This window comes from Schistocerca serialis, chromosome 1 (genome assembly GCF_023864345.2).
Source record: "Schistocerca serialis cubense isolate TAMUIC-IGC-003099 chromosome 1, iqSchSeri2.2, whole genome shotgun sequence".
Taxonomy (NCBI): Eukaryota; Metazoa; Arthropoda; class Insecta; order Orthoptera; family Acrididae; genus Schistocerca; species Schistocerca serialis.
Window position 1 is genome coordinate 1,086,416,237 of NC_064638.1, and position 144,179 is coordinate 1,086,560,415.

General features: G+C 44.6%; 1 pseudogene; it reads left to right on the forward strand.

The window, feature by feature from the left end:
- The first annotated feature begins 109,990 nt into the window (after positions 1 to 109,990).
- Positions 109,991 to 110,108, forward strand: LOC126426203 (5S ribosomal RNA; annotated as a pseudogene).
- Positions 110,109 to 144,179: the final 34,071 nt, after the last annotated feature.

Genomic DNA, 144,179 nt, shown 5'->3' on the forward strand with positions numbered 1-144,179 from the left:
AGTTTGTAGGTGGAGTTATCGTTCACCCTGTGTATTATCGCTCATATTGTTTTCTGAGTTCATCTGCTACTACACGACAACTTCGCATCGATGGGAGTACGACGTGCAAAATTTCAGGCGCCAACTAAAATTTAAAAATAAATAAAAACTAAAATATCACATTGTTTACTAAAAAGCAATCACACTTTCTTGTACTTAGCATATTGTCACGAAACGTACATCTTGTTGTTAACACGCTATACCAACTAAAATATCACATTGTTTACTCAAATGCAATCACACTTTCTTGTACTTATCATATCGTCACGATACGGACATCTTGTTGTTAACACGCCATACGCCTATTACACGTATGTTCTTGAACTGAATGTGCGAGTGAGTACTGTGAGATCTATAATCCTTGCGCATTTTGTAATTTCAGCGTAGTAAAATCCTGGTACCACTTGAGATATTCCCAATACCGCAACTAATTGTGAGAAAATGATACATCATGACACAGCGCGGCCTCTGTGGGAACATTTGGACAAGGTACAGCTGAGGGTAACCGAGCGTGAACAAAATATTCGCACTTAAGATGCGTTTGACAGGCCGTCACACCTGATCCGGTTGATACTGGTTACTGCCGCCTTACAAGTATGTAAAGTTCGACGGAAACTTTCTGAATAGTAGAATGTTAACAAGCGTTTTTACATTTTCAGTAAACGTATTGTTGATATCGGGAAAAATATCTACCACATCACCACCAGGTCAATCTTTCACTTTGAGAAATTTTTCTGCACAGGTACCTTACTCTTTTACCTTAAAACAAGCACTGTATGAAATGACGTTTTCATCTGCGTACGGTATTAAAAGCTTAACTGTAGTCTAATGTAACCGGTTCTGAAAAGATTTAATCTGTCTAATTTGGACCATTTAAGTGCCTAAATATTTAACTCATAACTGTAATGAAATAAAATTAACTCATTGAAGAGCTAGAAGGACCAGTTTCGATATAAAAATTACTGTAAAATTGACGTTCGCACTTAGTAAACAATGCGCTCCTTCTCCCAAAAAGAATGGAAATCCCACCAATTCTCTTGTAAAAATAAGCCAAAAAAATCGTAATATTGCCCAGATGCAATGCATGTTGCAATATGACGACTTCCAAAACGTAGACATAAATTTATAACATCGTACGGCTGTCACATTTAAAATTCCCTTTGTGTTTAGCAACCTAATTAATTCTGATTGGTCGGAGATAGAAATGTAATGACAACGCCAATTTCCGCACATCTTACCAAATATAACAGCTAAGTGCATCAAATTCTCTGATAATGTTACTGAACACTCACACGACGAAGCAGATAGGCCAAAAGACCCTTAAACGTGCAAATAATGGCTCCCAAAACCACAAAGAGACATTTATGGGGAAATGATGTGTCTTATAATTCAATTATTACGGTACTAGGTGTACTGAAAAAAATGGTTCAAATGGCTCTGAGCACTATGGGACATAACTTCTGAGGTCATCAGTCCCCTAGAACTTAGAACTACTAAAACCTAACTAACCTAAGGACATCACACACATCCATGCCCGAGGCAGGATTCGAACCTGCGACCGTAGCCGTCGCGCGGTTCCAGACTGTAGCGCCTAGAACCGCTCGTCCACTCGGGCTGGCTGTACCGAAAGAACAGGTGTACTGAAGAAGTAACTGTCCTGAAGTACGAGGTCGTATTTGGAATAAATAAAATAGTTTACATCTGTTACTTAGACAATCACAGTTAACACTGAAAAACAGGCCGCTTACATGATTCAAGACGGCGACCATTACGATGCAAACTAAGCTAAGAACCACATGAAATATTTCAGTCACCTAATGAAATGAAAGTAACAGGACAACAGCGAAAATTAGTGGGTTTTCGGTGTGGACAGACTGAAAGCACTGCAATTACGCTAACTTGATTCCGAGACAACGACATAATCGGAAAATAAGTACTCGAACTCCTCCAGAATAAACCGAAAAAAAGAAAACCACACAAAAAACACCCACAATTGGATTCGAATATATGATTTGATCTATGTAGCTCACACGAAGACAGCGATTCCAACCCTGCCCCAACCAAAAGCAAATAAATTATCTGTAAATACCAAATACTAGATCCCATTCAGCTGAACCATTGTTACAAACCAAAGCACTAAGCCAGTCATCCACCACAAGAATCCACCACCGCTGACGACAACACGTCCCTACAAAAACAATTCATTCCTAATACACCGCGCCTTGACAACGTCACCACTGGAAAAAAACAGCCAGATATTCGTGAGAACCAACATTATAAATATGATCGCTACTCGTTTCTCTAACAACGATTTAAAATGTGCTCTCAGGTTTCTGGCTAACCACATCCTCGTAAAATACGTGATATTTGGAACAAACAGTATAGTTTACATCCGTTACTAAGACAACCACAAATAACATCTAATAACAGGTCGCTTACATCCTTCACATCGCTATCTCAGGATGCCACACAGGACATCACTGGTCAAAGCCAACGATTGGCGTTGGACGGAGCGCTAGGTCCGAAGAAAATTGCATTTCTTAATGTCAAGTTCACCGTTTTTAAAGTCTGCAAAAAGTCACATCAGTTCACGGAATGTCAAAACGCACTTCGTCCGTTTTGTCGCACGTATCACGCCCGCGAACTCAGAGTCTGGTGGTAATATACTGACAGAAAAAAATCATAATATCTAAAGACAAAGTAGAGTAAGGAAACTTTGGGAAAAAATACATTTGTCTAACAAACACTGAAGAGAGAAAGAAACTGGTACACCTGCACGACCAGGCAGAAGTGCAGCAACACGACGTGGCATGGACTCGACTAATATCTGAAGTAGTGCTGGAGGGAAATGATACCATGAATCCTGCAGGGTATCCATAAATCCGTAAGAGTACAAAGGGGTGGAGATCTCTTCTGAACAGTGTGTTGCAAGGCATCCAAGATATGCTCAATAATGTTCATATCTGGGGAGTTTGGTGGCCACCGGAAGTGTTCCTGGAGCCATTCTGTAGCAATACTGTACGTGTGGGGTGTCGCATTGTTCTGCTGGAATTGCGCAAGTCCGTCGGAATGCGCAATGGACTTGAATGGATGCAGGTGATCATAAAGGATGCTTACGAGCATGTCACCTGTCAGAGTCGTATCTAGACGTATCACAGGTCCCACATCATTGCATACACCCCACACCATTATAGAGCCCCCATCAGCTTGAACAGTCCCCTGCTAACATGCAGGGTCTATGGATTCATGAGGTTGTGTCTATACTCATACACGTCCATCAGCTCGATACAATTTGAAACGAGACTTGTCCGACCAGGTAACATGTTTCCAGTCATTAACAATCCAATGTCGATGTTGACTGGCCCAGGCGAGGCGTAAAGCTTTGAGTCGTGTTGTTATGAAGGGAACAGGAGAGAGTGGGCCTTCGGTTCCTAAAGCCCAAATCGATGATGTTTCGTTGAATGGTTCGCACGCTAACACTTGCTGATGACCCAGCATTGAATTCTGCAGCAATTTTCGGAAGGGTTGCATTTCTGACACGTTCAACCATTCTCTTATCGTCGTTGGTCCCGTCCTTGCAGGATCTTTTTCTGGCCGCTGCGATGTCGGAGATTTGCCGGATTCCTGATATTGACAGTACACTTGGTCGTACGGGAAAATCCCCTCTTCATCGCTACCTCGGAGATGCTGTGTCCCATCCCTCGTGCGCCGACTGTAACACCACGTTCAAACTCTCTTAAACCTTGATAACCTGCCATTGTAGCAGCAGGAGCCGATCTAACAACTGCGTCAGACATTTGTCTTATGTAGGCGTTGCCGACCGCAGCGCCATATTCTACTTGATTACATATCTCTCTATTTGAAGGCTATACCAGTTTCTTTGGCGCTTCAGTGTATTTAACCAACACGCGGCCATCAGTGGCACTGAGGCAGAATACGCTTTCATTATCAAAAATACAACAGCGATCCATCATGCCCTCCAATGTGCTCTCGTTTGACACCACTGAAGTCGCAAATGGCAGCGGTTGGGGGTTAGTGGAATGCTCACTACGGAGAGTCTGGCTCAGATCTGTCCTTGAAGTAACCGATATGTAACTTTCCGTTTTGTCGCTCTGGTGCCAGCTGCTGCTCATATTGCTGCGGCAGATGCAGTACGATGCGGCAGAGCCGTAAACAGAACACGACTGTCTTCCCTCTCGGTAGTGCTACGTGGCCGTCCGAGACCCCTCTTCTTGGGACCGTGCGTTATCATGAGCATCGCTGCCAGCTATCATGCACAGTAACTACGTTCCTGACAAGTCTTTCCGCAATATCGCAGATGCAACACCAACTTCTCGTAACCCTATTACATGAAGTCGTTCAAATTCACTCATATGCGACTGGCGCGAGATTCGAATGGGCATCATCTTTCAGGTGCAGAAACGCGCCTCAAACCTTTGGTTATGTCGCACAACTCCATCTTGGTGCTGTAATTTTTTTCCGGCAGTCTATTTATTGTTTTCAAAATCACTCTTACTGCCTTGATGCATGCGGGCTTGCATTAGGTCGCAAATTAAAAGATATATAAAACACCTCAGTTTTTGCAACTCACGCCTCAGCAACCAATTCAGTCCAGCCAAGCAACAATTATGCCACACCAACCAACACTTACATTGCTAGTGTAATACATAGCATTTCACAAGGCTAGCACTATTCGGATCGTTCTCATGCTTTCTTCACATAACAGTCGTGGCAATATTAAGTCCGTACCGTATTCGCAATGTAAGTGTTCAGCAGTATTTGGCACAAATTTCATTCCGACACGACACCGACCCGCTACCCACTGCATGCATGCAAACTCTCACACACACGTCACGTCTATCGAATATCGATATTTCATTCGCTCTCTCCCTCTCGCACAATAGTTCCTTTTAGTATAGTTATTGAAAAAAAATATTGCATGAAACTGAAATAGTGCTTCATCCGAAATAAAACATGTTAATAATAAATACGTAACATATCATAGCAAAAGATATACTTTATACTAGAGAACAAAACACATGAAACAGCAAACATACCTATAACGTCCCAGTATTGCAGTTCTGTAAAAAGAGAAAAGAAAGAAATGAAACTCAGAATTCGCACTGTTTTCACAGTACGGAGCACTCGAATGCTTTCATGACGTGCGCGTTCGTCATTTAACACGAAAGGCACGCGTCGTCTTTAATGAAACTGTAATTTTCTGCAAAACTCACGACAGGTAACATTTGTTTTGTAGTAAAGCAGGGATCTGTCGTATAAAACTCTAAAAAACCGTGTCGCTATAGCAACGTCGGGGATGCTGCACAGTGAAATTCTCGTAAAACGACAAACAAACAAACGCAGCAGTATGTGTGTGAACTATCGTACAAATGTGATAAATTCAAGTACGCCACGTAATGTTTGGAACGTTGCTCTGGCCGCAGCGTGAAAAGGTGTTACTTCACTCTATACCGAAATCTGCAAGCGTTGAGAACGCGCAAGTGCTACCGCAAACTGAATCCACACTGAATTCGAGTGTACAGCTCTGATCACCAAACTAGATTAAACTTTCATTCATTCAGGCACAGTTCTGTTTGTCATAGTTTTGTGATAAGTGTTCCACTGAAATCCGAAATACACTATTGGCCATTAAAATTACTACACCAAGAAGATGACGTGCAACAGACGCGAAATATAACCGACAGAAAGAAGATGTTGAGATATGCAAATGAATAGCTTTTCAGAGCATTCACACAAGGTTGGCCCGGTGGTGACACCTACAAGGAGCTGACATGAGGGAAGTTTCCAACCGATTTCTCATACACAAACAGCACTTGACCGGCGTTGCCTGGTGAAACGTTGTTGTAATGCCTCGTGTAAGGAGGAGAACTGCGTACCATCACGTTTCCGACTTTGATAAAGATAGGATTGTAGCCCATCGCGATTGCGGTTTATCCTATCGCGACATTGCTGCTCGCGTTGGTCGAGATCCAATGACTGCTAGCAGAATATGGAATCGGTGGGTTCAGGAGGGTAATATGGAACGCTGTGCTGGATCCCAACGGCCTCGTATCACTAGCAGTCGAGATAGGCATCTTATCCGCATGGCTGTAACGGGTCGTGCAGCCACGTCTCGATCCCTGAATCAACAGATGGGGACGTCTGCAAGACAACAACCATCTGCACGAACAGTTGGACGACGTTTGCAGCAGCATGGACTATCATCTCGGAGACCACGGCTGCGGTTACCCTTGACGCTGCATCACAGACAAGAGCGCCAGCGATGGTGCACTCAACGACGAACCTGGGTGCACGAATGGCAAAAAGTCATTTTTTCGGATCCCAACGGCCTCGTATCACTAGCAGTCGAGATGACAGGCATCTTATCCGCATGGCTGTAACGGGTCGTGCAGCCACGTCTCGATGCCTGAATCAACAGATGGGGACGTCTGCAAGACAACAACCATCTGCACGAACAGTTCGACGACGTTTGCAGCAGCATGGACTATCATCTCGGAGACCATGGCTGCGGTTATCCTTGACGCTGCATCACAGACAAGAGCGCCTGCGATGGTGCACTCAACGACGAACCTGGGTGTACGAATGGCAAAACGTCATTTTTTCGGATGAATCCAGGTTCTGTTTACAGCATCATGATGGTCGCATCCGTGATTGGCGACAACGCGATGAACGCACATTGGAAGCGTGTATTCGTCATCGCCATATTGGCGTATCACCCGGCGTGATGGTATGGGGTGCCATTGGTTACACGTCTCGGTCACCTCTTGTTCGCATTGACGGCACTTTGAACAGTGGACGTTACATTTCAGATGTGTTACGACCCGTGGCTCTTCCCCTCATTCGATCCCTGCGAAACCCTACATTTCAGCAGGATAATGCACGACCGCATGTTTCAGGTCCTGTACGGGCCTTTCTGGATACAGAAAATGTTCGACTGCTGCCCTGGCCAGGACATTCTCCAGATCTCTCACCAAATGAAAACGTCTGGTCAATGGTGGCCGAGCAACTGGCTCGTCACAATACGCCAGTCACTACTCTTGATGAACTGTGGTATTGTGTTGAAGCTGCATGGGCGGCTATACCTGTACATGCCATCCGAGCTCTGTTTGACTCATTACCCAGGCGTATCAAGGCCGTTATTGCGGCCAGTGGTGGTTGTTCTGGGTACTGATTTCTCAGGATCTATGCACCCAAATAGCGTGAAAATGTAAACACATGTCAGTTCTAGTATAATATATTTGTCCAATGGATACCCGTTTATCATCTGCATTTCTTCTTGGTGTAGCAATTTTAATGGCCAGCAGTGTACTTGATCAATATCTGCATCGACATCTGTACTCCGCAAAACACTTTACGTATGTGTCGGACGGTACATCTGCTGTTATTGTGATTTCGCCCCTGTCAGTGTTCCATTTGCGAATTGTGCACGGGAAAAACGCCTTATTAGCTCTACTTTCTTTGGCCATGCCGTATGGTGAACTGTTATACATTACAAAATGAAATGAAATTAATAAGCACACTGGGCAAAGAAACTGTCGCACCCAGGAGACACCGCACCTTACCTTGTAATATCATCTCTTGCCTTGATAATGGCCTCAGTTCGACAAGGAAGAGAATCTACGAGTCTCTTCATGTGAAGCCTCTCATTTCACAGTGTGCAGTCACATTAATTTGGCCAAATGTCAAAAGCCTGAATAACTACCTTTTACAGCGCGGGTCGCTGCTAGATGTGCAGGAAGACAGTCAATGAGATTCTGGCAGATACGACACTCAGGTGTAGTCATGTCGACTCCATTGCCGTGGCCAGCTCCATTAGATTTCTCCGATGAGGAGGGAGGATACATAGCGCGAACAGCCCGATTGAAGTGGTCCCACATATTCTGTATTGGGTTTTCATCTGGGGTGTTCGGTGGCCAGGTTAATATAGTAAATTCATCCTGGTACCCTTCGAACCACGCACGTGCACAGCGAACTGCGTGAAAAGTTGCATTGTCCTGCTGGTAGATGCCATCGTGCAGAGGAAAAACAAACTGCACGTAGTGGTCACGTGGTCTCGAAGGATAGATGCATACTTGTGTTGTTCCATTGTGACTTCCAGAATAATAAAGTACCCAAGTACTGCCATGAAAGGGCCGGCCGTTGTGGCCGAGCGGTTCTAGGAGCTTCAGTCCGGAACCGCGCTGCTGCTACGGACGCAGTTTCGAATCCTGCCTCGAGCATGGATGTGTGTGATGTCCTTAGGTTAGTTCTGTTTAAGTAGTTCTAAGTATAGGGGACTGGTGACTTCAGATGTTAAGTCCCATAGTGCTTATTAGAGCCATTTGAACCATTTAATCCCATGGAAACATTCCGCAGATCAGAACGCCTAGAAGCATCTGAAAAAGAACACCGGTGGCCACTCGATGGACGTCCAGTTGCGGTGATGAACAGCAGTCAGCATAGGTGCATGCAAAAAATAAATGATCAGTCTTTGGAAGCGGTCACATCAGTTAAGTATCTGGGTGTGACTATTCGAAATAATCTCAAATGGAATGATCAGATTACTCAAGTAACGGCTAAGGCGAACTCTAGATTGCGGTTTATTGGTAGAATCCTGAAGCGATGCAGTCCTTCAACAAAGGAAATGTCTTACAATACGTTAGTTCGTCCACTCTTGGAGTATTTATTGTTCAACTGTATGGGACCCTTACCAGTTGGGTCTGATTCAAGAGACTGAGAAGGTCCAAAGAAGAGCGGCAAGATTCCTGACTGGTACATTTAGCCATCGGGAGAGCGTTACAAATCTCATAGAAAGTTTGAAGTTTGCCACACTTGCAGATAGGCGATGCGCTAAACTGAAGGGGCTGCTCATTAAATTCCGAAATCCAATCTTCACCCGGGATGTAGAGCATATATTATTACCACCAACGTTCAAATCGCGCAATGATCATCATTCAAAGATAAGGGAAATAAGAGCTCGTACTGAGGCGTTCAGACAGTCGTTTTTCCCTGAGTGGAACAGGGAGGGGGGGGGGGGGGGGGGGAATATAACTTTGGTGCGCCCTCCGCCACACACCGCTTGGTGGCTAGCGGAGTATATATGTAGATGTAGAACTGCACCCTCCACACACTGCCGGTTTAGTACCCAATTTGGCAGTCGTGCAGTCGCATCGTTTGAAAAGAGGCAAAATCGCGACTCTTCGGGCCGTAAAACACGCCCCCAGTCATCTATTGGCCGGTTTATGTGTTGTTTGACCAACAGAAGACGTGCAGTTTGATGTGCCGTTTTGAGTGTTGGACTTCTGCGAGATACACGACTCCAGCTGTTCATTTTGTGCAGTTCCCTTCGCAATGGTCACCCACAAACTGGTTGAGATGCACCTGCAGTCTCCGACAGGAGCAATTCCTGTACGGCTTGAAACTGATTTCCACTTTCAACGTGTGACATTGGTCACCAGTCGCTGTTCTTTACAATCTTTTGACAACAACTTTTCTCACACCACATTACAAAGCGGAGAGTAGAGCACCATTCACTGCACAAGTTTCGACGATCTACGTGAACAAATCAACAAACCGAACTGCGCAGTGATCATTGGTACTCCCAAAACGCGACAGCTCCTTTCGGCCATTCGGTTCAAATGGTTCAGATGGCTCTGAGCACTATGGGACTTAACTACTGAGGTCATCAGTCCCCTAGAACTTAGAACTACTTAAACCTAACTAACCTAAGGACATCACACACATCCATGCCCGAGGCAGGATTCGAACCTGCGACCGTAGCAGTCACTCGGTTCCGGACTGCGCGCCTAGAACCGCTAGACCACCGCGGCCGGCGGCCACTCGGTAACGTTTCCATGTCGACCCACGTTACTGTACTGTTTCCATACAGCCATCTACCATATACACACAGTTTCACTGCCATTACTTACGTCACCGGTGGTAAGTCACATGACGGAAGGTACCAGTTCCACACCACATACTGTGCTCCTAACCGATGAGTGTGCTCTTCAAAAGGTGGCTAATATCTCGTCTGCTGAGCTTATATACGAGTTTTAGTGTGGCAAAAAAATTGTGAGGTACTAAGCCATTAAAAATCATTTGCCCAACCTCTCAGTGATGTAAAGAATTTAATAGTCACGGTGTCGAGAGACGAATGGTCAATATTCAGGAATATGACGCCAACGACATTCAAATCAAAAAAGTGTTGTGAACGTGAGTTCTAAAATGCGTACCATAAGAACTGTGATCACTTCTTCAGCTTCGATACTCCGAAACGAATCTCATTTTCTGCGAGATCTTTGCTTTGCATGTTTTGGACCAAAATAAGAAAAAATTGCCTTGTAAACATGGGCTCTAAAGCGCATACCTCAAGAGCTGAGAGCACTTGGTCAGCAGATGTGTTTCACAGTAGCGAAGATGAACAAGTGCTCATAATTATTAAGATATGATCTTTAGAGCTCAGGCTCTCGTAACATTTTTTTCTTTTTTTGGTCCATACTACCACCTCTCAAAATATGGACAACAAAGAGCTTCCAGAAGAAGAGATGTCTTTCACAGTATCGAACATGAAGTAGCGATCATATTTCTTAAGGAATGCATTTTAGAGCCGTTTTATACTAGACTTTTTTGCTGAATATCTGAATGTCGACCGTTCCTTCGTGGACAATACAGCGAAATTAACTAGAAGTATATTCTGGTAATAATATGGTGTACATGTGTGTTACTGAGAGAATGAACGTAGTTAGTTAGAGAGTGAAGATAGTTAAGAATAAATAACTGTATAACTATGTGAAGGTAGCCGTGTGGATGGTCAGCACGTATCCATTTTTTTCCCACTGAGAAAGTGTACTATAGGTGTAAAAGTGATTAGTTCAACATGAGAGACAATAAAGAAGCAATAACAATAACCTAAAAAAAGTGATATCAGAGTGAAATGTACGAAAAAACTGACCTCGCAACTGCTGTGATTCGTTACTTAAACTAGATACTGGGTGCTGCCTTAGTCGAGCGGCGGGTATATATGACTGCTTTGCAGAGGGTCCAGGGTCAGTTCTCGGTGCTGGCAGGGATTTATCCTTGTTTGGATCACTGAACGGGGTGCTCTCAGCCGCATGAGGCCAACTGAGGAGCTACCTGAATAGAAAGCAGCGGCTCCGAGGATCGGAAAGCTGACTGTGGCTTGTAGAGTTGCGTGCTGACCACATGCTTCTCCATACTGCATCCAAATGGCGCCGTTGGCAGAGGATTACACGGCGGCAGGTCGGCAAGGCGCGGTCATTAAAGCGTGATCGCCGGTTTCCTTTGAAGCTACAGACTACTTTGCGTAGTCAGTTTGTACCAGCCTCGGAAATTATCGAATCTGACATTACCACTGATGTGCCTGTTGTCACTATAATTACTTCTGACGTCATCAGCTGGTGTACTGACTGTCTCTCCCATACGCGAGACAGTCCTTGCCATTCTAACCTACTTTCTACATCTACTAGCGCACTACCTGCAACGATAATTTACACAATATTCACTATCATACTAAGTAAATCATATTTGACTGAAAATGGGATGATTTTCTACGGAAAGTGGTGCCAAGATTCCCTTTTGGGACCGACATTGTTTAATGTGTGTTTATCTGTCCTAACACACCCACACAATGTAACAAAGATTCATTATAAACTCCGGCGGTCTCTGCTATTGCTTGAAAAATAATGTACAGAATGGCGAGTCAAAACGAATCTCAGCAAAAGTCAAGAAACCTTTTATATAAGAAAAGATATGATTTACAAACACCTCTGTTCTCATTCATTGGACTAAATCCGGCACGTACCTTGGAATTCGCTTGGACGATCGCCTTTGCAACGAACATATAACAGACTTAATGAAACGGTGTGTTAGCTGCCTTATTCCCTTGATAAACAGAAGGTCGTCTCTCAGTAGGAAAACCTCTTTTACTTTACAAATCCATTATAAAACTAGCAATGTGTGTGTCTTTACCATATGGAAACATGTTGCGTCTACACATATTAACAAGGTTCATGTTGTCCAAAATAAGAAATTACGAATAATATTAAATGTTTCATGGTTCGTTAGAATTTCAGCAATCCACAATGACTTAAAAATTAAAACGATTTCAATAAAGATTCCCTCCATATCTGAAAGGTTTCACAGCAAACTTCCTTATTCGGCCAATACACTAGCTGGTCAATTATCAATGACCAGCACAGCCGTAAACTTCCAAAGTCGGAAGTGTCATCACATCAGTAATATACAAGTCGAATAACCTACATAACCTCACCTTCATGCTCGCAGACAAGATAAACATCTGTCGTTAATTTCTCTGTGTTTCGTGGGTGCTGAGTCCCAACTGTATGTTCAGTTAATGGTATGCCGGTCCAGTTGCTAACAAGACTGTTATTAAATCCAAGACCGGTTCCAGTCTTAATATTAGGATGTTTTGAAGTGGACCTGAAAATTGTGCTGTAGAGAAGCAACGTCAAATGAATCTGTAACATTGAAACTTCCTGGCAGATTAAAACTGTGTGCCCGACCGAGACTCGAACTCGGGACCTTTTGCCTTTCGCAGACAAGTGCTCTACCATCTGAGCTACCGAAGCACAACTCACGACCGGTACTCACAGCTTTACTTCTGCCAGTATCTCGTCTCCTACCATCCAAACTTTACAGAAGCTCTCCTGTAAAGTTTGGAAGGTAGGAGACGAGATACTGGCAGAAGTAAAGCTGTGAGTACCGGTCGTGAGTCGTGCTTCGGTAGCTCAGATGGTAGAGCACTTGCCCGCGAAAGGCAAAAGGTCCCGAGTTCGAGTCTCGGTCGCGCACACAGTTTTAATCTGCCAGGAAGTTTCATATCAGCGCACACTCCGCTGCAGAGTGAAAATCTCATTCTGGAATCTCTAACATTGTTTCTCCACAGCACAATTTTCACGTCCACTTGAAAATTCCCTGATGTAAAAGCTGAAACCGGTTGTGGATTTAACAAAGTTCTTATTAGCAAGTGGAGCAGCTTTTCATTAATTAATGGTTAAACATTAATGAAAATAGTAATTTTCGTTTTTATAATACTGAGAATATTAGCCAGCACTTAAGTAAAAGACTGCTTGTAAACCTATCATTGTTCAGCGTTGCTGCCATCGGTGCAGAAAGATCCGGGTTCGATTCCCAGTACCTTTTCCGAGCCTGGGATGTGTGGAACGGGGTTCCACTCAACCTCTTGAGGCCAAATGAGGAAATGCTTCAATAAAGAAGCAGCAGCATACTCAAGATTCGTCTACTAGCAATAACGACTAGAGGGGTTGGCGGCATGCTGATGACATTTTCCGCGATCATAGATCGCTCCTCGTACTGCCCTGGAGGCAGCAGTTGGCCAGTTATATTGGGTTTATGGCCAAATCGGAAAAGAGTCGAGCTGTAACATAAAAACTTGGAATCTGTACTTACATATTGATCTATACTTTGTCACCTTGGTGCCATGTTTTTATTACCTGCATGATAAACGTTATGATACTAAGTTAGTTGTATGAAAGGCTTATGTAGTTGAATTTAAGAACGCAAAGCTCAGAACTCTAACGCCCTCAGGTGCTTTGAGAATTGGTAGTTAAAGAGGTACAAGTGTCGTGTGTTTCATCGCAGCCAGTGTTTCAGAGGACGAAGACTCACTCCTGTGTGTTGATACTTCAATACCGGACTGTTAGCGTCATTTAAAGTTGGAGCAATTGCAGGATCATTAACGCTGCCCGGTAACCACATTTCACACTGAAAAAGTTAGTATCCTCTTACGCAGATTGTTCACACTGTCTTAGAGAAAACAGTGACCGTCTTGTAATTTTTTTATATATATATTTGTCTGTCAGCTACCTCAAATAGTTTCGTTGATGGTTTCGACCTCTTAGCAAGGTAGAACCAGCTGGTCAGTTAAAAAAAAAAAAGGAATACTAGGGCGGGGAGAGTAAAATGATGCAAAGTTAAATTACAAATCCAACTGACTTGTATACATAAGTACACGTACTGGAATACATTGCTTAGTAACTCTTCAGCTCAGTGGACAAGGAGAGACGTTCGCTGCTTGTGCGCATCTGTGCTGTTGTTGTTGGGACTGAAGGCTTAAGCTTACTACGTAATATTATAAAGTTGCTAATACTTACATAGCAAATATATTACTAAAATGTTCACAGAATAAAGTTGTGAGAGAGGCAGCCTTCTCAAACTGAAAACTAGTGAAGTTTTACTTAACTATTGGTGTGGGCGGATGGTTCGTTTCTAGTTAACGCGTAGCTTTTCTACAGCAAACCCCTAATGAAATCAGAAAACATATCTAGAGCGAAACTGGGCGAGATGTATACACCTCTGAAGACGGACTGCACATCCCAGAAGCTGCAGGCCTCAGTATGGCTGCAGTTAATTTCAAATACTTGTTCTCTATTTCCAGTTCCTAGTGTTGCTTCTCTTTCACTCGCTCTTTAATTTATTTCGCTCAGCAGAAATACTACCTTCGGCCACTTTCTGTTTCTCAGTAACTGGAGCACATGAATATCTGCTTTAAAATTACTGTGCGTTCAAGCGACAATGATAACAAAATTTGCTTTCATAATACCTTGCTCCGACTACTCTTTTTGGCACATAAAAAAACAGATAAGAACAGACAAACATAGTCAATTATAAACTCTGTGTTACCAATCAAAAATAGAAACTATGAAAACCTAACCAAACTGGCACATCATTTAAGAGAGATAAAAATTATTAATTGTAATTCACATACATAAATTTGCCGAGAAGCTCTCGTGTAAAACTAGTAGATGAACTGAAGAGCACAACCAGAAACACAAGGAGTGGATGAAGAGATAATGGGAGGAAAAGAATCAGCTTAGCAAATACATTCGGAGGCGCTTTTAGTTCTGTGTAACCAGCAAAAATTAAATAATTACTCAAAATAAAATATAGCACTGGAACAAGAAAAGAACCACGTGGCACATCCACTTGACATCTCTCAGTCAGATTCGCTTTTATTTTCTGTTGGTAGACACTGGAGAACAATTTTTTCCACCCTTTTGTTATTGATGTGAAAGCAATAATTGGCGATCTGTTTGCCATGAACGCTTTTTCTCGGAATGTAAAAATGCGAGGTCTGAGAGCAAATTAATGAGACGGTCAACACTGCGAGCGATCTGGCAACAATGTGTTGTTCTACTTGTGTAGACAGATATTTTCATCCATTTCAAATGCTCAGTCTGAGATACAGTTACACAGAGCCGTCACGTGATTTTCGAGAGTACCATCAGTAAAGTTGTGTTTCTGTTGTGTGTTACGAAGATGGAACAACGGAATTTAGAGCAACGTTATGTAATCAAGTTTTGTCTTGAACTTGGTGAATCCGCGAGAGTGACCTTTGAAAAGTGAAAACAGGCCTATGGGGAACATTCGGTATCAAGAGCACACGCTTTTCGCTGGCAGAAATAGTTTTTGGAAGGCTGAGAACACGTTGAGGATGAACTTCACTCATGGAGACCTTCGGCTTCAAAAACCGACGAAAATGTCTTGTAAGATCAGACGATGGGTGACCTGAATGAGATTTTCACTCTACCTTCCAAACTTTACAGAAGCTCTCCTGCGAACGTTGCAGAACTAGCACTCCTGAAAGAAAGGATATTGCGGAGACATGGCTTAACCACAGCCTGGGGGACGTTTCCAGAATGAGATTATCACTCTGCAGTGGAGTGTGCGCTGATATGAAACTTCCTGGCAGATTAAAACTGTGTGCCCGACCGAGACTCGAACTCGGGACCTTTGTCTTTCTCGGGCAAGTGCTCTACCATCGCAGGAGAGCTTCTGTAAAGTTTGGAAGGTAGGAGATGAGGTACTGGCAGAAGTAAAGCTGTGAGTACCGGGCGTGAGTCGTGCTTCGGTAGCTCAGATGGTAGAGCACTTGCCCGCGAAAGGCAAAGGTCCCGAGTTCGAGTCTCGGTCGGGCACACAGTTTTAATCTGCCAGGAAGTTTCGATGGGTGACCTGATATATCAAATTTTGGCCAAAGAGTTGCGTATGTGAAAGATTTGTGCCAAAATGGTGCCAAAAAACCCCACAACTGAGCAGATGGACAATCGAAGAATAGTGTGCATTGAGCTTCTTGAGAGGAATGTCGTACACAACAGTAAGGAGAGGTGGGGCACAGTGTGGTATGGTAAATGTTGTTATAGGAAAGGTAGCAGACAGGACTTGAATTTTTCCAAACGTATGGAGACTCATTATAAATGATGCCACGAGAAATAGAGTCCAGCTCTTAATGACCACAAAGAAGAGTCTCTCTGTATAGATGCACGAATGATGATTTCAGTGCCTCATCTAAGCAGTGTCTGCATATCCTCCCATAGCGAAGTGGCTGTGAGTACAAGTGGACTGAACGGCTGCCGCTGGCTCTCCTATACCATGGTGGCAGAGGGCGCTCACGGTATGGAGCCACATAGTATGGAGCCGCAGAGTCCACCGGATCTCGAGCAACTCGTTTTGCCGTCAGACGGAAGCTTCAAATGCCATTGCTATGATGCCTGTGGGGTGCTACTGATACGTGGTACCACACCACTCACAACGAATGGTTCAGTAACGTGGTTATAGTTGAAGAATCCTGGACTGAAGAAATACACTACTGGCCATTAAAATTGCTACACCACGAAGATGGCGTGCTACAGACGCGAAATTTAACAGACAGGAAGAAGATGCTCTGATATGCAAATGATTAGCTTCTCAGAGCATTCACACAAGGTTGGCACCGCTGGCGACATCTGCAACGTGCTGACATGAGGAAAGTTTCCAACCGATTTCTCATACACAAACAGCAATTGACCAGCGTTGCCTGGTGAAACGTTGTACTTCGTCTAAGGAGGAGAAATGCGTACCATCACGTTTCCGACTTCGATAAGGGTCGGATTGTAGCCTATCGCGATTGCGGTTTATCGTATCGCGACATTGCTGCTCGCATTGGTCGAGTTCCAATGACTGTTAGCAGAATATGGAATCGGTGGATTCAGGAGGGTAATACGGAACGCCGTGCTGTAGCCCAACGGCCTCGTATCACTAGCAGTCGAGATGACAGGCATCTTATCCGCATGACTGTAACGGATCGCGTAGCCACGTCTCGATCCCTTAGTCAACAGATGGGGACGTTTGCAAGACAACAACCATCTGCACGAACAGTTCGACGACGTTTGCAGCAACATGGACTATCAGCTTGGAGACGATGGTTGCGGTTACCCTTGACGCTTCATCACAGACAGCAGCACCTGCGATGGTGTATTCAACGACGAACCTGGGTGCACGAATGGCAAAACGTTATTTTTTCGGATGAATCCAGGTTCTGTTTACAGCATCACGATGGTCGCATCCGTGTTTGGCGACATCGCGGTGAACGCACATTGGAAGCGTGTATTCGTCATCGCCTTACTGCCGCATCACCTGGCGTGAAGGTATGGGGTGCCATTGGTGACACGTCTCCGTCACCTCTTGTTTGCATTGACGGCACTTTGAACAGTGGACGTTACATTTCAGATGTGTTACGACCCGTGGCTCTACCCTTCATTCGATCCCTGCGAAACCCTACATTTCAGCAGGATAATGCACGACGGCATGTTGCAGGTCCTGTACGGGCCTTTCTGGATATAGAAAATGTTCGACTGCTACCCTGGACAGCACATTCTCCAGATCTCTCACCAAATGAAAACGTCTGGTCAATGGTGGCCGAGCAACTGGCTCGTCACAATACGCCAGTCACTATTCTTGATGAACTGTGGTATCGTATTGAAGCTGCATGGGCAGCTGTACCTATACGTTCCATCCATGCTGTGTATGACTCAATGCCCACGCGTATCGAGGGCGTTATTACGGCCAGAGGTGGTTGTTCTGGGTACTGATTTCTCAGGACCTTTTTTTTTTTATCATCAGTCTACTGACTGGTTTGATGCCGCCCGCCACGAATTCCTTTCCTGTGCTAACCTCTTCATCTCAGAGTAGCACTTGCAACCTGCGTCCTCAATTATTTGCTTGACATATTCCAATCTCTGTCTTCCTTTACAGTTTTTGCCCTCTACAGCTCCCTCTAGTACCATGGAAGTCGTTCCCTCATGTCTTAGCAGATGTCCTATCATCCTGTCCCTTCTCGTAATCAGTGTTTTCCACATATTCCTTTCTTCTCCGATTCTGCGTAGAACCTCCTCATTCCTTATCAGTCCACCTAATTTTCAACATTCGTCTGTAGCACCACATCTCAAATGCTTCGATTCTCTTCTGTTCCGGTTTTCCCGCAGTCCATGTTTCACTACCATACAATGCTGTACTCCAGACGTACATCCTCAGAAATTTCTTCCTCAGATTAAGGCCGGTATTTGATATTAGTAGACTTCTCTTGGCCAGAAATGCCTTTTTTGCCATAGCGAGTCTGCTTTTGATGTCCTCCTTGCTCCGTCCGTCATTGGTTATTTTACTGCCTAGGTAGCAGAATTCCTTAACTTCATTGACTTCGTGACCATCAATCCTGATGTTAAGTTTCGCGCTGTTCTCATTTCTACTACTTCTCATTACCTTCGTCTTTCTCCGATTTACTCTCAGACCATACTGTGTACTCATTAGACTTTCATTCCGTTCAGCAGATCATTTAATTCTTCTTCACTTTCACTCAGGATAGCAATGTCATCAGCGAATCGTATCATTGATATCCTTTCACCTTGTATTTTAATTCCACTCCCGAACCTTCCTTTTATTTCCATCATTGCTTCCTCGATGTACAGATTGAAGAGTAGGGGCGAAAGGCTACAGCCTTGTCTTACACCCTTCTTAATACGAGCACTTCTTTCTTGATCGTCCACTCTTATTATTCCCTCTTGGTTGTTGTACATATTGTATATGACCCGTCTCTCCCTATAGCTTACCTTTACTTTTTTCAGAATCTCGAACAGCTTGCACCATTTTATATTGTCGAACGCTTTTTCAAGGTCGACAAATCCTATGAAAGTGTCTTGATTTTTCTTTAGCCTTGCTTCCATTGTTAGCCGTAACGTCAGAATTGCCTCTCTCGTCGCTTTACTTTTCCTAAAGCCAAACTGATCGTCACCTTTCATCAATCAACTGAAGTATTTCTTCTGTTACCCATGGTTTCTTCGCAGCTACCTTCTTTGTACCTATGTTTTCCTTCCCAACTTCTGTGATAGCCCTTTTGAGAGATGTCCATTCCTCTTCAACTGTTTTGCCTACTGCGCTATTCCTTATTGCTGTATCTATAGCGTTAGAGAACTTCAAACGTATCTGGACGTTCCTTAGTACTTCCGTATCCCACTTCTTTGCGTATTGATTCTTCCTGACTAATATCTTGAACTTCAGCCTACTCTTCATCACTATTATATTGTGATCTGAGTCTATATCTGCTCCTGGGAACGCCTTACAATCCAGTATCTGATTTCGGAATCTCTGTCTGACCATGATGTAATCTAATTGAAATCTTCCCGTATCTCCCGGCAGCCTCCTCTTGTGATTCTTGAACAGGGTATTCGCTATTACTAGCTGAAACTTGTTACAGAACTCAATTAGTCTTTATCCTCTTTCATTCCTTGTCCCAAGCTCATATTCTCCTGTAACCTTTCCTTCTACTCATGACCTATGCGCCCAGATTGCGTGAAAATCTAATCACATGTCAGTTCTAGTATAATATAACTGTCCAATTAATACCAGTTTATTATCTGCATTTCTTCTTGGTGTAGCAATTTGAATGGCCAGTAGTGTATGTGACTAGCCAGTTAAAGGTTGTACCAGTAGAAGCTTTTCAGCGCTGCTACCAAGCACAAGTGTATAGCTGCCGAATGGCACTACTTTGAACGGGGCAATATTGTTGTTTGAAAAAAAAAAAATAAAAGCTTCGGTAGATAAAAAATCAAACTCATTATTTTTGTCACGCACTTCCTATGTATAAACCCCATGAGTCGCAAATTGCGTTTTCTGCGTGTAGCATTGGGAGCACTACCTCTTCAGTACTCACTACACGTGTCCCAAACCGTCTGTCGCCACGTGCTGAATCTGTCGGCGCCTCTAGACGCCGATGTCATCCGGCAGTGGGGCAGTAAATGCCGCTGCGAGGCGTGTGTGCACCGCGGCACGGACCCCAAGCCCCTGGGAGCGGCTTTCCGCCACTAACGAAGCGACTGCCACGCTAATTGCCGTGCGGTATTGGAGCCAGCGTACCGCCGCCTGTCTCCTCAGCCCACTAATTTACGTAATGTAACTGAGTCATTGCAGTAAACGTGGCTGGCGCCACTAACCTCTTCCTGGAAACGACGTTTCCTGTTTCCTTTACTCTTCCTGGAGAGCGGAGGAGAAAAAGAGAAGAGACCTGTATCGTACAATAAAATACCGTCGGTTATTATGCAGACGTATATTGTGCCACAGTAACAGTTAGAGAGTGGAATTTAAAGTAACTCCTTGATTAGAGTACTACACTGCTGGCCATTAAAATTGCTACACCAAGAAGAAATGCAGATGATAAACGAGTATTCATTGGACAAATATATTATACTAGAACTGACAGGTGATTACATTTTCACGCAATTTGTGTGCATAGATCCTCAGAAATCAGTACCGAGAACAACCACCTCTGGCCGTAATAACGGACTTGATACGCCTGGGCATTGAGTCAAACACAGCTTCAACACGATACCACAGGTCATCAAGAGTGGTGACTGGCGTATTGTGACGAGCCAGTTGCTCGGCCACCATTGACCAGACGTTTTCAATTGGTGAGATATCAGGAGAATGTGCTGGCCACGGCAGTAGTCGAACATTTTCTATATCCAGAAAGGCCCGTACAGGACCTGAAACATGCGGTCGTGCATTATCCTGCTGAAATGTAGGGTTTCGCAGGGATCGGATGAAGGATAGAGCCACGGGTCGTAACACACCTGAAATATAACGTCCACTGTTTCAAGTGCCGTCAATGCAAACAAGAGGTGACGGAAACGTGTAACCATTGGCACCCCACACCAGCACGCCGGGTGATACGCCAGTATGATGATGACGAATACACGCTTCCAAAGTGCGTTCACCGCGATGTCGCGAAACACGGAAGCGACCATCATGATGCCGTAAACAGAATCTGGATTTATCCGAAAAAATGACGTTTTGCCATTCGTGCACCCGTTTCGTCGTTGAGTACACCATCGCAGGCGCTCCTGTCTGTGATGCAGCGTCAAGGGTACCCGCAGCCATGGTCTCCGAGCTGATAGTCCATGCTACTGCATACATCGTCGAACTGTTCGTGCAGATGGTTTTTGTCTTGCAAACGTCCCCATCTGTTGACTCAGGGATCCGTTACAGCCATGCGGATAAGATGCCTGTCATCTCGACTGCTAGTGATACGAGGCCGTTGGGATCCAGCACGGCGTTCCGTGTTACCCTCCTGAACCCACGGATTCCATATTCTGCTAACAGTCATTGGAACTCAACCACAGCGAGCAGCAATGTCGCGATGCGATAAACCGCGATCGCGATAGGCTACAGTCCGACCTTTATCGATGTCGGAAACGTGATGGTACGCATTTCTCCTCCTTACACAAGGCATCACAACGACGTTTCACCAGGCAACGCCGGTCAACTGCTGTTTGTGTATGAGAAATCGGTTGGAAACTTTCCTCATGTCAGCACTTTGTAAGTGTCGCCACCGGTGCCAACCTTGTGTGAATGTTTTGAAAAGCTAATCATTTGCATATCACAGCATCTTCTTCCTGTCGGTTAAATTTCGCGTCTGTAGCTCCTCATCTTCGACGAAAATTTAACAGTCATGAGTGACTGGAATTCGACAGTAGGAAAAGGGAGAGAATAGTAGATGAATATGGATTGGGGCTAAGAAATGAAAGAGGGAGCCGTCTGGTAGAATTTTGCACAGAGCATAACTTAATCATAGCTAACACTTGGTTCAAGAATCATAAAAGAAGGTTGTATACATGGAAGAATCCTGGAGACACTAAAAGGTAACAGATTGATTATATAATGGTAAGACAGAGATTTAGGAACCAGGTTTTAAATTGTAGGACGTTTCCAGGGGCAGATGTGGACTCTGACCACAATCTAATGGTCATGAACTGTAGATTAAAACTGAAGAAATTGCAAAAAGGAATTTAAGGAGATGGGACCTGGATAAACTGACTAAAACAGAGGTTGTACAGTGTTTCAGGGACAGCATAAGGGAACAATTGACAGGAATGGGGGAAAGAAATATAGTAGAAGACGAATGGGTAGCTCTGAGGGATGAAGTAGTGAAGGCAGCAGAGGATCAAGTAGGTAAAAAGACGAGGGCTAGTAGAAATCCTTGGGTAACAAAGGAAGTATTGAATTTAATTGATGAAAGGTGAAATATAAAAATGCAGTAAATGACGCAGCCAAAAAGGAATACAAACGTCTCAAAAATGAGATCGACAGGAAGTGCAAAATGGCTAAGCAGGCATGGCTAGAGGACAAATTTAAGGATGTAGAGGCTTATCTCACTAGGGGTAAGATTGATACTGCCTACAGGAAAATTAAAGAGACCTTTGGAGAAAGGAGAGCCACTTGCATGAATATCAAGAGCTCAGATGGAAACCCAGTTCTAAGCAAAGAAGGGAAAGCAGAAAGGTGGAAGGAGTATATAGAGGGTTTATACAAGGGCGATGTACTTGAGGACAATATTATGGAAATGGAAGAGGATGTAGATGAAGATGAAGTGGTAGATACGATACTGCGTGAAGAATTTGACAGAGCACTGAAAGACCTGAGGCGAAACAAGGCCCCGGGAGTAGACAACATTCCATTAGAACTACTGACGGCCTTGTGAGAGCCAGTCGTGGCAAAACTCTACCATCTGGTGAGCAAGATGTACGAGACAGGCGAAATACCCTCAGACTTCAAGAAGAATATAATAATTCCAATCCCAAAGAAAGCAGGTGTTGAAAGATGTGAAAATTACCGAACTATCAGTTTAATAAGCCACAGCTGCAAAATACTAACGCGAATTATTTACAGACGAATGGAAAAACTGGTAGAAGCCGACCTCGGGGAAGATCAGTTTGGATTCCGTAGAAATGTTGGAACACGTGAGGCAATACTGACCTTACGACTTATCTTAGAAGAAAGATTAAGGAAAGGCAAACCTACGTTTCTAGCATTTGTAGACTTAGAGAAAGCTTTTGACAATGTTGACTGGAATACTTCTTTCAAATTCTAACGGTGGCAGGGGTAAAATACAGGGAGCGAAAGGCTATTTACAATTTGTACAGAAACCAGATGTCAGTTATAGGAGTCGAGGGATATGAATGGGAAGCAGCGTTTGGGAAGGGAGTGAGACAGGGTTGTAGCCTCTCCCCGATGTTAATCAATCTGTATATTGAGCAAGCAGTAAAGGAAACAAAGGAAAAAATTGGAGTAGGCATTAAAATCCATGGAGAAGAAATAAAAACTTTGAGGTTCACCGATGACATTGTAATTCTGTCAGAGACAGCAAAGGACTTGGAAGAGCAGTTGAACGGAATTCACAGTGTCTTGAAAGGAGGATATAAGATGAACATTAACAAAAGCAAAATGAAGATAATGGAATGTAGTCGAATTAAGTCGGGTGATGCTGAGGGAATTAGATTAGGAAATGAGACACTTTAAGTAGTAAAGGAGTTTTGCTATTTGGGGAGCAAAATAACTGATGATGGTCGAGGATATAAAATGTAGACTGGCAATGACACGGAAAGCGTTTCTGAAGAAGAGAAATTTGTTAACATCGAGTATAGATTTAAGTGTCAGGAAGTCGTTTCTGAAAGTATTTGTATGGAGTGTAGCCATGTATGGAAGTGGAACATTGACAATAAATAGTTCGGACAAGAAGAGAATAGAAGCTTTCGAAATGTGGTGCTACAGAAGAATGTTGAAGATTGGTGGGTAGATCACGTAACTAATGAGGAGGTATTGAAAGGATTGGGGAGAAGAGAAGTTTGTGGCACAACTTGACTAGAGGAAGGGATCGGTTGTTAGGACATATCCTGAGGCATCAAGGGATCACAAATTTAGCATTGGAGGGCAGCGTGGGGGGTAAAAATCGTAGAGGTAGACCAAGAGATGAATACACTAAGCAGATTCAGAAGGATGTAGGTTGCAGTAGGTACTGGGAGATGAAGGAGCTTGCACAGGATAGATTAACATGGAGAGCTGCATCAAACCAGTCTCAGGACTGAAGACCACAACAACAACAACAACAACAGCACGTCATGTTCGTGGTGTAGCAATTTTAATGGCCATTAGTGTAGTATGAAAAAACGCAATCGAGAGAACAGCATTAAATTTGTGCTATACTGAGTGATTCTGTAATGATGTTACAGGCCTTCATGGATGATGGAGAAGCGTAAATATATCGATTCGAGGTACGAGACTCTGGTCCGCAAACGATTGAGCCGAAAGTTACAAGCGAAAATAGTTCTGATACCCATGATAGCGAAACTCTTCTGCTGCAAGCTCTTTACTTTCCGTATTTTGGGAGAAAATAGTCTGGACGAAAACAAGAAAAAATTAGTGTATTACACATGGGCTCTAATATACACACCTTAAGAGCTATGAGATCTTGTTCGTCTTTGCTTCTGTGAATCGTCTCTTTTCACTGCACAAGCGCTCCTAGCTCTTAAGGTATGCACGTTAGAGTCCACGTTTAGTGGACATTTTTTTCTTGTTTTGGTCCTTATTACCACCTCACAAAATAACGAAAGCAAAGAGATTGCAGTAGAAGAACTCCACTTCCGCTTTCAGACCAGGGCCATTTACCTAAAATTTATACAGTTACCCTTTTCCATCACCCCTGGTAGACTGTAAGATAATCTCGGAATCACCCTATAAGTAATTAAAAGTGGTACATCCATACGACTGATGGTTAATGGTACTGTTTCGGAGGCACAGCCTTAGTAACAAAGTAGGCTGTGAGGTAGAAGAGAGGTGATGATAATTAAGCATTGATATGATTGAACACTATCATTAAACTATTAAGTAAAATTCCCCTATGCTGGCCGCTGTGGCCGAGCGGTTCTGGGCGCTTCAGTGTGGAACCGAGCTGCTGCTACGGTCGCAGGTTCGAATCCTGCCTCGGGCATGGATGTGTGTGATGTCCTTAGGTTAGTTAGGTTTAAGTAGTGCTAAGTCTAGGGGACTGATGACCTCAGATGTTAAGTCCCATAGTGCTTAGAGGCCATCTGAACCATTTTATGAATTCCCTTATAACAGTTATCTTGCATGGTCATTATAATATAAGAAAAACTTACTGGTTCAAAATCAATAATAATAATTATTATTATTATTCCCAAAACAACAATACAGAATATTCAGTAAGCGAAGCAGCATTACCAATAGTTCACTAACAAGGGAACCTCCCCGTCGCACCCCCCTCAGGTTTAGTTGTAGGTTGGCACAGTGGACAGGCCTTGAAAAACTGAACACAGACTAATCGAGAAAACAGGAAGAAGTTGTGTGGAACTACGAAAAAAATAAGCAAAATATACAAACTGAGTAGTCCATGCGCAAGAGAGGCAACATCAAGGAAAGTGAGAGCTGAGAAGCGTCGTGGTCCCGTGGTTAGCGTGAGCAACTGCGGAACGAGAGGTCGTTGGTTCAAGTCTTCCCTCGAGTTAAAAGTTTACTTTTTTTATTTTCGCAAAGTTATGATCTGTCCGCTCGTTCGTTGACGTCTCTGTGTCTGTGTTTTGCGACCGCACCGCAAAACCTTGCGATTAGTAGACGAAAGGACGTGCCCCTCCCATGTGAACCGAAAACATTTGATCGCAAGGTCATAGGTCAACCGATTCCACCACAGGAAAACACGTCTGATATATTCTATACGGCACTGGTGACGGCATGTGCGTCACATGACAGGAATATGTTGTTGACCCATCTAACTTGTACACTTGGCGAATGGGTAGAAAGTTTCTTCTACCTTGCCCGATTTAGGTTTTCTTGTGGATGTGATAATCACTCCCAAAAAAGTGATGAAAACATAACAGTTTGTCACATAAACTGCAACAAATGAATGCAACAGTTTCAAAGTTTTCCCTGTGCTCTTCAAAACATATGGTTTTAACGTTTTCAAATTTTTCCGTGTGTAGACCGTCAAATCCTACATGCAGATCTGAACATGTCCTGGAATTTTGGAGAGCGAAGTTGATTACGTGTTAGTGCGTGAACTTTGATAATTGTCTGAAAATAAAAAATTAAACTGTCACTCGAGAGAAGACTTGAACCAAGGACCTCTCGTTCCGCAGATGCTCACGCTAACCACGGGACCGCGGCGCTCTTGAGCTTTGACTATCCTTGATGTTGCCTATCTTCCGCATGGACTACTCAGTTTGTATATTTTGCTTATTTTTTTATAGTTCCACACAACTTCTTCCTGTTTTCTCGATTGATCTGTGTTCAGTTTTTCAAGGCCTATCCACTGTGCCAACTTATAATTAAATCTGAGGTGGGTGCGATGGGGAGGTTCCCTTGTAAGATTGGAACTCGGATCATAAAATAATGACACAAATTCAAATTACGCAAAATAAATACAACTTAATTAACAAAGTAAAGTAACCGAAAACCTTCCTGGTACACACAGATCCGGCAATATGAATAACATAAGATCTTAAGAGTAGAAGCCCTTTGCATAGCTGAAACTCTCCCCTGAAAGGTATCGTGATATCAGACTCAAAGCTTGAGACTTTAAGAACTATTTTTATCAGTACAAACACGAATGTTCAGTTGGGCATTTCCACAAACAGTAACAATTACGAAACTTCCTGGCAAATTAAAACTGTGTGCCGGGCCGAGACTCGAACTTCGGACCTTTGCCTTTCGCGGGCAAGTGCTCTTGGCTGAGCTACCCAAGCACGACTCAGGCTCCATCCTCACAGCTTTACTTCTGCCAGTGCCTTGTCTCCTACCTTCCAAACTTTACAGAAGCTCTCTTGCGAGGAGAGCTTGGGTAGCTCAGATGGTAGAGCACTTGCCCGCGAAAGGCAAAGGTCCGAAGTTCGAGTCTCGGTCGGGGACACAGTTTTGATTTGCCAGGAAGTTTCATATCAGCGCACACTCCGCTACAGAGTGAAAATCTCATTCTGGAATAACAATTACACAGGAGAATGTAGGTAAGGCAGCTGTGCAAACAGTATTATGTCTGAAATCGCCTGCAGTAGATAGCGAGATATCAGAAGCGCAGATTCGAATTACAGTGAGAACACAACTAAACCAATCCACAATGGTAAGCCGTAAAATCCATAACAAGTATCAAAGATTGCTGATTGGACATAACAGTGCTTTGAATGCTGAGCAATCGCGTGTAGTACCGCACGCCACAATTCACAGCCACGTTCGTGCACTGCAGCACAGTCTTCATGGGATCAGCCTACTCCTCCTGTGGTTGGTGCCGCTCTGTATGAAATCCATTGATAACAATAGCAAATCGGACCGCTTGTGCGTTATGGGGCGTGGTAAGGCATAGCGACATAGCCTCTGGTAAAGTGCCATCAACATTCGAACGATAACGAGCCTGCTGTTATTCCTAGATTAGCTTCGAATACTGAAGTAAAGGCCTCGAAGTGCAGATTCAGTCGCCTAATTAGAAAGGTTTCTACTGTTCTTCGCGCACACTGGCGCCTTTTCTTGGCGCAGTGTAGGAGTTGTGTGGTAAAGTGTATCTGATGTGTGTAGATGGAAAATGGAAATGAGCGTTTGGCGTCATTGGCCAGGAGGCCCCTTGTTGCAGGTCGCCACATTGGGCGACCTGCGCGCCGGATGAGGATGAAATGATGATGAAGACAACAGCCAGTCCCTGAGCGGAAAAAAACCTCCGACCCAACCGGGAATCGAGCCCGAGCCTGTGGGGCGGGAATCCGTAATGCTGACCACTTTTTTTTTGGTGACCACTCAGCTATCGGGGCGGACGATGTGTGTAGGTGAGTGTAATGCGTGTGCGTACGTGTGAGTGTGTGGTGTGTGTATGTGTATGTGTGTGTGTGTGTGTGTGTGTGTGTGTGTGTGTGTGTGTATAATAACGATGAGAGAAGGGAAGTAGTGAAACTTTATGCTGGCACCTAGCCTGGACACATCATCGTCAGCAGCGTCGCATGCCCTCGTGAGACAATGCGGAGAGGTTTGAACTACAATTCAGACATTGACGCAAAGTCTAGAGGTCAGAAACTTTACGCCATCACCTGTCCTCCCCTTTGCTGTAAACGCAACAGGAAAACTGGCAACAGCGCGGCATACCTAAGTCGGTACCCTTCTTCCTCAGATTCGATGATGTGGCGGGATCGCTGACGTACTACACTGCTTGACTGTTGCTAACAAAGGAACCTCCTCATCGCACCCCCCTCAGATTTAGTTATAAGTTGGCACAGTGGATAGGCCTTGAAAAACTGAACACAGATCAATTGAGAAAACAGGAAGAAGTTGTGTGGAACTGTGAAAAAATAAGCAAAATATACAAACTGAGTAGTTCATGGGAAGATAGACATCAAGGACATTGGGAACGCAGGAGCGCCGTGGTCTTGTGGTAACGTGAGCAGCTGCAGAACGAAAGGTCGTTGGTTCAAATCTTCCATCGAGTGAAAAGTTTAATTTTTTTATTTTCAGTTTATGTGACAAACTCTTATGTTTTCATCACTTTTTTGGGAGTGATTATCACATCCACAAGAAAACCTAAATCGGGCAAGGTAGAAGAATCTTTTTACCCATTCGCCAAGTGTACAAGTTAGGTGGGTCGACAACATATTCCTGTCATGTGACGCACATGCCGTCACCAGTGTCGTATAGAATATCAGATGTGTTTTCCTGTGGAGGAATCGGTTGACCTATGACCTTGCGATCAAATGTTTTCGATTCCCATTGGAGGGGCACGTCCTTTCGTCTACTAATCGCACGGTTTTGCGATGCGGTCGCAAAACACAGACACTAAACTTATTACAGTGAACAGAGACGTCAATGAACGAACGGACAGATAATAATTATGCAAAAATAAAGAAAGTAAAATTTTCACTCGAGGGAAGACTTGAACCAAGGACCTCTCGTTCTGCAGTTACTCACGCTACCACGGGACCACGTCGCTCCTGAACTAAAACTGTCCATGATGTTGCTGATGTGGCCCATGGACTACTCAGTTTGTATATTTTGCTTATTTTTTCACAGTTCCACACAACTTCTTCCTGTTTTCTCAATTGATCTGTGTTCAGTTTATCAAGGCCTATCCACTGTGCCAACTTACAACTAAATCTGAGGGGGGTGCAATGTGGAGGTTCCCTTGTAAGCACAAACTGTCACCTGCTACGGGACACCTGTCAATTGAGGCAGAACAACCGAAAATTGCTACGGAACACCCGGCCAAAGCCGGCCGCGGTGGCCGAGCGGTTCTAGGCGCTTCAGCCCGGAACCGCGCGACTGCTACGGTCGCATGTTCGAATCCTGCCTCGGGCATGGATATGCATGATGTCCTTAGGTTAGTTCAGTTTAAGTAGTTCTAAGTTCTAGGGGACTGATGACCTCTTAAGTCCCATAGTGCTCAGAGCCGTTTGAACCATTTGAGCCAACCGGCCAATGATAGTAAGAGAAAGTGGAGACGGCGGGACGTGTTAGCTGCAGCCAAGCCTGTGCACGAACGTTCGGTATCCATTCCACAGTTCATGAAGTACGTTGTGTGAGGAAATTTGCTGTGCAACAGATTAGTGCGACATTCTGTATGGTACGGCAACATGTCTGCAAGACATCGTTTGATTGCCTGCGGTCGTGGACGAGCAGGTGGAGGGCTCGAAGCTGGGCAAAGTGTCACTACTGTGGCTAAAGTAATGGTTGTGCCCGAAAGTTTCATCTCGCGGTTTCACAATGTGGAAATGCTAGACGAAAGCCCGCCGTTGGTTGTAGAGGAACTACCACACAGCAAGAGGATCGATACGCAGCCCTAGTGGCGGAAAGGAACACACATCTCACTCCTAGAACGATACTTAGCCCTAGTGGCGGAAAGGAACCCACATCTCACTCCTAGGCAGATCGCTGCTGAACTTGCAGCAGCAACCAGTACGTCTGTCTCTGTCAGAGCCATTTTGCGGCAATTAAACCTGGCTGGTATGTATACCCGGAAGCGTGTTAAATGAGTCCCACTTCAACCACGCCTTCGTCGAGAATGAGTACGTTGGTGTAGGAGGTGCAGAGTGATGTTCTGCGACGAATCCCGTTTCACTGTGGAAAGTGTTTCTTGCCACCAGATAGTGTGGAGAGAGAGTGGAAGATGTTGCTTACCACAGAATCTTCCTGAATATCATCGGCATGGCCTAGGCGTTATGGTGTGGGAAGATGTTATGCACAATAGCAGAACACCTCTGCATATCATTGTGCGAGGTACCGTGACAGCACAGTGCTACTGCAGAGAGATTAATCTGGATCATGTCCGTCTGCTTAGGGGTGTGGTAGGCCCCGATTTCCTCTTTATTGATGACAAAGCCTGCCCACGCAGGTCAATTGAGGTGTCGAGCACACTGGGAAGTGAAGATACAGAAATTACGGAATGTTCTGCGTGCTTCCCTGATCTAAACCCCAAAATCAAATGGCTCTAAGCACTATGGGACTTAACATCTGAGGTCATCAGTCCCCTAGAACTTAGAACTACTTAAACCTAACTAACCTAAGGACATCACACACATTCATGCCCGAGGCAGGATTCGAACCTGCGACCGCAGCAGCAGCGCGGTTACGGACTGAAGCGCCTAGAACCGCTCAGACACAGCAGCCGGCCTTCTAAACCACATAGCGCAAGATAGGACGCTCTTGGTACTCGTGTTTCTGAATGAACATCCTCTCGCCAAACCGTGCAAGGACTGAAAGCCGCCTTGAGAGGGGAGTGGCACCATAATCCCCAAGACCTTTTCGACAGTTTGGTAGTCAGCATCTGTGACAAGTGCAAAATGTACATCGGTATCCAAGGAGGGTATATTCCTTACTGCGAGTCTGATATCGACCTTTATGTAGGAGTCTGACTTGTGTTAAACATGAACATTATTTAAGTCTTATTCTGTTTTCTCATGTGGTGAAATCTATACCATTTTTCGTTATAAACATACCACTCCGCCTAAAGGCCTTTATTGTGTTTCATTTAGTTCATCATTGAACAATTTTAATAAACATTTTGGAACAGCGATCAAAAAATTCAGTCTTGATCGCACCAGCTGCAGCTGAGAAGAGTGGTCCACCTACCATCTTCGAAGGATGCCATGGATCTGATGATGGTGATGTGATATGATCGAAACCGGTCACCTATGTTCTTGCAGCATACGTGGTGCGATCAAGACTGAATTTTAAAAAGAAAAATTGTTCATCATTGCCTGTGATTATTTCCGTCCAACAATGTCCCTGTTCCTTAGCAGTTGTCAGAGCAGTGTATTATTCGTTGTTTTATATCGGATTTGACGTTTGCTCTGGTTGTGAGTTGATTCTGAAGTAGTTGCGTCATTTCACTTGTTCACTGCATTTGTGTTGGTCTCAGCCGCACTGCAGTTCACTGCATTCTTAATCAGTATACATCATGCAACAGACTTTTACTCAGCAACTGCCATTTTCTTTGGGAGTTCAGTAATCGTGTGTCTACTCGAAGCAACAACTCCTCTTCTAATTACAAACAGACCCATTTCATCAAACTTTACCCCACCCTCCTGCTACAGGCACTCGTTTTATGGACACCAGCGACCACCGTCGCCATGGCGCCACAGAGGACGGCTGCAATAACAGGAACGTGACGCTCCCTCAGTGTACCAGCCGTGCCTAGTGACGCGGATGTCGAGAGCAGGTGCGCCAGCGCGAACAGGAAGCGGTGCCTCTGCAGCCACAGACAGCCGCAGCGCCGCCGTGTGCCGCTGGCCACTTTGAAGTCGTGCCGCCGACTTGCGTAAACGCCAACGCAACGACACGCGCGCCGTCCAGCTGATTTACGCGGGGCGCCAGTTCGTGTGCCCAAACACGTATTTGGCCTCTGCTCCGATGGCTGTGTCGTCGACCACACCGTACAGCTCTCGTTGTAAACTGGCACACAGCTGTGGCGAATCAAATACTGTGGCTCACTGTAGCACGAAACAGAACGGTTTAGATCTATGATAAGGTTCCGCAGGCCATCGTAGGTCTGTTGTAGTCTCACATACAGAAACAGAAGTAGTGCAAGAACAATAACTGACCGTAATTTCCTCACTTAATCAACAATCACGGAACTCAACCAGCATTATCACTGATGAATTAATACCTAAACCGTTGGCCTCCATGGTCTCCGGGAAACGTCGTAATCTCATAAAGAGAAGGCTTTGGGTTCGTGCCCACCTTGTGCCTCTACAGAGTGTTTCCTCTACATGTGTAGTAAACAGTGACAGAATTGCTTACATTTGTGTCTATGTAATAGTTACGGGAGTGAATGAAGTTAGGAAATCCACGGGAAATGTAAATGTAACATCTTTCTATATATACAAGATGAATGACACTTCAAAAATGATATATGGACAAGTAGCCAAATACTATTAAAAAGTCCGCATCTTCCTCAGTTACTTAAAGGGGCTTAGTATGATAGGGGACACCTTTTTTTGTTGCTTGTAACTGAGAACTATACTCGACCTGTTTATTCTGATGTGATAGCGTTCAGGATTGGCATCACGTTCTCTTCACCGATGAGTGTCGCATATGTCTTCAACCAGAAAATCGTCGGAGACGTGTTTGGAGGCAACCCGGTCAGACTGAACACCTTAGACACACTGTCCAGAGAGTGCAGCAAGGTGGACATCCCCTGCTGCTTTTGGGTGGCATTACGTGGAGCCGACGTACGCCGCTGGTGGTCATGGAAGGCGCTGTAACGACTGTGCGATACGTGAATGACATCCTCCGACCGTTAGTGCAACCATATCGGCAGCATATTAGCGAGGCATTCGTCTTCATGGGCGAAAATTCGGGCCCCCATCGTGCACATTTTCTGATGACTTCCTTCAGGATAACGACGTCTCTCGACTAGGGTGGCCAGCATGTTCTCCAGACATCAACCCTGTCGAACATGCCTGGGATAGGTTGAAAAGGGCTGTTTATGGACGACGTGACCCATGAATCCCTCTGGGGGATCCATGCCGAATCGCCGTTGAGGAGGGGGACAATCTGGACCAAAAGCGCCTTCATGAACTTGTAGATAGTATGCCATGACGAATACTGGCATGCATCAATGGAAGAGGACGTGTTACTGGGTATTAGAGGTATCTATATCTACATCCATACTCCGCAAGCCACCTGACGGTGTGTGGCGGAGGGTACCCTGAGTACCTCTATCGGTTCTCCCTTCTATTCCAGTCTCGTATTGTACGTGGAAAGAAGGATTGTCGGTATGCTTCTGTGTGGGCTCTAATCTCTCTGATTTTATCCTCATGGTCTCTTCGCGAGATATACGTAGGAGGGAGCAATATACTGCTTGATCCTTCGGTGAAGGTGTGTTCTCGAAACTTTAACAAAAGCCCGTACCGAGCTACTGAGCGTCTCTCCTGCAGAGTCTTCCACTGGAGTTTATCTATCATCTCCGTAAGGCTTTCGCGATTACTAAATGATCCTGTAACGAAGCGCGCTGCTCTCCGTTGGATCTTCTCTATCTCTTCTATCAACCCTATCTGGTACGGATCCCACACTGCTGAGCAGTATTCAAGCAGTGGGCGAACAAGCGTACTGTAACCTACTTCCTTTGTTTTCGGATTGCATTTCCTTAGGATTCTTCCAATGAATCTCAGTCTCGCATCTGCTTTACCGACGATCAACTTTATATGATCATTCCATTTTAAATCATTCCTAATGCCTACTCCCAGATAATTTATGGAATTAACTGCTTCCAGTTGCTGACCTGCTATTTTGTAGCTAAATGATAAGGGATCTATCTTTCTGTGTATTCGCAGCACATTACACTTGTCTACATTGAGATTCAATTGCCATTCCCTGCACCATGCGTCAATTCGCTGCAGATCCTCCTGCATTTCAGTACAATTTTCCATTGTTACAACCTCTCGATACACCACAGCATCATCTGCAAAAAGCCTAAGTGAACTTCCGATGTCATCCATCAGGTCATTTATGTATATTGTGAATAGCAACGGTCCTATGACACTCCCCTGCGGCACACCTGAAATCACTCTTGCTTCGGAAGACTCTCGGAACCTAGGTGATACAAGTGTGTAACATTTAATTGACAAGGTAGCCATTAAGGGTCTTAATTTTGTGGTGTGCTGTTGAGAACTTGTGTGCATTTAAACATGCCGTCAAGAACCTGTCTTTCTTGTGGGCCTCGTAACTATTGAGTGTGCATTGGACTATTTTAATGTCTTGTCGCGGAAGCATAATGTGGTTCCTGTTACGTGCGCCATCTATATGGCGAGTGATCGTAACTCTGTGTCGCCACGCTGAGACTGGCCGGTGAGTTGCCCCCTCTGTGTACATCGCTGTGTACTGCATCTTGATTGTGGACACAGCAGCACTCAATGGGTATTAAATCAACAAAGACATAATGACGTGAAGTGATATCACCGAATTTAAGCTTATACACTGATGAGCCAAAACTATGTGACCACTGCCCACGACTGAATGTCCCCTGGCGGGACGGCAAGCACGTGACGCGGGAAGGCAATTCAAATGCAATAAATTTCAGTGAGACGGAAAAGCGTCTGTCCACGTATCTGCACGGATTTAGAAAGCATCGTTCGTCTAAAACTGAGCTTTCGCATCATGGATGAATGTCAACAGGCAGATTCCACATTTGTAGATGTCCGGAAAGCGTTCGATACGGTGCCTCACTGCAGGCCGTTGACGATGGTGCAAGCATACGGAATAGGTTCCCAGATATGTGAGTGCCTCGAAGACTTCTTAAGAAACAGAACACAAGAACAGTGTCCTCGACGGGCGTGTTCATCAGAGACGGGTATCATAGGAGTATCCCAGGGAAGTATGACAGCACCACTCTTATTCTCCACATACATAACTGATCTGATAGACTGGGTGAACTGGACAAAATTTCTAGTTGACTTGATGAATTGAGGCAAGCTGTAAATGTAGAACAATTCCGTAATATTCGATTAAAGCGTTAGTGGTATCCTGCTTGACACAGTAATACCGATTAAATACCTAGGCGTTACGTTGCAAACCATTATGTAATGAAATGAGCACGTCAGGTTGGTAGTAGGGACGGCAAATGGTTGCCTTCGTTTCATTGGAAGCATTTTGGGAAAGTTTAGCTCCTCTACGAGGGCTATTCGGAAAGTGAGGAACCATCAGTTGCGAAGTGGAAACCACTGTGAAAATCCAATGAGGCTTTTCACAGACGTTTTGGGCAGTGTTTCTAGTATGCCTGTCAATCGCATCAAGATGCTCTTTTCAGTTGTGAGCGCACTGTGAGTGAGTAAAGATGCCTAGAACAACAATGTCTCCCGCCAAGTAGGAGGGCCCACTGAGAGGCTTCGCCTTAATGAATGCAGCCCACCTAACACAACTGCCATGCACTTCTTTCTTAATGGCAATTCTCAGCCGCACTCTGCAGGGGCAGGCTCCTGCAGCCTTCTCAATGGGAAGTGTTCTATCACCCACAGCACAGCCCTAATTTGCTCGCCCTGAGTATCATCTCTGTTCACATGAAACGCTGGATACGAAGACAACACTTCGGCGCAGGCTACGCGCTACAGACCAGCGTAGAGGATTATCGGAAAGCACAGGTGGCTGCCTTCCAAGACGATGGTGTTGGAAATTTAGCATAACACTCCGACAAAAGTCTAAGTCGGAGCGGCGACTATGTAGAGAAGTACCTGGAAGGTGTAGCTAAATGTGCAAAGAAAACAGTTTTGATATTCACTGTGGTATCCATCACGCTACTGATCATTCCTTACTTTCCGACCAACCCTCATACGAAAGGAGACAGTGTATAGAACACTAGTGCGACCCAATTTTGAGTATTGCTTGAGTGTTTGGAATCCGCACCCGGTCGGTTTAAAGGAAGACTGGAAGCAATTCAGAGGCGAGCAGCTAGATTTGTTACCCGCAGGATCGATCAGCATCCGAGCATTACGGAGATGCTTCGTTAACTCAACGGGAATCCCTGGAGGGAAGGTGACGTTATTTTCGCGGAACACTTGTGAGGAAATTTAGAGTACCGACATTAGCATTTGACTGCAGAACTATACTACTGCCGGCGACGTACATTTACCGTAAGGACCACGAAGATGAGAGAAATTAGGGCACACAGACAGTCCTTTTACCCTCTCTACATGCGAGTGGGACAGGAAAGGAAATGGCCGACAGGTTCTAGGCGCTTCAGTCCGGAACCGCACTACTGCTACGGTCGCAGGCTCGAATCCTGCCTCTGGCATGGATTTGTGTTATGTCCTTAGGTTAGTTAGGTATAAGTAGTTCTAAGTCTAGGGCACTGATGACCTCAATGTTAAGTCCCGTAGTGCTCAGAGTCATTTGAACCATTTGAAATAGCTATAGTTCAATTCTTTTATCTTGGCGGTTCGCGCATGCCCGGCCAGACGCGGGAGATTGCTGCGTTGCCAGTTGTACGCGTCAAGACAGGTAGCGCCATAGTAAATTTCGCTGCTACAGAGACGTGCTCCCCGCATTCCGCGATGTGCGCGATTTTGACATCATTGCATTGCTCGCCTGTGTTGACACATGGAGTTTCGACTGGTTTGACACACTTTATCATTCGATTTCATAAAAACTATTTGGCCCAATAATTTGATTCTTACACATCTTCTTGACTTACCTCTACTTTTTTCAGAATCTCGAACAGCTTGCACCATTTTATATTGTCGAACGCTTTTTCCAGGTCGACAAATCTTATGAAAGTGTCTTCATTTTTCTTTAGCCTTGCTTCTATTATTAGCCGTAACGTCAGAATTGCCTCTCTCGTCCCTTTACTTTTCCTAAAGCCAAACTGATCGTCACCTAGCGCATTCTCAATTTTCTTTCCCATTCTTCTGTATATTATTCTTGTAAGCAGCTTCTATGCATGAGCTGTTAAGCTGATTGTGCGATAATTCTCGCACTTGTCAGCTCTTGCCGTCTTCGGAATTGTGTGGATGATGCTTTTCCGAAAGTCAGATGGTACATCGCCAGACTCATATATTCTACCCAACAACGTGAATAGTCGTTTTGTTGCCACTTCCCCTAGTGACGTTACGTTTCGCAAATGGGAAAAATCCGATGACATAGACGACTTTGACAAAGGTCAGAGTCTGATGTCCCGTCGTCTAGGAACGAGCACGTAGGAAACACTGAAGCTGGTCGGCAGTTCGCGTGCTGTGTTGTGTAAATCTGTCGAATGTGGTTGAAGGACAGTGAAACCACACGTAGGCGATAATGTGTTGGTCGTCCGCGCCACTTCACAGAACGCGGAAGTCCGAGGCTTGCCCGGTGCATAAAGTAGAATAGACGGCGATTGTACGGCAGATCTGACGAAAGAATACAATGCTGGTGCCCATCCATGTGTTTTGGAGGACATTGATGAACATGGGGCCGTGCATCAAAAAAATGGTTCAAATGGCTTTGAGCACTATGGGACTCAACTGCTGTGGTCATTAGTCCCCTAGAACTTAGAACTAGTTAAACCTAACTAACCTAAGGACATCACAAACATCCATGCCCGAGGCAGGATTCGAACCTGCGACCGTAGCGGTCTTGCGGTTCCAGACTGCAGCGCCTTTAACCGCACGGCCACTTCGGCCGGCGCCGTGCAGCAGATGAGTCTTACATGTCCCCATGTTGATCCAGCCACACTGTCAGTTGCATCTGCAGCGAATGTAGTATCATGGACATCGGACCGTGGTTAAATGGAAATATCTCGCCCGCTCGGATGAACTATGTTTCTCGTTATAACATGTCGACAGTCGTGTACGGGTATGCGGCTCGAAATACAACGAAGCGCCAAAGAAACTGGGTTACGTATGCGTATTCAAAATACAGATATATGTAAACAGGATGAATACGGCGCTGCGGTCGGCAACGCTTATATAAGACAGCAAGTATCTGGCGAAGTTGTTAGATCGGTTCCTGCAGCTACAATCGCAGGTTATAAAGATTTAAGTGATTTTGAACATGGTGTTATAGTCGGCGCACGAACGTTGGGACACAGCATCACAAGGTAGCAATGAAGTGAGGATTTTCCCGTACGAGCATTTCACGAGTGCGCCGTGAATATCAAGAATCCGAAAAACATCAAATGTCTGACATCGCCGCGCCGGAAAAACATCCTGCAAGAACGGGACCAACGACGACTGAAGAGAGTCATTCAGTGTGACACAAGTGCAACCCTTCCGCAAATTTCTGCAGATTTAAATGCTGGGCCATCAACACGTGTCAGCGTACGAACCGTTCAAGAAACATCATCGATATGGGCTTTCGGAGCCGAAGGCTGTGCCCTTGATGACTGCACGACACAAAGCTTCATGCCTCGCCTGGGTCCGTCAACACCGACACTGGACTGTTGATGACTGGAAACACGTTGCCTGGTCGGTCTCGTTTCAAATTGTATCGAGCGGATGGAAGTGTACGGGTATGGAGACAGCCTCATGAATCCATTGACCCTGCAGGTCAGCAGGTGACTGTTCAACTGGAGGAGGCTCTGTAATGGTGTGGGGCGTGTGCAGTTGGAGAGATCTGGGCCCCTGATACATCTAGATACGACTCTGACAGGTGACACGTATGTAAACGTCCTGTTTGATCACCTGCATTCATTCATGTCCAGTGTGCATTCCGATGGACTTAGGCAATTCCAGCACGACAATGTGACACCCCACACGACCGGAATTGCTACAGAGTGGCTCCAGCAAAACTCATGTGAGTTTAAACACTTCTGCTGCCCACCAAACTCCCCAGACATGAACGTTATTGAGCATATCTGGGATGCCTTACAACGTGCTATTCAGAAGATATCTCCACCCCCTTGATTTGTGGACAGCCCTGCAGAATTTAAGGTGTCCATTCCCTCCAGCACTACTTCAGACACTAGTCGAATCCATGCCACGTCGCACTTCTGCGTGCTCGCGGGGGCTCTATACGATATTAGGCAGGTGTACCAGTTTCTTTGGCTCTTCAGTGTGTAGTATGTCACGGGCAGTGAGGGTAGTATTTTGCTATGAAGGACGTTCGCCTGGGCTTCCGTGAAACTTGTGGTAGTAATGAAAGGCACCATGGCAGCTGTGGAGAACGTGAGTATTATAGTGTATCACGTGCATCGCCTCTGCCTGACGTCGATGACATCTTCCAGCAGGAGTCTTTCCATATCCATTAGTAGCTCAATAGCGGGATCAGATGTTTAACCTTCCTTCATCCCACTAAAGTAGCACTGTCCCCATTGCTACCGTAGTTCATCAGAGTGCTTGCTTTCAAACTAAATTTTAATCTACCAGACGAGATCCTGTCAACAGCGTCTCGGGTTGGCTGGGACAGCCGGAGTGCAACACTTCGTTGGTAAGCCGCGCGCTATCTGGACAGTGTGAAACTTGACGTCGAACGCAGCGCATGTATTCCATTCCCAAGGACAGCCTGGCGCCTACGAAGACAGCCCCAGTCAGTATGCGAAGCTTGTTCCTTGGGAACGACGCCAGACTGCTATTTATAGACGTGTTGCGTCAGGGCCCGAACGCTGGTATGTCGCACGCCATAACCTTTAAACCGGCGCCATGCCCTGTCGCAGTGTTCTTCAGCGAAATGAAGTGGGTCAGCCGTGCTAGGCGCGGCTGCGGACCAAGTGGAGCAACGCACGCTATGGCTCCCCGCCTTCTACCGGCTCTCGGGTCCATTTACATTGCTAACAGCCCTCCTACTCGCCGGTCACGCGGAGCCGATCGCCAGGGTTTGAACTTCTCACCAGTGGCCTTCCGCCTCGTCGAAAAAGACACGGGCTGCTGTGTTAGCGGAGCGCTGTCAGGGCGCCATTCAGACCGGGAAGACCATCGTGTCCAAATGGAATTACGGTCGTCTTCTACATCGACGTGTATATCCACCCCTACATCTACACTCTACAAACCATCTATGCAGTTAACACAGCTCCCCTTCCACCTGTATCTTAACAGATCGTCAGTATGTCCTTGGCTGCGTTGTTTCATTCCAGAGTTCCCGTCGGAATTGTATCATCTCTAAAGTTTTGATCTAATGTTCCTTCACACCTAAGACAGGAGGTGGACAGAAATGTGGAAACACCGAAAACACAGCACATCACCGCGCCTTATACGGTGTACGAAAACAGTTGGCATTCAAAACAGCTTCCACTCATCTCGGAATGGATAAAAACAGGTTCTGTGTGGTTTTCAAACTATTGCAAAATATTGGCAAGTTCAGGTAACGATGATGGAGGTGGACAGAGTCACCCATTCTTTTCTCCAAAAAAGACCACAAAAAGCACAATATCAATGAGATCTGGGTACTGTGGTGGCCGGACGACGTGCGACAACTCATCCTCGTGCTCACAAAAACAGTCCTGGACGGTGCGACCTTTGGGAACAGGGACCTTGTCCTCTTGGAATACAGTGCCACCGTTGGGGAACAAACATTGTATTATGGGATGGAGCTGATCAGCCAAAACAGTCACATAACCCTTGGCAGAAACGCGACATTGCAAACCATGTGGCCCATGGAATACCACGATACTACTCCCCGTATCATCACCGAACTCCAAATGGTTTAAATGGCTCTGAGGTCATCAGTCCCCTAGAAGTTAGAACTACTTAAACCTAACTAACCTAAGGACATCACACACGTCCATGCCAGAGGCAGGAATCGAACCTGCGACCGTAGCGGTTGCGCGGTTCCAGACTGTAGCGACTAGAACCGCTCGGCCACCCCGGCCGGCTAACCGAACTCCGGACATGTTTCACTCTTAGCATATAAACTCCACCAAAAGTTGGATATAATGTGTAAAAAGTCTGATCCGACCAAGGGACTTTCTTCCATTGCTCCATGGTCAAGGTTTTATGATTTCGGCAACACGTTTTCCTGTTATGGGCGTTTGCATCACTGACGAGTGAATTTGGAATTTCAGCTCGCCCTGCAATTCCCTTCTTACGAGGCACCCTTCGTGTTGTTTCGATGCTGACAGGATTCGTGAGTCCGACATTCAGTTCTACAGTGACCTCTGCACCTGTCGTCCATTTATTTTTCGTCGCAATCCACCTCATTGATCTTCTGTCACGATAATTCAACACACTCTTTCGTCCACGTTGCGGTTTAGCGGATTATGTTTTTCTCGCTTTGTACGTGGTATAACTTTTGGATGTGGTGCCTCGTGAAACACCAGACAGTTTGGCTACCTCGGTGAGGGATGTACCCACCGTATGAACAGTAGCAATATTTGCCCATGTTGTAAGTCACTTATCTCAGACATAAAGCACTACACAGAACACTATTCTCACCAGGACTGACATTTTCAATGCACTGAGAATATTGCACAGGCCCCATTCGTGGTCGAATAGAACAACATAGTCTGCAGACTTGACTAGCGTACAGATATACGTTAAAGCGTGCATTTCTCACGTTGTTTCCATATTTACGTCGAAACCCTGAAATATTATTGGGGAGTTGCCTCCTGTCTTTGGGGGATCTGTTTTAAGAGAATTTTCGTGATATCATTCTGACACAACGCTGAGTTCTAGCTTTTGTTCTACCTCTTCAGAACTCTTTCCTTGAGTTGTGCGGGCCAGATCTACGGCGTACGAACAGTGGGCCGTGTAGTTTGGTGTTGGCTGGTCGTTGGTATGTAGCTTGATTTGTAGGGGCCAGACATTATCCTGGGCGAGCCCGTTTCTGTGTTGTTTCCAATGCTCTTACTGCCCTCTAGAGCGCTGAAGAGCGAAAGACACTGGTACACCTGCCTAATGTTGTGTAAGGCCCCCGCGAGCACGCAGAAGTGACGCAACACGACGTGGCATGTACTCGACTAACGTCTGAAGTAGTGTTGGAGGGAAGTGATACCATGAAACCTCCAGGGGTGTCCACAAATCCGTAAGAGTACGACGGGGTGATCTCTTCTGAACAGTACGTTGCAAGGCATCCCAGATATGCTCAATAATGTTCATATCTGGGGAGTTTGGTGGCCAGCGGAGGTGTTTAAACTCAGAAGAGCGTTCCTGAAGCCACTCTGTAGCAATTCTGGACATGTGGGGTGTCGCATTCTCCTGCTGGAATTGCCCAAGTCCGTTGGAATGCACAATGGACATGAATGGATGCAGGTAATCGGACAGGATCCTTAACTACGTGTCACCCGTCAAGAGCCGTATCTAGACGTATCAGGGGTCCCGTATCACTCCAACTGTACACGCCCCACACCGTTACAGAACATCCACTAGTTTGAACAGTCCCTTGCTAACATGCAGGGTCCATGGATTCATGAGGTGTTCTCCATACCCTTACACGTCCATCCACTCGATACAATTCGAAACGAGACTCGTCCGGCCAGGCAGCACGTTTCCAGTTATCAACAATCCAATGTCGGTGTTGACGGGCCCAGTCGAGGCGTAAAACTTTGTGTCGTGCAGTCATCAAGGGTACAGGAGAGAGTGGGCTTCGGTTCCGAAAGCCCATATCGATGATGTTTCGTTGATTGGTTCGCACGCTGACAGTTGTTGATGGCCCAGAATTGAAATCTGCAGCAATTTGCGGAAGGGTTGCGCTTCTGTCACGTCGAGCGATTCTCTTCAGTAGTCGTTGGTCCCGTTCTTGCAGGACCTTTCTGCGGCCGCAGCGATGTCGGAGATTCGATGTTTTACCGGATTCCTGATATTCACGGTACACTCGTGAAATGGTCGTATGGGAAAAACCGCACATCATCGCAACCTCGGCGATGCTGTGTCCCATCGCTCATGCGCCGACTGTAACACGACGTTCAAACTCACTAAAATCTTGATGACCTGCCATTTTAGCAGCAGTAACCGATCTAACAACTGCGCCATACACTTGTTGTCTTATATAGGCATTGACTGTTTAGCCGGCCGAAGTGCCGTGCGGTTAAAGGCGCTGCAGTCTGGAACCGCAAGACCGCTACGGTCGCAGGTTCGAATCCTGCCTCGGGCATGGATGTTTGTGATGTCCTTAGGTTAGTTAGGTTTAACTAGTTCTAAGTTCTAGGGGACTAATGACCTCAGCAGTTGAGTCCCATAGTGCTCAGAGCCATTTGAACCATTGACTGTTTACATATCTCTGTATCTGAATACGCACACCTATAACAGTTTCTTTGTCACTTCAGAGTGTAACATTGTGTTTTACAGCAGTGATTTATTGATTTTTACAAGCTGGTAATCATTAAGTATCTCATACAGATTTGTTGTTAGAAAATTACCGTTCACTTCGTCACATGCAGAGCTTAGGTGAACCAACTCAGTTCCTATTATTTGTTTATTCACATAACCTTCCAGATTACATTCAGTAAAGGACAAGATTTTGCTAGAGCAAGGTTTTCGTGGTCTGAAAGAGGCTTGCTGCCGGATGAGCTTTGGGTCTGCGATTCGGTGCGGTCCAGTACCAGTCGTTCATACAATTTGTATAGGATACAGAAAAGCGATATAGGGCGACAAATCTTCGGGGGTTTTGGATCTTTACAGCCGGGCTTCAACAGTGCTGGTGGCTCTGCTTTTCGTCACGTCTGTAGGATCTCCCAAATTTTGAGACAGTGTTGATAAGGCCGAGAGTGCACTGTTTGGCTCCAGGTTCAAAAGGTTTGCACACAATTGTTGTCCTCCCGGTTGCTTTCCCGTTTTTCGTTGAGCTCCGTCCTAGCTTTAGTTCTTTTAAGGCAAATGTTTGATTCCTGCTGCGGGCATTTGTTGATAATAAAGCGAAAAATTAGACCTTTCTGTTAATTAGTTAAAAACAAGAGCACTTATCTGTAAATGTAATTAAAAAATTCGCATGTTTCAAAATGGTTCAAATGGCTCTGAGCACTATGGGACTCAACTGCTGAGGTCATTAGTCCCCTAGAACATAGAACTAGTTAAACCTAACTAACCTAAGGATATCACACACATCCATGCCCGAGGCAGGATTCGAACCTGCGACCGTAGCGGTCTCGCGGTTCCAGACTGCAGCGCCAGAACCGCGCGGCCACTTCGGCCGGCTCGCATGTTTCATCTTCAGTAAATATCTGTTGTGTATACGAAAGATATACGTCTGTCACATATTTGTTGTATAGAATTCACAATATTCGGGCTTTTTATCCAATAATGAGCTATTCCTTTTGCCTATTTTATTTCTATAGTTTCCGTTTTAGTAAGCGGAAATGTTACGAACGAAAGTTTCGAATTAATTCACTTTCGAACATTTTCTGCCTGTTTCATTTTTCTCGAAAACTAGCTTGCGGAAAGCTGTCCTCATTTGTGTCATACACTGTAAACAATATGAGAGTGGTAACTACGTTCTTCACGGGCTGAGGGTAAATATTGTGGTAACATGTCAACGACTGTGCAGTGAAATCGTTAAGAAGCAGCGAAACAGAGTGCCCGTAAAACTCCCGCTATCACCACCGTGTTTATACAGAAGGCAGTAGTCCGAGCAGCAGAACTAATTTCATATGTACCGAAGATAAGCTACAAGCTGTGCTAAACAAACAGTAAAATACTCGCTGTTAGGCTCTTTTCATCGTTCTTACCGTCAAGAGGTTAAATTCTAAAAATAAGTTAAAGTATCAACAGAAGAACGAGTTTGATGTAAATTTTTCCCTGACGCTAAACACAATGCCTTCGATTACTTTCTTGTAATATGCGTCCACAGCTTCTAAAAATATATGGCATCATTTGCAAAAACAACATCTTTGCCTGAGTTGCCAGTCATTCGACATTCTTCCTTATATACAGGAATTTATCGATTTTTTTGTCATTGCGTAGAAGATTTCATCATGCTGGTCTTAATTCCAGAAGACCAATGAGAAGTTTTGCACTGAAGCAACAGAACTGACGCAACCGAAGGGCCTATGCTCCTGCACGTTGGAACATTGCAAACTGGAGTAATGTCATGTTTGCTGACGAGGCGGTGGGTGGACTGCAACGGGACACTAGAATGTGTTAGGGTTGGAGCAACGCTAGGCGATACCAGGAACGCCGATACGTTCGAGAAGTCCATGCATTTGCAGGTGGAAGTGTAATGTTCTTGGCGCCAATAACGATGGGATGGCGGACCCCCCTAATTCCCATCTACGACAGTTTGGCTGGTCCCCGATATCTCCAGCAGGTCCTACAAATGATTGTAAGGCCCTACAGACGTGAAGTCGATGACAACTTCATCCTAGTCGATGACAGTGCAAGACAGCACCGTACTCTACAAATGTCTCGGTATCTTCAAAGGTGCAACAGCAAACGACTGCATTGGCCAGCGCAGTCCCCAGACATGAATGCAACTGAGCACGCATGGGAACTATTGAAGGTGCCCCTTGCACAGCGTCCGAAGCCGCCTGACCATCTTCAAGACCTCAGCTCCCATTGAAGAGCGGGACCTCATACTCCAAGTTGATCTTGATAGTCTTATCCAGAGCATGCCTCGCAGAGTCGAAGAACTCATGCATGCAGGGGGAGGACATACTCGCTACTAAGGCCTGATAATAATCATCATCTTGAGAGATTTTTCACTGTTTCTGCTTTCAAGATGTACATTTAGAAAGAGTCTGTTTTGTTTGTAATGGTTTTTGAGTAATCAAAATCGTTCTTGTTTTCAGAAGAAATTATGTTTATTTTATTAACAAGGTACTATACAGGCCTCAACGGGTGTACTAAGGGAAGACATTGGTGTAAACTCTGTGACATTCCAAACTTTTGTTGAGTGTGTAGTTTGCGCGTATCGAGCGAGGGAATATGAATATTTCACGCGTGGCTTTTCAAGGACAGATATAAAACATTGTGGGTGCATAAAACGACACTGATAGGAGCAGCTGAATCGCGCTATATAAACAGTCTTTGGAAATAAGCCTGTTAATAACTAGAAATCCTCGTTGAACATTCTGTGTCGTATAAAATTTTCTTGTTTTAAGCTTATTTGTTTAATGGTAATTTCAACTTTAGAAGTTTGTTAAATCAGTGTAATGCATTTTAAATTATGGAAAGATGTTCAAATGGTTCAGAGCACTATGGGACTTAACATCTGAGGTCTTCAGTCCCACAGAACTTAGAACTACTTAAACCTAACTAACCTAATGACATCACACACATCCATGCCCGAGGCAGGATTCGAACCTGCGACCGTAGCGGTCGTGCGGTTCCAGACTGAAGCGCCTAGAACCACACGGCCACACCGGCCGGCTGAAAAGATGTGATGGCATTCGCGTGCAAAAAGCAGTGAGCTTTAGTAGTTTCTCATGCCGTCTGCATGATCATATATTAGCGCTCTATGTAAGGTACTAAATTACATTCACTGAAAATCATGATCACTGACAGTGAAGTGGCGGATTACGGTGTAATTGTTCAGCAATGAGGTATTTCTCGGCCCCTCCTGCCGGAGGTTCGAGTCCTCAAAATGGTTCAAATGGCGCTGAGCATTATGGTACTTAACTGTTGAGGTCATCAGTACGTAGAACTTAGAACTACTTAAACCTAACTAACCTAAAGACATCACACACATCCATGCCCGAGGCAGGATTCGAGCCTGCGACCGTAGCGGTCCCGCGGTTCCAGACTGTAGCGCCTAGAAGCGCTCGGCCACTCTGGCCGGCTTCGAGTCCTACCTCGGGCATGGGTGTGTATGTTGTTCTGAGCATAAGTTAGTTTGACCGAGCGGGGTGGCGCAGTGGTTAGACACTGGACTCGCATTCGGGAGGACGACGGTTCAATCCCGCGTCCGGCCATCCTGATTTAGGTTTTCCGTGATTTCCCTAAATCACTCCAGGCAAATGCCGGAATGGTTCCTCCGAAAGGGCACGGCCGACTTCCTTCCCAATCCTTCCCCAATCCGATGAGACCGATGACCACGCTGTCTGGTCTCCTTCCCCAAACCAACCAACCAACCAACCATAAGTTAGTTTAAGTACGTGTGTAAGTCTACGGACCGATGACCTCCGCAGTTTGGTCGGTTAAGAATTCACATGCATTTGAACAGTTCGTTGTATTTCTGTCGTGTTGCTGAGTGCCAAAATGTTTAAATGTATTTCTTTGGCAACTAGTGCTCATCTAGTACGTTCCACTTCACTAAATCCGTGTCTCAGACCAGCTCAAATATCTTGGCGTAACACGTCTTTCAACACGTGTTTCTCATCGCCAACGCTCACTATTCGCGCAAACAAAGATGCCACCGGGAGCGGTTGCTGATGGGAGTGAACGTAAGGACATTTCCCGTTTACAGTCGCTCCCATCAGCCAGTGCGCCGAGTGTCACCTTGGTCTGCGCTGATAGCACTTTGTACCACTTCTTCTTCCTTTATCAATTTTCTCTTCTTCCAGTTTACACCTACGTCTGGTTACGGACCGGGAAAATAAACAAATGAGACTCCTGTGTGTACCACATACCTGCTCGTCTCCTGCAATCGACTAATTTCAGTGGTGAATGTTTGAGGAAGAAAGTGGCACGCATCTACCGTGTGGTAAACAGTCCGGCTGGCACGAGTGCCAGGCCGCTGCCCGCTACTGCAGATACAGAATTCCAAACGGACCTGGTTCAACTCTTTGTGTATGCGCCAGCTCTTCGACTGCGTGTGACCCATATATCCTACCAGAAACAAATGCTCCGCTGTAGTATCTGAGGAAATAAGTTTTCTCTCTGCATTGTAAGTACGTTGCCATGTGTCTATTTGTATTCTTCCGCGAACTGTTATTTTGTTTTCGTAGTAACAGTACCAACAGCTATGTGTTGCCATGAGCGAAGATTTATATCTAGTGATTTATTAGTCAGATAGTAAATGAGGTTTCTAAGTTAGGTCGGAATGAAAAATAGTACACGGTCAGAGCGAGAATCAGCTCCCGTCCAAAAGTAATGATTTAACTCCTCCGCGTTGCGCCACATTACAGCAAGTAAATGCTGAGATGACTCCTTAGAAAACTACGATCCCTCGCTTTTCCAATGCGCGTAATGTATTCGCAGTTGCGAATATGGACAACCATCAACTGTAGAATGGAATGTCGGCAATGAAAATTTGGCCTGGAGGGGGAGTCGAACCCGGATTCCCGCTTATCGCGAACGATCGCCTTACCATTTTTTCATTTTATTCGCTATTGTTCGTTGCGTTTGGTCTGGCTGGACGTCACATTCCATCCATTCAAGTCAATGTTAATTCCTTCACTCAACTTTTTTTATTTTATTTTTATTTTTATTTTATTTTTTTTATTAGAGAGGCTGTAGGCAGCCCTGTGACCGAACACGCTGAGCCACTGTGTTCGGCAACATTTGGCTATCCGAACATTACCTCACGCCCCCCTCCCCCTCCCCCCAACTCACATACATCGTCAACCACGGACAGCCAAATACACTCCTGGAAATTGAAATAAGAACACCGTGAATTCATTGTCCCAGGAAGGGGAAACTGTATTGACACATTCCTGGGGTCAGATACATCACATGATCACACTGACAGAACCACAGGCATATAGACACAGGCAACAGAGCATGCACAATGTCGGCACTAGTACAGTGTATATCCACCTTTCGCAGCAATGAAGGCTGCTATTCTCCCATGGAGACGATCGTAGAGATGCTGGATGTAGTCCTGTGGAACGGCTTGCCATGCCATTTCCACCTGGCGCCTCAGTTGGACCAGCGTTCGTGCTGGACGTGCAGACCGCGTGAGACGACGCTTCATCCAGTCCCAAACATGCTCAATGGGGGACAGATCCGGAGATCTTGCTGGCCAGGGTAGTTGACGTACACCTTCTAGAGCACGTTGGGTGGCACGGGATACATGCGGACGTGCATTGTCCTGTTGGAACAGCAAGTTCCCTTGCCTGTCTAGGAATGGTAGAACGATAGGTTCGATGACGGTTTGGATGTACCGTGCACTATTCAGTGTCCCCTCGACGATCACCAGTGGTGTACGGCCAGTGTAGGAGATCGCTCCCCACACCATGATGCCGGGTGTTGGCCCTGTGTGCCTCGGTCGTATGCGGACCTGATTGTGGCGCTCACCTGCACGGCGCCAAACACGCATACGACCATCATTGGCACCAAGGCAGAAGCGACTCTCATCGCTGAAGACGACACGTCTCCATTCGTCCCTCCATTCACGCCTGTCGCGACACCACTGGAGGCGGGCTGCACGATGTTGGGGCGTGAGCGGAAGACGGCCTAACGGTGTGCGGGACCGTAGCCCAGCTTCATGGAGACGGTTGCGAATGGTCCTCGCCGATACCCCAGGAGCAACAGTGTCCCTAATTTGCTGGGAAGTGGCGGTGTGGTCCCCTACGGCACTGCGTAGGATCCTACGGTCTTGGCGTGCATCCGTGCGTCGCTGCGGTCCGGTCCCAGGTCGACGGGCACGTGCACCTTCCGCCGACCACTGGCGACAACATCGATGTACTGTGGAGACCTCACGCCCCACGTGTTGAGCAATTCGGCGGTACGTCCACCCGGCCTCCCGCATGCCCACTATACGCCCTCGCTCAAAGTCCGTCAACTGCACATACGGTTCACGTCCACGCTGTCGCGGCATGCTACCAGTGCTAAAGACTGCGATGGAGCTCCGTATGCCACGGCAAACTGGCTGACACTGACGGCGGCGGTGCACAAATGCTGCGCAGCTAGCGCCATTCGACGGTCAACACCGCGGTTCCTGGTGTGTCCGCTGTGCCGTGCGTGTGATCATTGCTTGTACAGCCCTCTCGCAGTGTCCGGAGCAAGTATGGTGGGCCTGACACACCGGTGTCAATGTGTTCTTTTTTCCATTTCCAGGAGTGTAGTAAGGAGGCCACTTGTGATAAGCTACAAATCTGTATTCGAGGCCCGGTCCGGCACAAATTTTCATTGTCGTCGTTCTCTTATACAGCTGATGGTTGTCCATATTCGAAACTGCAAATAAATTTCACGTATTTCATAACGGCTGCAATCGCCGCAGTGCCTGTTCCTTCGGACATGCATGCAATAGGCCAAAGGATCATTGCATCGTAGTTCGGAACAACACAGGCATTACAGTATCGTATATACCTTTCCAGTGGTCTCACTGCTACAAAACGTTTAAAATTAATCTTTATTTCTTCAGTTTTCCGACTTGGTCTGTTCGTCTGTCTTGCCCCGTTTTTGTACTGCTGTCAGTCGTATTCACAATACTTGTACGACATGGCGTCATCGAGTGAAAGAAATAGAGCAATCTGTATTATTTGTTAAAAATTTCAATAGTCTTGATGCAAATAAAATATAATTAAATTTTCTGATTATCTGTTGACTAGCAGCCATCCTTAGATCGTTCTTACTTAAGAATAACTACCTATTGCACAATTTTGGCCACAATATCATCGTTGGTAAATTTAACTCATATCATATTTACTAATGAACTGGTACTAAGTGCATTACCATTAATAAGCGTTAATCGTCAATGGTAAAGAGTTGGTCAGAGCATGGCGGATAACGTATCAACAGAAATCTGAATCCGATGGAATGGCTCTAAGCACTATGGGACTTAACATCGGAGGTCATCAGTCCCCTAGACTTAAATGGCTCTGAGCACTATGGGACTTAACTTCTGAGGTCATCAGTCCCCTAGACTTAGAACTACTTAAACCTAACTAAGCTAAGGACATCACACACATCCATGACCGAGGAAGGATTCGAACCTGCGACCGTAGCAGCAGCGCGGTTCCGAACTGAAGTGCCTAGAACCGCTCGGCCACAGTGGCCGGCGAATGCTATGGGAGATAGGCACAAGGAAGTAAAGTTGAGCTGTCTCCGCAGCGACATTAACCACGTGAGCTTTACATAGTCACCTACGAGAAACTGAGGAAGTATAGAAGATCAGGATTTAATGCACCATTTTAGAAAGCATCTCTTGTGTGAAACTCAGCTTGCCCTTTTCTCACATGACATTGTGCGAACCATGGATGAAGGGCACCAGGCAGATTCTGTATTTCTAGATTTCTGAAAAGCATTGCCACAGTGCCGACTGTTACCGAAGACAGAAGCATACGGACTGGTTTGCACGTATGTGAGTGGCTCGAAGACTTCTTAAGTAACAGAACCCGGTATGTTGTCGTCGACGGCGAATGTTCGTCGGAGACACGGATATCGTCAAGAGTGCCCCATGGAAGTGTGACAGGACCGCTGTTCTTTTCTGTGTACACTTATTATCTGGCGGACAGGGTAAGCAGCAGTATGCGGCTGTTCGCTGATGAAGCCGTGGTGTCATGGAAAGGTGTCATCGCTGAGTAAGCAAGTGAAAGATTATGATATAGAACAAACAGTGTATTTACCTTTTTCTGACGGACAACGCAGATGCCCTTGACGCTGCATCCCAGACAGGAGCGCCTGCGATGGTGTACTCAACGACGAACCTGGGTACACGAATGGCAAAACGCCATTTTTTCGGATGAATCCAGGTTCTGTTTACAGCATCACGATGGTCGCATCCGTGTTTGGCGACATCGCGGTGAACGCACATTGGAAGCGTGTATGTATTCGTCATCGCCATACTGGCGTATCACCCAGCATGATGGTATGCGGTGCCACTGGTTACACGTCTCGGTCACCTCTTGTTCGCATTGACGGTACTTTGAACAGTGGACGTTACATTTCAGATGTGTTACGACCCGTGGTTCTACCCTTCATTCGATCCCTGCGAAACCCTACATTTCAGCAGGATAATGCACGACCGCATGTTGCAGGTACGGGCCTTTCTGGATACAGAAAACGTTCGACTGCTGCCCTGGCCAGCACATTCTCCAGATCTCTCACCAACTGAAAACGTCTGGTCACGGTGGCCGAGCAACTGGCTCGTCACAATACGCCAGTCACTACTCTTGATGAACTGTGGTGTTGTGTTGAAGCTGCATTGGCAGCTGTACCTGTACACTCCATCCAAGCTCTGTTTGTCTCAATGTCGAGGCGTATCAAGGCCGTTATTACGGCCAGAGGTGGTTGTTCTGGGTACTGATTTCTCAGGATCTATGCACCCAAATAGCGTGATAATGTAATCACATGTCAGCTGTAGTGTAATATATTTGTGCAATGAATACCCTTTTATGATCTGCATTTCTTCTTGGTGTAGCAATTTCGATGGCCAGTAGTGGATAACTTGCGATGCAAGGAAAAGCCGCTCAACACCGTGTTCTTGTATTCTTCCCCCTGTTATCTTGCTGTGGAAGAAGTGTGCTTCCCCGTCAGTAGGTGGTTGGTCTGCTGCAAGTAGGTCGGCCGGCCGAGTGCAGCCCGTGCCTCGGGCGGATCATGTGGTGGCTGTCTGCGGGCACGCAGAACGCACGTGTGGCGCGACCTCGGTGTGTTTGCGCGCCGTGCTGTTTGTTTATGCACGTCTCCACTAAGCGGCGCCGGCTGCCGCGGCGTCGGCCCTCCTTCCCGCGGTGTCACGCGCGAGTCGCGTGGTCGGTGCGTGGGCGGCTGCTCGTTTATCCTCTGCAACAAGTGCAGACGTAGGTGCAGGCTTGACGGTGAAGAGAAAGACAGGGATTTAACGTCCAGTCTATAATATGGGCATTCCATATGGAGCGCAAGTTTAGATTGGGGAGGTATTTAATTTAATCGTATGGCTAATGCCCCCTGTCGGGTAAACCGTTCGCCGGGTGCCGGTCTTTCAATTTGACGTCACTTCGGCGACCTGCAGTCGATGAGGATGATAGGATGATTATGTCAGCACAACACACAGTCCTTGGGCAGAGAAAATTCGCCTACCCAGCCGGGAATCGAACCCGGGCCCAGAGGACTGACAATCCGTCACGCTGCGCGCTGACTTTTTTTTCCCATTTCGTTTGTTGTTGATCGTTGTGTTTGGTCGTTGCGGACGTCACATGACGTCTGTTAAAGTTCGTTTGTTGATCCTTCCACTCAGTTTTTTATTACAGAGGCCAACCAGCTCTCTGACCGAACACGCTGAGCTACCGTGCCGCATGACATTCAGCTACGGGGCTGGACATTGGGGAGGTAAACTGAGGTGACAAAGTCATCGGATAGCCACATGCACATATACACATGGCGGTAATATTGGGTACTAAGGTATAAAAGGGCTGTGCGTTGTCGGAGTGGTCATTTATGAGCAGCTGGCCCATGTGAATAGGTGTCCGACGTGGTTATGGCTACACGACTGGACTTAATAGACTCTGAACGCGGAATTGCAGTTGGAGCTAGACATATGGGACACTACATTTTGGAAACCGTTAGGTAGTTCAATACTCCGATATCCACAGTGTCAAGAGCGCGCCGAGAAAGCCAAATTTTAGACATTACCTCTCACTACAGACAACGCCGACGGCCTTCACTTAGCGACCGAGAGCAGTGGCGTTTGCGTAGAATTGTTTTTAGTCATTTTCGAAACAAGACTACAAAATTTATATGAAACATTCAAGAAAATGAGGAATTAAATGCCGAACTAAGAAAATGCATCGCAGTAAAGTCACTGTAATTTTTTCAGAATGAGAGTTTCACTCTGCAGCGGAGTGTGCGCCGATTTGAAACTTCGTGGGAGATTAAAACTGTGTGACGGACCGAGACTCGAACTCAAAAGGCAAAGGTCCCGAGTACAAGTCTCGGTCCGGCACACAGTTTTAATCTGCCAGGAAGTTTCACTGTAATTTTTATTTCGAGAATGAATCACAGCGGCCAAACTCATCATAGAGATAGTACCATCAGAAGCGCCTAGACCGCGGGACGAACGTAAGCTCGAGAATTGGACTGAATCTTGCTTGCAATCTTTTATTTATTCACTAGGTGCTGTTGTTACTCATGAAATCCATCATAGAAGACTCTCGAAGATATTTTTATCCGTGTTTCACATTTATTTTTGTTATTAAAACCCGTAGTGCATTAAAAATTCAGAGACCGGTCGTTGTGACAGTGCCAACCAAAGTAACTATATCTCATGCCGATCAAGAGATCGAACAGATTTTCTGAACTGTGACGCAGACTGTTCGAACAGTTCACGTCATGTTCAGACGAACAGCGAAATCCCGCCTGCAGTGACAAAAGACGAACTTTTGTCGGGCGGTAGCCACGACAGCGCTACCTACGGCACAATTGTTTGGATGAGGTAAAAGAGGATAGGGCGGTGGGGGGGGGGGGGGGGGGAGGGGGGCGGGGGTAGCTGTCGGGTGGTCCCACCCAACCGACTTTACGACAAGAAAAGTTGGTCTGTCGGTTGACCAAAGAGCTTACACCCGTCCAATTTGTTGGTAGGTTGCTGCGTGCGTAGGGCTCTTAATGCTCGTATGAAAACACGATTGTGTCCCTGCTGTTTGCACTACCGGACGCAGCGGACGGCGTCGCCGACACCGCCCCGCCTCGTTGGCTCGCGACACACGGTCCCCGGAGCGGTTCCCCATAACAATTCCCCGCAGGCGACTGGAGGCCCGCCCGCGGTATACCAAGCGCCTGGCGCCGCGTCGGCAGCCGCCCCCGCATTGTACTCCAGTCCTGTCGCGGGCGTGCCCAGTAGCTCAATGCTCTGCGCAGACACACGCTTCCTGCCGCCGGCTGCTGAATCTGCAAGTGGTCGCGCTCCCTTGCGTAGCGCGTCTGTTTTCTTTCGGATTCGGCTGAAATCCTCTTATCTGTACTTGTCTCCGCGTTGCTGGCGAACTGCTTGTCGCTGTGGGCCCATGATGACCGTGCATTTTCTCTCCAAGTCACTAACAAATGGCAACAAATCTGGGACGCTAACACTATAGATGAAGATTGTGTAATTTTCTACCAAACGTTAGGGAACGTGTGAGAATGAAAAACCTAATGGTTTCAAAGAACGATGGGACAAGTTCGTAGTTCAGATTATCTCTGTAGTTTCAACCAGGGAAATGTACTCCTATCGTAGCACAAAAAATGCGAATATGTTATTGTTTATGTCAAAGCCTTTGACTGAAAAGTAGGGTACCAGTTGCCCTGGTCTGCCTTCCACAGCATCTTTAAAAATGTTCCCAAAAATTTTGGCATGCGAAACTATTCGCGCTTTTTTTACACTACTGGCCACTAAAATTGCTACACCACGAAGATGACGTACTACAGACGCGAAATTTAACCGACAGGAAGAAGATGCTGGCATACGTAAATGATTAGCTTTACAGAGCATTCACACAAGGTTGGCGCCGGTGGCGACACCTACAATGTGCTGAAATGAGGAAAGTTTCCAACCGATTTCTCATACACAAACAGCAGTTGACCGGCGTTGCCCGGTGAAACGTTGTTGTGATGCCTCGTGCAAGGAGGAGAAATGCGTACCATCACGTTTCCGACTTTGATAAAGGTCGGATTGTAGCCTATAGCGATTGCGGTTTATCGTATCGCGAAATTGTTGCTCGCGTTGGTCAAGATCCAATGACTGTTAGCAGAATATGGAATCGATGGGTTCAGGAGGGTAATACGGAACGCCGTGCTGGATCCCAACGGCCTCGTATCACTAGCAGTCGAGACGACAGGCATCTTATCCACATGGCTGCAACGGATCGTGCAGCCACGTCTCGATCCCTGAGTCAACAGATGGGGACGTTTGCAAGACAACAACCATCTGCACGAACAGTTCGACGACGTTTGCAGCAGCATGGACTATCAGCTCGGAGACCATTACTGCGGTTACCCTTGACGCTGCATCACAGACAGGAGCGCCCGTGATGATGTACTGAACGACGAACGTGGGTACACGAATGGCAAAACGTCATTTTTTCGGATGAATCCAGGTTCTGTTTACAGCATCATGATGGTCGCATCCGTGTTTGGCGACATAGCAGTGAACGCACATTGGAAGCGTGTATTCGTCATCGCCATACTGGCGTATCACCCGGCGTGATGGTAGGTCTATGAGGTGCTATTGGTTACACGTCTCGGTCACCTCTTGTTCGCATTGACGGTACTTTCAACAGTGGACGTTACATTTCAGATGTGGTACGACCCGTGGCTCTACCCTTCATTCGATCCCTGCGAAACCCTACATTTCTGCAGGGTAATGCATGACCGCATGTTGCGGGTCCTGTACGGGCCTTTCTGGGTACAGAAAATGTTCGACTGCTGCCCTGGCCAGCACATTCTCCAGATCTCTCAGCAATTGAAAACGTCTGGTCAATGGTGGCCGAGCAACTGGCTCGTCACAATACGCCAGTCACTACTCTTGATGAACTGTGGTATCGTGTTGAAGCTGCATGGGCAGCTGTACCTGTACAGTGTACACGCTATCCAAGCTCTGTTTGACTGAATGCCCAGGCGTAACAAGGCCGTTATTACGGCCAGAGGTGCTTGTTCTGGGTACAATGCACCCAAATTGCATGAAAATGTAATCACGTGTCAGTTCTAGTATAATATATTTGTCCAATGAATACCCGTTTATCATCTGCATTTCTTCTTGGTGTAGCAATTTTAATGGCCAACTACTGGCCATTAAAATTGCCATCTGATTTCTGCACACATTAGAAATAGCTTTCCGGTCCTGTTTTTTACTCCTGCTATTTCAGAATTTAAAAGAGAGTGTTCCAGCCAACACTGTCAATATCTTACAGGTGCTCTGGTTTTCCTCCAAAAGTAGCTCAATGCCTGGAATGTATCTCCGTTACAGACGCCAATTTGAAGGCTACGAATAGCGCCGTACCTATTGGAACTTCGTAAAACTATAGAGGCTGAAACGGGAATATTCCACCACGTCTCACAGTAACTTCCGCATATTTTAAACCATAACTGGCCGAGAAAAAAAAACCTGTTGCCTTATTTATTGAACGTCCCTCGTAGGATACTCACCAAGCCTCGGAAACTAGGTGGAGAGTGTGCTCTATTCACATAGCCGTTTCCCTTAATTTTTGTGCCAGCCAGCGATTAGCGCCGTGGGTCCCACACATAAAGCTTCGCCCCATATACGGCAGCGTCCAGTGCATCAGTTTAGCGCTGACGGAACACCGCGGCAAACTCGGGACTCGTTCCGCTCCGTTCCCACGTTTTCCGACGACAGAATGGGAGCCATCTGCGTAGCACTCTCGCGGCGGACGTTGGAATGCGGCGAGTAATGTGCCACGCGTATTGGTATCATCCTCACGTTTCTTGTTAGCTCTACCTGCTGTGCCTCGCATACGCTGCGAAAGCTTCCAACGTTCGGCCACACAATGGCATTGTGAGCGGAATCGTTCTGTCTTTTCAGCACAGTTGTTGAAACTGAAACGATGCAGACTGCATCGGCCGCTATGCTTTCGATTATTCTGCTACGTCAGTAACATTTTCTAGGCTCTGTGGCACAAGCTAACAGGTATAGATATTTTCGACCCTTCATTTCATTTCGGTGCGTGTAATTCTTTTCAAGTTGTTACGCATTGAATCCACCCCTTAACAGCTCAGATAGGTCTGACTGAATACAAATTTTTTTAAATTTTCACTGAGTCTGCACTATCGGCAGATAAAATTTATGACGAATTCTGGGGGATTATGAAGGTTCTCTCTTTCAAAAGTAACATGCGTCCCACTACAATGTGGTGTGTAGAAAGGATGGTATTGCAAGTATAACACACTGGTGTATTCTCTTGTCTAGAATGGCAGCTGTGAATCGTGGGGCAATGCGCTACTCTGGCAAGGAAACATCACCAACTAGACCTCAAATTTTAAGGAGAAAATAAAAATACTTGCAAGATATCACCCTCAGAAATCAATCCCGCATGAAATTTTGGTCTATAATCCTGGTAGCACGCAGTTATGATCTTCTGGAAGCACAGTTTTCAAACTTTAGCGCACACGGGATATCTGTCACTTACTCCGCTCCACTGCAACCGCCTGATGCCTGACTGCGAAGAATTATACTGTGGATTGAGTTACAGAGGTTTGTGAATTACTGTTTTCACATTCTTAGTATTGTGTCGAAAGTGCACGGTTTCTAACCTATATCTCGTGGCAGAGATCTCTTTCCTTTTAACATTTTTTGTATCGCTATTCACAAATGCATTGTGAATTAAATGGAACGAATCAGTGTGTCATTAAAGAAATATCGTAGCTCTGTTTGATTATTAGCATCGCTGTTGTGCGTTATTTTCTTTGGATATTAAAGTTAGCAGTGTTCAAGTGAAGTACATTTGCAGGAGACGTGCAGCTTTCCAGCGTCATCAGTGCCTTTCATTTTAAATCGAAATTCATTAACTTTATTTCCTAGTAATACTGCAGTCCCTGAGGTTTATTCATTTGATTTTGAAACTTATGTATAGCTGCAGAATATCATTACCGCCGGCCGCTGTGGCCGAGCGGCTCTAGGAGCTTCAGTCTGGAAGTTCTAAGTTCTAGGGGACTGATGACCTCAGATGTTAAGTCCCATAGTGCTCAGAGCCATTTGAACCATTTTTTATCGTTACCGGAATATTCTTGAAATAATATTGCACGTGCATGCCCCTGAGGTTGACGTATTAAGTACTCACATTACTTACTATTTTTTTCTTACAGTAAGGTGTTCTCCAACAAGATTTCAAAACACGTTCGGCAGAAGTGGCTCCCTCGCACTCTTCTTCCGTCGCCTTCACTTTGCTGTACCCTGGTTCGCGTGCGTTCATTAGACGTCTGCAGTGGGGCAGAGCGAATGACAAAGAACCCGTGTACGAATGGCAATAAATAAAAAATAAAAAAAACAGGGGCGCACGGAAGTTTAAAATCTGTACTTTCACAAGGTCATAACTACGTACTAACATAATCATGGCCCATACTTTCACACAGGATTGATTGCTGGGGCTGATATCTTGCAAGGTTTTTTTTTTTTTTTTTTTACTCCTTAACAAATGACGTCAAGTTGGTGATGTTTCCTCGTGAGTCTGGTAAGCACCACTTTCTTTTATGTCTGTGACTGAAAGGACGTATCCCATAGTAGAATATTTAGGTTTCTTACTAGCATAGTGAGATTCTCATTCTGCACCGGAATGTGCGCTGATATGGAACTTGCTGGCAGAATAAAACTGTGCGCCGAACCGAGACTCGAACTTGGGACATTTGCCTTTCGCGGGCAACAGTTTACACTGTTACTTATAATCCGTCTGGATTGCATAATTTTTATTCATATGACCGGTTTCGGTTCTACCAGAACGATCTTCAGATCTGTAACGATAATGATACTAATTTACTATTTCACGAATACAAATCTTTTTCATCCTATTTAATCAACATCAAATGTACCAGAACGTACCTGATATTTCGGTTACAGGAGTAACCCGTCCAAATCCAGCAACTTTCACATGCTGCGTTACATAAAATTGGTTGGCAGAATGCACGTCTTTTATATTAATTATAACACTATTACCGACAGGTGGCATCTGGTACATTTGTTACATTACATATGCACATACTGTATTCAGTAGATTTTTGTGATTAACTTTTATCTCCAAAAATACTTAATTAAAACCTGTAGATGTCAAGGTTAAAATCTGTACTTATCAAAATTAAAAAACACAGTAAAATTATCATTTTTGTACGATCTAAAAACATAGGGCGACTTCTATATCTATGGCGCTGGTGTAGACTAGTTTTCCTCCACGGTCTGCTTCCGTGGTTCCCGCCATTTCGGTGTTGTGCTACTATCCGCTCAGTTGTCTGATGTCCATCTCCATGGGCAAGAGGGCCGCGCAGGAGGGCCCCGTCAACGACGCCAGGCGCTGCACGCGTCTTCCAGCTTCTCCATCGCGCACCATCTCTCATCCCTCGGCCTGGACCTCCACACGCAACAGTGGTCATCTTAGTAAGTCGTCATAAATACTAAAATAGGCGTTATGGTTGAACTCGCTTTGCTCGTTGAGGATTAAATACGGATGTTTCTTTTTGTGGGTGTATGTTTCAATTTCTTCGAAAATGTTAAGAAACCGTCCCTTATGAGCTCTATGCAGGATGTCTAATTTTTGTTCAATGTTCGTGATTGAGTTCTTTGAGGCAGCCATATGCGCCCCAAACGCTGTTTTGTTTTAAGATTAGATGTGCTCCCTGAATATGGTCTCAAAGTTCCTACCAGTCTGCCCCATATATTGCTTACAGCAGTCATTATATTTGATCTTATATATACCTGAATCCTTAACTTTATTCCTACTACTACATATTTTGTGCCGGAGCTAAAAAGATGGCTTACTGCGGCTGCAATGACAGGTTATAAAGATTTAAGTGCGTTTGAACGTGGTGTTATAGTCGGCGCACGAGCGATGGGGACAGAATATCCGAGGAAGCGATGAATTGGGCATTTTCACGTACGACCATTTCAAGAGTGTACGGTGAATATAAGGAATCCTGTAAAACATCAGCTCTCCGACATCGATGCTGCCGGAAAAAATTGTGCAAGAATGGGGCCGACGAAGCCTGAAAAAGACTCGTTCAACGTGACAGAAGCGCAAACCTTCCGCAGATTGCTGCAGATTTCATTGTTGGGCTATGAGAAAGTGTCAGCGTACGAAACTTTCAACGAAACATCATCGATATGGGCTTTCGGAGCCGAAGGTGCACTCGTGTACCCTTGATGAAGGCACGACACATAGCTTCACGCCTCGCCTGGGCCCGTCAAGAGCGACATTCGACTGTTGATGAATGGAAATATTTGACTGATCGGTCAAGTCTTGTTTCAAATTCCATTGAGCGTATGGGAATGGAAACAACCTCATGAATCCATGGACCCTGTATGTCAGCAATGGACTGCTCAAGCTGGTAGAGGCTCTATAATGGTATGGGGAGTGTGCAGTTGGAGTGATATGAAACCTCTGATATGTCTAGATACGACCCTGACAGGTGACACGTACTTAAGCATCCTGTCTGATCATCTGCATCCATTCATGTCCACTGTGCATTCCGACGGACTTGGACAATTCCGGCAGGACAGTGCGACACCCCACACGTTCAGAATTGCTACAGGGTGGCTCCAGGAACACTCTTCTGAGTTTAAACACTTCCGCTGACCACCAAACTCCCCAGACATGAACGTTATTGAGGATATCCCGGATGCCTTGCAACGTGCTGTTCGGAAGAGATCTCTACCCCCTCGTACTCTTACGGATTTATGGACAGCTCTGCAGGATTCATAGTGTTACTTCCCTCAGGCATTAATCGAGTCCATGCCACGTCGTGTTGCACCACTTCTGCGTGCTCGCGGGGCCCTACACGATATTAGGCAGGTGTACCAGTTTCTTTCGTTCTTCAGTGTATATTACTCATGTACAGTATCAAGTGTAATGTTTACTCACTGGGAGAGTCTAGTTAGATGTACTGTTGCCAAGTGAAATAACTGCATAAAAAAAGGAGCGATAGACGTTCCCAAAACCGGAATGCAGACATGTCGATGAGGGCAAAACTGTACCAGGTAATTAAAAGAAATACTATTGTTATCTTCAGCACAAATGAAAATATTACACCCTGTGATGTTGAAAATTGTATCGCTTCCCCCACCCACCCAGGCAGACACTTCGCTTTGATCGTACCGTATTTCTCGTCTCGGCGAGTCAGTTGTCTTATTTCGTGGCGACAAAGCGGTTCTCTGCAGTAGGAGCAGCTTGGGTTCCAACCCAGAGCCACGCCGCCCTTCGAGACCCGAGGCGGAAGCTGGAGCGCAGGCTAATCGTATTAGCCCTCACAAAATTAGATTCTGTCTGCAGTCGCACCGCCAAAGGCGAGTACCATTTAGCACGTTCGCCTTTGGGTGGGAATTCTTTCAAGCCACTGTGTCTAACGACGTTAGGACCGGCACGTTAGACCAGCCCCAGAGTCTCGTTTGTAGCGGACCAGTGTCTCGGAATTCCGTCACCCCGACTGGATTGGAGATAATACTTTGATATCGCGTCTGTGGGTCAGTCCGAAGCTCGTCGGGTAAGGCAAACAATACTCAAAAGAAGTTTCTCAGATTTGCGAAAGTGTTCAAAAAGGAGGATGAAATAAAAAACACGAACATAATAAAATCAAAAGCGATGTCTACAATCGTAAGGAGAATACTGACAGTAGTTACCTGGAAAGTAAAATTTTGCCAGCCGATCTGACAAAAATCGTAAGAAGCTTTGATCTCAAGTAAAGTCAGTAAGCGGATCGAAATTATCTATTCAGTCATTCAGTGACCAAAACGGCAGCCAAACGGAAGATTACACAAGGGCGAAATACTGAATTCGGTCTTCATAGACAATTTCATAGCCAAAGATCGTAATACGACCTCTCCTCTGAATCAACGCCGCAATGTCAGATATTGAGATAAGCGATCGCGGAGTAGAAAAGCAGCAACAGTCGCTTCGTAGTGGAAAGATATCTGGACGAGATGAGATATCTGTAAGAGATTGCGTGAAAGAATTTTCTCCCCATCTAGCAGTAGTTTATCGTGGGTCGCTGAAGCAATCAAGCGTACCCAGCAACTGGAACAAAGCACACGTCATTTCAGTTTTGAGGTAGGGCAGCAGGACAGTTGCATATAATCATAGGCCTATATCGCTTATGTCAGTCTGTTTGCAACTTATGTTATGCTCACGTACATAGACGTAAAAACCCGTAACACGAAAAAATAATTCACGTATAGCAATAAAATTTCGGCATTTAATTAAGTAACTTATTTAAGTGACTAACATTGCAAGATGACATGTTACTGTAAGCGCGAGATACGCCATTGCAAATGTGAAATTCTGGTTGATTAATAACCGGTGTAACCGCCAGAATGTTGACTGTAACCATGGAAACGTGCTTGAACAGTGCTATACAGGTACCAGATATCAGTTTGTAGGATGGAGTTAAATGCCTATTCCACCTGGTTGGTCAATACAGGAAGGGTTAATGCTGGTTGTGGATGACGTTCGAGTTATCGTCCGATGATGTCCCATATGTGCTCAATTGGAGAAGGTGCAAGCCAAGGCAAAGTGTCGACGCTCTGTAGTGCATGTTAGGCTACAACAGCGGTATATGGGCGACCTTTATCCTGTTGGAAAACACCCCCCGGAATGCTGTTCATGAATGGCAGCACGATAGGTCGAACCACTAAACTGAAGTACAAATTTGCAGTCAGTGTGTATGGGATACCCATGAGAGTGCTCCTGCGACATACGATATCGCACGCCATACCATAGCTCCAGGTATAGGTCCAGCGTGTCTAGCATGCAGGCAGATTGTTTGCAGGCCGTCAATTGGCCTGCGTATAACCAACACACGACCATCATGGCACAGAGGCAGAACCAGCTTTCATCAGATAAACACAACAGACCTTCACCCTGCCATCCAGTGACCTCTCGCTTGAAACTACTGAAGTTCCAAACGGCGGTGGTTTGGGGTCAGTGGAATACAAGCTACAGGGCGTCGGGCTCGGAGCTGTCCTTGAAATAACCAATTTATAACAGTTCGTTGTGCCACAGTGGTGCCAACTGCTGCTCAAATTGCTGCTCCAGATGTAGTACGATGTGCCACAGGCATACGCTGAACACGATGGTCTTCCCTCTCGGCAGTGCCACGTGGCCGTCCGGAGCCCGGTCTTCTTGCGGGAGTGCTTGCTCGTCTTCCCTAGCCATTATAATGTCTTAAAATGTGAAAAACAATTTCTGTATTTTTAAATCACATATAGACTGTAAACGTAGCTGAAGTGAGACGCTTAATTAATTCTAGGCAGTTCCTTCTTCAACTAGTGTTGCGATCTATCCATATTCCCAAAACCTTAACACTTTCTATTCCTTGTATCTCTTTGATTGAATAGATTACTTTTATTTATAGCTTTTGCAGTTCTATTAGGAGCATAGTGTTAGATTTAATGAATTTTGTCAAAATCTGATGATAATCCAAAAAAAAGAAATGGTTCTGAGCACTATGGGACTTAACTACATCTACAACTACATTTATACTCCGCAAGCCACCCAACGGTGTGTGGCGGAGGGCACTTTACGTGCCACTGTCATTACCTCCCTTTTCTGTTCCAGTTGCGTATGGTTCGCGGGAAGAACGACTGTCTGAAAGCCTCCGTGCGCGCTCGAATCTCTCTAATTTTACATTCGTGATCTCCTCGGGAGGTATAAGTAGGGGGAAGCAATATATTCGATACCTCATCCAGAAACGCACTTTCTCGAAACCTGGACAGCAAGCTACACCGCGATGCACAGCGCCTCTCTTGCAGAGTCTGCCATTTGAGTTTGCTAAACATCTCCGCAACGCTATCACGGGTACCAAATAACCCTGTGACGAAACGCGCCGCTCTTCTTTGGATCTTCTCTATCTCCTCCGTCAACCCGATCTGGTACGGATCCCACACTGATGAGCAATACTCAAGTATAGGTCGAACGAGTGTTTTGTAAGCCGCCTCCTTTGTTGGTGGACTACATTTTCTAAGGACTCTCCCAATGAATCTCAACCTGGCACCCGCCTTACCAACAATTAATTTTATATGATCATTCCACTTCAAATCGTTCCGCACGCATACTCCCAGATATTTTACAGAAGTAACTGCTACCAGTGTTCGTTCCGCTATCATATAATCATACAATAAAGGATCCTTCGTTCTATGTATTCGCAATACATTACATTTGTCTATGTTAGGGGTCAGTTGCCACTCCCTGCACCAAGTGCCTATCCGCTGCAGATCTTCCTGCATTTCGCTACAGTTTTCTAATGCTGCAACTTGTCTGTATACTACAGCTTCATCCGCGAAAAGCCGCATGGAACTTCCGACACTATCTACTCGGTCATTTATATATATATTGAGAAAAGCAATGGTCCCATAACACTCCCCTGTGGCACGCCAGACGTTACTTTAACGTCTGTAGACGTCTCTCCATTGATAACAACATGCTGTGTTCTGTTTGCTAAAAATTCTTCAATCCAGCCACACAGCTGGTCTGATATTCCGTAGGCTCTTACTTTGTTTATAAGGCGACAGAGCGGAGCTGTATCGAACGCCTTCCGGAAGTCAAGAAAAATAGCATCTACCTGGGAGCATGTATCTAATATTTTCTGGGTCTCATGAACAAATAAAGCGAGTTGGGTCTCACACGATCGCTGTTTCCGGAATCCATGTTGATTCCTACAGAATAGATTCTGGGTTTCCAAAAACGACATGATACTCGAACAAAAAACATGTTCTAAAATTCTACAACAGATCGACGTCAGAGATATAGGTCTATAGTTTTGCTCATCTGCTCGACGACCCTTCTTGAAGACTGGGACTACCTGTGCTCTTTTCCAATCATTCGGAACCTTCCGTTCCTCTGGAGACTTACGGTACACGGCTGTTAGAAGGGGGGCAAGTTCTTTCGCGTACTCGGTGTAGAATCGAATTGGTATCCCGTCAGGTCCAGTGGACTTTCCTCTGTTGAGTGATTCCAGTTGATTTTCTATTCCTTGGACACTTATTTCGATGTCAGCCATTTTTTCGTTTGTGCGAGGATTTAGAGAAGGAACTGCAGTGCGGTCTTCCTCTGTGAAACAGCTTTGGAAAAAGGTGTTTAGTATTTCAGCTTTACGCGTGTCATCCTCTGTTTCAATGCCATCATTATCCCGGAGTGTCTGGATATGCTGTTTCGAGCCACTTACTGATTTAACGTAAGACCAGAACCTCCTAGGATTTTCTGTCAAGCCGGTACATAGAATTTTACTTTCGAATTCACTGAACGCTTCACGCATAGCCCTCCTTACGCTAACTTTGACTTCGTTTAGCTTCTTTTTGTCTGAGAGGTTTTGGCTGCGTTTAAACTTGGAGTGAAGCTCTCTTTGCTTTCGCGGTAGTTTCCTAACTTTATTGTTGAACCACGGTGGGTTTTTCCCGTCCCTCACAGTTTTACTCGGCACGTACCTGTCTAAAACGCATTTTATGATTGCCTTGAACTTTTTCCATAAACACTTAACATTGTCAGTGTCGGAACAGAAATTTTCGTTTTGATCTGTTAGGTAGTCTGAAACCTGCCTTCTATTACTCTTGCTAAACAGATAAACCTTCCTCCCTTTTTTTATATTTCTATTAACTTCCATATTCAGGTATGCTGCAACGGCGTTATGATCACTGATTCCCTGTTCTGCACTTACAGAGTGGAAAAGTTCGGGTCTGTTTGTTATCAGTAGGTCCAAGATGTTATCTCCACGAGTCGGTTCTCTGTTTAATTGCTCGAGGTAATTTTCGGATAGTGCACTCAGTATAATGTCACTCGATGCTCTGTCCCTACCACCCGTCCTAAACATCTGAGTGTCCCACTCTATATCTGGTAAATTGAAATCTCCATCTAAGACTATAACATGCTGAGAAAATTTATGTGAAATGTATTTCAAATTTTCTCTCAGTTGTTCTGCCACTAATGCTGCTGAGTCGGGAGGTCGGTAAAAGGAGCCAATTATTAACCTAGCTCGGTTGTTGAGTGTAACCTCCACCGATAATAATTAATGGGAACTATCCACTTCTACTTCACTACAGGATAAACTACTGCTAACAGCGAAAAACACTCCACCACCGGTTGCATGCAATCTATCATTTCTAAACACTGTCTGTGCCACTGTAAAAATTTCGGCAGAATTTATCTCTGGCTTCAGCCAGCTTTCTGTACCCATAACGATTTCAGCTTCGGTGCTTTCTATCAGCGCTTGAAGTTCCGGTACTTTACCAATACAGCTTCGACAGATTAGAATTACAATACCGATTGGTGCTTGGTCCCCGCATGTCCTGACTTTGCCCCGCACCCTTGGAGGCTGTTGCCCTTTCTGTACTTTCCCAAGGCCATCTAACCTAAAAAACCGCCCAGTCCAAGCCACACAACCCCTGCTACCCGTGTAGCCGCTTGCTGCGTGTAGTGGACTCCTGACCTATCCAGCGGAACCCGAAACCCCACCACCCTATGGCGCAAGTCGAGGAATCTGCAGCCCACGCGGTCGCAGAACCATCTCAGCCTCTGATTCAGACCCTCCACTCGGCTCTGTACCAAAGGTCCGCAGTCAGTCCTGTCGACGATGCTGCAGATGGTGAGCTCTGCTTTCATCCCGCTAGCGAGACTGGCAGTCTTCACCAAATCAGATAGCCGCCGGAAGCCAGAGAGGATTTCCTCCGATCCATAGCGACACACATCATTGGTGCCGACATGAGCGACCACCTGCAGATGGGTGCACCCTGTACCCTTCATGGCATCCGGAAGGACCCTTTCCATTCTGCAACGACTCCCCCCGGCATGCACACGGAGTGCACTTTGGTTTTCTTCCCCTCTCTTGCTGCCGTATCCCTAAGGGGCCCCATTACGCGCTTGACGGTGGAGCTCCCAACTACCAGTAAGCCCACCCTCTGCGACCGCCCGGATCTTGCAGGCTGAGGGGCAACCTCTGGAACAGGACAAGCAGCCATGTCCGGCCGAAGATCAGTATCAGCCTGAGACTGAGTCTGAAACCGGTTCGTCAGACAAACTGGAGAGACCTTTCGTTCAGCCCTCCGGAATGTCTTTCGCCCCCTGCCCCACCTCGAGACGACCTCCCACTCTACCACAGGTGAGGGATCAGCCTCAATGTGGGCAGTATCCCGGGCAGCCACAGTCGTAGTCCGATCGGGGTATGCGTGGGACGAGCTGACTTCTTAGGTCATCAGTCCCCTAGAACTTGGAACTACTTAAACCTAACTAACCTAAGGACATCCATGCCCGAGGCAGGATTTGAACCTGCGCCTAGAAGCGCTCGGCCACCTCGGCCGGCGATGGTAATTCATTTATGATGTACATGTACTGAAGCGACGAATGAAAATTTGTACCAAGACCGCAATTCAATCCCGGTTTCCTGCATAAGCATATCGACTAATCACTATGCCACTATGGCACAGTGGCTTTCCACAATGCACGGACTACCCTACGACGCCTGGCTCCTAAAACAGAAATCCCATTCACTCCTAAGCCAAGTTGGTATTCCCCCCCCCCCTCCCACCGGCCCTCCCTCCCCTACCTCGAACAGCATTGCAGAGGTTCTCCAACAGTACTGAAACCACGTCTGCATCGAACGAAACCTAGGATTCTGCCTAAAACCCATGCACAGGTTCTTTAATCAAACTTTCAGGAAACATTCCTCACACACAAATAAAGAAAACATGTTATGTGGACATGTGCCCGGAAACGCCTAATTTCCATGTTAGAGCTCATTTTAATTTCGTCAGTATGTACTGTACTTCCTCGATTCACCGCCATGATTTCATACGGGATACTCTACCTCTGCTGCTAGAACATGTGCCTTTAGAAGTACGACACAACATGTGATTCATGCACGATGGAGCTCCTGCACATTTCAGTCGAAGTGTTCGTACGCTTCTCTACAACAGATTCGGTGACCGATGGATTGGTAGAGGCGGACCAATTCCATGGCCTCCACGCTCTCCTGACCTCAACCCTCTTGACTTTCATTTATGGGGGCATTTGAAAGCTCTTGTCTACGCAACCCCGGTACCAAATATAGAGACTCTGCGTGCTCGCATTGTGGACGGCTGTGATACAATACGCCATTCTCCAGGGCTGCATCAGCGTATCAGGGACTCCATGCGACGGAGGGTGGATGCATGTATCCTCGCTAACGGAGGACATTTTGAACATTTTCTGTAACAAAGTGTGTGAAGTCACGCTGGTACGTTCTGTTGCTGTGTGTTTCCATTCATGATTAATGTGATTTGAAGAGAAGTAATAAAATGAGCTCTAACATCGAAAGTAATCGTTTCCGGACACATGTCCACATAACATATTTTCTTTCTTTGTGTGTGAAGAATGTTTCCTGAAAGTTTGGCCGTACCTTTTTGTAACACCCTGTATATGCAGATTGAAGTGACGAATATTAATTTTCACCAATGCTAGAATTCGAAAATGGATCTCCTGCTCGTTAGACAGCTGCGCTAACCCCTACACCACCCTGGGGTAGTGACTTTCCCAACTGCCCGAACTAAGCTAGCACGCCTCCCTCCTCAGTCCAAATTGCCATTCACGCGTCAGCCCAGTTGCTTTTCCCCCTGCACTCAGACCCATTTCTTTCGATACTGAGATGCTATTCCAATACAGCTAATGGGCCCCTGCAATGATATTCAAGTTCAGAGGGAATACCAAATGGGCTCAGGGTTTCTAGGATAGGCCATGGGGTGGTGCAAAGCCACTGTGTCAAGGTGGCATAGCGGTTAGTTCATGTGCCTAGTGAGCAACAGAACTGGGTTCGAATCCCAGCCTTGGTACAAATTTGCATATGTACATCATAGGTGTCTGAAACTTGTAAAATGTTTCACAATTCATGTTGGACACATTTAGAGGCTGTAGAGGGGACATAGTAACCCAAGTTGTACATTTGGACCCATGCCCGGAAGTATTCCAACGACACTACAGAGCGTCAAAGTTACAGAGGCCGGCGCTTGTAAATGTGTGTATACACAGGATGTTTCCGTGATGATGTTACTAACTTCCAAGGATGATGGAGAAGGATAAATGTAGCACTTTGAGGTAAGGTTACCTGTACCTGAAACGAACGAGTCGGAAGTTATTAGCGAAAATCGTTTTCTGATTCCTCAGATGGTTCAAATGGCTCTAAGCACTATGCGACTTAACATCTGAGGTCATCAGTTCCCTAGACTTAGAACAACTTAAACCTAACTAACCGAAGGACATCATACACATCCATGCCCGAGGCAGAATTCGAACCTGCGACCGTAGCAACAGCGCGGTTCCGGAATGAAGCGCCTAGAACCGCTCAGTCGCAACGGCCGGCTTCTGATTCCTCTGACAAATGAATATATGTACTAATACGTAAGGCTTTAAACATGCTGCGTAGTCAGTGACTCTTTACAAATTAAAGTTAAAGCAATTTAACAAAAAATAGCACTAGCACCCAAAATTCGTCTTTTGCCGACCACCTTCTGATTACAGGTCATGCGCCTAAAGCTGTTCACGATATCAACATTCAGCACACCAAGAAGAAAGGGCGTAGATTAAATATTCTCGAAGAATCAGACATTTTTAAATACCTTTCTCGAAATGATAGCCTTATCCTCAATGAGCAGCTGCAATTACGTAATAAAAACTTCTTCAACGCTATAAAGCCGATACTTGATATTTGATTTCGGGTTTTCTCCTGCAGTTACAGAAATGTTTTTTCCATCTAAGTCTGCTCAGAATTTTTAGTTTATTAAATGGTTTATATTGGCAGCATTTCGTGTTATATCGTTTTTCTACAGGCTGCGTCATTCAGCACTCTTTTAATTTTCTATAATGGTGTTTTCATCCTTTAAACTGTACTTCTAAGCCGGCCTGGGTGGCCGAGTGGTTCTAGGCGCTACAGTCTAGAACCGCGCTGCTGCTACGGTCGCAGGTTCGAATCCTGCCTCGGGCATGGATGTGTGTGATGTCCTTAGGTTAGCTAGGTTTAAGTATTTCTAAGTTCTAGGGGACTTATGACCACAGAAGTTACGTCCCATAGTGCTCAGAGCCATTTGAACCATTTTTTGTACTTCTAAGCTTTAATGTAGACAAAAAGTTACCTCATCGGCTGCTGTCAAACAAAAAAATATTGCCTTTTACGTAATATACTGAATAATGTTCATCATAATATATTTGAATGTTAAGTAGCCAGTTCGTACTTACGGCCACTAGATGGCATTCTTGGTGCAATGTTCACCTGCCCGCACTGTTTCTTTTCGTACTATTAATCAGTTTTCAGTCTTCAAACTGTACTTCTAAGCTTTTACATAAACGAAAAAGTTACCATGTCTGGTGCTGCCAAATAAAACTTCGCCTGTTAGTTCATGTACTAAATACTATTCATCTCAACATTCATCTGTCTATATTTTAAATGTTAAGTAGCGTACTTATATTTACGGCTACTAGATGGCACTCTTGGTGTAATGTTGTCACCTACCCGCACTTGCTTAACGCGGGCCCCTCAGTCTGTTGCTACCTTTGGCTTTACATGTATGGGCCGCTCATAGTGGCTCGCCTTCCATGTACTCTTTGTTAAATTTTTGTGACGAAAGCCTTATCGCTTGACATTTATCTTATACGTGACATGTAAGTACTGTTTCATTCTTGTACTATTAGTCAGTACTTATGCGAGGTGCCGGGGCTAGCAGTGTATTTAACACTAAATTCTTCTAGAATCTTCATACGAAAATTGATGCTCTAAGCCCCCCCCCCCCTTCTCTAACTCCGGCTTTTGCTGTTGCACATGGATTAAGAAGAAACGCGAACTGACTGTAATCGACCCTGCAAGTGGAGTAGAAAAGAGTTTGGCACCTGCAATAATTTAATTGAATAGAAATTAATTAGAGAAAGGAAGGTTTCATTAATGTAGTGAGAAATGAAAGGGTTGCTTTACCGATTCACAGAATGAAAGTTCTGTACAAAATAACAATTTGATTTATTATGACTAAAATCAAAATAATAAACAAAACACATGAAACATTTACAATACGTCAAATTGGATACTCAAATAAATGTTGTGAAGGTGAAGTTGTCCATAAACTAGCTTGTGACGTTTATGACCAAGTGGTATTTGGGGACAAGTCCTTGCACCTCAAATCTTAAGAGAAACACCCAGCCAACCCAACATTAATTGCTGCTACAGTAGTGAGAACTCAGACAGTGAACACCCAAGACAGAACCACGTAAGAAAAGACAGGAACAGGCGCGCTCTGGTGAGCTCTGATTATCACAGAGCAAAATTCCCTAATCTGCCGGTGCTGCGGATTTACATTACCAAGCTGTCTTCTTAACTGCAAGGACACGATCTGGCGTACCGGAGGCGATGGCTGGTTGCTTCGACGTCCCGTCGTGGTAATGATAATGTCGCGAGTATAGCGCGAAACAAATTCTCCTGGGCTGGTTGTTCCAGACTAAAGACTTCCTAGCAACACAAATACGCCTCTGAGGGAGACGAAGAAGGCTCGCTACACAAGCACTGACGGTACAGTGAGTGATTTTAACAAGAGAAGTCACACAGTAACTCCGATTCAGTCAACTTTAGCCAAAACTGATCAAGACGGACAACATAGGCCGCTTGTACGCAGAACGCTAAATTGCCAACTGTACTCAGAAAGTTACGTTGAAGTCGAAACTGCAGCAACTTCGTCAAACAGTTACAATTAAATGAAAGTATATTAGACAGTCAACGGAAGGCAGGCTGTCCAGAGCAACGAGAGCTCAGTCTTGTAACCTACTCCGACCGAAAGGCGAGAGCCGACTCTCAAGAGCACCTGTACAAGCCGAACACCGAACATTCCCGCCCCCACGACAGTGACCGTGGTTAAACGTTCCAATCAGCAACTCGAAAACCGGCGGAAAATTCCACTCTATTGCCGACGCACTACTATTCCACCAATGGAGATACTTGGCGCCAACTTCTGCGCCGATTTTGCTACGTCACAGAGCTATCCCCTGAGCCAGCCAATCACAGTTATGATTTTGCAGAAAACGCGGGAATTTGCCCGCCAAGACTGCCTGGGAACACAAGTCATTCCCACGCCTCGCTGGTAGCCCGCCAGAATGTGTTTTCAGTAAGTTTCTGCAACGTAACGGAATCTCTAGCCCAGCCACTCCGTCAGACCCCTGTGGGCGTGTCGCTCCCGCTCTTATGACAATGTCGGCGTCTGGAAAGCATCGCTCGACTCCCTCACACCCGTCGGCTTAATCCTTCCAAGTTCAGCAGAACCCGCCTGTCACCGGACCACCCGGGTGACGAGAGATGCTGCGTGGGAAGTTCGCGAGTGAAGGAATAGCGACTTTTCACCGCATGCAGTTAGAGAGGAAAATCGAATTACTCAGAGTAAGATAGAAATATGAGAGGGGGCTCATGCCACCTCTCAGTTACACTTTTACATAAAAATTTTCCCACAATTTTGTGCTTATGTTATATGCCAATTTGAATATTTAATTTCTGATAAAGGCCCTCATAGAAGTGTCGAAACCTGGTCAAAAGACTTAAATTTTGTGACCAATGGCTGTAATTGCTTTAAATTTAATTTGTACTGATACTTTTGTTACTAAGATTGTAGGGGAGACAGCTTCCAGAGATGGTAGTACGGACCAAACCAAGATTAAATGTCTTGTAAACATTGGCTCTAAAAGGCATACCTTAAGAGATTTGAGCACTTGTTCTATAAGAGGAGATATGTTTCACACTAGCGAAGATGAACACGTGCTCTTAGCTCCTCGGGAACGCCTTTAAGAGCCCATGTTTACTTAACATTCTTTTATCTTGGTCCATACTAGCACCTATGAAAGTTCGATACGCTACATCCTTGGCAACAACAGTACCGATACATGTATTCGAATGTCAGGCATATCAGAATGATTTTCAATTGTAACTTTCGATTCCTTCGTTTCCGAACCAGGGAACCTTACCTCAGATTGATATATCCGTCTCGATCATCCTTGGAAGTTTATAATATCTCGACGGAATCACCCTGTTATACGCCTATACTTTGATGCTCTGTAACGTGGTTGGAAGACATTTCTAGATATGGGTTCCCGATTAAAACGTGATATACTAAGTCCCGTCTACAACCAAAAGTGTTTAACATGAGTTATGAAACACCATGTAGTTTCATTTGATAATTCATTTGAGGTAAACCACCAGTTGATTTCGAATATTTAATTACCTGCCTTTTCAGCGAGGCTTATGCTACTTTTCATTCCTGTACGTGTATCACCAGCACCAACGACGTAAGTTTCATACTCCGAAATCGCAAGCAGAAGATCATTTGATTGTATCAGAAATAACAGAGAACCCAAAATAGAACCTTGTGGTACAAAGATGTTCGAGGGCTTCAAATTCTTAGTGCCTGTTGTTACGTGATATGAAACAGTTTGCTTCCTGTCAATCAGATAACACAAAGGCCATGAACAAGCTGTGGCTGCCGTGCCATAATATTTTCACTTTAACACGAGGGTATATTGATCGATGATATCAAGAAGATTAACCAAGTCACAAAATAAACCCAATGGTAATAGTTTCTGGTTGATTGATTCTAGTGAATCACCTACTAAGGTACACTACTGGCCATTAAAACTGCTACACCAAGAAGAAATGCAGATGATAAACGGGTATTCAGTGGACAAATATATTATACCAGAACTGACATGTCATTACATTTTCACGCAATTTGGATGCATATATCCTGAGAAATCAGTACCCAGAACAACCACTTTTGACCGTAATAACGGCCTTGATACACCTCGGTATTGAGTCAAATAGACCTTGGATGGCGTGTGCAGGTACAGCTGCCCATGCAGCTTCAACACGACACCACAGTTCATCAAGAGTAGTGACTGGCGTATTGTGACGAGCCAGTTGCTCGGCCACCATTGACCAGACGTTTTCAGTTGGTGAGAGATCTGGAGAATGTGCTGGCCAGGGCAGCAGTCGAACATTTTGTGTTTCCAGAAAGGCGCGTACAGGACCTGCAACATGCGGTCGTGCATTATCCTGCTGAAATGTAGGGTTTCGCAGGGATCGAATGAAGGGCAGAGCCACGGGTCGTAACACATCTGAAATGTAACATCCACTGTTCAAAGTGCCGTCAATGCGAACAAGAGGTGACCGAGACGTGTCAGCAATGGCACACCATACCGTCACGCCGGGTGATACGCCAGTATGGCAATGACGAATACACGCTTCCAATGTGCGTTCACCGCGATGTCGCCAAACACGGATGCGACGTTTTGCCATTCGTGCACCCAGGTTCGTCTTTGAGTACACCATCGCAGGCGCTCCCGTCTGTGATGCAGCGTCAAGGGTAACCGCAGCCATGGTCCCCGAGCTGATAGTCCATGCTGCTGCAAACGTCGTCGAACTGTTCGTGCACATGGTTGTTGTCTTGCAAATGTCCCCATCTGTTGACTCAGGGATCGAGACGTGGCTGCACGATCCGTTACAGTCATGCGGATAAGATGCCTGTCGTCTCAACTCCTAGTGATAGGGGGCCGTTGGGATCCAGCACGGCGTTGCGTATTACCCTCCTGAACCCACCGATTCCATACTCTGCTAACAGTCATTGGATCTCGACCAACGCGAGCAGCAATGTGGCCATACGGTAAACCGCAATCGCGATAGGCTACAATCCGACCTTTATCAAAGTCGGAAACGTGATGGTACGCATTTCTCCTCCTTACACGAGGCATTACAACAACGTTTCACCAGGCAACGCCGGTCAACTGCTTTTTGTGTATGAGAAATCGGTTGGAAACTTTCCTCATGTCAGCACGTTGTAGGTGTCGCTACCCGCGCCAACCTTGTGTGAATGCTCTGAAAAGCTAATCATTTGCATATCACAGCATCTTCTTCCTGTTGGTTAAATTTCGCGCCTTTAGCATGTCATCTTCGTGGTGTAGCAATTTTAATGGCCAGTAGTGTAAATGTAACCTGTACCATTAACTGTCTTTTCGGAACTGTCCGATAGCCAATACCAGTTCCTTTCTGTAAGTGAGATAAATTTTGCGGTGACAGGCTCAGGTGCAGAATGCTGACCGTGGTCGGGTAGCCCACGTGTCCCGCGAGGAGGTCGTTAAACCTGCTGGCCTTTCGGCGGGCGCGCGGCTCGGCGGCTCTTCCGCAAGCAAACCCTCGAGCGGCGGCCACCTCGGCAGCCGCCGGTCCTGCCTCTAATGAGCAACACTTCATTACCACCGCCCTCTGCCGTCAGCCCTCCACACCCCGGCAGCTCCTGCCTTTCAGCCCACATCGAGATGAGGAGGGCAGCCAAATTAATGTCTCCTGCCCTCTCCAACAGAATTTGCGAGCTAAACTTCTAGACAACGTTATAGCAGTGTTGTGATATCCGTAACCCCGATCTTTAATGCTACCATTTCCGCTTGAAATGATGAGGCGTATACCGGCAAATAATAAATAAATCTAAGTGTTTGCTCGTGCGAAGTCTTATACTCTAATGTCTTCTCTGGGGAAATATTGCGAGGGTCACTCCAAAAGAAATGCACACTATTTTTGTAAAAATACACTTTTCATTATGCATGTGTGAAAGTTTTACAGTGTGTAGATACATCCTTCCCGCTTGTTTTCAAACTTAGTTCAACCTGTTACCGTGAGTGGCACCGTCACAGCATGTCCTCAAGATGGCTGCTACACTTGACGTTCGTCAGAAGCAACGTGCTGTCATAGAATTCCTGTACTGTGAAAACGAGGCAGTGGGAAACATCCACAAGAGGTTGAAAAAGGTGTATGGAGATGCTGCTGTCGATCGCAGTAGAGTTAGTCGATGGGCAAGCAGGCTACATGATGAAAGCGGGCACGGCAATATTGAGGATTGTCCTAGCAGCGGCAGGCCTCGTACTGCAAACTCTCCAGACAATGTGCAGAGAGTTCACGAATTGGTGACTGCTGACAGACGCATCAGAGTGAACGAATTGTCACGCTACGTTGGTGATAGGGGAAGGAAGTGTTTGCACAATACTGAAAGTATTGGCGTTAAAAAATGTTTGTGCCAGACGGGTTCCCAGGATGTTGACAGTGGCTCACAAAGAAACAAGAAAAACGGTATGCAGCGAACTTTTGGAACAGTACGAGAATGTTGGAGTTGAATTTCTTGGAAGAATTGTGACAGGTGATGAAACATGGCTCCATTGTTTTTCACCAGAGACGAAGAGGCAATCAGTGGAGTGGCATCATGCAAATTCACTCAAGAAAAAAAAATTCAAAACCACACCTTATGCTCGAAAAGTTATGGCTCCGGTGTTTTTAGATTCCGAAGGACTCTTGCTTGTGGGCATCATGTCAAGTGTAACCACCATAAATTCAGATGCATAAGTGACGAAACTGAAGAAACTTAAAGCTCGACTGAGTCGTGTTCGACCATATCGGCAAAAGCAGGATGTTTTGCTGTTGCACGACAATACACTGCCACATGTCAGTCAAAAAACCATGGAAGCGATCACACAACTCGGATGGACAACACTGAAACATCCGCCTTATAGTCCTGACCTGTCTCCATGTGACTATCATCTCTTTGAGAAACTGAGAGACTCTCTTCGTGGAACAAGGTTTGAAGATGATGACTCCCTTGTGCACGCTGCCAAACAGTGGCTCCAACAGGTTGCTCCAGAATTTTACCGTGGGGGTATACAGGCGCTGGTTCCAAGATGGAGTATGGCAGTTGAGAGAGATAGAAATTATGTGGAGAAATGAAAATATTGTTCCTAAAGGATGTATCTACACACTGTAAAACTTTCAAACATGTAGAATAAAAGATCGATTTAAAAAAATAGTGTGCATTTCTTGTGGAGTGACCCTCGTATTTTAAAAATCCGACCGACAAGAATATTCTGTGTTCATTCCTTCAAACTTTCTCATTTGTAGGTTTCCCAGCGCCGACTACATTGAAAAGAATGAGAAAGGTAGCGGTTTCATAGCCTCTTCGATCCCTCGGTGCTCACGTTTGGACCTTCACTCTTTGCTTTTCCTTCTCCGTCTAAACAGACCCTTTTTCCCCTTATAGACCAATGATCCTTGGGTGTGGACTTTCTAGTACTTAGTTTTAAAACCAGTGCTCAGGACCTTGCAGGGTGCAATTTGTGTGTTAGTTTATAGCTGATCGTGTACAGAAAATGGTTACTTCTACAAAACGAAAAGGTATGTAAATAATTACTGTGCTCAAATATTAGACTGGGAGTATGTGTTTCTTTTCTGATGTTCACTAACTACTCTAGATGTTGAGAATTAGTCCAGATTTGTATACATTTTGCTCGTTACTAAAAAATAACTCATTTCCTGAAGGCCCTCGCACATTGACATCAACTCAATGAGTATTTGCTAATTTCCGTTTGGTCTTCGCTAAAGGAAAATTGAAATAACTGTTGAAACTTTTTGGCAGATTAAAACTGTGTGCAGGACCGAGACTCGAACTCGGGACCTTTTCCTTTCGTGGGCAAGTGCTAGCTCTGCAAGATTCGCATAAGGCTTCTGTGAAGTTTAGAAGGCAGGGGACGAGTTACTGGCAGAACTGAAGCTGTGACAGCGGTTCGGGAGTCGTGCTTGGGTAGCTCAGATGGTAGAGCACTTGCCCGCGAAAGGCAAAGGTCCCGAGTTCGAGTCGCGGTCCGGCACACTGTTTTAATCTACCAGAAATTTTCGTATCAGCGCACTTTCCGCTGCAGAGTGAGAATCTCATTCTGGAAACAACTGTTATTTCTACAGTTTACTGCAATACTTGAAACATTAACTGATGACCAGTTAGGAGCTGTTTTTCATGACACGGATGCGGAATTATCCGATTGACAAGATGAAGGATTCTCGTTTTTGACTGAAGATTGTGCTGCTGAACTTGATGAAGCTGAATGGTAAACAATAAGAACTTTACGATTTTTTGCCAGTAGCTAGGAGAAGAGGACGTCCTTGTGAAGTGCTCTGTCAGTGATGATGCAGGTGATGCAGGTGATGCAGAAAACGTTAATAAAAAGCGAAGAAGAGCTGCGTTGCAATCAGTTTCAGAAGCTATGCTTTGAAATGTTGATTTTTTGCCAGTAGCTAGGAGGACGTACTTGTGAAGTGCCCTGTCAGTGATGATGTAGGTGATGCAGAAAACGTTAGTAAAAAGCGATGAAGAGCTGCGTTGCAATCGGTTTCAGAAGCTATGCTTTGAAATGTTGGCCTAATACCGAATTTTGTTGTTGCAAGTAGTATCTCAAAATGCAGGAAACCTGGCTCCAGTATCAAGATAAGAGACATGTGCGTCAAATGTGGAACATTTTCATGTGTTATGAAAAATAATTATTTTGAAAAATGGCTCGGAGCACTACGGGACTTAACATCTGAGGTCATCAGTTCCCTAGAACTTAGAACCACTTAAACCTAACTAACCTAAGGACATCACACACATCCACGCCCGAGGCAGGATTCGAACCTGCGACCGTAGCGGTCGCGCGGTTCCAGACTGTAGCGCCTAGAACTGTGGTGTCACCGCCAGACACCACACTTGCTAGGTGGTAGCTTAAATCGGCCGCGCTCCATTTAGTACATGTCGGACCCGCGTGTCGCCAATGTGTGATCGCAGACCGAGCGCCACCACAAGGCAGGTCTCGAGATACGGAATAGCACTCGCCCCAGTTGTACGACGACTTTGCTAGCGACTTCACTGACGAAGCCTTCTCTCATTTGCCGAGAGACAGTTAGAATAGCCTTCAGCTAAGTCCATGGCTACGACCTAGCAAGGCGCCATTAACCGTATCTGAAGAGAGTCTTATTTGTATTATCAACAGCGATGTACCACAACATGGAATAAAGTTAAGTATTTGAGGAGCTGCATACTTTTCTTATTAGAATTCACTACTTATCCTGTTCCAGACTTGACGCCAGTCGGCGTGTGTGTACGCGTGCCTTTCGGCTCCCTTCTCAGTGTGGCGTAGCTAGCTTGTTACGACACAACAAGAACCGCTCGGCCACTCCGGCCGGCAATTATTTTGAAGTTTATCCTAAAATGCACGTTAAAGATTTATTTACTGGAGTAGTAAGTCATTATTTCCCAGAAACTCTTTTATGATTATCATTTTCTTGCTTTATGAAGTTGTTTGAGGGAATCAATAAAAATCTGTATTGGAAATTATATATTCCAAAAATATTAGAATTAAGAAGCCCATTTTCTGACTACATTAGCATATAGAGTTTGCTATTTCAAATTAACTGTGTATATTGCTGAATAAAATGTTTTTATTGAAGGAAGGGGAAAGAAAGAAAAAGAATAATTTCATTTCCATTTGTGTCATGCTTGTTTCTTAATTTGCTGGGAAATATGAAAAGAAATATTTCCTATCTGTCTTTTGTTTTGAATGTCAAGAAAAAAATTACGCATTACAACACAGGTACACAACCAGATAGCTTCTAAGCAAGTAAATGCCTAGCTCTGAATTATAAATTACATAAGTATTGGGGAGAAGAATCATGAGACAAATATTAGGTCCAATAAAAAGCTCAGAAATCTCGAAATTACGCAGTAATGATCACAGAAATATATGAGACTCAGCGGCAACGTTAAGGGAAACAAGACTTATTTTTTGCGCGTTTATGTAGGATGAACGACAGCAGAGTGATAAAACAGATCATCAAGTAGATCTGGGAGTAGAAGGAGCAGAAAGAGGTATTTTCAGAATGAATTGCTAAATTTGGAAGGATTCAAAGGGGAAACAGTGAGTATGTAAAGAAGAAAAACGAAAAAAGAGATATGGTGCATAGGTGGAAGAATATTGGAGGAAAAGAAGAAAAGCAGATAATAAGGAATTGTAATTAACACGCGGTTCCTAGTTGGCTAAAACGTGAAAAAGTGAGGAATTATCGTGAACAGCCTACACGACTGAGTACCGACCATTCACGACACAAGAACCAGATGTTTGTTTCAGGACATATGTGGTATAATAAGCTTTTGTAGTTTTCACCAGTACGTGTCCTGTAAGAACAAACTCTTAAAAAACAGTATTCTTCGTAAGACACTGTACAGCGCATGGTACAGCGTTCCTATATTACCGACTTTCTGTGTTTTTCATGTATGTATGAAGCGACTGAAAAGTGGCTGTGTATATCGCGCTAGATATACAGTGGAAGCAAAACAATTGTATGTCCTTCCTTGCATAGCAGTTGACTACATTTAACCAACAGAGTTTCGGGAAAACAGCGTCACCCTTCTTCGAAAGATTCTCATTTCAATTGACTAAAATTGTTCAAATGGCTCTAAGTATTATGGTACTTAAAATCTGAGGTCATCAGTCCTCTAGACTTACAACTACTTAAATCTAACTAACCTAAGGACATCACACACATCCATGCCTGAGGCAGGATTCGAACCTGCGACCGTAGCAGCAGCGCGTTTCCGGACTGAAGCGCCTAGAACCGCTCGGTCACAGCGGCCGGCTTCAGTTGACTGTCACCGCTAGATTTCCGTACGAGCTCCGCTGACCTGTTACGATACTAGCAAGCATCTCCGATTTCTCTGCCCGTTACCCTGCATACCTGACAAAGACTACATCACTTTGAAGCAATAGTTTATTAATTGTCGCTTTAGCATTTTGTATGTCTACTTCTCTTTATCAAAGAAAAGCTGCGTCAAGTAAGTTTGTGCGAGCTTCCAGACGTGTACTCGTAGGCCATTATCAAGTTGTGCCACTTTTTGATAACGGTCGAATATCACTCGTCCGACAGGATTAGAAAATTTTGTTAGTTTCTATCGCCTTGAGACTATACATTCACACATATTGTGGGTTCGTCGCCCATCCCCAAGATCAGAATTTGGAAAAGGATGATATGACCGCCGGGGAAATGAAATATACTTCATTCAACAGCTAATGTCGATAGCATTCTCCACATTTACATCTACATACATACTCCGCAAAGCATCGTACGGCGCATGGCGGACGGTACATTGTACTACTACTAGCCGCTTTCTTTCCCGTCCCCGTCGCAAAAAGGACGAGGGAAAAACGACTATCTATAGGCCTCCTTACGAATGCTAACTTCTCTCACCTTATCTTCATGGCCCTTGCGCGAGATACATGTTGGCGGCAGTTAATCATTCTCAAATGCCAGATCTCTAAATTTCCTCAGTAGTGCCTCGCGAAAAGTCGTCTGTCCTCCAGGGATTCCCACTGGAATTCACAAAGCATCTCCGCAACACTTACCTGCTGATCGAACGTACCGATAACAAGTCTAGCAGCACGCGTCTTAAATGCTTCTATGTGTTCCTTTAACCCGACCTGGTGAGGATCTCAAACACTGGAGCATTACTGAAGAATGGGTCGAACTCTCGTTCTATACGCCGTCTCTTTTGCATATAAGCTACAATTTCCCAACATTCTCCAAATAAAACGAAGTCGAGCTTTCGCCTTCCCTACTACTAACCTGACGTGCCCATTCCATTTCATATTGCTTTGCAACATGATGCTTAGATATTTAGCCGATGTGACTATGTCAAACAGCACACTATTACTGCTGCATTCAGACGTTACAGGTTTGTTTTTCCTACTACTCATCTGGAGTAAAATACGTTTTCCTACATTTAGAGCGATCTGCGATTCATCACAAGCAGAAATTCTGTATGTCATTCTGGACTCTCCTACAATCATTCAATGACGACACCTTCCCGTACACCACAGCACCATCAATGAAGAACCCTAAATTGCTGCTGATCCTTTCCGTCAGATCATTTATGCATATAGTGAATAATAACGGCCCTGTCATACTGCCCTGGAGTAGTCCTGACGATACCCTTGTCTCTGATGAACACTCGCCGTTGAGGACAACGGAATGGGTTCTGCTGCTGAAGAAGTCTTGGACTCCCTCACATTTGAGTACCGATTTCATATGTTCGTACTTTCGCTGACAGTGTGCTACGGGGCACCACGTCAAACGCTTACCGTAAATTTGGGAATATGAAATCTGCCTGTTGCCTTTCATTCGTGGGTCGCAGGGTACCATCTGAGAAAAGGGCAAGCTGAGCTTCTCAGGAGCGATGCTTTCTATATACGTGCTGACGTTTGGACAGAAGCCTTTCCTTCTCAAGGAAACTTACCGTATTCCAACCGAGAATAAGTTTAAGAATTCTGTAGCAAGCCGATGTTAAGGATATTAGCCTGTAATTATGCGGGTCCCTTCTTTTGCGTTTCTTTTGTAAAGTAGTCACATGTGCTTTTTTCCAGTCCCGTGGAACTTTGCACCATATGATCGGATGTAATGAGCCATGCTGGCTGCCTATGGCGTGCTATAGTCATCACTGCCATAATGTAAGCTGTTATACACTAATGGGTTATAGCTTTGACATGGTAGGTTAACCGAGGACGTTTTAACCATATAAAGTCTCTTGCGGTTTTAGCGCGCCGCCTGCAGGTGGTGCTTTGTATTATTATCCCAGTTTGTTAGAGCGAGACCTGTTTTAACTGTTTAGACTACAGTTCAGGAGGCAATAAAGCGCAGCCACTGTACTTGGACCCACTTTAATATAACGTCTGACCAGAAGCCGGTACTTGACTGTGAAGCGCTAGGTAATTCCTGTGAGTACTCAAAACAGAAACAAAGGTGCGATGCACAGATGACCTCGACTCAAGCGCCTCTTCATCATCTGCTACGCTTTGTTCAAACTGGAGAACTATTGTTTTCTCTATAACAGGGAATAATTGATTTTCATTTTGGAAGCACTGAACCGTGTTGGTTCGTGAAAAATGCAATGCCGTTGAAACAGACAGTTAAAAGTGGCATGTGGCCGCTGTATGCGAATTACACACTTGCTTTGCGTGAATTGCTATGCAGAACGTCCGGTGCGCATTGCGGTCGCTGATCTGTGGACTATCAGCGTTTGCACAGGCTACCCGTTCGGCCCGCATCGGTCGGTGAAATGTGCACGCTGTATCGCCGCAAATATTGGGAAGCTTAACGCTTAACCAGTAATGCCTAAAGGGGCACCGTGAGTCTGATATTACAGTTACTTATTTGCTCATGTTCGGAGCAGTTAACACGAAAAGTCATTGCGGTATAATTAACACACCACACAAGGACAAAATACATTAAAATATACGAATAGCTAAGTTTACTTGCTGAAGCATTGTATATTCGTTTAGTTGATACAAAAGGTAAGGTACATTAACACGTATGTTGAAAACCGCGAAAAGGAGGCATTTCTTAAAGAACATGAGGGCAGTATTCTGTAAGATCACGACATATTGTGTAGCCTTAAATGAGTCCTCTGCTTCTCAAAGGTGTCCTGCAGAGGGCCTGGGGTGATGCTTATCTTGTTCGCTTCCGTAGGGAGGGGGAGGGGGGGGGGCGAGAGAGGGAAGAATGAGATTTCATACGTACTCCTCATATTTTTACATCTCTTACACGACTGTTCCTTTAATTCCGATCTGTCTATTAAAAATGGAAAAATTAATTATTCAGAATTTTTATTCAGTATCCCGTGCGTTTACAGTTTGGATTGTTTACTTGCGTGCCGTTAACGCACTGGACTCGAATTCGGGAGAACAAAGGTTCAAACCCGCGTCCTGCCGTACAGATTTAAGTTTTCTGTGATTTCCCTAAATCGCTCCAGGAAAATGCTCCGATGGTTCCTTTGAAAGGGCACGGCCGATTTATTTCATCATCATTCACACAATCTGAGCGTGTGCTCCGTCTCTAATGACATCGACGTCTACGGGACGTTAAACAGAATCTTCCTTCCTTTGCCATTAGCGCTAGCCGATCGTTGCAGTTGTTACAAAATCATTTCATTTCTGAGAACCCCGGTTTTACTCTCTAGCCTTTTTTTAAAGTCAATTCCTGCACGCCAAGTCAGTGCAAGTTGGAATTTGCTCTACTGCTGACAGTTTCTTTTGGAAACTTTCAAACCGAAAGTGACGCTGAAGAAACGTCACAGTTATAACGTTAAATCGCTGTTCATGAATCCATAGAAGAAGAGAAAGCATTTGAAATATGGTATTATCCAAAAATTCTATCAGATTAAGTGGACAGATAATGTACGGAATGAAGAAATTCTGAAATGTATAGGGGAGGAGAGAAATATGCTGAAGACCCTTACCAGAAGAAAGTTAGAAGCATATCTGCTATGACATGCAGAGAAAGTGCACTTCGCGTTAGAAGGAGCAGTAAAATACAAAATTTTTAGCGGCAGACAAAGACTAGAGTACGCAACAAAATACGTAGGTAGGCTATTGGGTGTAGTACTTTCGTAAAGATAATAAATTTTGTACATGACGGAAAAATATGAATGTACGCAGCTTAATTGTGTGATCAACGTGTGGAAGTTGCTTTATTGCGATGGCATACTTAAAAGAAACTTCAAAAGTTACAGATATGTGTTTCAGGCTTGTTGAAGTGTGGAAAGAACTGAAGCTTGATGGTTAAGCTCTGCATCGAAACATACACCGCCAGACAACGAAAGTGAAGCACCTAGAAGATATTGCTGGATACCTATGTAGTAGTCGTACACACCATCGGCGGGCATGTGAAAGATTATAGTTGCAATTCTCTGTTATAGGTTGAACGGCTACCGGCGTGCAGTATTGTTGTTCGTGCATGGTGTTGTTCCAATGCCTGGTAGAGGATTCTGAGTGATCACTAAAAATCACGGAGGTGCCGCGTACTCGTGTGAGACAGCGAGATAAGCACCTGACTGTTTGAAAGGGGCCTCACTGTGGACCTAATGGCTGGCTGGTCGGATCGTGTAACATTCAGATTTGTAGGGCATTCGGATGTGACAGTGGCCCGATGTTGGACTTCATAGGAACGTGGAGGCCGGCATAGCTACCGTCATAGTTGGAGTCAGCCATGGGAGCATCACACCAAGCACATTATAACAACTTCACATCTGCACCTGCCATCCTAGAAAAAGTAATAGACTCCCTACAACATCCTGAGAAAGAGAAGTTCCAAGGCGGCAAGTGTTACAGGGTAACTAGTTATTGCTTTTCCACTAGATGGCACCTCTCATCACTCAAGATAATGTATTTTATGAAATATGTGAAGTTTATTTTGACAGGGCCGCCTATTATGGAAAGCCATATCTTGAAGGCAATATACACTCTAAGAGAAAAAAATTACGCACAACCAAGGAATTATCCGAACGGAATGAAAATCGGTATATTCGTCTGTGATGTACTATTTCAGACAAACTAATGATTACAATTTCAGATAAATTAGTTGATGTATTCAAGAGACATCTTCACAAATTGAGCAAGTCAGTAACGTGTTGGTCCACTTCTGATCCTTATGAAAGTATTTATTCGGTTTGGCATTGACTGACAGAGTTGTTGAATGTCGTCCTGAGGATATCGTTCCAGATTCTGTTCAATTGGCACGTTAGATTGTCAAAATCCCGAGATGGCTGCAGGGCCCTTCCCATAATGCTCCAAAAGTTTTCAATTTGGGGTGAGTTCCTGCGACCTTAGTGGCCAAAGCACGATTTGGCAAGCACGAAGAAAACAGCAGAAACTCTCGCCGTGCACGGGCGGACATTATCTTGCTGAAAAATAAGTCCAGGATGGCTTGCCATGAATGGCAACAAAACGGGACGTAGAACATCGTCGATGTACCGCTTTGCTGTAAGGGTAAAGCGAATGACAACCACTGGTCATCGGGGCTGAGTTCGGCCTGGAAACTCATTGGCTGGGGTAAAATTGTCTTCAGTGATGAGTCCCCACTTGAGGTGAGCCCCGATGAAAAGCAAAGATGTGTCTGAACTGACGCGTTATTGACTTGCTCATTCTGTGAAGGTCTTTCTCCTCAATAGATCATCCATGAAGGTCTTTCTCCTCAATAGATCATCCATTTTTTTCTGAAACAGGTATCACTTGTCTGTGTACATGTACTTCACATCTCCCCTTTCCATTCCTTCGTGGTGTTCCGTTCTTTGTGCGTGTGTGTGTGTGTGTGTGTGTGTGTGTGTGTGTGTGTGTGTGTGCAGAGTGTAACATATCACTTTGTTTTGTTGCTTTCGTGATTTGCTCAGGAAGGATTATTGCGTTTATCTCAACAACTGATGCAGATGTTAATGAAATGGAAGGACAAGAGAGACGTCGTCGTGATGTTCAGCATGTTCCATGGCCACACATCAGAGAATGGCCTCGTGTAGAAGCCAAGTGTTGTCATGGATTACAACAAGAATGTAGGAAGCGTGAATAGGAAAGCAAAGCTACCAAATAGCTAGGATCAGAATGAAGAAATGTTATCAGAGTATTTTTCGCCATTTATTGAACGTTGCACTAGTCAGTGCATACACTCTATGGGCCACGAAATGAATACCACGCCGAAAACCAAAAGCTACTCAAGGCCTGGAATTTCTTGTGAGTTTTTTTTTTTTTTTCAAAATCAGACCATCAAGGTGGTGTCGAGCATGAACGAGAAGAAGCCTTCGAAAAGAGACATCTAATTGTTGTTCAGAACGTGAAGTTCCACTCTGCATTTTAAGATACACTCCTGGAAATTGAAATAAGAACACCGTGAATTCATTGTCCCAGGAAGGGGAAACTTTATTGACACATTCCTGGGGTCAGATACATCACATGATCACACTGACAGAACTACAGGCACATAGACACAGGCAACAGAGCATGCACAATGTCGGCACTAGTACAGTGTATATCCACCTTTCGCAGCAATTCAGGCTGCTATTCTCCCATGGAGACGATCGTAGAGATGCTGGATGTAGTCCTGTGGAACGGCTTGCCATACCATTTCCACCTGGCGCCTCAGTTGGACCAGCGTTCGTGCTGGACGTGCAGACCGCGTGAGACGACGCTTCATCCAGTCCCAAACATGCTCAATGGGGGACAGATCCGGAGATCTTGCTGGCCAGGGTAGTTGACTTACACCTTCTAGAGCACGTTGGGTGGCACGGGATACATGCGGACGTGCATTGTCCTGTTGGAACAGCAAGTTCCCTTGCCGGTCTAGGAATGGTAGAACGATGGGTTCGATGACGGTTTGGATGTACCGTGCACTATTCAGGGTCCCCTCGACGATCACCAGTGGTGTACGGCCAGTGTAGGAGATCGCTCCCCACACCATGATGCCGGGTGTTGGCCCTGTGTGCCTCGGTCGTATGCAGTCCTGATTGTGGCGCTCACCTGCACGGCGCCAAACACGCATACGACCATCATTGGCACCAAGGCAGAAGCGACTCTCATCGCTGAAGACGACACGTCTCCATTCGTCCCTCCATTCACGCCTGTCGCGACACCACTGGAGGCGGGCTGCACGATGTTGGGGCGTGAGCGGAAGACGGCCTAACGGTGTGCGGGACCGTAGCCCAGCTTCATGGAGACGGTTGCGAATGGTCCTCGCGGATACCCCAGGAGCAACAGTGTCCCTAATTTGCTGGGAAGTGGCGGTGCGGTCCCCTACGGCACTGCGTAGGATCCTACGGTCTTGGCGTGCATCCGTGCGTCGCTGCGGTCCGGTCCCAGGTCGACGGGCACGTGCACCTTCCGCCGACCACTGGCGACAACATCGATGTACTGTGGAGACCTCACGCCCCACTTGTTGAGCAATTCGGCGGTACGTCCACCCGGCCTCCCGCATGCCCACTATACGCCCTCGCTCAAAGTCCGTCAACTGCACATACGGTTCACGTCCACGCTGTCGCGGCATGCTACCAGTGTTAAAGACTGCGATGGAGCTCCGTATGCCACGGCAAACTGGCTGACACTGACGGCGGCGGTGCACAAATGCTGCGGAGCTAGCGCCATTCGACGGCCAACACCGCGGTTCCTGGTGTGTCCGCTGTGCCGTGCGTGTGATCATTGCTTGTACAGCCCTCTCGCAGTGTCCGGAGCAAGTATGGTGGGTCTGACACACCGGTGTCAATGTGTTCTTTTTTCCATTTCCAGGAGTGTATTTCTGACGAACACGACATCTAATAACATGAAACTAAAATATCATTTTCTTCTTGAATACATTCTGTTCGATCCTAATCCACTTTGGTTTCGGCCATAAACTAAAATCAAGAAATATATGTCTTAATGAGTGCGCAATGCAAGTTACACGACTGCGCCGACCAGTATGGGGGAAATTACTCACTGAGACAGAGTAGCGCGCACGAGGTTCAAATGGCTTTGAGCACTATAGGACTTAACTTCTGAGGTCATCAGTCCCTAGAACTTAGAACTGCTTAAACCTAACTAACCTAAGGACATCACACACATCCATGCCCGAGGCAGGATTCGAACCTGCGATCGTAGCGGTCGCGCGGTTCCAGACTGTAGCGCCCAGAACCGCGCGCACGAGGAATACGCACGTAAAGAGTTAAAAAGCAATGTCACACAATGTACAGGGTTATTACAAATGACTGAAGCGATTTCACAGCTCTACAATAACTTTATTATTTGAGATATTTTCACAATGCTTTGCACACACATACAAAAACTCAAAAAAAGTTTTTTTAGGCATTCACAAATGTTCGATATGTGCCCCTTTAGTGATTCGGCAGACATCAAGCTGATAATCAAGTTCCTCCCACACTCGGCGCAGCATGTCCCCATCAATGACTTCTAAAGCATCGTTGATGCGAGCTCGCAGTTCTGGCACGTTTCTTGGTAGAGGAGGTTTAAACACTGAATCTTTCACATAACCCCACAGAAAGAAATCGCATGGGGTTAAGTCGGGAGAGCGTCGAGGCCATGACATGAATTGCTGATCATGATCTCCACCACGACCGATCCATCGGTTTTCCAATCTCCTATTTAAGAAATGCCGAACATCATGATGGAAGTGCGTTGGAGCACCATCCTGTTGAAAGATGAAGTCGGCGCTGTCGGTCTCCAGTTGTGGTAGGAGTCAATTTTCCAGCATGTCCAGATACACGTGTCCTGTAACGTTTTTTTCGCAGAAGAAAAAGGGGCCGTAAACTTTAAACCGTGAGATTGCACAAAACACGTTAACTTTTGGTGAATTGCGAATTTTCTGCACGAATGCGTGAGGATTCTCTACCGCCCAGATTCGCACATTGTGTCTGTTCAATTCACCATTAAGAAAAAATGTTGCTTCATCACTGAAAACAAGTTTCGCACTGAACGCATCGTCTTCCATGAGCTGTTGCAACCGCGCCGAAAATTCAAAGCGTTTGACTTTGTCATTGGGTGTCAGGGCTTGTAGCAATTGTAAACGGTAAGCCCTTTCCGTAAGATTTTCCAAACCGCCGGCTGTGGTACGTTTAGCTCCCTGCTTGCTTTATTCGTCGACTTCCGCGGGCTACGCGTGAAACTTGCCCGCACGCGCTCAACCGTTTCTTCGCTCACTGCAGGCCGACCCGTTGATTTCCCCTTACAGAGGCATCCAGAAGCTTTGAACGGCGCATACCATAGCCGAATGGAGTTAGCAGTTGATGGATCTTTGTTGAACTTCGTCCTGAAGTGTCGTTGCACTGTTATGACTGACTGATGTGAGTGCATTTCAAGCACGACATACGCTTTCTCGGCTCCTGTCGCCATTTTGTCTCACTGCGCTCTCGAGCGCTCTGGCGGCAGAAACCTGAAGTGCGGCTTCAGCCGAACAAAACTTTATGAGTTTTTCTACGTATCTGTAGTGTGTCGTGATCATATGTCAATGAATGGAGCTACAGTGAATTTATGAAATCGCTTCAATCATTTGTAATAGCCCTGTACTCTGTACTAGAGATCAGAAATGAGATCTGCAGGCTAAAGTGGCCGTCAGCAAAGTAGGCAACTGAAGGTTACACCAGCTGTAGGAGAGAAGGACTGTGATTCGTCCGCCTTACAGCTTTGTTGCCACATTCACATCGTAGTAGTGAAAGAGTTAGCGACAGCTGTAATGCACATCATTCCAGAGCACCATAGTGTGTTCGCGTGTTATTTCAATCTTCCGTGGAAAAGTGCACTGACTTGTGATTTGCAGCGAGCGTAAAGGAGCAAGGGCCAACACCAGTCGGCGTGCGTAAAGGACGACAAGGCGTTCGAGAACAAACTAAAATTGTCGTATCGAACGTACTGAAGTTTTTTCCCTGATCTGACCAACAGTAAAGAAACCGAGAATAAAATAAATTTTGCACCAGTTTGTAAACTGGCAGCAAATGATTGTGGTATTTCAGAATTGACTATAGGCAGTATTAATAGTGTTGTAACCTCGGCAAAATCTCCAGATGTAACCACGTGGTTTGATTCTCCAAGAAAGGGCTACAATAGAGAACAGAAATGTACGAAACTTGACGATATTAACGAAACGCTAGTGCGCGGAACTGAAGTCGTTATTAGGGAAGGGAAAAGATTCCGGCAGCTAGAAAAATACAGAGAGATCTCTGTAAAAAAAATTAATTATTCTAGCACAGAGACCTCCGGTCTTCGTTTTCTTCGCTACTTGATTCTCAGTTCAGAAATTGTAATGACGGGGGAAAATTTTTATTGGAATGCAGAGGCATAGCAGCAGCAAAAGTGAAGTTATTGCGTACGATTCACTTACTGGTGCTGAGGAAAACAGGCCTGTACTATACTTAGAGAAAACTTGTTTTCACAAAACCTTAGGAACAAATATATTTTGTTCGATTTCAGCAGGACTTCTGACTTCCTTCCATTACCTTACTGCACTTACACCCGTTAGACAGGGTATACGGAGCGTAACGGGCCTAAGCTGTGTTGTACGCACCTCACTGTGTTTGTAACACATTATAAACTTTACAACCAGATGTTTTCTGCATGCTCGTAAATGCGTCGCTAAGTGAACTACGGTTGTCACTATAGACTAAGCGTTTTGCCTCCTCATGTTCACAGTTCAACATTTTACCATCTACCCAGGGGGAAATAGGCACATGTGCTTGGAGTTACTAACCAATCTAAAAACATGCTACTCCTAATAGCAATAATTAGTAGACCGTAAGTGAAGTAAATACTGATGTAATGTTGTTCAGTACACTGTCCTCAATCACCAATAAACATATCTGCACTTTTGTGTGTGTTTATGTGTGTGTGTGTGTATGTGTGTGTGTGTGTGTGTGTGTGTGTGTGTGTGTGTGTGTGTGTCTGTGCGTATTTATGTATGTGTATGTATATTTATAGAACTTTTTCAAAGACTGCTGTACATTTTCTTTGATTTTATTCAGAGAATGTCTAACAGTTACTTTGACATACACACAATTTCGACACGTTACTGTATCTGTGACGACAATACAGAAAAACCGGACATGAGTATGAAGAGTAATTTCTAAGTCGTAGTTATTTATTAAATTAAATCTACCTCTATCTTCGAGGAAGTTGTTGTTGTTGTGGTCTTCAGTCCACAGACTGGTTTGATGCAGCTCTCCATGCTGTTCTATCCTGTGCAAGCTTCTTCATCTCCGAGTAACTACTGCAACCTACATCCTTCTGAATCTACTTAGTGTATTCATCTCTTCGTCTCCCTCTACGATTTTTACCCTCCACGCTTCCCTCCAATACCAAACTGGTGATCCCTTGATGCCTCAGAATATGCCCTACCAACCGATCCCTTCTTCTAGTCAAGTTGTCGCACAAATTCCTCTTCTCCCCAGTTCTACTCAGTACCTCCTCATTAGTTATGTGATCTACCCACCTAATCTTTAGCATTCTTTTGTAGCACCACATTTCGAGAGCTCCTATTCTCTTCTGGTCTAAACAATTTATCGTCCATGTTTCGCTTCCGTACATGGCCACACTCCATACAAATACTTTCAGAAAAGACTTCCTGACACTTAAACCAATAGTTGATGTTAACAACTTTCTCTTCTTCAGAAACGCTTTCTTTGCCAAAGCCAGTCTACATTTTATATCCTCTCTACTTCGACCATCATCAGTTATTTTGCTCCCTAGACTGCAAAACACATCTACTATCTCAAGTGTCTCATTTTCCTAATCTAATTTCCTCAGCATCACCTGATTTAATTCGGCTACATTTCATTATCCTCGCAAGTTAGAGAAATGAATGATAAACTAAAAAACTTGCTATTAGCTCTGAGAAGCAAATTCCCATGTTCAAAATATATACAAATAGCGCATTTTTAGTCGAAGGTATATAACAAATGGCTCTAACCACTAAGGGACTTAACTTCTGAGATCATCGGTCCACTAGAACTTAGAACTACACACTTCCATTCCCGAGGCAGTATTCGGACCTGCGACCGTAGCAGCAGTGCTGTTCCGGACTGAAGCGTCTAGAACCGCTCGGCCACAGCGGCCGGCGGTATATAACAGTGACCTTACTTTGTGCTTTGTTTTTTTCACGGGGCACCTATATTTGCTCATGGTTTCAATGTAATAAACAGTAATAGTACCACTTTGTTTGTACGAGATGAAGTTTGTATGTTTTCGTCTGAAGTGAGGTCTATAGCATCTAACTTTTTGCAGAAATAAGTCTTCGTCTTATTGATTATATTGGTAATTGTATACACTGCATCACTTAATATTCTTCATACGACTTCCAAAGACTCACAAAATACAACTTTGTTAGAGGCCATCTGATTCCGAGTTTGGGTCATTTCTGCCGTCTTATTGCTACACTACAACGGTAAGATCGTGCGCTCAACCTCCACATTAAGTCACGACTAGCCTCACTCCAGCACGCTTTCGCAAGAGAGAAGTAGTTGACGAGTAGGAAGCGACCGCAGCTCCGCCTTTCTCAGACTCGTCATACTTGTGGAACTCTGGTGGATGGGAAGGAGAGAAGCTGATGTATCACTGACGTACAAGAGGCGCCTTGCTTTGTAATGTATGCAACCCTCAACACTTCTATCGTACTCCGTTTCTGATCTCTACTCTGCAAAAAAACGTTCAAATGTGTGTGAAATCTTATGGGACTTAACTGCTAAGGTCATCAGTCCCTAAGCTTACACACTACTTAACCTAAATTATCCTAAGCACAAACACACACACCCATGCCTGAGGGAGGATTCGAACCTCCGCCGGGACCAGCCGCACAGTCCATGACTGCAGCGCCCCTGACCGCTTTTTTTTTTCATTAAAACATTTATTAAAAAAAAACAATGTTACACATTCCAAATACATACTAAGTTATACATACATGAAGTTATTTAAACAAAACAGTTTGATCATTTCAATTATGCTGACGTTAAGGAAAGACAACAGAACATTGTGTTACTGACTAAATTACCAGAAAGAATTACGTTAAACATCAAGAAAAAAAAATTTTTTTAAGGCATTTAAACTTCAACCTGAAGAAGTAAAATCTGCACTTTGAATTACATGAGCTGCAATCTTTACAGAAGCATAATTTCTTTATGATGGATATCAACAAGTTCGTGGGATAATTTTAAATATAAAACAATTTAATAATCATATTAGGCAATTTCTGAAATACTTGAGAATGGCGGAAAGGAGATATATATATTACATTTATCAGATAGAATCTCATGGTTTTAACCAATCGATGAGGACATTTCTATAAAAACTGTCTATTTCCAAATTTTTAGTATAACCAATAATGCACCTTCAAGGTATTGTGTTTTGACACTATTAGTCACACATCCCAATGTCACATAAGTTCTGTACATTAGCTTATAAATTTCAAACACTACTCTCTGAAGTAGAAAAAGCACACATCATAAATATACTGTAAAATCGTAAATAGTATCCTTAAGGTAACTACAATACATCATTGTCAACACAGCCTTCTTTTTTATATTAACCAATGCCCATTCTTTCAAATACAATTTTTAACATATTGCCGAACTTTTTCTTGTGATTCGAATAGCTTCTAATTTTGTGGAACTCACACAGCATGTATACCTTGAACTCTATGAGGCTATCGGATCCTAATTTGTTAAGGACGTAGTTAATAAAGTTTCCCAGCAACCAGTACACAGCGTTATTTTTTGCTTCTGGGAAATAGCGTGCTTCAGGCCTGTGTATCAATGACAGCGATACATACTCAGGGGATGTTCTTGTAATCAGAGCTATTTGCTCCCGGATCCACTTCCAACTATTCATGTGACCACTGCAAGTATATCTATGAATTACTGTGTCAACTAGATGGCATTGTTGACATAAATTTGTTTCACAGAGTCCGATTGCATGCAGTCTTTCATTGGTGCAAACTATGTTGTTAACCGTCTTGTACCATGACGTTTTTATATTAGACGTGAGCACATTAGAACTAATGTTCTTCCAAATCTCAGTCCACTCAATGTTTGGAAATTGTCGTTCTATTTTGTTCCTTCCTTCGCTTTTCTTTCGTTCCCGCACTATGGCTCTCGATGTTAAGTGTCGGGACTGCCTGAGTTCGACACTGACATAACTAAACTCAACATAGAAAATCCTCACGTGCTGTAAGCGACTGTTGATATTCTGCACGTCAATCGGGGGAAGCAGGCTTGGAGGTTTAATGATTTCGAAAAGTTGGCTGGTTATGCTTTCTCGCGAGTCTCTTATTAAATTAACTTGCCTTTTGATAAAAAGAGCAGAGGCTTTATCCGTTATATCAGTTAATCCTAGTCCACCATTTTTAGGATCTAAAGTGGCTACTTTAGCAGGTACTCTGAACACTTCACCTCTCCACAAAAAGTTGGTGATTTTAGACATTATTCTCGTCGCTATCATTCTCGGTATTGGAAACAGCTGGGCAGTATAATAAGCCTTAGCAAGGATGCATGAGTTGATATACTGTGTTCTTTGAACTTGGTTCATATAACGAGTTAAATTCTCTACAATGGCTCCTTGCACTTTATCTGCTGCAATTTTCCAATTTAAAGCCGTCATTTTCATAGGACCTGCTGTCAGGGTGATCCCAAGTGTTTTATGTTGTGGGACTAATTTTGCCCACTCGACGTTTATATTATCAAAGCCTCTGAGATTTAACATCTTACTTTTTTTTTCGTTTGCATTGGCTCCAGATGCTCTACAGTACGAATCAATCACTGTTGCTAGCGTGGTTACCTCATCATTGTTCCTTATAATGACCCCTATATCGTCCGCATAGGCTCTTATAACGGTTTTATTTCCTGATAATGTTAAGCCTTTTAATCTAGCATGGACATGGCGGAGGAAAGGTTCCAGCGAAATGGCGAAGAGCGACATGGACAGAGGACTTCCTTGAGGAACACCTCGTTGTATTTGCATCGGCCTGGATTGTTGACAATTCACCGCTATTTTAGCATTTATTCCAGTTGCTATGTTCTTAATCAACTGTATGACCCTATCGTTGAAACCTATTTTCTTCAATGTCTGTAGAAGATATTCATGATTTACTACATCGAACGCTTTATAAAAATCTAAAAACAATAAAGCACACTTTATGTTTGTTACCGAAGTTATAGCAATGATATCCCTGAATTCCGCTAGATTTTGAAAAATGGTTCTGCCTTGCGCACAGTTCTGATGTTGACTAATAATTTTATCTGTAAGGCATGAAATTCTCTTGTTTATTATTCTAGCTATTAATTTATAATCAGAATTCAGCAGTGAAATTGGACGAAAATTATTTAAATCTTTTTTTCCATTATTTTTGGGCACCAGAACAATTTTACTCTCCTTAAACTCAGCCGGAATCATTTTACCCTGAATAACCTCATTTACAATGTCCGTGATTTTCGCACCTACTATTGGCCAGTAACGGATGTAAAACTCTGCTGGCAGACCATCCGGTCCTGGGGATTTTTTTGGTGGTGAGGCGCACAGAGTCTCATACACGTCTTCTTCACTGACAACCTCTAGAAAATTTTCGTTGTCATCTTCTGTCAGCTGTGGGGCTAGGATGTCAAGGAATTCTTCCAAGGAAGCATCACTACTTTGATGTACAGAATATAGCTCGCAATAGTAGCGATAAATCTCGTTCATGATATCGTGCTGGGTTCTGAGAGTCGTACCGTGTTTTGTTCGAATTTCATCAATAAAAGTCCTTCTCCCGTTTTTCGTATGCTTCACTAAATGATATAGGGAAGTAATTTCATCTTCTGACACCGAATTTGCCTTCGATTTTATTTTCAACCCTTCCATTTGACTTCTCTTGATATTAAGTAACTTGGCTTTGACTTTTTTGATGTCTGCTATCCGAAGTGAGGAACCTGCGGAGACTTGATCATATAGATCTCTTAAAACGGAATAGTAATACTCTATAGTGCATTTCATTTCCCTTGCGCTCTGGGCACTGTATTGAATAAGAACTTTCTTCAACTTTGGCTTTGCCATTTTAACCCACCAGTCAATAGCAGTGGCATATCTACTACTGGCTCGCAGGCATATTGCCCATGTTTCTTTAATCAGATCTTCTAAATCATGATTTACTAACAAGGAAGTGTTCAAATTCCACTGATTCTTGAATCGGTGAACCGGCTGTCTTTTTAGATTTATGCAAGCTAAGGCACTTGAATGGTCTGAAAAGTACGTAGGAATGGTTTCTACTTTTGTCACGGAAGTTTCAAGATTTTTAGAAATATATAGTCTATCAATCCTGCTACGTGATGTTGCCGTGACATAAGTGAACTCAACACTGGAGGGGTATTTGATTTCCCATATATCTTTTAATTCTAAACCAGTAACTAGTAGTTTTAGTCCACTTGAGAAATTAAAATTAGGTAACTGATCTTTTCGATTTAAAACACAATTAAAATCACCTCCTAGTAATAACTGTCTTGGCGATTTCCTTAACAAGTATATCAGGTCATCTTTGAAGAAACGTGCCCTGTCAGCTCGATGAGAACTTCCTGAAGGGGCGTACAAGTTGATGATAGTCACATCATAGATATTTAGTCCTATTCCCCTTCCGGATTCCAGTCGTTCCACCTCGCTTACTGTAATCCCTTCCCTCACCAAAATAGCTGTTCCAGCACTTGTTTCGGGAGACACATTTATGTAACTGACAAAGCCGGGAATTACCAACTCCGAAACTAGAACTTCTTGTAATAGGGCAATATCAGTCGCGGATTCGTACAGAAATTCCTTAAGGGCCGATAATTTCAAACCGGTCGTGATTTTATTTATGTTTATAGTGGTGACAGAATAAGATTGCGTCATTGTGTTTTCACTATGTAGTTGTTTTGATGAACTAATTTAGTTTCCTTTGGTTCAGGGTTCAGCTAAGCTGTAACAGTTTTCTCGGAAGGCTGAACATGGAATAACACTTCCATCTGTTTATTAGTTACTGTCCCGTTTTTTTCTGCTTCTGATGTTTTCTCTTGTAACGCAAGCAGAATGATTTCCTGGTAAACTTTCTGATTTTTCCTCCAGTGGTTCGTGTACGACCGTTTCGGACTGAACATTCTTTGGGCTTGGGTCGCCCCTACCGGATTTTCCCTTCCCTTGGTTACGAGCTACATTCTCATTTGGTTGCGTCGGTATTTTACTTCGCGGCTTATCTGGAGCAGCAGCAGACGCTTTCGCAATTTCGGTTGCCGGCGCCTGCCCTGAGGTGTTGACCGTGATTTCAGTTTGGCCACCACTTCCTCGTTCTTTATGAATTTCACTCACTTTCTGATCGAGGGAAACAAATGGAGACTGCAGTTTTGCAACCTCTCCCTGAATTTGTTTATTATCAGATAGATTCTGATCTTTGCAATCGCCTACTGCACCTGTTGTTTCTTGCAAATTAATGCTGTTTACACCCCCTTCATTTTCTGGTACCGTATGTGTATTATCTTTCTGTTCATTAGTTTCCATTCGCATTTTGCCTTCAGGTTCCTCTGCCTCCTCATCGCACTGTTTTTGCTTGCGTAGTGAGGGAGTGGGACAAGACAGCTCGTCCTCTGAACAACTATCAGTTATCTCCAGAGGTCGTTTTTTCGGTTGCGTTTCAGTTTCACGAGTAGTGGCAACAGGGTTTCCTTTTGTTGTTAACGGGGGAAATTGACTGTTATGGTGAAGGGACACATCAGTTTGGCCTGCTGCGTTAACATCCTCAACCAGTTGTTCCGGGCTATTCTTTGGTAACAGATCATTTAAGGTAAGCTTCTGACGCTGTATCAAATTACTTTTAAGAACAACAGTTCGCCGCGGACATTCCTGTCTGAAGTGGCCGGTTTCGTTACATATATGACATGTAGCTTCCTGACCTGTATAAACAATTTGTGCCTTATACCCACAAACAGTTATGTGGGACGGAATATTCGTCTTAACGTCCATCTCTACACTGCGGACACCGTTAAAACACTGCAGTTTAAAGCGAGGCGACCATCTTTCATTTGCAATTGATTTAACGTCCCCGTAGTTTGAAAGAGCTTCCTTAATCTTATCATTTTCAATTTCAATGGGAAGATTCAAGACACGAACGGTTTTGTAATGAATGTCCGCTCTATAGATGGAAACCTTACTTTTATAACCATTTCTATGCACAAAATCTACTTCATAGCCCCACTTTCGTAACACTTTATCAACAGTCGAAGCACTGATTAACTTGACAAAAACACAGTATTTTTCCTGATCCAGTTGCCAGGTATGAACGGTTTCAGAATTTAGTCCAATTACCTGTGTAATCCAGTCATCTATTTCCAGGGATGTCGGCTGAACAGGACGGGATTCCTTGTCAAACGCAAATACCAGAGTATTCTTCCTGAGGTTTGTAGCCATGGTTAATTCAGCGAAGCAATTTCGGTTAAACAACCGAAATTCCACGTAGCAGCAGCAAGACCAGAAAGAGCGATCAGATCACAAGGAACAGGAACGAACACGGAGATTAACGGACGGACGGCACTCGGCTGAGCACAAGTACAGCGATGTAAACACTGAAGTGCAGCGCAACAGTTAACAGCGGCCACTCGCGAGCGCGGCTGAAACGGAACTGACCGCTCGGCTAATCCCGCGTGGCTCTACTCTGCAACTTACATCGTTAACATGGCATGTCGAATATAAATGTGGCATCTGTACCATTATTTCTTAATAAAAACACAAAACTCTTATTTATCGGTTTGTTCTACTTACGTTATTCCCGTCGACATCGAGGTCATTAGAGTTACGAGACGTGCGAGGAAAGTAATGATGCCGACAACACTGAGAGCCATCTGACTACATCGTGTTGTACTTCTGAGGACGTGTGTGTTCATCCCTTCCTCACGCTCAATCCGAGTTTCAAATCCGTACAGCCGTCACGCGATTTTTGAGACCGCCATCAGTGAAGTTGTATTTTTTTGTGTGTTATGAAAATGAAACAGTAGAATTTAGAGCAACGTTGTGCTATCGAGTTTCGTGTTAAATTTGGGGAATACGTGAGTGTGAGCTTTAAAAAATTGAAACAGGCATTTGAGGAACATTCCTTATAAGGAGCACATGTTTTTCGCCGGCACAAATTATTTTTGGGAGACAAAGAACATGTCGAAGATGAACCTCACTCAGGGAGACCTTCAGAAACCGACGAAAAAGGGGAATGTGTGCGTGCTCATGTGAGGTCAGATCGACATTTAAAAATAAGAATGATGGGTGACCTGTTAAATATTTTCACTGTACATCAAAATTTGAGCGAAGTTTTGCACATGCGAAAGGTTAGTGCCAAAATGATGCCGAAAAAACTCACTGCAGAGCAGAAGACGAATAGAAGAAACGTGTGCGTTGATTTTTTTAAGAGGACTACCAATGACCGCGAATGGTTCAGTCTTGTGATCACATGTGAGGTGGACTTGGATTTTTTAACACTGAAACAAAGTGGAAAAGTGATGGGTGGCACATTGAGACGTGTGCTCGACCGAAAAAAGTTCCAATGAACAAATTGAAGATAAAAACAATGATGATTTGCTTTTTTGACGGTAGAGATATCGTGCATAAAGAATTTACTTTTCCAGGACAGCCTGTCAACCAAGCGTTTTACGACGGCGGTCTCGATAGGCTCAGGAAAAAGGGTAAAACGAGTGAGACTGGACATTACAGACAAGTGGATGGTGCATCAGGACAACGCCCCATGTCACGCGTCCAGTTCCATCATGGAATTTTTTACCTCAAAAGGCATTCTTGTTGTTTCACAACCCCCATAATCACCTGATCTGAATCCTTGCGACCTTTATTATTTTCTCAAAATTGCAAGACGTCTTAAAGGGACGTCATTTTGGAACTCTGGAGGACATTCAAAAGCATTTAACTGACAACAATATGGGATTGTGAGTCCGTCAAACGTTTATTCCACAACACTACCGCATCCCCAAGTGTATAACGCTGATATACATAAGTTCACCTTTTAGTACTTGTTTACCAACAGCCGGTCACACAGTTGCAGATGACATGATGTACGCTAAGAAGAAACGGCAACAGGAAAAGAACAGAAAATATGCCGCAAACAGCAAGAACAATACTTAAAAAAATGTTTCAAATGGCTCTGAGCACTATGGGACTTAACAGCGGAGGTAATCAGTCCCCTAGAACTTAGAACTACTTAAACCTAGCTAACCTAAGGACATCACACACATCCAAGCCCGAGGCAGGATTCGAACCTGCGACCGTAGCAGCAGCGCGGTTCTGGATTGAAGCGCCTAGAACCGCTCGGCCAGTCCGGCCGGCAATACTTAAAAAAGCTTGCCATAACATACAATAAATAAGGTAGTGTGAAAGTATCCAGTAAACTATATTTCAAAACACGAACAGTAAAAAGGTAATAATGTGTTACTGTGTTTGTGTAATTACGCTATTTTCTGAATGTTTTAGATTTAAAGAACCCACTGATGATGGCGGTATTTGTCACCGAAACTAGTTTGGGGAGTAAATAAGTAAACAGATAACAAAGTGTTTTGCATCAAGGTGGACTCACAATTCCCATATTGTTGTTTTTCTATGCAAACACGGACCAAATGGAAGAGTTCCACCTAAGGTTATATATAAATGACATGTTAAGGGCCTTAGCAGTTGAAGCCTTTCAGCGCTGCTACCAAACTGGGAATAACCCCGCCGGTATATACCGGGTGATCAAAAAGTCAGAATAAATTTGAAAACTTATTAAACCACAGAATAATGTAGATAGAGAGGTAAAAATTGACACACCTGCTTGGAATGAAATGGGGTTTTATTAGGAAAAAAAAAGTATTGCTAGACGCGTGAAAGATCTCTTGCGCGCGTCGTTTGGTGATGATCGTGTGCTCAGCCGCCATTTTCGTCATGCTTGGCCTCCCAGGTCGCCAGACCTTAGCCCGTGCGATTATTGGCTTTGGGGTTACCTGAAGTCGCAAGTGTATCGTGATCGACCGACATCTCTAGGGATGCTGAAAGACAACATCCGACGCCAATGCCTCACCATAACTCCGGACATGCTTACAGTGATGTTCACAACATTATTCCTCGACTACAGCTATTGTTGAGGAATGATGGTGGACATATTGAGCATTTCCTGTAAAGAACATCATCGTTGCTTTGTCTTACTTTGTTATGCTAATTATTGCTATTCTGATCAGATGAAGCGTCATTTGTCGGACATTTTTTGAACGTTTGTATTTTTTTGGTTCTAATATAACCCCATGTCATTCCAAACAGGTGTGTCAATTTGTACCTCCATACCTACATTATTCCGTTTATTCAGTTTTCAAATTTATACTGACTTTTTGATCACCCGGTAGTTGCCGAAGGGAGCTACTTTGAAGACAACAATGCTGTTGTTTGAAAACAAAAAAAAAACCTTTGCCGGTTAAAAAACCAGTCTTACTACTTTTCTCACACGCCTCGTAGAGCACACCCTCGGACTGTTTTAAGGATTGGGGAGCCAATCGTCCGTTCCGTTTCATAGGAACCATACCAGCATTTGGCTGAAGCGATTTGGAGAAATCACAGAAAGCCTAAATCTTGGCCGGAAGCGGATTTGAACAGTAGTCCTCGCGAGTCCAGTATGCTAACCATTGCACCACCTCACTCGGTTCAGAAATAAACATTTGCCTTTTGTTCCTAAAACAGTTGTTGCTATGCTGTCCTTTATTCCTTGATCTATATCCTTCACATGCCTTTCCAGCTTGTAGGAAAATTATAGTGCCAGTCGTCGTTGAAGCGAAGTGGAGAACGCAGCGCGAGCAGTATTATGGCTCTCGACGCGAGCTGAGGAAAGCATGAGTCACGAGACAGGTGCCTAGGAGTCGACCGCAAATCAGTTCCAGGAGAGTGCCCGGGAAGGGCGCGCGGAGAATGAAGAATCCCGACGTAGCGCTGGTCGTTTCGCAACAGCGGGCAGCAGTTGGGGGGATCACGACGGGCGGGCTAAAAACCGCGCGCAGCGGGTCTGCGACCGCACCGCAGCCCAGCCGGATCATGGCGGAGAACCGGTTCTGCGGTCGTCCGGTAGGGCGCGGGGGGAAGGAGCGGCGGAGGAGGCACGAGGCAGAATGAAGGCGGCGGGCTGGCTGGCTGGCGCCCTGCAGTCTGCCGCCTGCGAGGCCCTGGCGGGGTCGCCAACGACAGGTGGCGCGCTGCCGCCGTCGCGGCCGCACTCCGAACCACACTCAGCTGCACCTGCTGTTTGTTGCCAGCTACGCCGCTGACGCTGTCTAATAGGTCAGTTGATTTTCTCTTAATGTTTACAAGGATATGTGATCACAAACGTGTGAAGCAGAGTACACTTATAGTCTGGTATCGGGAACGGTGACTGTTAAGGTAAACAAAGCTGACGCTGAAACTGATGCGAGGAAATACGACCACTCCTACGAACGTGTGCGCCTGTAATGTTTCATTAACACATCTTGGTATCGAACAATTTTTGCGACTAGTTAACAAATGTAAGGTTCACGTCATTATTTGTTTTGTAAATAAAACCACCTTTTCCTGTTGCCACTTAATTTATTTTTCCCAGAAGCGTTTCGCCTATTTCTTGTCCTAAGGCATCATCAGTGTGATCTATAACGATACAGTTTTGTTATTTTTAGATTATGAAACAATTCACGTCTCGACTTTTATGTAAAAAAAGCAATTACTTACGATTTGCTGTGATCTGTGTTTCCTCTCCTCTTTTCTGGAGGTCTACTACCAATTTATTACCGACATATGATCACAATTTTCAATTCCGAACTGTTTCATACTGTTCACCATGTTTCTCCTTATTTTTGTGGTGTACTACTATCCTTTTGCCACTCAATATAACTATTTCTTCGGACACTGTGCTTTTAACAATGTAAATAGTGTTTCCTCCTGTTTGGTGTGTTTACCTGCTTGTTGCCAACCTAACGACGAACATGTTCAAAACCATCTTCGATTGGTGATATTTATATCGTTCGTGTTTATGAGACAGAGAGTAAGCTGAAGAGTATTTTTGTGTGTGTGTGTGTGTGTGTGTGTGTGTGTGTGTGTGTGTGTGTTGGGGGCCGGGGGGATAGCTGTTAGCGAGTGGTTGAAAGCTTTGGGCTTTGGAGACAGCTGATATGACTTTCCGTTTCAATTTTCTGAGGAGGTGTTCATGGATAGTGAGCGTAAAGATATTGGGTGGTATTATTACTATGTTGGATGGTATTATTATGTTTGCCAGTGTTACTCTATTATTTTATCTATCAGTGTAAGCAATGAATTGGCATATTCACTTGATCATTCAACAGTGTTTTCCCTTCTGCTTCAGTTACCACATACAGAAAACCAAAGCAGAAAGGAAAACACTGTTGAATGATCTAGTACACATGCCAAACAGTTCATTGTTTACACTAACAGGTAACATAATAGAATAACACGCCTAAAGAGGATTAATATAATAATAATACCACCCAAAATCTTTACGCTCACTGTCCATGAATACATCCACAGAACATTCAAAGGAAAAGTCAAATCAGCTGTCACCAAAGCTTTCAACCAGTCGCTAACAGCTAGAACATTCATATTCAACACCCTCAACTGAAAAAAAAACGCTCTTCAGCTTACTCATTCTATCATAAACACGCACGATATAAACGTCATCAATAGAAGATGGTTTAGAACATATACATATACGTCGTTAGGTTGGCAACAAGTAGGTAAACACACCAAACAGGAGGAAACATATAATGTAATTGCAATTTTTACGTTGTTAAAAGCACAGTGTCCGAAGAAATAGTTATATCGAGTAGCTAAAGAACAGTAGTACACCACAAAAATAAGGAGAAACATGTTGAACAATATGAAAAAGGTCGTAACTCGAAATTGTGCCTAAAACTCGGTAACAAAGTGGTAGTGCGACCTCCAGCCCAGATGATACACAGATCACATCAAATCGTAAGTAATTACTTTTTTATATAAAAATCGCGACGTGAACTGTTTGATAATCTAAAAATAACAAAACTGTATCGTTATAGATCCCACTGAAGATGCCTTTTAACAAGAAAGAGGCGAAACGCGTCTGGGAAGAATGAATTAAGTGACATCAGAAAAAAGCAGTTTTATTTACGAAACAAGTATTTCTGTACTTGCTGCGGAAGATGGCCACGCAAACAAACTTGTTGTTCACATCATTGTCCAGTCTTTTCGACTGGACGTTGATGACTTGGATGTCAGTATGCCGCTTATGAATTCATTGAAGTAGTGCTGCACTCTGACTTAACCACGCTTCTTGTACCCTATTGCAGAAATTCTCACGCCAGAAAAGTTGGTAGAAAGCTCCCAACATTACACATCGTTTTGAGTATCTGTGTTGTTACTTAACGACGCACAGCTACTTTGTCAGCAAACAGGTTGAGTGTGCCGCTCGTACAGTCTGAAAGATCCTTCGTTATATAAAATATCTTTTAAAAAGATATATAAAAACAAGTATGTGCAAGTGTCCCACTTAGGTAGGCAGTCTTGAACATTTCATAGTAAATCCACCTATCATCTAACAAGGCTTGCCATAAGGGAGAATACGCAGAGTTGCGAATATTTTATTGTATGATCAATGCTTCTATAGCCTAACGTACTTCCGTAACAGATTTTTAAAATATGCGAGTTTATCTTATAGTTACCGGACAGTTCTTATAGTACCCTGAATACGATCTTGAGAAAAAACACAAAAATGTGCAAAATTTGAAAACCAAAACTACCAGCAAAACGCAAACCTCGTTGTTGAGGCACGCCAAAATTAAACTACGGGGCGGAAATTGTACATGTTGACTACTGGCCTTCATGTTTATCACATTTTTCGCCTCTTAGGCGAAATATTTGACAACGAACAATAATAAATGCAACACTGTGTTTTAGTTACACTACAGATCAACAATAGTTAATCTCTGGTGTAGTTACCTCTGGATTCAACCAATAGGTAGTCTCTTTGGTTGACACTTTTTATATCATATCTCAATTTTTATGCATTAACAGATTTCTGTCGCTTGAGCGAAGCGGTGTGGTATTGTGAATTAACAACACTAAGCGCAAATATCAAGTCAAGGAATGTTCCTGTCAGGCTCTCTTTTAATTTTCTGACATTCACTCATTTCACTTTCACTCACTTTCGTTTTCTTTCATATAGCACTCTGTGTGTCTATAGGGTCCAAGCGACATGTGAAGAAAAACGAAAGAGGAAAATGTAATGGTTTCTTCATCTTCTACTAAATTTCTTTTAGTGTCACCTAAAGGGACCAATGCTCATCAGAAACTACCATAGCATCTGTACTTCACTACTTGTGTAGTGTTCAAACAAACAACAGTACGAGTTGGTGGTGTGTCAGGCTAATCTAAGTAGATCAATATTCCTTTATTATTCGCTGTAACATCTTGCGTGTAGAGGGTGTTTCTATTAAAGGCAGTACTGAAGCTACATTTTTTTTTAAATACAAGTGGAAGTGATATACGGATTTCATAGTTTTGCTCTTCGTACAATGGTTTACATCTCTCACACACTTTTTTATTGTCTTTTTCGTTTTCGTCTATGAATCCTCCCTGGTAAGGATCCAGGATGACGAGCAAATTTCAAGTATTTATCGGACTAGGGTTTTGGAACCTACCCACCAGACAATGAATATGAGTCTGGAATCTGTTTTAGCTGCGAATAGTTTATGTGTCGGTCCACTTTAAATCTCTCCGTACGCATACTCCTACATACTTTACGGGTGCGATTCCTTCCAGCGATTGTTCTGCAATCGTATAATCATACAGTAATGAATCTTTCTGTCTGTTTACGCAAAATAAGTTACTTTTATTTGTATTGATGGTCAACTGCCAATCCTTGCACCAAGTGTCGATCTTCTGCAGCTCATCCTACATTTCGCCATAATTTTCTTGCATTGCGACTTCTCTGTTAACAACAGCACCATCCGTTAAAAGCCTCTTAGAACTTCCGACGTTATCCACTAGATCATTTATGTACACAATGAAGTGACAGAAGTCATGAAACAGCCATATGCTTTAACAGACTTTGGCTACGACGTTTTTTGCCGCGCAGTCCTTACAAAAAAACTTTTCGGTTCATTTGTCGCGTCAGATTTGGATAAATTATCGGTGGCAGAGCACAGCCTGTTAAATAACCACAAGATCTTGTTTGAACAAACGAGAATACTGCCTCACGCTTCGAACTGTTGTGACTCTGTGATCATAGAAGCTATTGAAAGGCTGTCCGCTGTGGCCGAGCGGTTCTAGGCGCTTCAGTCCGGAACCGCGCTGCTGCTACGGTCGCAGGTTCGAATCCTGCCTAGGGCATGGATGTGTGTGATGTCCTTAGATTAGTTAGGTTTAAGTAGTTCTAAGTCTAGGGGACTGATGACCTCAGACGTTAAGTCCCATAGAGCTTAGAACCATTTTTTTGAGCTGTTGAAATCATACTTTGTGAAAACAACTTCAATAAGGACACCGGCTATGCACTGAGCAATGCATGCGTGGAAACGTGCACTTGACAAGGGAAAAAAAAAAACGCAGAGGAATACTGCCCGCAGTGCACCACCTGATGTGACGGATGGCGCTGCAAGCAAAGCTACGTAGCACAAGCAAAATCTAGGGATGTACAGCTCGCCACCTATCTACGCGCCATCATGACGTAATCCAACCAATCGGATGCCGTTCTGGTGATGTAAAAGAGGGAACCTTGACGACTCGCGACAGCGATTTTAGACTTTGATGGTGGATATCATCGGAAGCTTGGAATTTTATCTCAGTTTTTATGCATTAACAGATGTTTGACCGCGGATTGGTAGCTGGACCTAGACGCATGAAACATTCTGTTTCGGAGATCGTTAGGGAATTCAGTATTCCCAGAACTGCAATGCCAAGAGTGTGCCGAGAATACTACATTTCAGGCATTACCTCTCATCACGGACAACGCAATGGCCGACGGCCTTCATTTAACGACCAAGAGCAGCAGTGGTTATGTAGAGGTGTCAGTGCTAACAGACAAGCAACACTGCGTGACGTAACAGCAGAAATGAATGTGGGACTACGACGAACGTATCCGTTTAGACAGTGCTTCGAAATCTGGCGTTAATGAGCCATGGCAGCAGACGACCAGCAAGAGCGCACAATATCGCTTGCAGTGCCTCTCCTGGGCTCGTGACCATAACGGTTTGAGCGTAGGACTGGAGAAGCATGGCCTGGTCAGCTGAGTCCCGATTTCAGTCGGTAAGAGCTGATGGTAGGGTTCGAGTGTGGCGCAGACCCCACAAAGCCATGGACCCAGGTTGTCAACAAGGCATGGATACAGAAAATGTTCGACTGCTGACCTGGCCAGCACATTCTCCAGATCTCTCACCAATTGAAAACGTCCGGTCAATGGTGGCCGAGCAACTGGCTTCTTCACAATACGCCAGTCACTACTCTTGATGAACTGTGGTATCGTGTTGAAGCTGCATGGGCAGCTGTACCTGTACACGCCATCCAAGCTCTGTTTCACTCAATGCCGAGGTGTATCAAGGCCGTTATTACGACCAGAGGTGGTTGTTCTGGGTACTGATTTCTCAGGATCTAAGCACCCAAATTGCGTGAAAATGTAATCACATGTCAGTTCTAGTGAAATATATTTGTCCAATGAATACTCGTTTATCATCTGCATTTCTTCTTGGTGTAGCAACTTTAATGGCCAGTAGTGTAATTTGGCCAGCTAGATCGCCCGACATGAATCCCATCGAACACTTACCGGACGTAATCGAAAGGTCAGTTCGAGCACATAATCCTACCTCGGTAACACTTTCACGATTATGGAGGATTATAGAGGCAGCGTGGCTCAATGTTAATGCACGGGACTTCCAGCGACTTGCATTCATACTGCTTCGAGTTGCTGGACTACCTGGCCAAAAGGAGATTCGACGCGATATTAAGAGGTATCTCATTTATTTATTTATTTATTTATTTATTTATTATTCCGTGGGACCACATTTAGGAGAAGTCTCCATGGTCATGGAACGAGTCAATACATGAAATTATAACACGATTGTAGAAACAGATAAAATGAAATATAAGAAACATATTCAGGCGACAAGTCGTTAGTTTAAATAAAGAAAATCAAGAATATAACATTGGAATTTGCTTAATTTTTTAGCTCTTCCAGGAGCTCCTCGACAGAATAGAAGGAGTGAGCCATTAGGAAACTCTTCAGTTTAGACTTAAAAGTGTTTGGGCTACTGCTAAGATTTTTGAGTTCTTGTGGTAGCTTATTGAAAATGGATATAGCAGAATACTGCACTCCCTTCTGCACAAGAGTCAAGGAAGTGCATTCCACATGCAGATTTGATTTCTGCCTAGTCTTAACTGAGTGAAAGCTGCTAACTCTTGGGAATAAGCTAATATTGCTAACAACAAACGACATTAAAGAAAATACATACTGTGAGGGCAATGTCAAAATTCCCAGACTATTGAATAGGGGTCGACAAGAGGTCTTCGAACTTACACCATACATAGCTCGAACAGCCCGTTTTTGAGCCAAAAATACCCTTTTTGAATCAGAAGAATTACCCCAAAAAATAATACCATATGACATAAGCGTATGAAAATATGCGAAGTATACTACTTTTCGTGTTGAAATGTCACTTATTTCAGATACTGTTCTAATGGTAAATAAAGCAGCATTTAGTTTCTGAACAAGATCCTGAACATGGGCTTTCCACAACAGCTTACTATCTATCCGTACGCCTAGGAACTTGAACTGTTCCGTCTCGCTTATAACATGCCCATTCTGTCTGATTAAAATGTCAGTTCTTGTTGAATTGTGGGTTAGAAACTGTAAAAACTGAGTCTTACTGTGATTTAGCATCAAATTATTTTCCACAAGCCACGAACTTATATCATGAACTACATTATTTGATAATGTTTCAATATTACACACAAGATCCTTCACTACCAAGGTGGTGTCATCAGCAAACAGAAATATTTTTGAATCACCTGTAATACTAGAAGGCATATCATTTACATACATAAGAAACAGCAGTGGCCCCAGCACCGACCCTTGGGGAACGCCCCATTTAACAGTGCCCCATTGGGACTGAACATCATTACCACTCTCAATATTGCGGAGGATTACCCACTGTTTTCTGTTCTTAAAGTAGGAGGCGAACCAATTGTAAGCTACTCCCCTTACTCCATAATGTTCCAACTTCTGCAGTAATATTTTGTGGTCAACACAGTCAAAAGCCTTCGTTAAATCAAAGAAAACACCTAACGTGTGTTGTGAAAAGTAATGGTCCTACAACAGTCCTTTGAGGCACGCCGGAAGTTTCTTTTGCCAACGGCCCTGCCGCAGTGGTAACACCGGTTCCCGTCAGATCACCGAAGTTAAGCGCTGTCGGGCTGGGCTAGCACTTGTATGGGTGACCATCTGGTCTACCGAGCGCTGTCGGCAAGAGAAGTAGCGGCTCCGGTCTCGTAAACTGACATACGGCCGGGAGAGCGGTGTGCTGACCACATGTACCTCCACATCCGCATCCAGTGACGCCTGTGGTCTGAGGATGACACGGCGGCCAGTCGGTACCTTTGTGCCTTCATGGCCTGTGCGGGAGGAGTTTTTAGTTTTAGAAAGTTTCCTTTACGTCTGAAGATTTCTCTCCGTTGAAAATGACGTGCTGTGTTCTGTTTGCTAGAAACTTTTCAGTCCAATCACTTCGCTGATCTCATATTCCGCACGGTCGTACAGCATGCGGGAATATTATTCCATTGAAATTAAAAGAATATTCGATTCACTGCCTTTGCAAGCGGAAGGGAAACTACGTTTCAACGTCCCGTCAAAGGCGAGGTAGCTAGAGACGAAGATGATGGTAATCTAAAGACGGATCAGAAGCTCGGATTATGAGAGGATGGCGAAGAAGATCAATCGTGCCCTTTTTAAAGATCCCATCCCGCCATGAGCCTGAATTCCATTCTTTTAAGGAATCGACGCGAAACAGCGACCTGGATGGCTGGACGGGTATTTCGACCGCCACACACACACACACACACACACACACACACACTGAATGCTTATTTTGCGCCACCTTCGTAGAAAGATACTCGCCCTTTCTCCACTGTTTGAAAACCTTGTTTCTGTATTAATCACAGTTTACCAAATATTATGCGAGAGACTGTGTACGGATAAAGTGTTGAACTATAAAGCCTTTTTTTCAACAATATGGCTGACCGCTGTTTCTGTTTCAGTGCAGTGAGTTAAGCATTCAGTTGTGACGAATGACTGCTTGCATCCACCATTTTGGCGAAAGGCAAACAGTTTAACAGCCAGTGTCTGCTGAAAAATCGAATACAAATTAATGATAGAGCAGGGAATCAATTTACGCAAAACAAAACCGCAATTAATATCGGAAGAGCGGAATTTACACGTAAATTGGGAACACGAGAGAGCAATTCAAAATGCAAATTAAATCCATGAATACCTGTGCGATAATGACACAGAATCTAATTTGCGTGTACATGCACTCGCCTATCCGATGTTTGTCACACATTTCTTGTAAATGGCTACTTTGTTCTCCTCTACCCACACGTCAGGAATGTGTCTACTCAAGTGAAGTGCGACTTTGGGATCTTCTATTCATAAAATCCTGACACTAGAGACTATATAATCCGAACCTGTTACTTGCTTAGAACTTTCAAGACTCGATGTATGACAAGAGATACTAACGTTTTTGCAACTACGTGACGTTAATATTTCAGCTATATGGTTATTAATGGTACTCTTGATGGAGGCTTGCGATTAGTTTCTGCTCTTTAGTGTATCTGAGGATCACTGTTGTAACAGCGTGATTGTCTTTGTAATGTTGGTAAGTTATATAGTAAGGTCTCACCAACGTTGCAACATTTATGGCGTAAATTGTATATACAAGTACTTCGCCCATTATACTCAGAGATTCTTGATTAGCATAACGCAAATTTTGTTTCGGCAATCTAGATGCTTTTTTAGAGTCGATGTTATTTATGAAATCAAGACAAGGAACTGTTTGGCTACTCATTAAATTTCTCCATTATCCCCAAAAATTTGATACTGGTGTGCTAGGTACGTGCTCACGGACGTTGACCTTCATGAGCTATGCAAATGTTTTGCTTCCAAGAACCGCGACAACGAAACGAACTTGATCATGCAATTGTTAAGGCACGGGATTCCCACGGGGACCGATCAGGATTCAAACCCCATGCATCCATCGTGGTTTAGCGTTTCAGTGTTCTACGCCAGTGTTGGACTAGCTGATTTAGCATAGCCACGGCCAACGCCCTCTTTCCCACAATCTTCTCCATCTGTGCTAGGGCTCCCACGACATCTATGTCGACGAAACAGAGCACTAATTTTCTTTATATCTACATACGACTTCTCTAGGCACCCTCTGTTCACTGCACTGCACTGCCGTGCACTGAACTTGAGGAAGAATCGACCACGTGGTGTTATGATCTCCTACAGGAATTAATTATGGGTGCGTTACGAACTGACATTTAATTATAGCAAATCCTACTAAGAACAATGCGTTTTTTTTTATATATCTCCGATGTTTTCATAACATACAAGTGCTACAGAAGAATGCTAAAGATAAGGTGGGTAGATCATGTAACTAATGAGGAGGTATTGAATAGGATTGGAGAGAAGAGAAGTTTGTGGCACAACTTGACTAGAAGAAGGGATCGGTTGGTAGGACATGTTTTGAGGCATCAAGGAATCACAAATTTAGCATTGGAGGGCAGCGCGGAGGGTAAAAATCGTAGAGGGAGACCAAGAGATGAATACACTAAACAGAGTCAGAAGGATGTAGGTTGCAGTAAGTACTGGGAGATGAAGAAGCTTGCACAGGATAGAGTAGCATGGAGAGCTGCATCAAACCAGTCTCAGGACTGAAGACCACAACAACAAGTTGCAACGTTCCCTAATCAAAATTAATGAATGATTGTGCTGATAAACCTCTTACATTATTTGCTTTTCAAACAGCTAAGCAAAACTGAATGTACTCAGACATTATTCTCTTTACTTATTCTCATCAACACTAAACTGACACACAATATTTTTAGCGCAACGCAATCTGACTTTTAATAATCCCTACAAAAGAATGACCCTGACTAACAATAACCTATACCTTTCATGAATCACTTACCTCACAAAAATTTCGGTACTCAGACTACTGCAATACAACAAGCGCGAATACTGCCAGCTAAATAAAAGAGTCTAACTATTGAAGTCACTATCTACTGATAGGCATAGTTAGCAAATGAAAAATTTTGATAGAGAACAAACAATGTATTTACCTTAATACTGTTCAAAAGTCATAATATATATATATCAGTTCATGACATCCAGTCTTACAAATTTACTCTTTCTGGCGGACACACGTCCAGATCGTCCGCTCTTAAAACTCCGCCATCTCTCTCCCCACATCCACCACTGCTGGCGGCTCACCTCCAACTGCGCAACGCTACGCGCTGTTAACAGCCAACTGCCCAACACTACAATGGCGAATATTCCAACAACAATGCCAACCAGCCACAGACTGCACACAGCACAGCCAGTGATTTTCATACAGAACGCTACGTGGCGTTACCAATATAAAAACCTAAACAGCCTACTTACAAAGTTACAATATCAAAATAAGTAAATCTGAAAATTCTTTAACCACCAGTATGACACTTTAATTTCTCCCGGCGTGTACAATGTTCAAATAACTTACGGGAATGCAGCAGGATGACATCATCGACAACAGCCGATATTTCGACAGGAGCACACCCTGACACTCTCAAGCCAATATTGCAACCTCGCTTTTCAGAGACACTCCGTAAAGGTAGCACACACTCACATGCACACACACTGAACGCTAGCGCCAGCACAAACCAAAGATGTCCGACATCAATAATAAATTAGTAATCATTGGGTAAGGTAACACAAACTCTGTCCCCCTGTTTTCTGACAAGAGAGAGAATAGGATTCCGTGCAGAATTAAAATAAAAACCACCATCTCTATTTATAAGGTTACTTTCTAATTTTATTTCAACAGCTATCTTAATAACAATGGCTGGAAGAGCATGCCAGAATATCCATGTTGCTATATCATAAGATGACCTGTGCCAAGACAATGTTCAGCAACGGCTGATTTTCTCAGCTGTTGTAAAAGGGTGTATTGCTTATGCTCAGAACACCGGTTCTCCACAGTCCTGATAGTCTGACCAATATACACAATGTATGCAAAAGTATCCGGAAACCTGGCTGAAAATGACTTATAAGTTTGTGGCGCCCTCCATCGGTAATTCTGGAACTTAGTATGGTGTTGGCCCACCCTTAGCCTTGATGACAGCTTCCACTCTCGCAGGCATAAGTTCAATTAGGTGCTGGAAAGTTTCTTGGGGAATGGCAGCCCATTCTTCACGGAGTGCTGCACTGAGGAGGGGTATCGATGTCGGTCGGTGAGGCCTGGCACGAAGTCGGCGTTCCAAAACATCCCAAAGGTGTTCTACAGGATTCAGGTCAGGACTCTATGTAGGTCAGTCCATTAAAGGGATGTTATTGTCGTGTAGCCACTCCGCCACAAGCTGTGCTTTATGAACAGGTGCTCGATCGTGTTTAAAGATGCAGTCGCCATCCCCCAATTGCTCTTCAGCAGTGGGAAGCAAGAAGGTGCTTTAAAACATTAATGTAAGCCTGTGCTATGGTAGTGCCACGCAAAACAACAAGGGGTGCAAGCCCTCACCACGACCCCACCACAACACCACTCCTTCAGAATTTTACTGTTGGCACTACACACGCTGACGGATGACGTTCACATATCCACACCCTGCCATCGTATTCCCACACTGTGTACCGTGATTCGTCACTCTAAACAACATATTTCCGCTGTTCAATCTTCCAATGTTTACGCTCCTTACACCGAGCGAGGCGTGATGTGTGGCTTATAAGCAGCCGCTCGACCATGAAATCCAAGTTTTCTCACCTTCCGCCTAACTATCATAGTACTTTTAGTGGATCCTTATGCAGTTTGGGATTCCTGTGTGATGGTCTGGTTAGATGTCTGCATTTCACGACCCTCTTCAACTGTCGGCGGTCTCTGTCAGTCAGCAGCTGTGCGTGTCCCTTCACGTTTCCACTTCACTATCACATCGGAAACAGTGGACCTGGGGATGTTTAGGAGTTTGAAAATTTCGCGTACAGACGTATGACACCCAATCACCTGACCACGTTCGAAGTCCGTGAGTTCCGCGCATCGCCCCATTCTGCTCTCTCGCGATGTCTAATGAGTAGTGAGGTTGGTGATATGGAAGGGTGGTGATATGGAGTACCTGGCAGTAGGTGGCAGCTCACTGCACCTAATACGAAAAACGTACGGTTTTGGGGGTGTTGGTTGGTTGGTTGTTTGGGGGAGGAGACCAGACAGCGAGGTCATCGGTCTTAGGGAAGGAAGTCGGCCGTGCCCTTTCAGAGGAACCATACTGGCATTTTCCTGGAGCGATTTAGGGAAATCACGGAACCGTCGTCCTCCCGAATGTGAGTCCAATGTGTTTGGGGGTGTACAGATACTTTTGATCACATAGTGTGTGACCTGCGCCGGCTGCGGTGGTCTCGCGGTTCTAGGCGCGCAGTCAGGAACCGTACGACCGCTACGGTCGCAGGTTCGAATCCTGCCTCGGGCATGGATGTGTGTGATGTCCTTAGGTTAGTTAGGTTTAAGTAGTTCTAAGTTCTAGGGGCTGATGACCACAGCAGTTGAGTCCCATAGTGCTCAGAGCCATTTTGTGTGACCTGCCACAACTGCAAGGAATATGGTAGACACCCGCATTACGCAAACCACGATCGTCCGTTATAGAAACTAAAAGGTGCCTGATCTTAGATAGTGGTCGAAAAACACGCTTCATATGGTATTCCCGCAGAATACCACAAGTCCCGTTCGAAATGCTCTCTGCGTATGGCAAAAATGCCCGGTGCAGCTACATCTACATCTACATGTACATGGTTACTCTGCAGTTCAAACTTAAGTGCCTGGCAGAGGGTTCATCGAACCATTTTCATACTACTTCTTTACCATTCCAACTCTCGAATGGTGCGTGGGAAACAGGAACACCTAAATCTTTCCGTTCGAGCTCTGATGACTCTTATTTTATTATGATGATCATTTCTCCCTACGTAGGTGGGCGTCAACAATTGGTCGATAGCTCAACGCACGTCTAATCTGTCTTTCACTATAACCTTTCTGAAGAAAGGTGGCTTCGAGATGAGCTAATTCAGCTGACAAAGTCTCAGAGTCCGAGATGACACAGACACTGTGAACCAAGGTACGAAATACTCCATCACTTTCAGCCAGATGGTGACAACTATCAGCCTGCAGACGCCAATCAGTGTGAGCAGGCTTCCTTTCTGCGGTAAGCAGAAAGCATTTCGAACAGGATTGGTCGTATTTCGCAGAAATACTACGTGAAGTGTGGTTTTCGACCACCATCTAAAATCGGGTTTCTTTTAGTTTCCGTAAAGGATTACCTTGGTTTGCTTAAGGGGGAGGGGGTTTCTACTGTACTCCTTGCAGTTGTGGCATGTCATATATTGGTCAGACTATGGGGACTGAGCATAAGCGGCACGCACGGTTGCAACAGCCGAACAAATCCACCATTGCGGAACATTGTCTTGGCAACGGGTATCCTATCGAATATAGCAACGTAGAGATTCGGGCGTGCAATTCCAGCTATTTGTGTAGTGTTATTAAGGAAGCCCGTTGAAATAAAATCGGAAAGCAACGTTATAAATAAAGATGGTGGTTATCGTTTAAATTCTGCAAGGCATGCTGTTCTCTCAGTTGACAAAAAAACAGAGGGACAGAGTTTATGCTAACTGACATGTTGATTATCAATATCATTATCGATAACTTCTGACGTCAGACATCTTTGGTTTGTGATGGCGCTACTGAACAGTGTGTGTGAGCTATTTTTCCGGAGTTTTTCGGATAAGGAGGTAAGTTATAATATAAAACCCATCAAATATGAGCTTCAAACGAAAACGAAAAAAATCCAAGATGGCGTCTCAAAGTTCTTGCCTCTTATTGGTTTCGTAGCACGTTGCCGAAATATCGCAGAATTTATTTTGTTTCTCGCGTGCGGCAACGCCTCCTCAACATGAAATAACAGGAAGTGACATCACAAAACTTACGTTGCTGCCGTTGTGCATGGCCCATATTTCAGAGATTTGGTAGTGGGTTACACTGATGTGCGTGCTTCAGAGAGACGACCGCAACAGCACGACGAGTTGGCGGCTTCTTAAACTTAGAGTGACAGAAGCAGATCCGATTTCATGAAGACAGATGCGACCGTCGCTGGCGTCTGTTCGTCCCGCCTTTTCATTTGCTATGTCTCCGACTAATTTCTCTTAATAAAGAGCCGCCGCATTCCACGGACAAACGTGGCTGATTGCCAACAGCTGGGACGGTAGCGTCAAAGCATGTGAAGGAGACAACATACGGTCTCGATTCATTAAGAAAAAATACGTCTTAATGAGCATCCAGCTGTACCGTTCACAACAAGATACAGCGTGGACTTTACTTTAGTACTGCGTCAAGAGCAATCGTTGTGAAAGTCTCAGACTAATACTTGATGGTGTGCTTTGAAAGAGAGCAATATCGATGGATCTAACCGGCTATCAACAATCAGACACCGCGTAAACTGACTACATAATGATGTTATTTGCGTATGCATTGAAATAACGCTGTAGTTTAACGGAGTCAAAAAAATGGTTCAAATGGCTCTGAGCACTATGGGACTTAACATCTAAGGTCATAACTGACCTAGACTTAGAACCTAAGTACATCACACACATCCATGCCCGAGGCAGGATTCGAACCCGAAGCGCCTAGAACCGCTCGGCCACAGCGGCCGGCTAACGGAGTCAGAACAGTCTGACAACCAAACTGCAATAATACATGCCTTAAAACGAGTTCAATGCAAATTTGATTTTTGAATGTATAAACAATAAAATATTGATAAAACTACTCTTGAAATGAAATTAATGGGAACGTTCTGTTGCTAAGTAACCCCTTCTTCTGCCTCCGGCAAGTTTCGTGATTAGGCATTTTACCTTCCTTCGGACTCGATTTTAGCCTTATTTTTACACTAAAAGGGTAGCAGTTTTCAGTATTTCACTTCAGCTGTGAGAATTATTAACAGAGAGTAAACCATAGAACGACGAAAGAAGTGGGTCGCGTAAATGAGATTAGCGATAAACTTAATCACAATTTGGAAACCCGATGCATAGGAACGGAAGGATTTGTCTTGTTTTGATGGAACGCCCGCCATTTGACTGAATGTTATAATGTTATTTTCTTGCGCAATCTCGGTGTTTCAGCTTTGTAGGCATTATCAAATCCCCGATAAGTCCGAATGACATGTCATCGTCGAAATATTACAACACGTATCTGGCGGTATACACTACTCGTCGCGTTATGACTTCATATATTCGTATGTTGTAATATTTCGACTATGACGAGTGATTCAGACATGCCGGGCATTTGGTGATGCTTCATCTTTGAACATGATGATGACTATGAAGCTGAAATCGCGATAGTGAGAAAGAGATGAATATTAAATCATACATTCAAATGGTGGAAATGTCATTGAAAAACTTCTACATGATTGTGGAGATAACGAAGGAAAACTCATGAAAAAATTATGTTACCTTGGAAGCAAAACTACGCATGATGGACGAAACAAGGAGATATACAGGGGCTGGAGAAAAATAGGGAAACACCAAAAACAACACCATCGCGAAATGGATGGTCTATACTGACAGGCGTAGTTCGCTTCGCGGTGCAGTTATGACGGTGCAGAAATCATCAGGTGGTAAATTATGTGACGTGTTTGTGGGAAGACTGTTAGACACAGAGAAAAAACAGCTAACACACTGAAGTGGGTACATATTGAGGTACCAATGATCACAATATCTGTACCTACATCCTCACATCCCGTTGCAGACTTGGAGGATTTGTAAAGGGGAGTTGCGTATTTACTTAAGAGCTGAATGAATATACAGGATGTTCGGAAATTCCCGTTACAAACTTCTAGGACTCAACAGAGGGGAGTGACTACATCATATTTTGAATAGGAAACCATGTCCGGAAACGTACCGTTTGCGTTCTACGATGGTTTTAATTCCAATGTTTAATTCATCCACTTCTGCTTGAGGTATCGAATTCGGCGGATGCGGATGCAGGATGTTAGGTAAGAGTCCGAAAGGAGATATAACGAAACGTCCATTTATCACTTAAGCACATTTGTTTGTATTACCGCTAACACTTAAACATTACGTGTTTACATCATTCCAAAACAGAAAAGAACCTAGCATACTGTACTTGCAGAACTGTACCGATGCATAGCAGACGCTAAGAGAATCGGGTGAGCCGGCCGCTGTGGCCGAGCGGTTCTAGGCGCTACAGTCTGGAACCGCGTGACCGCTACGGTCGCAGGTTCGAAGGTTCGAATCCTGCCGCGGGCATGGATGTGTGTGATGTCCTTAGGTTTGTTAGGTTTAAGTAGTTCTAAGTTCTAGGGGACTGATGACCTCAGATGTTAAGTCCCATAGTGCTCAGAGCCATTTTTGAATCGGGTGACCATCTGACAATAAACGTCAGCATGTGTACCTGATGGATAGCAGGGCAAGCAACTCTGCGACTTTTCTGTTTGCCTCGCCAGACGTGGACGCGTTACACCCGGAGAGGGGTTCTTATTCGAAATATTAAGTACTCACTGCCTTCTACAAGTCCTAGAAGTTTGTAACGAGAATTTCCGAACACCCTTCATATTCGTTCAGCTCTTCTACTGTCCTTCGGTAAGAAATTCGTACCCTGTGGCCGAGTTTCAACACTGACTGAGCCACATACTTATTGCTCTGTGAGACGCATTTAAAATACGTTTTTTTTACGTATACTTATAATTTGTCAAGAAAAATTCAGCATATTTTTTGAAAGGAACAACCTACTTGAAAGTCTGCTGCAGAAACTTAACGTTATATTCAGTGCAGATATTAAGTCCAAAAGAACTGGTTTTTTCCACGTTCTGAAAGTACACATTACACCAACTCGCCTTTTTTGAGTCGCCAGTATACTGACTGGTTTGATGCGGCCTGCCAAGAATTTCTGTCCTGCGATAAACTTTTCTTCCCTGAGCAGTAGCTGCAACATACATCCTTAATTATTTGCTAGATGTATTCGAGTCTCCGTCTTCGATTCTCTTCTGTTCCAGTTTTACCACAGTCCGTGTTTCACTACCATACAATGCTGTGCTCCAAACTTACATTCTCATACATTTCTTCCTCAAATTAAGACCAGTGTTCGATACTAGGAGTTGTCATCTTGCCCAGGAATGCCCTTTTAGACAGTGCTAGTCTGCTTTTTATGTCATCCTTGTTCCGTTCATCATAGGTTATTTCGCTTCGTAGATAGAGAAATTCTTTAACTTTTTCTACTTCGTCGTCGTCAATAGTGATGATATCTTTCTCGCTGTTCTCATTTCTGCTACTTCTCACTGCTTTGGTGTATCTTCGATTTACTCTCAATCCATATGCTGTACTGCTGCATTCACCTTTATTGATGATGAGCTTGAAAGATGGTGACCGAACGATATGGCGCTGGACTCGCATTCGAGAGGACAGCGGTGCAAATCCGTGTCCAGCCATCCAGATGTAGGTTTTCCGTGACGTCCCTTAGTCGCTTAAGGTGAATGCTGCTATTGTTTCTGCGCACCAATTTAGCTTCCCCGTTCTTACCCAATCCGAAACACATTCTTCCTCAAGGACTTGGAATTTCACGTCCAGGAAGAGGCCTGGGAGGAACCGACAGTTGCGCTTTTGCTTCGGGGGCACTGGGTGACGCAGCAGTCGCGCCACGCAAGTTCTCGGAAATCTGTCAGAGCTGGGATTTCGCAATGAGCGCAGCGCCGGTGCGGGAAGATGCGGCTTATCCGGTCAGAGTTTCGCTAACAAGGGGAGGCCGCCAATTGTGGTTCAAATGGTTCAAATGGCTCTGAGCACTATGCGACTTAACTTCTGAGGTCATCAGTCGCCTAGAACTTAGAACTAATTAAACCTAACTAACCTAAGGACATCACACACATCCATGCCCGAGGCAGGATTCGAACCTGCGACCGTAGCTGTCCCGCAGTTCCGGACTGAGCGCCTAGAACCGCTAGACCACCGCGGCCGGCGCCAATTGTGAAATTCAGATTCGATTCATACTGCGCATAATAAAAGCTCATGGCCAGAGGTGTAATGTGGCAAACCACCAAGATGCACTTCTCAGCCGTTGTCGAGAAAATCGACAGTTAAAAGAAACCGTTGCGGTGAAATACTGTCTACGATTAATATTTTCTACAGCGTCGTGACGCAGCGGTAAGCGCTCGGGTTCGTAATCCGAAGGTCGCCGGATCGAGTCTCGCGCCATGCAACCTTCTTTTTTTTTAGTATTTGTTTTTTGTAATTCATATATATATATATATATATATATATATATATATATATATATATATATAATTCCCGGCAATCAGTTGCAACAATTATGCATATAATAAGTTGTTGAAAGTCGTTTGTCGTGGAAAAACTGGCGACTTCGAACATCATTATGTTTTCCGCAAACAAAGTTGTATTTCACAAATGTTATTAATTATCTTCATAATGTTATCCACGTATAGTTAACGGAAGACGTAGGAACGATATTCCGAAACGAATACGTATAGCGTAAGTCAAACGTTCGAATTAGAATAGAGACCCCACGAACACAAATTTGCTGTGACAGGTATGAAATATAAACTCCGTTACTCACTCGTTACACTTGAAGGACAGATGTTGAATGGGCCGAAACGAGCCGCCGCATAACAGCGTAGTTGCGTGCTAACTTAGAAAGAAGTTATATGCGGTCCCTAGCGCAACTTATAACATCGTCGAAAATCAGTGCGGACGGGAGAGCTTTGGTACACCCTGTTAAAAAAAAAAGGGAATAATGGAGGCGGTACAATTGGAGAGCGATCCGCCTTCACCAACATGCATAAGCAATTCATTAATAGTTTATAATATATATATATATATATATATATATATATATATATTTGAATTACAAAAAACTAATAATAAAAAAAAAGTTGCATGGCGCGAGATTCGATCCGGCGACCTTCGGATTACGAACCCGAGCGCTTACCGCTGCGCCACAACGCTGTAGAAAATTGTTAATCGTAGAGAGTATTTCACCGTAACGGTTTCTTTTAACTGTCGATTTTCTCGACAACGGCTGAGAAGTGCATCTTGGTGCTTTGCCACATTACACCTTTGGCCATGAGCTTTTATTATGCGCAGTAAGAATCGAATCTGAATTTCACAATTGGCGGCCTCCCCTTGTAAGCTGCGCCCCTGGGCTTCCATTTGCCGTCACTCGTGCTGTTCACGAAATCTGGAACAGCATGGGAACGTGACCCTTGCCGCCGAGATAGCTTGTATGTTTTCCCGTACTGCACGAAGCCGCACCAACTCATGCAGACACTAGATAACAAACAGGAACACGATAGTACGAAAACGAGATTACATTAGGCGGTTCGTATGGTGGAGTATGGCGAAGAGAATTCGAAACATCGTCCTAGAGTGCTAAAAATCGCGTGAGGACTGTCAGGACAAGTCACTACTCTAGCGAAAAGGAGACACTTGAATCGGTTAACAGACGAACTGCTTCAGCTTGACTTCCTGATGTAGTTATTTGACCTTATAACACTTAAGAAATGTATACTGATTAATGGATGTAGCATCAATTAATGGGTGTAGCATCACTGGTATTTTGTCACGAAACAGTAGTTATTCATATGTTACATTGAAGTCGGGGCGAGCATCAGTCATCGGGAGTCGAAGTATGCAGGACCGATTACTCCTTCCCGGACTAGGAAGACGTAACACCGATACGCTGTTCTCTTAATGAGGGAGCAATGTCGCAGAAAAAGCTGAGTAGCTCCGTGGTGTAGTGGTTATGCTACTAAACTGTTGTATGGAGGGTCGTGAGTTCAAAATTCACCTTCACTGTGTAATTATAATTTCTGTATTCGGTTCGAGTACATTCTAGAAGTATCCACAAATGTCAAGAGTCATTGTACTGGAATGTTCTGTAGCTGGAATGTTCTGTAGCTGTATATATACTGTATGTGTTCCGGCCGGAGGCAGTTCGCCCCTCGCTCTTGTAAGTGCAAGTGCTGAATAAATCTTCGTTAAGTGAAGTTAGTGTTCGTCAATCATCTACTACGGCGTTGCTGATTTATTTACAAGGTGCAGTTAAACGAAAACGAGACGGGCGAATCGGCCGGAGTGGCCGAGCGGTTCTAGGCGCTACAGTCTGGAACCGCGCGACCGCTACGGTCGCAGGTTCCAATCCTGCCTCGGGCACGGGTGTGTGTGTGATGTCCTTAGGTTAGTTAGGTTTAAGTAGTTCTAAGTTATAGGGGACTGATGACCTCCCATAGTGCTCAGAGCCATTTGAACCATTTTTGAAACGGGAGAAAAATAGTAAATAAGCTGTTTATTGATTTGTAAGAAGTTTCCATTGTTGTTGTTGTGGTCTTCAGTCCAGAGACTGGTTTGATGCAGCTCTCCATGCTACTCTATCCTGTGCAAGCTTCTTCATCTCCCAGTACCTACTGCGACCTACATCCTTCTGAATCTGCTTAGTGTATTCATGGCTTGGTCTCCCTCTACGATTTTTCCTCCTCCAAGCTGCCCTCAATTACTAAATTGGTGATATCTTGATGCCTCAGAATATGCCCTACCAACCTTCTTCTAGTCAAGTAGTCCCACAAATTTCTCTTCTCCCCAATTCTATTCAGTACCTTCTCATTAGTTATGTGAGCTACCGATCTAATCTTCAGCATTCCTCTGTAGCACCACATTTCGAAAGCTTCTATTCTCCTCTTGTCTGAACTATTTATCGTCCACGTTTCACTTCCATATATGGCTACACTCCATACAAATACTTTCAGAAACGACTTCCTGACACTTAAATCTATACTCGATGTTAACAAATTCCTCTTCTTCATAAACGCTTTCCTTGCCATTGCCAATCTACATTTTATGTCCTCTCTACTTCGACCAATATCAGTTATTTTGCTCCCCAAATAGCAAAACTCACTACTTTAAGCGTCTCATTTCCTAATCCAATTCCCGCAGCATCACCCGATTTAATTCGACTACATTCCATTATCCTCGTTTTCCTTTTGTTGATTTTCATCTTATATCCTCCTTTCAAGACACTGTACATTCCGTGCAGCTGCTCTTCCAGGTCATTTGCATTCTCTGACAGAATTACAATGTCATCGGCGAACCTCAAAGTTTTTATTTCTTCTCCATGGATTTTAATTCCTACTCCGAATTTTTCTTGTGTTTCCTTTACTGCTTGCTCAATATACAGATTTAATAACATCGGAGATAGGCTACAATCCTGTCTCACTCCCTTCCCAACCACTGCTTCCCTTTCATGTCCCTCGACTCCTACAACTGCCATCTGGTTTCTGTACAAATTGTATATAGCCTTTCGCTCCCTGTATTTTACCCCTGCCACCTTCAGAATTTGAAAGAGAGTATTCCAGTCAACATTGTTAACAGCTTTCTCTAAGTCTACAAATCCTAGAAACGTAGGTTTCCCTTTCCTTAATCAATTTTCTAAGTTGCCATTATGTTAATATATTTACCTCACTGTGAGACAAGACGGTCAGTGCCTTGATGGGGAAATGTTTGCGGTTTCCAACGGAACCGTAATTGTACTCAGTCGTGCACCTCTTCTTCCGAAGCAAATCGACGGTCACAAATGTCTCTCTTCACGACTCTAAAAATATGGGGAGCGTTCGGCACTGTATGGAGGATGTGACTCAGCTTCGTTCGGCACTGAATGGAGGATGTGACTGAGCTTCGTTCGGCACTGTATGGAGGATGTGACTGAGCTTCGTTCGGCACTGAATGGAGGATGTGACTGAGCTTCGTTCGGCACTGTATGGAGGATGTGACTGAGCTTCGTTCGGCACTGTATGGAGGATGTGACTGAGCTTCGTTCGGCACTGTATGGAGGATGTGACTGAGCTTCGTTCGGCACTGTATGGAGGATGTGACTGAGCTTCATTCGGCACTGTATGGAGGATGTGACTGAGCTTCGTTCGGCACTGTATGGAGGATGTGACTGAGCTTCGTTCGGCACTGAATGGAGGATGTGACTGAGCTTCGTTCAGCACTGAATGGAGGATGTGACTGAGCTTCGTTCGGCACTGTATGGAGGATGTGACTGAGCTTCGTTTGGCACTGTATGGAGGATGTGACTGAGCTTCGTTCGGCACTGTATGGAGGATGTGACTGAGCTTCGTTCGGCACTGAATGGAGGATGTGACTGAGCTTCGTTCAGCACTGAATGGAGGATGTGACTGAGCTTCGTTCGGCACTGTATGGAGGATGTGACTGAGCTTCGTTCGGCACTGTATGGAGGATGTGACTGAGCTTCGTTCGGCACTGTATGGAGGATGTGACTGAGCTTCGTTTGGCACTGTATGGAGGATGTGACTGAGCTTCGTTCGGCACTGTATGGAGGATGTGACTGAGCTTCGTTCGGCACTGTATGGAGGATGTGACTGAGCTTCGTTCGGCACTGTATGGAGGATGTGACTGAGCTTCGTTCGGCACTGTATGGAGGATGTGACTGAGCTTCGTTCGGCACTGTATGGAGGATGTGACTGAGCTTCGTTCGGCACTGTATGGAGGATGTGACTGAGCTTCGTTCGGCACTGAATGGAGGATGTGACTGAGCTTCGTTCGGCACTGTATGGAGGATGTGACTGAGCTTCGTTCGGCACTGTATGGAGGATGTGACTGAGCTTCGTTCGGCGCTGTATGGAGGATGTGACTGAGCTTCATTCGGCGCTGTATGGAGGATGTGACTGAGCTTCGTTCGGCACTGTATGGAGGATGTGACTGAGCTTCGTTCAGCACTGAATGGAGGATGTGACTGAGCTTCGTTCGGCACTGTATGGAGGATGTGACTGAGCTTCGTTCGGCACTGTATGGAGGATGTGACTGAGCTTCGTTCGGCACTGTATGGAGGATGTGACTGAGCTTCGTTCGGCACTGTATGGAGGATGTGACTGAGCTTCGTTCGGCACTATATGGAGGATGTGACTGAGCTTCCCAGTGAGACTTCTGCAGCGTACTCGATATAACTTTGGCAACATATTGGCGGGCACACATCCTCACGTCGAGATGTTTTAGATTTTTGGTTTTCATACTTGGCTTTTAGTTAGCCAGATGCTGTGAAACACTGCAATACTGATCTGAGAAGGAATGCAATCTTACGAGAAATGTCAGTGATTCTTTAATACGGTTTGTTCACTTGGTCTCTTGTCTCATTTGTGCAAGGAAAAGGCGTTCGAATTTATGAAACTAATATTAACGTTTAGCTCAAGCGGTCTGATATTTTCTTTGCTTGTGGCACGCTGAATTACGTCACAATAGTGATGTATTCCAAAACGTAACTGTACTTTTCTGCCAAATTAAAATCGAAGATGGGACATATACACTCAAAGACCAAAAAAACAAAAAAAAATGACTCACCACGAGTGAGTCATTTTTTTATGCAAACAGTTATTCGACTTGGCATTGAGTGATAGAAGTTACTGCATATCCTCATGAGGGATATCGCGTCAGATTTTGTCCAATTGGCGCATTATATCGTCAAAATCTTGAGATGGTTGGAGGGCCCTGCCTATTATGCTCTGAAAGTTCTCAGTTGGGAAGAGATCCGGCGACCTTGCTGGACAGTGTAGGGTTTGGCCAGCGCGAAGCCAAGCGGCAGAATCTCTCTCCGTGTGCGGTCGGGAATTATCTTACTGAAATGTAAGCCCGTAATGATCGACTGTGGGACACAGAATATCGTCGACCACTGTGCTGTAAGGGTGTCGCGGATGACAACTAAAGGGGTACTGCTATGAAAAAAAAAATGGCACCACACACCAATTCGTGATCGTTGGACCGTATGGCAGGCGACTGTCAGTTTGGTATCCCACTGATGTCAGGAGTGTCTCCAGATACGACTTCGGCCAGGATCTCATTGACTGAAGTAGCATTGCCTTCATTGACGAGTATCGCTTCGAACTGCGCCCCGACGACCAACGAAGCCCTCTCTGTAGATGCCGCGGACAGCAGAAAACTACGAAAGAATTATCAGTTCCATCCCACGCAAAATCGTTGTTGTCTTCCGTTCCGAAGGTGGACCAATGATCTCTTAAGAAATCACTCGCCTTGTGGTGATATTCCTCGCTTGCTCACCATTTCCTCCACCACCTGGAAATCAAAGAAGGTGATGTATTGTGTGTGACACCAGAAAAGCCTGGCGGCTGCCCTAGCACCTGAGGGTTAGGCAACCCTTTCGACACGACTTGAGACGGGTTTGGCTACCTTTGGGCTCTAGAGCAGCCACCAGGCTGAACTGATGTCAAATGTTCCTGGCAGGTACTTTGTAACGTGCTCAGCGAAGATGTCCGGGCAACACCGAGGGTGTTGCCGAAGTCGTAATGTTTTGGATCATCAGTGCATACCCCCTGTTTTGAAGAATCTTTCACTGATGTTTTGAAACTATTGTAGCTCTGCCTCTTCGTCTCGCCGAGACAACTGCAACAGCGACGCAAGGTAGCAGGATTTCACTTGGATATTCCGCGCGACGCGGAAGTCATTACGGTTGACGCCCCTCTGCCTCTTCCTGGTGGCTCTTGCCCCGTCACAGGCGAGAACCCCGGCCATTGTGGTCAAGCCTGTGCCGTGCATCCAGCGAGCTCCTCGCAAGGCAGTAGGCACGTGTGTGAGTCGTCCGCGACGCGCTGGCAAGAGAGAGAGCGGACTTTCGCCCCACGTAGCAGTCGCAGGTCCAGCGAGATCCGACTGTCAGCTGGTCGGCCAGTTATCCCCTCCACCAGCGTCTGCCCGGCCACGCCGTCACTTTTCCCGCGGGCGCGCCGCCGCTTTCTACGGAGGCCGCGTGGCTACGCACGCTTACGCCTCGTGTCGCCTTCACCGCTTACACCAACAGTAGGCTGCCAGCAGGCTGCTGCTGCTGCTGCATGTCTTCAGCGACAACGCGTGCCTTGCGATCACTCGCCTAGTGCTGATCCACATCGCCTGCTCACCACATCCTCCAACAAGTGGAACCCAATGAGGGAGATGCCGTACCTTGTGGCCTTGAAAGTACCTGACTGGATCCGACTTACCAGAATGAGATTTTCACTCTGCAGCGGAGTGTGCGCTGATATGAAACTTCCTGGCAGATTAAAACTGAAACTCGGGACCTTCGCATTTCGCGGGCAAGTGCTCTACCATCTGAGCTACCCACGCACGACTCACACCCCGTCCTCACAGCTTTACCCCTGCCAGTACCTCGTTTCCTACTTCCAAACTTTACAGAAGTTCTCCTGCGAACCTAGCAGAACTAGCACTCCTGAAAGAAAGGATTCGCAGGTGAGCAGAACAGCTTCTGTAAAGTTTGGAAAGTGGGAGACGAGGTATTGTCAGAGGTAAAGCTGTGAGAAAGGGGCGTGAGCTGTGCTTGGGTAGCTCAGATGGTAGAGCACTTGCCCGCGAAAGGCAAAGGTCCCGAGTTCGAGTCTCGGTCCGGCACACAGTTTTAATCTGCCAGGAAGTTTGGATCCTACTTAACAGGCATGAATCCATCAGTCACTTTGAACAATGATTAATCGAAACTTATCTTGGGAAAGGCCGAATCACAATCATAACAGTGGAAGGAGCCGAATTGGGGACATATCCGAAATTGCAACTCTTTGAAAAAACCCTATATAGTACAAATTTCTCAAGACAACGTAACTTCATTTGACACAGTCGTTACGAAACGTTATATGCATGTATACATACGTTTCCATGCGTATTGGCACTATACGTTTTTAATTATAAACAGCTGAAAAATTTTTAACAAGGTTTTACAAATGTTCCCTTTTTGCAAAATGTTTTTTATGTGTTTTTGTATAAATTTTGATACATCATTATACATATATCTGTAGATTTTCACAGCTCTCCAGATATCTGTGAAAAATGATACACAGCCGCGTGGAATTAGCCGAGCGGTCTGGGGCGCTGCAGTCATGGACTGTGCGACTGGCCCAGCGGAGGTTCGAGTCCTCCCCGACGGTTCAATCCCGCGTCCGGCCATCCTGGTTTAGGTTTTCCGTGATTTCGCTAAATCACTCCAGGCAAATGCCGGGATGGTTGCTCTGAAAGGGCACGGCCGACTTCCTTCCCCATCCTTCCCTAATTCGATGAGACCGATGACCACGCTGTCTGGTCTCCTTCCCCAAACAACCAACCAACAAACGAGTCCTCCCTCGGGCATGGGTGTGTGTGTTTGTCCTTACGATAATTTAGGTTAAGTAGTGTGTAAGCTTAGGGACTGATGACCTTAGCAGTTAAGTCCCAGAAGATTTCACACACATTTGAACATTTTTTGAAAAATGATACACAAAATTTTAGGGATTTTCTCGCACATAAATGTCTTACTATCGCATTAAATAAAAATTCGTTCTACAAAATATTTCAGTGTAGTATTCACATGCCACATTTAAGTACCGTAACATCAGTGGTTTGTAAGGAAAAGGTACACAAAGGTTACAAGAAGTAAGTTACGGAAAACCCGAATCAAAGATTTGACAGTGTTTATACTTGTATACGTTCCAGGCGCTTCAGTCCGGAACCGCACAGCTGCTACGGTCGCAGGTTCGAATCCTGTCCTTAGGTTAGTTAGGTTTAAATAGTTCTAAGTTTAGGGGACTGATGACATAATTAAGTCCCATACTGCTTAGAGCCATTAGAACCATTTTTTTTTTATTCGCTCCTACTTACAGGCGATAATCACGGAGTCAATCTGAACAATGATCAATCAAAGCCTATCTTGGGAACACGAGTGAACAGGAAGGGCAGAACTTCAATCGTAAAGGGCCGAACTTCAATCGTAAAGGGCCGAACTTCAATCGTAAAAATTAGATCTGACTCCTTAATTGAAATGAAACAAGGAAACGTATATCAATGGAGACGACGGATATATCTGTCCATGTTCTGCTCTGTCTCAGTGAGTTCGACGACAATATGTATTATAATGCTATTAGTTAGTATTTCCTCTTATCTCAACCATCAAGATAGTGTGCTCTTGGTCAGTTATAATATTTTTCATTGTTTATGCTTTTGAGGACACAAATTATGGTATTTCATCCATAAGAGAAAATAATTTACCGTGTTTTTTTAGGAGTTTGCACATGATGTGATCGAAAAGCAGTGTTATATTAACCTCGACAAGTGGCACAGTAGTTCAGATTTGGCTGACAAACTAACGAGTAAGAACACCGACATTGTTGGCGCAGTTCGGCGAAACAGAAGGGTGTGACCTGACTTAATGAAAAATCGAAAACTGAGGAAGGTTTAATGCTTAATCGCGTACAGAAAGAAGCAGATATTAATGAAATGGAAGAACAAGACAGACGTTGTGATAGATAGAACTTTCCATGGCGACACATTTCAAGTAGAGGAATAGTATCGTGCAAGAGACGGACCTTACCACGGATTACAACAAAAATGTGGGAGGTGTAGAGGGGAGCGATTCCCAATTGCAAAGTCACCAAATGGCCAGGAGCAGACGACAAAATAGTAGAAAATTTTTCGCCACTTATTGCATGTCGCATGCTTCAGCGTATACTTTCGGTACAAAAGAAACCATGTTCACAGTAAGCATTAGCAATTGGACGCCCACCTCGAGCACCAACGACTAGACTTATAGCCAGGCATTTTCGAGAATGTTTACGAAGTACAACCAAGAAAAAAAAACCAACAAGGAGGTTTGGAGTATGCACGAGGAGAGAGAGAGAGAGAGAGAGAGAGAGATTGATTGATTGAGTGACAGCATGTGTATGTGTGTGTCTGTGTGTGTGTGTGTGTGTGTGTGTGTGTGTGTGTGTGTGTGTGTGTGAGGAGTGTTACGGTGGCTCAACGACGAGGTTATGAGCGCCCTTACAAAAGTAAAAGAAACGAATGTAGATATAATGGCTGAAAACGTTGTGACAAAGTGGGGAGGAGGGGGATAAACCTACAAAATAACACTCATTCCCATCTTACTTGCGTTAATAAATACAATCACATTCTCAAGCACGAGAAGAGGCCCTCGAAGAAGGACATGTTACTTGTGTGTAAAATACGAAGTCTTTCTCTGTGCAGCACCATATTTTCAAATATTTCACACGGGAAACGACATGTATCTGTGTCAAAATAAAATTTCATACATTCATTTTCTTGTGATTCCTGTATCCAGTGATTGGTCTGTAACTGGAAAGGAATGAAACTGGTAGAAAAAACTTTTATTGCGTAAGAGCACACCAACCAATATGCAGAACCTTTTTACTTGAGCGTCAAAACTTTTTTTCCACTGCTTTGCGATTACCATTGCATGATTTGGAACACGACTGACACTACCCACCAGAAACAGTTATTTCCAGTTGTCGTCATCCTCGTCCGCAGCTTACTTCTTTCCTCTTTTCCATCGTGTGTTCTGCCCTTAAATCCTAGTCGTTAGCCAAGATTAACTTACAGTCCTTAATTAGTAAAGCTGGCAAATGGGGTTGCCCTGTTCATTGGCGGAATGTATCAAAGCTTGACCTTACAGCCATCTGCATGCTTGCGCTGAGCGAAATTGTGCTTCGTCCTAGTTGTACAGTTCTATATTGGAAGCAGTGGACCTGAGCAGAGGCTCTGAGGAAAACTAGTGTACCACGCCTTTCCTTACAACGAGGAACGCAGATTTTGAGATTAGGTATTGTGTCACATAAGCAGAGCTACTTTTAAAAGGTGCAACTAGGTTTCACTGCCTTTAAGGCAGTGTGTTTTAATTAACATCTATTCAGACGAATTTTTTCCTGCAACCACAGTAAGGAAACCTGTTATATTAAGTGGCTCTCACACGCTCAGTACTTTTGATGAAATCATACTGTGTCAACATATTGCAGCGAAATTGACGAGGCAAAGAACGGCACGATATTATTACGTGAAATTGATGCCCGGGACGTTTCAGTTACAACTCGGCCTTCATAACGAACACATCGGCGCTTCACGATGTGGAGATCGCTTGTATTGTGTTTGAATTGCTTTGCTTGCAAAATGTAAGCAGAAATTTTGCATAATGGGCGATTCGATTCCGTGAATGTTTCAAACAACCAGGAGCTCTTTCACCGCAGCAGAGACTCACAAACCACAACAGCGACTAATTAGGGAGTCAACAAGCGAGCTGTGTAACGTATCGAGTGCATGTACTGTTTCTCTTTATTTCTCTTTTATAACTGCTGTTGCAAACGAAATAAAACAATTATACTGTTCGAAAGCTTACCTGACCTTATGTGTGTACTGTAACAACTATTGCAAGAAAAAGTATACATATCTGCTCACTGGACTGTTGACCTAACATGTGTCAATTCTGAGAACAACTACGGCTAAAGTAAACAGTTCTGCTTATTATCATCACACCGTGATCTTCAGTTTTCTCTGCTGTTGTGGACAACGTGGTGTCTGACGTTACCTCATCAATCAGGAATTTCGTTTCTTCAAGGTACCTCTTCAAGCCCACTTCCTGATTTTTGGTCATTTACTTTCAGTTTTCTACGTAAATTCGTTGGGACCGAATTGAATTTCTCTCCGTCTAGGCAGCAAGTGACGTGTATTTCGAAGTACCACGTAATTTTTGCTTTACTTTACACGTGACAAGGGCCTTATATATATAATACGCCTGCTCTGTGAGTCTCTTCCACTTCTTTCTGTCGAGTGCACCGTTTGTCCATAGTGTTCATCCTACCTGTTTCCTCCCGAACATTATTTTGTCACATAATTCTGGGTCATCTTCTTCCTTTAGTTCAAAAAAATGGTTCAAATTGCTCTGAGCACTATGGGACTTAACTACTGAGGTCACCAGTACCCTAGAACTTAGAACTACTTAAACCTAACTAACCTAAGGACATCACACACAACCATGCCCGAAGCAGGATTCGCACCTGCGACCGTAGCGGTCGCGCGGTTCCAGACTGTAGCGCCTAGAACCGCTCGGCCACAACGGCCGGCTCCTTTAATTCCATCTACTGTTTTGCAGAGTGCTATTCTGGGTTGTATATTCTCGATCAATCTTGCTGTATAGCGTGCCCAGTTCACTTCTCTCATCTCAACATTATGATGTTTCAACAGCTCTCTTCTTTCTTCTTATCCTCTGTTCCATGATTTTTCGTCATATACAGGCCAAAAACTTTCTTTATTATTTTTCTTTGTAGTATTAAAAGTTATTCGTTATCTTTCTTCCTAAATATTAATGTTTCAGATCCATATAATGTTGCCAGTATAATAATCGGTTGATACAAGCGGATTTTGAAGTTAGTACTAAATTCTTCAGAATTTTGATGAAACAAAAAAGTGTTTTGCATGCTGTTGCTAGATTGGCATGTATTTCTGTATCCATTCTATTGTTGTTAATAACGAGACTCCCTAAATGTTGAAGCGGTCAACAGTCTTGAAAATGAATCCATCTAGAGCCAAAGCTGCGTCATTTACAATTTTCTTGCTAATGACCAGGTATTTGTCTTTTCTTCATTAACATTAAATCATCTTTTCTCGGTGATTTTGTAATAGTTCTGCATTGTTCCAATTAATTCTGGTTTAGAAGTACTTACTAATGCCACATCGTTTGCAGAGGCTAGTCTTTTAATGTCCACAGGCTTTTTTCATCTTCAGAACTTTCCGGAAAATGTGTTGAAAACTTAAGACGCAAGGGAACTATAGATGCTAGCTGCGAGTGGGCAGTGATTCGATCAGTGGGGAAAGTTGAAAATTTGTGCTGGACTGGGATTCGAACCCGAGTCGTCTGCTTACTAGGCAGATGTGCGGACCACTGCGCCATCCGGACACAGTGGTCATCGCAACTGCTCATGACACCATAGTTAACCTCTCGTCAGACCCAAATTCTCTACTTATCCACACACTGCTATTGTATTGCCCCTTGCCCATTATTTTCATTACTCGCAGCATTTCGTTGATTCCCGTAAGAGTTCGAGCGTGGTGCTCATGTGCACTGAAGAGATCATTGGCCGTCCTAGCCTTAATTATACATGATTAACAGTAATTAAACACGCAAACTACAGGCGCGGATTGCTGACTGTAAATGGAGGAAAGAAGGTCCTGTGAACATGTTTCCGGAAATGCATTGTTGCCATGATAGATGGCACTGACGAATGAAAGTTCCTCTGACCACATACCGTGTGTTGCTGTGTGTTGCAGGCAGTATGGTTGACGTAGTGTACTGTAAGCAGCAGAATGATCCGGCATTCATGTCGGGATATAAAGGCACATTTGCATGCCGAGCGTGAGTTTCCTCGGAAACGCGAAATATTAATTAAATAAATAATCAGTGACAAATAAATAAAGCCTATGGCACACAACTGCAGCGCTGTGTCGCTGATAAAACAAAAGCACAATTACGTTACTCTTATGTTTGATTAAGAAAGGGAGCTCTGGTAGAAGTGGTGCGAGAAGCACGTGTTTTATTTTATTGTCTGGCACACCGCCATATTTCATGTTATAGAAGAATACTGCGAGTTGCAACCACACTAGGCACTCGATTCTGTAAAGAATTATATTTATAAAAGTAAGTAGGATTATGAACTGTAGGCTTATTCATTGAATATATCTGATTTAACTAACTGTGTAATTTTTTTATGTTTAGTAGACAATCACCTCTGTACGATGTATTGGCATGGCTGGCAAATTATTGTAATATTGAGATTTAGATTATGAGTCCGCACCTACCGCAGCAGTCTTTGGAAACGATTTAATTACGAAGTCCGATTATTCAGTTTTATTTCACGGTCAACTACGAGTAACATTGCCTTTACGAAAAAGCCATTGCCAAGCGTCTGATACCGAATAATTAAACGTCCACGTTCCAGATAAGCAAATACAATTGCAATCACAATCACCATCATACAGATAGAATAATCAATATCTAAATAACAATATATTTTTATTTATTTATTTATTTTATAGGGAACAAGACGAGATGGTATTTGTGTACTGCCAAGCAGATGGAAACGGTCGAGAGGCAGCACGGCTATACGAGAACAAGTACTATCACAGACGCCAACCACATCACACAATACCTCAAGCCCTGTATGGGCGAGTGTGTGACCATGGGTCCTTTCAGACGGACGAGCGTGTAGGGAGGCAGCGGTTTGTGCGTACACCAGATTTGGAGGAATGGGTTCTACAAACCCTAGTACAAGCTCCAGGCAAGTCGCCCGGCAACATGGTATAAGTCAAAGTACGATTTGCGTATCCTGCATGACAATCGCCACTATCCCCATCACCTGCAACGAGTGCAAGGATCTCCATATCCGGGGAGGATATTGTCGTTGGTTTTTGCACCAGACCACCACAATTACTGGGATTTCTGTCATCACTCCTCTTTACCGACGAAGCACTATTTACCAGAACTGGCATCATGAATCTTCATAATCGCCATCTGTAGGGTAAAAACACAGCAAGTGGTCAGAAGAACTTTCATTCATCAGTGCCATGTACCGTGGAAACGAAGCCTTTCCGGACACATGTCCATTGGACCTTTTTTCTTCCATTTCTAGTCAGGAATCCGTCCCTGCAGTTTGTCGGTTTTATTAATCGTTTAATTTAGAGATGTTCCATTGTGATTTGTGACATAACACCGTTGACACTTTACGGCCTCTACTTAAGGGGGGGGGGGGGGGGGGGTTGGATGTCAAACGGGCCGACTTGGAGCAGGAGAGGCACCACAGGACACTTTAATTTCCACTGTCTATACTTTTACAAATAAATTCATAAAACCTTAACAGCATGACCAGGAAGGATTCAGGATTCATACACATAGCAGTGGAAGCTCAAAAACGTAACAAAACACATTTTTTACATGTGAAATTTCATCATTTTTTCACTTACTACTTTCTGCATTTGTTGCCGTAGGTACACTTTTCTTCCTAAGTAAGAGTGATTCTTCGATGACTTTTGCACAACATACAAACCATAGTTACAGGTGTATGAAACTCTAGAAGTTATTTACTTTATGAAAAAATGAATGAACTGTTACATATTAAACTTCATGCTTAGAAAAAATACAAGTTTTATAGTTAATTATCTCAATTTTTTCCACAGTTTTTTAATATATTTGGAAAATTCTAGAGTTTCATTCAACTGTAAGTACTGTTTGTATGCTATGAGAAATTCATCGAAGAATCTCTCTTAATTAGGAAGAAAAGTGTACCTATAGCAACAAATGCAGCCAATAATAAGTGAAAAAATGATGAAATTTCACATGTAAAAGAATGTATTTTGCTACGTTTTTGAACTTCCACTGCGATGAGTGTGAGTCCTCAATCCTTCCTGGTCATGGTGACAAAGTTTTATGAATTTATTTGTAAAAGTATAGACAGTAGAAATTAAGTCGGCCCGTTTGACGTCCTACCCCCCTTAAGTAGAGGCCGTAAAGTGTCAACGGTGTTATGTCACAAATCACAATGGAACATCTCTAAATTAAGCGATTAACACTGCCTGCAAGTAAATGACTAATCGAATGCACAACTATCGTTTGCCGTTGTTAGTTCAAGCTGCCACCGTTGTAACTGCGCTGGCGTCCCTCGTACGCCAGAAATACAATCAGTTTTGGAACTTTGTGAACGGCCGGTGTATGCTTCAACTATACGCACCGCTTCATCCAGAGAGAACGGCAAATTTAACTTGAATAGCTCAGCGAACGACGAAAAGAAACTGAGAGCACTTTCAAAAACAAGCAACAGCGGAAGCTGTGACAATGTACCAGGACTGTCACGGGTCGGAATATCGGGCAAGCGGGAAACGAACATCAACGCGTTACTTACGGAGCGTCTCCGCTTTCATGTCGGGGCATAAGGTACTATTACAGGAGCTCAGTACAGAAGTCCAAACCAGAAGCGGTCTGGAAAGAGATCGCTGGAGATGAAGACCTGTAAAACCTATGAGAGACTGACTTAGCTCGCCTCCCAGACGTGAGCAAGGACAATAAACTGGTATTTTGTTTATACGACGACGGCGACTTTTATAGCCTACGAATGCACCCAGGCGGTGTGCACCGGCTAGTGCTCAGCGCGCGCCCGTGTCTGCCTTACGGACGGGATTTTCCTTTTGCAGCCACCGGCTGGAACGCGCCTCGAGCCGTACATAAAACTGCGAAGTCCCGCCTCAGGCTCGCCCGGAATGCAGCCCACAGCCGTAAAGTCGCGGCCTTAAAACCACCTAAAAGCGCGCCCTGGGTCTCGACGCCGTGGCTGTACTGCGCTTCACACCAGCGCCTTTGGCCTGCGTCCGCCGATACGTGCACTTCAGTTCAAAGTTTTTCAAACACAGTGCACTTGCGTCATAAACGGTTGAATTTGTAAAAAGTTTATGCTAATTCGTGGTCAACGAATGTTGCTTTACTTTATTTGTTTATTGGCTATTTGTAGCTAGTTCATAAACCAGACGGCAGTTATAAGTAGGGCCCAGATTTTAATTGCCTAAAAAACAGTGAAATATTCAAGCATTTATGACCTAAAACTTACATAAATATGACCTTAAAAATAAAATATGACTTAATAGAACGGTATGTTGATGATTTTCACTTATGGACCGTCTGACAGCAACTGAATAAAATATAATTTTAGTGCCATACGCGTTTCGCCTTTATTTTCTGCAAGGCATCATCAGTGGCCTGTAATATGTACATATGTTAGCTATTTTATTTACATTTAATAGGAAATACCAACCACCAGAACTGTTTATAACCTATAGGCACAGTGACAAAAATGTAAATAAAATAGCTAACATATGTACATATTACAGGCCACTGATGATGCCTTGCAGAAAATAAAGGCGAAACGCGTATGGCACTAAAATTGTGTTTTATTCAGTTGCTGTCAGACGGTCCATAAGTGAAAATCATCAACATACCGTAGTATTACGCGCAACTGAGGAGGACAGGACCACAAAAGTTGACTTAACAGAAGTTTACTTAAAGCATTCTTGTTTCTTTATTTGCTTTTTATTCACCATAAAGTAATACAAAATTCACTTCTCAGAATATTGTAGTATAGTTCTTGCTTTCTGTAGGGTTTGTGGTTAATTTGCACCTATTTTTTGAATGTCTGAATGTTTTATTTTCTAAACACAAAGTACAGTGAAAAGATCATATATCGAAACAGTAAAACAATGTTTTTATTTCTACATAGTATTTAAAGCGTTTCACATTATTTAATACCGTATGTCAATCTTCAGTATCTGCAAAGTTGCACTGGTTCACAAGGTGCATTCTTAGGTTTTCCATTGTCAAACATCTACGGTTGTCGCTGAGAATAGTTTTGTACCTGGAAAAGCTACTCTCCACTTCACAAGACGTCACTGGAGCGTATTTGAAGGCAGCCAAGTCACTGGAGTTCAGCTTTGTTTCAGTATTGATGTGTCGACAGAAGTGCCGACACAGTGTGATTTGAGGGGACCGCAATGCACGCTATAAACACACGAAGGATGGCGTGAGGTCTGAAACAGGATACGTAATGAATGCTATAAAGAAAAGTACGTAGCTTTTGGAATACTTAACTTTAATCCGTCCTTGTTGTATACATCGTTCTTGATGAGACATGCTTTATACCATAAGTATCAATTGCTATGTAAGGCTAATGGCGCCTTGCTAGGTCGTAGCCATGGACTTAGCTGAAGGCTATTCTAACTATCTGCTCGGCAAAGGAGCGAGGCTTCGTCAGTGTAGTCGCTAGCAAAGTCGTCCGTACAACTGGGGCGAGTGCTAGTCCGTATCTCGAGACCTGCCTTGTGGTGGCGCTCGGCCTGCGATCACTGACAGTGGCGACACGCGGGTCTGACATGTACTAATGGACCGCGGCCGATTTAAAACTACCACCTAGCAAGTGTGGTGTCTGGCGGTGACACCACAAGTATCTTCAAATGTTGCGGCATTCCCTGAAAGACTGTCACTAATTTCGCTCAGTGTACAATATCCAGGATTCCGTTGGAGAACACTTTGCAATTTCGTTTTCACTATGTCAGCCTCATGACCACGAGCTCGACCCAACTCACTCTGCACATGTTGCACAATACTCAGGGCCTCACATAGCTGAGTACGAGCAGCGTCCAATCGTTTGATGGAGTTGATATTACTGAAAAATTGGCGTTGATGTATGCCAAGTTTCGAGACAATGTATCTGTAAAAACGTCTTTCACAATTTTGATAGCACTTGAGTCATCGCTATCAAGCTCACAGAAGATAGTCTTTATTTGGGTGTAGTTGGTGCAGTAATACTCAGCAGCATTAAGCCAAGAACCCCATCGTGTAATGACAGGATTAGGTGGGAGGTGCGTTGAAGGTGCTTGTTCCTTGAATTTCTGCACCCATAGCGGAGCCTTCACATAGATTTTCTTGTCACAGGAAATTAATTTGTCCACGTCAGGGTAATTTGATCGCACCTCTTCGGCAACTCTGCGCAACGCATGTGCAAGGCAAGTGGCGTACACCATACTGAAGTCCTTTGGCTACTTTAGCCATATAAGAAGCACCATCTGTTACAAGCAGCAAAACGTTGTCTCTCTTCACACCATCCGGCCACAATAGCTTCAGAGAGTTGTCAAACAAAATAGCAATCGTCGAATTGTTTATCGAGAGCTTCACACGCTAGTAGGAAGATATCTCCAGGGCCATCAACTTTTAGAACACCAACAACAACATTTGCATTACATCGCCCACTAATATCCGTAGTTTCATCTGTCGACAGCCAGATCTTTTGCTCAGTAATAGTAATTCGTATTTTGTTGAGCCCATCATTGTAGCATACGGATAAATAGTTCTTTCTCAGTGTAGATTCATCTGGAACTGGATGTGTTGTGTACTTCTCCAAGAACCGTCTGAAGCGTGGATTTTTCAGCTTTTCCAATGGGATGTTGCAGGACACCATCGTCTCACAAAATTCTTGCAGAATGATTGCACGGTTGACGATTGACCTGTCTGTTCAAATAACAGCGTTTGCGTGCTGTTACTTTCAGCACTTCGTTTCACACAGCTGCTGTGTTTAGCGGTATTACAGTGTTGGTGCACATTAAAGCGCTTTTCTGCACTAACTTTAACTTCACACAGTTTACAAATTAATATGTTCCCATCAGTTCTAAAGAACTTCTCTCCAAATTCTCGAACATATCCTCGCAACTTCACGCTGTCGGAGCACTTTGCTTTAGGCATTTGAACAAGGCAAAGGCTGTGTTCAAACTGGTTACTGGGAACGCCTGTGCGACTGCGATGATTATTACGGCAGAAGCCGCCTTTGTTGGCGAAACGACTGTTGTGGTACACCGACTTTCTGCTACAGTCCTGAGAAATAAAGCAGTGTACTAATTTATCTGTTTATCTTTCATAATAGCACGTTAAATATTGTCTCGTGAGCAACATAATCATTTTATTATTCGTGTGTTCCGTAAGATACGAGAAAAACGGTAAATTCATTTTTGGCAAACGTTGACGGAAATATGACCTATTACACTCCTGGAAATGGAAAAAAGAACACATTGACACCGGTGTGTCAGGCCCACCATACTTGCTCCGGACACTGCGAGAGGGCTGTACAAGCAATGATCACACGCACGGCACAGCGGACACACCAGGAACCGCGGTGTTGGCCGTCGAATGGCGCTAGCTGCGCAGCATTTGTGCACCGCCGCCGTCAGTGTCAGCCAGTTTGCCGTGGCATACGGAGCTCCATCGCAGTCTTTAACTCTGGTAGCATGCCGCGACAGCGTGGACGTGAACCGTATGTGCAGTTGACGGACTTTGAGCGAGGGCGTATAGAGGGCATGCGGGAGGCCGGGTGGACATACCGCCGAATTGCTCAACACGTGGGGCGTGAGGTCTCCACAGTACATCGATGTTGTCGCCAGTGGTCGGCGGAAGTTGCACGTGCCCGTCGGCCTGGGACCGGACCGCAGCGACGCACGGATGCACGCCAAGACCGTAGGATCCTACGCAGTGCCGTAGGGGACCGCACCGCCACTTCCCAGCAAATTAGGGACACTGTTGCTCCTGGGGTATCGGCGAGGACCATTCGCAACCGTCTCCATGAAGCTGGGCTACGGTCCCGCACACCGTTAGGCCGTCTTCCGCTCACGCCCCAACATCGTGCAGCCCGCCTCCAGTGGTGTCGCGACAGGCGTGAATGGAGGGACGAATGGAGACGTGTCGTCTTCAGCGATGAGAGTCGCTTCTGCCTTGGTGCCAATGATGGTCGTATGCGTGTTTGGCGCCCTGCAGGTGAGCGCCACAATCAGGACTGCATACGACCGAGGCACACAGGGCCAACACCCGGCATCATGGTGTGGGGAGCGATCTCCTACACTGGCCGTACACCACTGGTGATCGTCGAGGGGACACTGAATTGTGCACGGTACATCCAAACCGTCATCGAACCCATCGTTCTACCATTCCTAGACCGGCAAGGGAACTTGCTGTTCCAACAGGACAATGCACGTCCGCATGTATCCCGTGCCACCCAACGTGCTCTAGAAGGTGTAAGTCAACTACCGTTGCCAGCAAGATCTCCGGATCTGTCCCCCATTGAGAATGTTTGGGACTGGATGAAGCGTCGTCTCACGCGGTCTGCACATCCAGCACGAACGCTGGTCCAACTGAGGCGCCAGGTGGAAATGGCATGGCAAGCCGTTCCACAGGACTACATCCAGCATCTCTACGATCGTCTCCATGGGAGAATAGCAGCCTGCATTGCTGCGAAAGGTGGATATACACTGTACTAGTGCCGACATTGTGCATGCTCTGTTGCCTGTGTCTATGTGCCTGTGGTTCTGTCAGTGTGATCATGTGATGTATCTGACCCCAGGAATGTGTCAATAAAGTTTCCCCTTCCTGGGACAATGAATTCACGGTGTTCTTATTTCAATTTCCAGGAGTGTATATTAAAAGGTAGCCGAAATATGACCTATTACTAAATGTAACTGTATATGCACAATCAAAATACATTTTTCGTCACTAAAATGCCTAGATTTGTATATAAATTGTTCTAAAATTCACCCTATAGTTCAGAAAAAATATGACTTGTCATTAAAAGTGTCGAGGGGCGCGAAATGTGAACAGTGGTTCAGGAGGGAGTGAGACAGGTTTCTAGCCTATCCCTGATGTTATTCAATCTGTACATTGGACAAGCAGTAAAGGAAACAAAAGAAAATTTGGAGTACGAATTGAATTTCAGTGAGAAAAAATAAAAACTTTGAGGTTTTGCCGATGACATTGTAATTCTGTCATAGAAGCCAAGGACTTGGAAGAGCAGTTGAATGGAATAGACAATGTCTTGAGAGGAGAATATAAAACAAACATCAACAAAAACAAAACAAGGATATTGGAATGTAGTCGAATTAAATTAGCGACGCTGAAGAAATTAGATTAGAAAACGAGACACTTACAGCAGTAGATGAGTACATCTATTTGGGCAAAAAAAATTGTGTCCACGCCCTGCAAGTAAGCGTGTCTGAAGTGCATTGCATAGTACTATACAGACAGTAAATACAGGTGGTGCAAAACTGTATTCCTTCAATTGTCACGAATTGCTTCATCCGAAACTTGAAGAGGAGAAAATAGCCTGTCACTTGGATGTCAGAGGTCTGTGGGTGAGTTGACAGCCACAGGGAGTTTATTCACGAGCGGTAAGTGGGTCGCGCTTTATTTTCAGCCAATCGAGAATACTTGAGATGTCTTTCCGTCTGTCTGTTAGCGTGGACTGCTAGCTGGTCGGCAAGGCCGCATGTCGGTCGCAGCGCCGCGTTTTGGCGGGCGGCGTCGTGACTGGAACGTTACGGGCTCCAGCGTCATAGCCGGCCTTTGTGCCGCGTACTGGCCAAGTAGGACGGCCGCAGTCCGCGCTGCCGCAGCTGCCAAGGTCCCGGGGAGAGTCCGCCCCTAGCGGGCCCCGTGACTCGCGCCACATGAGCCTATAACGCCACGTCAATAACACTGGTTTACTTGTCCACTGTTTCGTAATAGAGGACATGAGCTGAATGTCTGGGACAGTTCAAGTGCGAAGTATCACTGTCCATGCATCAGGACGGCTTTAGAAAGCATCGCTCCTGCGAAACGCAATTCGCCCCTTATTTCACACGATATCCTGCGAACCATGGATGAAGGGTATCAGACGGATGCCATATTCCTTGACTTCCGGAAAGCGTTTGACTAGCTGCCCCACTGCAAACTCGTAACCAAGGTATGAGCATATGGGATTGGTTCCCAAGTATGTGAGTGGCGGCTCGAAGACCTCTTAAGTAATAGAACCCATTACGTTGTCGTCAATGGTGAGTATTCATCGGAAGTGGGGGTGTCATCTGGAGAGCCCCAGGGAAGTGTCGTAGGTCCGCTGTTGTTTTCCATCTACATAAATGATCTTTTGGATAGGGTGGATAGCAATGTGCGGCTGTTTGCTGATGATGCTGTGGTGTACGGGAAGGTGTCGTCGTTGAGTGACTGTAGGAGGATACAAGATGACTTGGACAGGATTTGTGATTGGTTTAAGGAATGGCAGCTAACTCTAAATATAGATAAATGTAAATTAATGCAGGTGAATAGGAAAAAGAATTCTGTAATGTTTGAATACTCCATTAGTAGTATAGCGCCTACACAGTCACGTCGATTAAATATTTGGGCGTAACATTGCAGAGCGATATGAAGTGGGACAAGCATGTAATGGCAGTTGTGGGGAAGGCGGATAGTCGTCTTCGGTTCATTGGTAGAATTTTGGGAAGATGTGGTTCATCTGTTTAGGAGACCGCTTATAAAACACTAATACGACCTATTCTTGAGTACTGCTCGAGCGTTTGGGATCCCTATCAGGTCGGATTGATGGAGGACATAGAAGCAATTCAGAGGCGGGCTGCTATATTTGTTACTGGTAGGTTTGATCATCACGCGAGTGTAACGGAAATGCTTCAGGAACTCGGGTGGGAGTCTCTAGAGGAAAGGAGGCGTTCTTTTCGTGAATCGCTACTGAGGAAATTTAGAGAACCAGCATTTGAGGTTGACTGCAGTACAATTTTACTGACGCCAACTTACATTTCGCGGAAAGACCACAAAGATAAGATAAGAGAGATTAGGGCTCGTACAGAGGCATATAGGCAGTCATTTTTACCTCGTTCTGTTTGGGAGTGGAACAGGGAGAGAAGATGCTAGTTGTGGTACGAGGTACCCTCCGCCACGCACCCGATGGTGGATTGCGGACTATGTATGTAGATATAGATGTAGATTAACGCGTGAGCATATCGCTGCCTGACAAAAATAAAAAAAAATAGCGAAGATAGATGTAAATGTAACTTCGTACACCTGCAGAC